The sequence below is a fragment of the Sorex fumeus genome, unplaced genomic scaffold (assembly GCF_029834395.1).
Source record: "Sorex fumeus unplaced genomic scaffold, SorFum_2.1 ptg000055l, whole genome shotgun sequence".
Classification (NCBI taxonomy): Eukaryota; Metazoa; Chordata; class Mammalia; order Eulipotyphla; family Soricidae; genus Sorex; species Sorex fumeus.
The window spans coordinates 16,495,117-16,636,566 of record NW_026606112.1 but is presented as its reverse complement, the minus strand read 5'-3'; the positions used below and the strand labels follow the sequence as shown (position 1 = coordinate 16,636,566).

The following is a 141,450-nucleotide window of genomic DNA, read 5'->3' as shown; positions in this document are numbered from 1 at the left end:
CCTGGACTATAACAGGTTGTGTACAATGCTTCCTCTCTGCGGTGATGTGAACACAGTAAGCATCCAGGAGGGACCATAACACATCACATTCCCCAGAGCCGGGGTGATGGCTACCAGCCCTACCTCATTTTCAACTTATGATCCCTTCAACTTAGAATTTGATGTAGTTTTTACTAGATGATCTACTAGAACTGTCATGTGTTGAAAAACATCTGGATTTGTTCAGATGGGATTAGATTAGTTAGATTTCTTGGTCTTTTCGCAACCATGGCTCCTACTGACCTTGTTTCTTTCCTGTGCACCCACCATCCTCTACTAGTTAAACCCTGGTCTCATACCATGCCCACGTGTCATGATGCTCAATCGTGAGTGACATCTGACCATACCTGGAAGCAGGTGGGGTCTTTGCAGTGGGACAGACGACTCTGGCATCTCCCCTGACTCCCCTGACTCACCAAAGAGTGATCAGTCCCAGAGGTCACTTGGGCCAAAGTAGATTGACCCTGATCTAGTACTTTGGAGTGACCCTTGACACAAGCAATTCCAGAAATACAGATTTGGAGCCTGGCTCCTCCCATTTCCAGCATCTGTCTTCTCATCTAGAAAACAAGGACAGTGACCCCTGGGTTGCTTATCCTTAAATAAATGTGACCTAGAACCATCTTTACTCTTTTACCTCCCATCTAGGACTACGTCCAGCCTCTCCTCTTCATCTTTAAGAACTAGAAAGTTCCTAAGTGGAAGGGTGCAGGGAGAAGACTTGGGTAGCATAGCTGGCAGGCTTGCTATTTGTTTCGACTCTGTTAGAGACACTAAGTAAGTGAGTGCTTGTAAATTATAAGGTGCCATTTATAAATCAGATATAAAAGTGGAAATGCAGATTAGCTTGGTTTGATTCCAAGATCTTCAGTGGTTAAAAAAAAACCTTAATAGACAATCAGAGAGACACAATCTGTTTCCAGGAAATAGCTTGAGTTTTTTGCAATGTAAAAATTCTCACTAAGATATACTCATTCGAGGACAGGAGCAGAGATTCTTGCAGAGATTCTTACAGAGGTTGGAAGGGAGCAAAGGGGCCTGTGTGGGTAGCTCAAAATATTTTTCATTTATTTCCCCTCATTCAACCACCAGCTCATCCAACCAAAATTGGTTGAAAACATACTAAGTAGTGGGTTTAAGTGTGAAATTTAAGAATATTCCCCAGATTTTAATGGTCTGGAGCAAAATAGTTGGGGAAAGATAGAGGTACCATTTCTTGAGGTAAGAAGTCCTTCAAGTAGAGAGGGCTTGAATGGAAAAGATGTGTCAAAGGTTTGATGTTGGAAATGCTGACTCTTAACCATCCATGAGGCATTCCATTATCTATGCCAGCAAGATGACCTGGAGAAGATAAAGAAGAAATGAGGGTGGCAAAGGGAAATCTTCATTTCCCAAATAAAACCTTACACACACACACACAGAGAGAGAGAGAGAGAGAGAGAGAGAGAGAGAGAGAGAGAGAGAGAACTCTAGATATTATGGTGACTGAGTGAATGAATGAATGACATTTGAAAACACAGATATTAAAGATAAATTATTTCAGGTGCAATCATTAACAAAAAGAGGGGACAGAGTCATGTTTCAGCCAGTAGGAAGGACATTTACTTTGCACTCAGCCAACCTGGGTTTGATCCCCAGCACCCCAGAAGTCACCTGAGTACAGCTTAGAGGTGATCCCTCAGCACAAAGCCAGACGTAAGCCCTGAATAGAGCTAGATGTGGCCCATAGACAACAAAAAGAAAAAAGTATAGAAAGAAACAAGAACACAAAGAAGTGTGTGGATCTAAAAGTAATGCAGTTTGGAGATCTGTTTCTAGATTTTAAAATACTGAGGTTAGGGGCAGTAGGCAAATCAAAATAACTTAGAGGGAGAGGAGCACCTGGCTGGCTTATCCTAGGTGGACACTGTAAAAAGATAAACCAGATCAATGGACAAAATAAGATAAAGTTAAGTCAGTAGACATTGAAAACTGATGTTACAAGTAAGGAAGTGAGGTAGGAGCAAGGGTGGGTAAGATCTAATGGATGGTGATGGGGTCATATTTTTTTTCAAAATATTTTTTAATGCTTGAGGGCCAGAGCAATAGTATAGCAGACAAAGTGGTTGCCTTGGACACAGCCAACCTGGGTTCAATTTCCAGCACCACATATGGCCCCCTGAGCACTGCCAGAATTAATCCTTGAGTGCAGAACCAGGAGGAAGCCCTGAGCACTGCCAGGCATGGCCCCCAAACAAACAATAACAACAACAACAACAACAAAACACGAAATAAATAAATAAATAAATAAAGACAAAAGTGCTTCAAATCTTAAACCAACTTCCTAAGAATCTCAACAGCCTCCTTAAGCTTCTACTCTTCCTCTCTGACATCCCTCCATTTTCCAAACAAACTCTACTCCACTCCCTCCCACCTCCCCACACCGAGTGATCTCTCCAAACCAGAAAACTTTGGAAAGCCTTCACTTACATTAAATACTTCTGGCTCTGCCACTGGCTTTAACAACCGAAGGGAAATAATTCTTCTGAACCTCAGAGGCATTTGGTTTGAGTGGCTGTAAATTGAACTCCCTGGGGCCAAAAAAAAAAGAAAAAGAAAAAGAAAGAAAGAAAACTATTCCTTCCCCCAACCCGCCCCTTTTTTCTATCAGAGTTTTCCAACCCCCTCACTGACCATGTCACCCCACCATGCCAAATTTGTGGTTGCTCCTAGTCCAACGTGAAGACCGAGTCTGGTTTCCTATTATTTCCCCTCTTCATAAACTCAGTGTGTGTCACGAGTCAGAAACTCCCTCTGAATCTGCTCCAGATTGGCCTCTTGAATTAGATAATGTTCTTGAAGGGCTGCCTGGGGATATATCATGCAGTTTTCTAAATGTGTTTTCGGGATCCTAACCATGGTTTCCAAAATGATCTTAGTCCTAATGACCTTGGTCCTACTGACCTTGGCTGCCTCCTCCTCAGCCCCAGTGAAGTGGACACCTGTAAGATATTTGTCACCCACCATCAGTTGTCTCTTCTCATGACAACAGGACATAACTTAACCTTGAAAGAAATGATTCCCCCTCAATGTTGAATTTATGTGGCTCACTTGATGATCTCACTTGGTGCGATGCCTAGCCCATTGCACAGGCCATCTAAACTAGAACATCCCAGAACATTCCGTTTTCTCAGTCACAGTTGATTGGTGTAATGATAAATGCATTGCCCAAGTGAAGCAATCAGAGCTAATAGATCCCCTTGACAGAACTCATTGTTAAAAAGATGGGATGTGGTCTCAAGTTTCTGCTGGCCATGGATAATGGGAGTCTGGTATCTGTACAGTCAGTCCTCCCTTGGACTAACTTCTCAGTAGGCTCTCTCGAACTAACTTTAAACAAAACAACAGATGATAAGAGCAATTTGATCCTAGACTAATGGATGTAATTAAGAGTTCCATTCCTTCTCATATTTCTGGTGACAAAAAAAGTTAACAAAATTCTAACAAAATGACTCAGAACATTTCAACTCTTAATCAACCACTTGTAATCATTTTCTAACTCCCCTATTCCCATTCAGGATCACAAGTGACTTGATTCCTATCCAGGTAGCTAAGGTCGAACAGAAGGCTGAACAAGGGGCCCTGCCATCATGAGGTGTATGACACCCACACCCATTAACAATAGCATTGATAATAACCTGATGGGAAATCTTTTTGCTTTATTTAGGCAAATAGATTTGGACAGAAATTCTACTTTAGGAAAGTGCAAAAGGAGAGCACGTTGGACTTAAATTTATAATCATATGTTTGTAAATATCCTTGAAGTTCTTCTGCTGTAAATGATGGTTCAGTACTTCTATGGATATAGGTCAGATTTCTGCTGTTGAATCAACCAGAAGGATCTCTGGTTTCAACTTAATTTTGAACAAAGCAGATGAACACTATTTGAGCCATGCAGATTCTCTATTTTACAGCCTCTGTGCTAATATATGATCTTCCAACAGCACTGGGACACACCAACCACCCTGAGGGTGCGTGTCTCTGTGGTGTGGGAAGAAACCAAAACATCTCCAAAATACCCACACAAACACGGGGAGAAGGTAAAAACTCCACAGACCAGCTGAGAAGCTGCTTTTCTGTCTCACCAGCATGACTATGAATGAGATGACAGTGAATGCAAAACCTATATTCTCAAAGCTGCTGGATATGCTGAGAAAGGTTCCCGCCTAGGAGCCACATCCTGAATGCATTGTTTGGGCCTCTAATCAAGCGATATTATTTACATCTGCAGTTATGTCCCATCCTGAATGAACTTTTAAAGTTAACAAGTCAAAGTATAGGTTTTGATCTGCTGAGCGAAGTGAATCCTAGTTAGTCCATGCAGACTAAAATGTTGGAGACGACAGGAAAAATCTCAGTGAGCTCCACCTTCGCTCTCCCTCCCCTTTCTCTAATCTTCTCATATATTTTCTTTCCAAAGTGTTAATTTTGAAATTGGGGGGTGGGGGGCGGGGAGTGTGATAGGGAGGCTGCCTTGCATCCACTCAACCCAGGTTGGATCTTTGGCACCCAAGACGGTCTCCCGAATGCCACTAGGGGTAATCCTTGAGTTCACAGCAAGGAGTAAGCCCTGAGTACTTCCGGGCATGGCCCCAATCACACTCCTCCCAAGGAAAACCCCAACTTTGAAATTCTATATATGGGAGGGAAGTTATTTTTCTTCTGATCAATATTGTGAGAATTTTACCTATTTTATCATTTTTTCTTAAAGAACCAATCTAAACCTTTGATAATTTTCCCCTATATTAGTTTTCAGATTTCTCTATTAGATTTTGGATTTTTATTTTACTACTCTGAGTGCTTTAGCATTGGTTCACTGCATCACTGTATCACTGTCATCCCATTGTTGATTGATTTCCTCGAGCAGGCACCAGTAACATCTCCATTCGTCCTACCCCTGAAATTTTAGCAAGTGCCACCTTGGAGGCTCCTTCAGGGTCAGGGGAATCAGACCCATCATTGTTACTGGGTTTTGGTGTATCAAATACGCCCCAGGGAGCTTGCAAGACTCTGCCACGCGGGCAGGATACACTCGTTAGCCTGTCAAGTTCTCCAAGAGTGAGAACTAGACAATAAGAGGCTGCATGGCCACAAATGTGGCCGAGAGCTTCCGGGAGCTGGGTTTTATAGTCCCTGGGCCTTGGCCGTTGATGGGATAACACAGGGCTGGGGGTAGTTGGTGGGTGTAACGCCTAGCTACTGGAAGATGGGGGATCTGGATGGAGGAGGCCCAGTCCTGATCCCAGCAGGCTTGGAGATATCAGCCCCGGGTCCCGCACACCTGGGTTTCTCTGCTGGTTCCTTCATGCATGAGGCTCGTCTGAATGTGTGGAGAGTGGTCTTAAGCATGGCTGTGGCTAGTTTCGGAGGTCTTCAGCTGCCGGGGCTCTGCTCGGGGCGGGGAGGGAAACTCAACCCGCCCTTCCAAGGGGCCTGTTGGGTAACATTGCTTTGTCCTTCAAGAAGTTTAGGTTTAATCTGGTTACACCCATCACGGTGCTCCTGAAGCACTTCCACTTCCATTGTGTTTATCTGTAAACAATCTTCCCTATGCTCTCCCACCCAGTTAATCAGCTTTCCCCTTAATCAGACTTTGTTAGTTTGTAAGATCAGTTTCCCAGAAATCTATGATTTTATATGTATGAGTGAAATATTGCCTTTCTCCTCTCCTTATGCCTTATGAACAGTTTACTTTAAAGTAATATCCTTTTTGTATAGATACAGGAAGACCGTTAACATTATGCTTTGTAATTTAGGATTTGATTGGCCTTGAATATTATTCACTCCCGGGCATCATCTTTCTCGACTTAAGCCTCAGTTGCCCATAGTTCCTAACACCCCAAAAGCAGGGTCCCGACGAGGGACTGAATGGACCCAGGGCAAGCAGTGAGCTACCCTGGCAGCGAAATGGGCCAGGCCAAAGTGCCACGATTCTTAACTATAAGTTAAGAGTTTGATCATAGACAAATGCTGTCATGATCCAAAGGTAACGACAAGACTAGGATCCTGCTAGGGGTGGGAAAGACTATCTGGCCTGAGCACCGTAGTCTGAGATCAAGATGGCCCTAGGAGAGCAATTCTATAAGTTTAAGATATTTCTTACTGTATCCATACAAAATGATTTATATTATATTCTTGTACGCTTGTCGGTCAAGGAGAGGAGAGGCACGCCCATGGAATTCTGCTCTAGGGTGGGTCCTCCTGCTAAGGAAGGATCTGTCCTAGGAGCGGTCTTCCCTGAGGCTAAGATTTCTACCCCTGTTCATCTCCACCCCTATTGATTGTGACCACACCTATGTGTAATTGTTCCCCCAATTCCTCAGGAGAGAGAATTTAACGATACTGTAGGAGCGGGCAGAGGGGAAGGAAGAAGAGAGTTCAGAGAGGCAGAAGGAAGAAGGGAGTTCAGAGAGGATCAGAAGGAAGAAGGAGGATGAAGGGGAATGGAGAAGGAGAATGAAGTAGCATGGGAGCAGAGACAGGAGAGACGAGGAGAAACAGAGAGAGATGGGAGCAGAGAGAGAGAAGGAGAGACAGAAGGAGAGATGAGGAGAGAATCAGAATAAACTACGACTAATACCTACCAGCCTGGCCCTCGTTCCTTCCTCCGCCTGACCATCGCCATCGACCTCTCCGGGGTGGTAGAAGGGTGAGACTACCGAACGCGGGTGGCGGGAGAGATAGAGCCGCCGCCGTGTGGGTGCCGCGCCCCCCAAGTTGTGTGAGTTTACACAGGGGCCCTAGTGAGGACAGTCAGGTGCAAGGGCAGGAGACTCTGCATTGGTTGTTTTCTAGTTATTCAGAAATTATACATTAAAAGTTTAATCAGTGTTATCTTCAAGCCACTTGATTTGACAAGAGTCCCCTAGGATGGTTAATTCCATGTGTTAACTGGAGCATGAAGTCCCAGAGAGCTACTCAAGCACTGTTGTGTATGTCTGTGAGGGTGTTGCAGGAAGAAATTAACATTTGAGTCAGGAAACTGGGTAAAGCAGATTTCCCCTATAAAATAAGGCATCAATGAACTCACTGATCATACTGATACCCTCTAGTTCCATTCAAGTTAGAGAAAACTGGAAGATTTTTCATCTTTTCTTATAGCTGCATAGTAGTATTCCATTCTGGATAAACTACAGCTTCCTCATCCATCCACCTGTCACTGGATATTTGGACTGTTTACTAATCCTGGCTATTGTATGAAGTACTAAAATAAACATAGGTATGCATATACTTTTTTCTGATTCATGGTTTTGTATTTCAGGGATAGATGTAAAGAAGTAGTCACTTTGTCATATGGGAGCTCTATGCTTAGTTTGGGGCTGGATTTTTTTTATTTGAGAGATCTCTATTGTAAGCACAATCCAAATGATAATATAAATACATACATACATAATGCTTAGCCTTAAAAGCTAATACTTGAAGAAATTTTGACAAATTTGACATATTCTATACAAAAACAACCCCTTAGGATCTGAATGGAAGGAAAGGTGGAAGGAAGGGCACATTTCTTCTTTCTGCTTAGCAGGAATATTCATTCTGCCCTGTCCTTGAAAATGGCGCTTCTGTTCCCCAGTCTCCTGAACTCAAACATGGAGTTTACATCATCACACATGTTCCTCAGCTTATATCCCCACCCTATTCTTGGACCTCTTGACTAAGCTGAAGTTCCATATTCATTTTTCTGGGTCTCTGGCTTGCAGACAGCAAATTCTGGGGCTTCATCTCTATGACTGTGCCTGCCAATTTCTATATTTTTATATTATTAGTTCTGTTTCTGTGAAGAACTCTGACTAATACACCACTCTATTTCTATTTCCTTTAACTATGTTCCTTATTCTAGAAGAACGTGCCCCATCTTCCAGGTCAGTTGAATTGATTGGAAATACATCTGTGAGTCATAGATAGTGGTTCCCTGAGAAAGGCCAATCTCCAAGACAAGGACCACTTGCTACATAACAAAACATGCCTAGATTCACATGTACACACCAATATAATAATTCAAGAGGCTGAGAGATAGTACAAAAAGTAAGGCATATTCCTTGCATTCGGTCAACCCTGTTCTATCCTGGCTAGTGCATATAATTACCCAAGTACTCCCAGCAGTCACTCCTCAACACAGAACCAGGAATATCCCTGAACACTGGCAGATGTGGCCCAAAACCCTAATCATGATAATAGCATTAATAATAACATGATGGAAAATCTTTTTGCTTTATTTAGGCAAATAGACTTGGACAGAAATTCTACTTTAGGAAAGTACAAAAGGAGGACATGTCTGACTTAAATTTATAATAGTAAGCTTGTAAATATCCTCGAAGTTCTTCTGCTGTAAATGATGGTTTGGTACTTGTATGGATATAGGTCAGATTTCTGCTGTTGAGTCAACCAGAAGGATCTCTGGTTTTAACTTAATTTTGCACAAGGCAGATGAGCACTATTTGAGCCATGCAGATTCTCTATTCTACAGCCTCTGTGCTATTGTATGATCTTATAGCCTTTTCTCAACCCACCCAGCCCACATCCAAATGTGTTCTGAAAGAAGTATCAGAAGAGCATCCATATTTAATATTAATGGCTGTTTGTTCATTTGTTCTGCCTCTCCCGGGGATGTTTGTGTTGGAAAAGAGCTCACAAGCTTCTATTAAAACAAAACATGGAAATTTCAGACAGAATCCCTGAAATCGGAAACTGGACTAAGGCTTCCTTTGCTTCATATAACCCTGGTTGTAAGTCTTTCCTCTTCACCCAAACCTATTAGATAGGAGGGAAAGTAACTAATCTTCAGATCCCACCCTGGTGCCTCACCATCCTGTGCTCTTCAGAACTCAGTGCTAAGGAGCACTGGTGTGAATGTGTGTGTGTGTGTGAGACAGAGAGAGAGAGAGGGAGAGAGAGAGAGAGAGAGAGAGAGAGAGAGAGAGAGAGAGAGAAAGAGAGAGAGACTATGGAGTTGTGACTAGAAAGCACATTTGAATCCCTTGTCACCAGTACGACATTGGCAAGATTTATCTTCTAAAGGTCTTGATTTCAACTTCTGAAAATGGGAGAGCTAAATCACATCTCCCTGGGATGCTGGAATGATGAAATCAGTTTTAAAATATGAAGATTTCCTGCAAAGATTGCATGTCTGTCATTTAAGAAGTTTTCAGGTTGGTCTCTTCTTGTTCATTACATGTTATATATCACTGCATATAGATATAGATGTAGATACAGTTACAGATAAAGACGTAGGCACAGATATAGACAAGACATATATATATGTATGTATATATAAACATAGACATAGATGTGGACTTGGTTGCAGCTTTGGGAGATAAATTATAATATAGGTATGAATTTAAATATAAATGATATAGATAGACAATAACACTTAGAAAATATTGACACATTTATAGAGATATAGATATAGACATAGATATGGATAAAGATACATATATAAACATAGGTGTGGATGCAGGTATGGGCAGATAGACTAGGTTACAGGAACAGATATGGATAGATACAGATGATTTAGAAATAGATATAAACATAAAAATATAGAGACAGATCTATAGAGACAAGGATAAGGCTAGAGATTTAGATAGAGATCTATATTTCTCCTTGTGAAGCTTAAAGTGCACCCAAAGAAAAAACATCTTTTTATATCAACCCCATTAGTAACATAAAAGTGCCTTATCTCTTCTGCAACCCTTTCTCCCAAACCCCAAGAGGCAGGATTTATGCATTTATTTGAAAGCTGGAGGATGGGTTTAATTATTCCTTAGTCTGTTCCGAGCAGCAACTCTGACCCAGGTGCTGTGCTGGGCTCTGGGAGTACAATAAGGGAGGATAAGACAGGTGTGTTCCAGCTGTGCATCTTGCTGAACCCGGCCTGCGAGGAATGCAGCAGGGTGGCCATCTTGCACATCTGGATGAGCAGCCTGCAGGCAGCCAGAGGGTAGGTCAACAGTGACTCCAGCCTGCCCTGGTCCCACATCTTCTACAGCAGGGCTGCCCGCACATTGAGGAAAAGCTTTCTGTAAGCAAACCTCAGGACTTCTTGTTCTCACGGATGGAACAATACTGGAGTTTAGGATTTATGGGATCCTGAAGACTGCTAATTCTACTGCAAGGCAGGTCATCCATCACTTAGGGAAAGGCAAGAAGAAGGTTTGTCCTCTGGTCCAAATGCTGACACACTGAAGCAGTCATTTCAGCAAGAGGACAGTTGTAAATCCTGAGTTTATCCTCAGTACCTTGTCTTAGCTCATGTCAAACAAAGGCTTGCCCGCTGTTTTTTGTTCTTTTTCTTTTTTTTAAAAAAAAGCTTGAGGTACAAAGCAATAGTACAGGAGGTAGGGCATTTGTCTTGCATGCATCTAAATGAGATTTGATCCCCAGTATCCCATATTATCCCTAGACTCCCACCATGAGTGATTCCTGAACGTAGACCCAGGAGTAATCCCTGATAACCATTAGGTGTACCCCCCCAATAAGAGAGTTCTGGGTGTAATACATGTACCCCTGTGTCCACCGCAGCACTGTTTAGAATAGTAAAAATAGGCAACAACTTATTGCCCAAAAATGGACAGCTACGTAAAGAAGATAGAGACAGATACAGTGGAGTACTACTCAGCTACCAAAACAGCCATGAATTCTTGCTTTCTGTGACAACTTAGGTGGAACTAGAAAGAATTTGGGGTTTTCCCTTTTTTAATTGAATTACTGTGAGACACAGTTACAAAGTTTTCATGACTGAGGCTCAGTTATACAATGATTGAACACCCATCCCTCCACCAGTACTCTTCTTCCGCCACCAATGTCCCCAGTATCCCTCCCGGCACCCAGAACTAAAAAGAATCTGTACTGATTGAAATAATTCAGGAGAAAGACATACAGGATAGTCCCATTCATATATGGGATATAGAAAAATAAAGCAAAGAAACAAGCAAAATCATCCCCAAACAAACCCTTGGATTCTGGCTGCAGAACTGTAGGGAGCAAAAGGTGGAGGGAACGGAATGAACAGTGATAGAGGGCAGGGAGTGCTTTAGTCTCACTGTGGTCAGTAATACCCATCTACAGAGATGTGAACCTGCACTCCTCAAACACAGAAATGTTGCCTCAATTAAAAGCTCACATTAAAAAATCATTCTGGGACTGGAGAGATAGTACAGGGATAAAGGCACTTACCTTTCATGTGGCCAACCAGGTTTCGATCTTCCGCACCACGCAAGGTGCCCCATGCACTGCCAAGAGTGATCTCTGAACACCGAGCCAGAAGTCTGTGGTTTTTCAATAGCAGTCTCCTAATTACCCTGATACAGAACATGTTTCCAGAGGAAGACAATGAAGAGCAGGAGGCAAAGTCACTCACCGAGATCAGGATGTCAGGGCCAAAGATGGCCATGGGCACAGTTGTCTTCCCTCAGGATGGGCATTGGAGGGAGGGTTAGGAATGAGCTGGGAGAGAGGCATTTAATACCTTCCACAGAGTCTAGAAAGCAGAAGGCCATCCATTCCTTCCCCCATCTAGTCCCAAGTTATTTGAAGGTATTTCTTAATTTTCTTGGTGGAAAATATAAAGGGTTGCAGTGATAACAGAACTCTGCATAGGATTCTTCAAGAAACTTGTTATCTTGTGTTCCAGCAGTCCCACTGATGGATATAGATCCAAAGGAAGCAGCATCCATACCTGGAAGAGAGACTGCTGCATTGCTCACAACAGCCAGATCTGTCCATTTCTGAAGGCTGAGTCTCACGCTGGGCCACTGTCCAGATGCATCACAAACCACAGGCTTTCTGCCAGCCTTCGGGGAGTGGGTCTTAGGGGCTCTGAGACATATGTGACTGGTAAGAGCAACCTCTCCAAATATCCAGGAGGCCCCAGCTGAGTGCCAAGGAGGTTTTCATTCCGAGAGACCTGAAATGAAAACTTCTACAAACTTCCTCTGGAAGCTGGCAAGGCCCGGCAAGAATCTGCCAAAGCCAAGAGAGAGTTGTTGGAAGCACACAAGGGCAGGAAGAGGAATGACCAAGTCACCCTTGGAGATCAGGGATCATTCTAGACTCCAGACCAGCTGGAAAAGCTGCCCCCAGCCCCTCTCCTCCTCCCTGTGCATTTCAGCCCACACTGTGGACATTCCTCAGGGACACTCCAGGACAGCACTATTTATTTTTATCTTTTATCCTCCAAGAGAAATAATATGATTCATCAATAATGTCTTGTTTGGAGACTCATTTGGGAAATCAGAAAATTTGCCATGAGAACAGCTTTCTCTCTGATTGATTTTACTATAATATTTTGGACAGTGTAATTACAGCTGGATTCCCCCACTCCATAAAAACCAAAGAACCTCATACAGGCAGGTCACGGGAGAAAGGTTTCCCATGCACCCAGGAGGGCAGACATTGATGCTGACAGATCAGTTCGATATTCTGCATTTCCTCCCCTGCCATACCTGGGACCAGCCCCAGGGAAATGAGGTCAGCCCTTCCTTCTGACTCTTTCTTGGGACACTGGCTTGCAATAGCATCTCTTTGGGAAACCGAGGTTGAGCTATAGATGACAGTCAGAAGAATCATGAGGAGTAATGGCCACAAAAGGAACAGGGGGAGAACCTGGAGAAATACTACAGGGGTTAAGGTGCTTACCTTGCACGCAGTCAAACCAGTGCAATTCTTGGTGCTACATGCAGTCCCCTGAGTACTGCCAGGAGTGATCACTGAGCACAGAGCCAAGAGTAAGCCCTCCACACTGCCAAGTGTATATTTTAAATAAAGAGAAGGAAGGATGATGGATGGATGGATAGATGGATGGATGGATGGATGGATGGATGGGAGGGAAGCAGAGAAAAAGGAAAAGCAGGAGTTTGTGGAAGGGGGCCTCTCGGACTAAGCTAATTTCACAAAGTTTAGCCAACACTGGGGAAAGGTATCCCAATATAGAGACAGTCTCTCTAAGGAACCTTAGCCTAGACAGAAATGGTTAATGCTAGCTCTGCTGCCATTTGCTGGGTTTTTCTGGGAAAAGGTCACCTCAGCTTAAAACCTGAGAAGCATCCAGAGGCGGCTCACAGCAGAGGCCATCGGCTGGAGACTGAGCTGAGACCCAGACATTGCTTCCTTGGATCTGCTCAGAAGAACCGCTGAGCTTTCTTGCTTGTTGTAAGCTGAGAGGAGAGAAGTAAAAGCAGTTACAGAAGAGAATATTCATAATGATCTCCTATAAACTCACTGTCCATGGGAGCTAATAACTGCTGCATATGGAATTCCATTCTTTCCTAATTCCATGGTTGATATGTTAAATACTTATCAAATATTCCCAATATTATAGAATAAGCTCCTTGCATAGGGCAAACTCCAGATGGAGTATTTAAGACTCCACTGACTTCTAAGTACCCCCCCCCCCGGCCTTAAAGAGCAACAGATAAATACCAAATGCTGTGCAAAAATGACTAAGGAAATGCAAATATTTCAGGCAAAGTTGTTTTAGAAAAGAAGCCATTTGCACCTGATCCATTCACAATAATTGAGAGGAACTTCATCATAATTGCTCTGGAACATCTGCAGCTGTCATTTCTTCTTATAAACTCACCACCTACCAGGGGGTGCCTACACCGAGGACCATCAAGGCACAGAAGTGTGAGTGATTTCTTCTTACTTGCAAGGCTTCCCAAGATCATTGTCACTGGAACTGGCCATGATGGTCAGGCAGGGTCTAAACAGACTGAGGAGACATAAGCAAAGCCACCCATTAAAAACAATGGCAAGAAGAATGGTAACATTTTCTGAATGCCTATCTGTGCCTGGCCCTTTTTATAAATTCATTTTGTTTAAGAATGGAAAATAACAGACCAGAGAGATAATACAAGAGCTGCTTGCTTTGCAGATTGTCGACCCTGGTTTAACCCCCAGCACCGTATTCTCCTGAGCAGTGTCAATAAGTGGTCCCTGAGCAGAGTCAGACATGAGTCCTGAGCACCTCTGTGTGTGCCCCCACCTCCCCAAAAGGACTGAAAATCTCTCTGTTCAGGAATATACAGGGGAAGAGTTCAGGGATAAGTAATTTGCCTATGGTTGTAGAAGAAATGGCCAATTCTGTCTCAGATTGGGTCACCTGACAAAAAAGTTCATTAGCAGCTATAAATTGTTTTCTCTTGAATCAAACAAAAACATCATCAGTGATTTTACACCAAAAATTGGATTTATTCAAGATTTGTTAAGTATGGTCTCTGTGAGACTTATATGCATGTTCCTTCGGTCAAAGTAAGTGTCTTGTTATACGTGATCTAGTGGGACTTCTGGGTGAATCAAGATGCCTCCATCCTCATTCTGGGGAGGGGAACAACCAGATTTCCCATGGGAGACTAAATGCATGTTGGGTCTTGTAGTTTTCTAATGACACATATGTAGGGACTCTCTCCTAGGCCCTGATCTCAGTTGAATAGTGTTGCAGTAGATTAATTTTTACTCTCATGACATGCGTAAACTCAAGCACAGTGGTGCTGTTTATCGGGGAAAGCATTGAGCAAAACAAAGACCCAGAGCAGGAGTTGTTGAGGTGAGAACTGGAGTTGACCTTCATCTGCGGACCAGCCAGAGGATATACCCTGGGCCACATTCACAGTTTGCCACTGAATCGCAGACCTGAGCCTGGGTTAGGAAGCGTCTGGGGAGAGGAGTGGGTGAGAGCACCCATGCGTTCAGAGAGAAACCTCTTCACTCACCAGGGAGAGCATCTGCTAAGAAAAAAAAAAAAGCATGAGCACACAATTCCATGAAGGAGAAGAGGCCATGTTATGTCTGTTTGGGGGGTGAGCTAGGGAAGCAGTGTGTAGATGGAAGAAAAGATGCAGACAGAGGAAAAAGCCCTTGGGAGCTCTCAGCCCTTCTCAGGACACCTCAGGCACTGGAAAAAACTACCCGAAGAGCACAAGATCAGGATGGAAGATTTTGGGGGTGGGGAAAGGTGAGGACAAAGTTAAAGCTGACAAAGAAGACTTTTCCCAACAGCCACACCTGCAGAGGAGAAAGAGATGATGAGCAAGGAGCAGGGACTCAGAACACAGGAAACCGAAGCATACATACAGGCCCTGAGTATTTGCAGAATCACGGCTGGGATCTGGCATTTCACTGATGGGAGATCCCAGACACACTGTCAAGTTCCGGGAGGGTTAGGGGGCTGCTGAGAAACATGGGCAAGGTCTGTCACTTTAGCTACTACTCAAGAAGTTTGCAGGAGATAACGTCCAGCAAAAGCAAAGGCACTTTGGAGACTGGGGCTCCACCAAGTATCTCGAAACCCTTTGAGTCTAGAGTTTTCAATGTGTGTTGCTGCAGCATTCGGAGGAGAATGGGCAGAAAGATCCATGCCCGGCATAAAAGAGGTGAGTTCTGGGAAAGAAAGATGGCAGCCACTTGGGAGCCTTGTGGAAAGCCAGGTATGAGCTGGTGGTGATGGGGCGACTAAAACCTCATGGGAAGGGGAACGTTCCGGGCTCATCCTTCACGCCCTACCAAGGTCACCAGTTGCCCCCCACAAGCGGCTTTCCCGCACGGCCATGGCTCCAGAGTACAGAAACCAATCTCTTAATTATCTGACTCTCAGTAGAAATACTTCCAGGGTTAATAAGTAAAATAGCAGAAATCCAAAACATCATTTAATTCTTGAACCCAGCTATAGAAAGCAAATCATTTCACAATGCTTTTTCAGCATGTCTGATTTTGGAGGGGTAAACTCTAAATAATAATGGTGCATCTTTTATCGAAACAATGAATCTAGTCAAAGTAGATAGAGTGTTAACTAGAATTTATCTGCCTCACAGGCATTGGGAGGGATGGGGGGGTGGGTGTTTATTGGGGTTCTTCGTGGTGAAAAATAAGTATTGGTAAAGGGAAATGTGTTTGATATTTGCATGACCGAGACCTAAACCTGAAAGCTTTGTAACTTTTCCCAAAGAGATTCAATAAATAAATAAATTATAAAAAAAAATAATAAAAGAGGTGAGTTCCAAGGAGGCAGCTTCCAGGACCTTGGGAACTGATAACAAGTCTTAGTGTTGTCTGGTGAGATTCGTGAGAGCCTTTGGGAGAAACTGTCCTTCTGCTAGGAGAGTGGATTTATGATTCCATTGCAGGGGTTGGTTTGGGTGAGCTTTGGCTTGGTTTGGGAACCATACCCCACAGTGTGCGGGTGTGGCTCCTAGCATCCTAACAGTCTCTCTCTTTTATTTTTTGGGGTCACACCCGACGACACACAGGAGTTGCTCTTGGCTTTGCACTCAGGAATTACTCCTGGCGGTGCTCAAAGGACCATATGGGATGCCAGGAATCGAACCCGGGTTGGCTGCATGCAAGGCAAATGCCCTACCCACTATGCTATTGCTCCAGCCCCCTCCTAGCAGTCTCTTAAGGACCATGCGGTGTCAGGGATCAGGCCTGGGCTCCAACATTCCCAGCATGCTCTTTGGCCCTCTGAGCCATCTCCCTAGTGCCCCAACTCCTTAAATTTGATCCAGGCCTGGGTGTGTTCTATTGGGAAAGTGCCTCTGTCCCCAAGCCCAGGAGCCAGCTCCATCATGCAGACTTGGCCAGCCTGCCCACTTGGCTGGGGCAGCACATTCTGTCCTGGCTGCTGACCCATTTCCCAAGGCCAGGTGACAGGAATCCCACTGCTCAAGCTCCTGGCTGCAGGGATAATTAGGTTCAGATCAAGCAGTTCTGGGAAATGACGCTCCCATCTCCTCCATGGGTGAAGAGCTCTCGGCAGGCGGGACAGATGCGATGTCACAGGGCAAGTCTCCTTCCTGTCCCCATCTGACTTTGGCAAGTCCAGGTGGCTCTCCACAGCCCACTGCCACTGCTCTCCTATAGTCAGAGCAACCTCTGATCCCAATTCCCGAGCTCAGGGGGACAGGGGCGCTGGAGAGATCCACTCCACATACTGCACTCAGACACCACAGAGTCTGAGGATGCTGGGGAACCTCCGCCATCATTTCTGCCTTTAGGAAAGAGAATACCGCAGTCTCCCTCAGCAGCAGGACACCTGAACTTCATTTCAATTATTTTTCACTTACCCCATCTTCTGTGAGACTTTCCCTGTCTACCCTGTCAGAAATGGATACTGATCCCCCATCCCCACCCCATCACCCTCTGATCATGCCTCCTCTCCTGGGGTGGCAGTTCCAGTCCCCACCCTTGGCATACTACATTTTTATCACGATAATATAGTACTTGTTGACTTCTTCCTCATTAGAACAGAAGTTCCCGCCCCCCCACAAAGACAGAGGACTTGCCTGTCCCGCTCACAACTGTCTTGTCTTCTGAAGATCAAGCGGACTCTCAACAAAGACTCACGAATGTGTGGGTCTGCTGGTGGCTTGAAGATTTGCATCCCTGGGGGAGTCCCAGGGCAGGTACCCTGAGTTTTTTTAAATTTTCATAAATTTATTCACAATAATGGATTACATTCAATATTTTGACATCAGTCCCACCACCATTACACCTTCCCACCACTATTATTTTGAATTTTCCCGCCACCACTCAAACCAAAAAGGCACATGTTAGATAATTTATTTTGTATTGCTTGTTAAGAATAGCATAAGATGTTGTGTGACCTGGAATTCTAAAATTTTAGATAATTAGGGTCAGGAGAAATCTCTGTTGCAAGCTGCTTGGTTCTGAGATTCTTTCGTGTGTCTCTGGATCATGGCCATTAAGGAGCTTAAATAGCAGGTGGAGACAGTTCGTGACCTCCAGGGTCCCATAGGGATGGGGAGATGACAAGGACTGGCCCATCCCCTATCCTTTAAGGCCTGTCACTGCTCCCATGGTACCCTGAGTTTTGATTAGCATCCTAGAGCCTAGTCCTGGACCTCTAAAATATGTCTTGCTTCACAATAACCAAGATCTGGAAACAACTTAAGTACCCAAGATGTATGACCAAGTAAAGAAAATGTGGCATTTTCACACAATGTAGCATGCTGAGTGAAGCCATTCAGAAGGAGAGGGACAGTTACAGAGTGATCTCTCATCAGTGGGATATAAAGAAGCATTGTATGGGAATAACAAACGGTCAGGCAACAGAACCTGAGAAGAGGTTTACAGCACTGAGGAGCAGGAAAATGGGATGGGGGTGGAGGTGGAGGTGGGGGTAGGGAGGGGGGTACCCGAGATAATGCTGGAGAGAAGCAAGAACTCTGGTGGAGGATGTGAGGTGGGAGACTTGTATACATGAAAACTTAGTATTAGTAGAATTGTAAATCATGGTATTTCAGATAATATCACTGTATCACTGTATCACTGTCATCCCATTGTTCGTCGATTTACTTGAGGGAATGCCAGTAATGTCTCTATTCCTCCCAGCCCTGAGATTTTAGCAGCCTCTCCTTACTCATTTTTAACAATGATTGGAGGCTCTTTAAGGGTCAGGGGAATGAGACCTGTTACAGTTACTGCTTTTGGCATATCAAATACGCCACAGGGAGCTTGCCAGGCTCTGCTTGTGTGGGCAGGATACTCTCGGTAGCTTGCCAGGCTCTCCTCTCTGAGAGGCAATATATATATATATATATATATATATATATATATACATATATACATATATATATATGATTTGTTGCCTACTGTCTGAACTCTATCAAACATGGTGTGGGAATTATGGAAAATGGGTATGAAGTGTCTTATGATGTGTCCAGAAAGAGGCCTGGAGCATGGCGGTGGTTGGGTAGTGGAAGTTGGCTGCTGGTGCTGGGTCCCTTGGGATGGGGAAGGCTCTCACCCGCCCCCCTCTGGGGTGCCCCGAGTGAAAAGAGCCTGGCGCAGAGTTCAGATAATATATGTAAATGAAAAAAATAAATTAAAATGATTAAGCAAAAAAAAAAGTAAGAAATGTGTATTGGATGAATCAGTGCAAGAAGGATGGACCAAAGCCCTTTCCCAGGACCTGAGTTCTAGGCTGGGATTTAGAGTGTGCCAGTGGAGCACTAAGTTTCTAGCGGGTGCTGATGAACAGGAAACTCAAACCAACAAAGACACGATGGAAGCCCAGAGGCCTTTGAATCTAGGCTCTTGGAAGCGAAGTTTCCTGTCAAATAGTGTGAAGGTTGTTCTGAAATTCTGCTTCATGGGTATAGAGTGACTTCTACCAAAGAGGGTAGGCTCGATCACTAGCTGGCTCTGGAACTTTAATTGCTTAACCTCTCTGGGCTCCTTATACAGTTATTTGAATGAATGAATCAATGAATCAATGAATCAATGAATCAATGAACAAAAAACATTATGCTGTAGGAACTTTCGATAGTTCTTTAGAAGACTTTCAAGAGTCTAGAGGTAGAGGACACCTGCATGGAAAATTTGATGACCATGGAGAGGCTCTAACTCTCCCCCCTGTACACTTCCCTTGGTCCAAATGTGGTGGAAGTTTCTTCACAAGTTAAGAAACCAGATCTGTGGCAGGTATCAGGGCTTAGCTTGGAAGCATGTGTGTGTGCGTGTGTGTGTGTGTGTCTATGTGTGTGTGCATGTGTGCACATGTGTGCATGTGTGTGTCTATAGCCCTCCCCCCTTCATTTCATTCCATAACTTCCTTGAGTGAAACTCTCAGCTCATTCATCTTCTCCAGCCCGAGTAATGGGGTCATGTCTGTGTTTGGAGGAAGGAGGGATTACATTTTGGGGCACAGAAATTAGAATTTGGGAAGACTTACTTGCAATTGACTAGCTGAAATCCTTGTGGAGCTGCTGGCATGGTTCTCAGCAAGAAGTCAATAGAACCTGATCCTGGTGCCTGACAGTGACCAGGACACCTGAAAGTATCCACTGGGCATGGAGTTCCCTGGAGCTGTTCCACTGGAGGAAAGGCCAGGGACTGTTCGGGTTACTTCAAATCATTACACCTGGTAGCAGGTTTATCTCTCCTCCCAAATGTGTTCAAATCGGATTGATTTATTGATGGGGGGATGGCCCCCAGTCCACTATTAGGATTTAGGAGACCCAGAGGCCTCTCCCTGCAATTCTCCACCAACTGGGCCAGTAGTCGAATGAAAGGGCCCAAGCCGTCGAATGTTTGACCTCAGCCCCTGCAGTGCTGGAAATAATCTGGGCCATTAGGGAAGTGCTCAGTGCATACACTTTACCCCATACATTTTCTCTAGGGTCCCCAAGTTATTTTTAAGTGCTAATTATTTGCTCTAAGCTGTGAACTATACACAACATTTCCATAAAAATTGGCTCTCTTTTGGGGCCAGAGCAATAGTACAGCAGATACAGTGCTTGCCTTGTATAAGGCTGATTGGAATTTGATCTTAGCACCCCATAGTACCCCAGGGTCCTGCCAGAATTGATCCCCTGAGCACAGAGACAGGAGTAAGCCCTGAGCGTCTCTGGGTGTTGATCCCAAAACAAAACAGACAAATGAAAATTTGACTCTTGTTTCTAATTTGCCCACTCCTGCCCATGGGTTTGTACTATAGCGCCCCTCAGCCGCTGGGGGTGGAACTGCAAGGAGTGATTCACCACATGCCTGAAGAAATATTTGCGTGTACTGGAAAAGGATCTTCTTGGTTCTGCTGTGGGTTCAGTTTAGTTCCGTTTTGATTTGATTTGGTTTGGTTTGGTCCGGCCTACCTACTTATACAAACTATTCACACTGCCTGGAGCGCTCTTCCTGTCCACATTCCACTCACCCGTTCCCTCACTTAATTAAGTCCTAATGACGCTCTAGAGCTCAGTCTAAATATCACTTCTTCAGGAAGCTTTTCCTGAACTCCCTAAGTAGGTCAAGACTCTCTGCCTACCATGCTTATTTACCTGTACTTTTCCCTAGAGCAAATCTGCCCGGTGCAAACATAACCGCAAGCTCTAAGGGTAACTTTTAAAATTTTCCAGTACCCACATATCGAAGAGGGGTAAAAAGTGAAATTAACAATAATTTCATTTAATCCAAGTGTATCTGTTTCTTAAGACATCCCAAAATCAAGGTCTCCAAACAGGATAATGAAACAGAAGAAATGGATTGTCTCGGGTCCTGGAGGCTAACAGAATGGGGTATGGTGAGACCTTGTGAGAGTTAAAAACAAAACCTGTTCCAAGTCTCACTCCTCTTCCCTGATGCTTTTCGGGAAGTCGTTGGCATTCCTTGAGCTCTAGATGGCATTCTCCTTCGGACTTTACCTTGTCTTCCCTCTATAAGGTCGCTCACTTCACGTGGCATCCTTTTCTTTTGTTTATTAAGGCACCGTGATTTACAAAGGTCTCATAATAGAGTTTCAGGTGTACAATGTTCCAACACTAATCTCACCACCAGTGTCAACTTCCTTCTCAGTTCTCCCAGGCACCCTCCCCCACCCTCTAACCTGCCTCCTTAACAGACACATTTTTAAGTTTGGTTATTGTAGTTTGGGTCTCATGTTTATCTTATTGTTAGCTCTGTGGATTAGATAGATACATATACCATACTTTACTCCACTGATACACCTGTGGCCCATGATCTCTTCCCCTGTTACCTCACCTCTGTCATTATCTCCTTCTCCTTCTTCATCTTCATTTTCTCCTGTTTCATCATCATCTTATTCTTCTGCCTCTTCTTTCTCTTCTTCTTCTTCATTTTCTTCTTCTTTCTCCTCTTCTTTTTCTTCTCCTTCTCTTCTTCCTTCTCCCCCTCCTTCTCCTTTTCCTTCTCCTCCTCCTCATCCTCCTTATTCTTCTACTTCTTCTTCTTCTTCTTCTTCTTCTTATTATTATTATTATTATTATTATTACTCTTATTACTCTCCATATCCTTTTTCTCCTCCTTCTTATTGGGGATTGTGATATAATGATATTAGTATTAGTTTCATGAATGCATCATTTTATTATCATACCCATCACCAGGGTACCCACTTCCCTCCACCAAGATCTTAAGTGCTCTTCCCATGACACATTGCCCTCACCACTACCCTCCCACCCCCAAGCTAAGTTCCATGGACCAACTCTCCAGTTATCTTGCCTTTGCTCATTTGTTTCTCATTTACTTGTATCTTTAAATCCAACATATGAGATTATTCTGTTTATCCCTTTCCTTCTTCACTCAATGTGATGTCCTCTATTCCATCTGTATCATGGAAAATTGCATGATTTGGTCCTTTCTTACAGCTGCATAGTGTTCAGTGCAGATATATACCACAACTACTTGATCCACTTATTCATAGTTGGTCATTTTGGTTGTTTTCACATATTGGCTATCCTACTAGGTGCTACAATAATCATCAATGTGCACATGTCCTTTCAAATAAATTTTTTATAGACTTGGGCCAAGAAGTACTATTGATGGGCCATATGGGAGTTCCATTATTACTTTTTTGAGGAATAGAATGTAGGAATTGCTTTGCATAGATGTTAAACTAGACAGCATTCCCACCAACAGTGAATAAAAGTTCCTTTCTCGCCACCAACTCTGCTATCACTGGTTGTTTTCAGACGTTTTGGTATATGCTATTCTCACTGGTGTGGGATGATATCTCATTATTGTTTTGATTTTCATTTCCCTAATCATAATAGAGCACTTTTCCATATGCCTATTGGCACCCATATATCTTCTTTGGAGAAGTATCTTGCTATTCACTTCTCCCTATTTGGGATGAAATTGTTGGTTTTTTTGTTATTGATCTTTGTCAGTACTTTATAGATCTTGGATATTAGCCTTTTGAGTGAGGTACTATGTACAAATATTTTCTCCCATTTCACAAAGAATCATTTTATATGTCTCAGCTTGAGTTTCTCTTGCCGTGCAGAACTTTTTAAACTTGATGTCATCCCATTTGTTTATTTGGGCTTTTGTTGTCTTTGCCTCTGTGGTCATCTCATTGAAGATAGTTCTGAGGTCCATTTCCTGGGGAGTTCAACCCATGTTTTCTTCCATGTACTTAATACATTCTGATTTAATCTAGAGGTATTTAATCCACTTTGAATTTAGTTCAGCCACCAGCCACCTGCTTCTGTACAACCTCATCTTCACTAATGAGATCTGCTCTCACTCTATTTCTAATAAGGTCATATGGTGAGTGACTGGGGGCTTAAAACTTCGAAACATGAATTTCAGCAAAAGTGGGGAAAGTCCACAGGGGTCACCAGGAGAGCTGAAAAGCTATCCCAGGATATCTGTGTTGTGGGGCCGGTGACATAAAGAGTCACCAAAATATTCCTTTTCATTGTTTTATCATGACACCTTGTTGGATAAATCTTTTTTTGTTTGTTGTTTGAGGGGGGAGGAAAGGCACATCAGCTGTGCTCAATTCTTACTCCTGGGTCTGCACTCAGGGGTCACTCCTGGAAGTGCTCAGGGGATCCTACGTGGTGCTGGGGATCAAACCTAGGTTGACTGCATACAAGGCAAAGGGCCTGCCCTTTGACCTATCTCTCTGAGTCTGTAGTTAGACTGATTTTAAATGCCTCCCAGTATAAAGAAGTAAGTCTGACAGACATTCAACATTCAATAATGACAGAAGGCACTGTTTGCAGAACAAAGGCACGTTAGAGCAAGTGTGATGGGAATTTGGACATGCCCTGAGCACTTTGTTAGGAGGGAGCTTGGGGACAAGTACTCAGTGCCATTTTAATGGAGCATCACTGACACTCCAGTGGGCATACATTAGGTGACATAACCCAGCAGCCAAGTGTGGCCCAGCAGGTAGAACACCCAGGATTTGAACAAGGTCTCTGTGATTATGAACTCTAGTCTCTCCAGTTGGCCAAATCCACTCTCCACAGAGCTACCTCCTACATTCCCTCGCAGGTTATGGCTGTGAACTTATGTGCTAGTCCCTGTGGGGCTGAGGTTTCAGTTCCACAGAGAGGTTAATAGGCATCCTGAAGGGAAGGAACTGACTCCTTTACCCATATGCATCTCTTCCTGGTCTGTGCCTTCCCCAGTTCAAGCTAAACCCTCAGAAATGTCTATGCATTCAAGGATGAACGAAGAAAGAAAGAGTGAATGCAAGTCATCTGCACACTCCAAAATCAGAAGAGATATTGCCTCTATGCAGTGCATAGTTCAAGCAAAAAATCAGCAGGTGACTAATGTCATTGCTGAATATCCAAGTTTCATTCACTCTTTCATTTGAGAGGGTGATAAATATTTCACAAATGACCTGCATGTGTTCATTATTGCTGAGTGAAGATGCCCGCCCCTTTGTAAATAGGCAGAAAAATAAAGTGGAAGGGGAAAAATGGAATAGAACACTAAAAATATTATATCATTCCAGTTCAGAATGATCATGTGAGCTGTGTGCGTGCGTGCGTGCGTGTGTGTGTGTGTGTGTGTGTGTGTGTGTGTGTGTGTTTGTATTGGCTGGTATTTTTGGTTTGGAGGCCACACATGGCCCGGTGCTCAAGACTGCTCCTGGTGGTGCTCGTGAGACCATGCTGTGCTGAGGCTTAAAGCTGGAGTTCCTGCATGCAAAGTATCGCCCCAGCCCTCTGAGTTCTTCCCTGGCCACAATCTGGATGACCTTGATCTACTATGTGTTGTTTCAGCTGTGTCGAGTGTAACTAATCACACTTTTATCACTGAGTAAGAACTCAATGAAAAGAACACGAAGAATTACATTATTATTGTGTTTGTTATTGTTATCAGTCTGTTGTTCCTCAGTTTGAGAAGAGTCTGGCTCTTTATTTCTTTCCTTTCTCTTTTACCTCCAACCCCTGCCTCAGAACGGAGCGAGAAGAAAGGAAGCTAATGTGTCAACATGAGAGGTCCTGCCATTAATTAGATTGTCAGAATCTTGCAAATCCATGAGCTATTATTTTAGAAAATATCCTTTCCCACCTAATTTATCTGAATCAAGCCTGCTTAATTTAATAAAGACACTCAAGTAATAGCACCAGACATTTTATAGCTTTAATAAATATCACCAAAGTAATGCTAACCAACCGCCAAAGTAGAGTGATTATGCTGAGGTGCTGAGAAAGGGCATTCATCAGTGTGATTACCTGTTCACTGGAGGTATTCGATTAAATACTGTCCTATCGACTTAAATCAACTCTTCCTCTATAACATCAAATGATAACATCATTTGCCTCAAAGAATGTGCTTTATAATCCTTCGGATGGCTTGAAATCACTACTATTATTTTCTTGCCCCTTTGACTCTCCCCTGAACTTTTATGGGATAGAAGTACATTAAGAAATGAGTCAAAAAGGAAAGTGAGTCAGTTTATACATTACATCAGAAGGAATGATTTTTTAAAAAAATATGTACTTTTTCATCTCAGTGTTTGAAGTTAGAAGTGGAACACTAAAATTGGCATCGCCTCTATAAGAAACCACTACCAACTTAGGGACTTATCTCACCACCTGAACATCAGGCGCCTAAAACAGACTCACTGGAAGGGGGCTCTGCTGTGCATATTCTAGAGAATTCTTTTCCCACCTCTAAAGACCATCTAAAACCCTTTTTTATGTTCGTAGCCCCTTCCCTCGTGGTCAAACATACTGCTCCAACCTCTGCTTCCATGATCACCTCTTTCAAATTCCCAATCCTCCTGCCTCTCTCTTAGAAAGCCCCTGTGATCTTATCCAACCCAGTTAGATATACCAGGATAGTCTGCGCATTACAAAAGCCTTATCTAAATCAATCGTGTCTACAAAGAACCTTTTTGTCAAATAAGGTAAGGCTCCAGAGATTAAGACTTGGACATCTTGGGTTATGGATAGATGGGAGATGTTAGGGGGCAGTGGGCAGACTGAGAGAGAGAGAGAGAGAGAGAGAGAGAGAGAGAGAGAGAGAGAGAGAGAATGCCAACTCTTCTAGGAAATAAGTAGATCCCATTTAACCCTCCAGAGATTTTTTTCCCCTAAAGTGGGTTATCATGTCAGGCTCCAGGTCCTGAACAGTTTTGCTGAAATCTATTCCTTGTTCTTCTTCTGCTCTTTCCCCATAGGAGCACTTTCTTAAACTCGTCTAGGAGGACACTGAGCTCAGAGCATGGGAAGGGATTAGAGGCCAGGAGAAGGGAGAAACTGGAGTGTTCCTTCCCTTCCTCTCCACCTCAAGCGCTAACCCACTACCTAAGCCTCCATAGTTGCAGCCTGTTGTAGGTAACTCTATGACCAACTTGGATAATTCTGATTGGTGGGGAGGGATATGAGCACTGGATGTTCTTTACGACAGGGCTTGTCACTGCACTGGTATAAGCTCTGGGAGTCAGGGACGGGAGGTTTTTCTTAGTTTTACCAATGGGGAATTTTGGTTTCCTGGTATGGAAAGTCATCTGAAAGTCAGTTTTTGACCTTTTGCACATCTTTTCACATTCTATTGAAACAACTTAATTCTGTATTAGAGTTAACTGAGGAAACACTAAGCGAACAGCAAGGCACTGTGACCTCGCTATATTTTATGTTCTCATTCCTTTAATTTCACCACCAATTTTGTTATTTTATAGTCCACCAGAGAGGTCACACATCCAACACACACATTTATCTCTCCACTTGAACAACTTCACCCCCACCCACAACTTAACTCTCAATGTATTTTTCTAACATTGAAGTCAACTTTTTAAAAAATGAGGAATATGTTCCACTTCATATCTTGGGAAACCTGATCATAGCAGCATGAATTTGAAAAAAAAAAAAGATTTGTTAATATCCACAAAAGTTGGTCAATGAAAAAGGCTTTGAACTTGCAACACAACCGACTCCCTCAATCAGCAGGAAAGGGATTTGGGTCTCTTTCCTTGAAAAGCATGCTTAGTCTAATTTATAGTCCTTCTCTGCCTTCACTCAGCACTTGCTTTCTCTGTTTTTAATCCAAATATATGTTTTCTCATTTATTCTTAGCATGCATGTGTCTGCCAAGTTAAATATGGAGCAGACAGCTATGGGCACTGTCATTATTTTTAAGAGTGAAAGGAAGGACTTCATAAAGGCATAATTGTTTCCAGCCTGATATGAAGGCTCAATTTATATCATTGCTTGTGTCCTGACTCAAGCTGATGAAAGATAAACAGTGACATAAATGAAGAAATAAAGACATGGGTGATTTTTACCAAGATCATACTCCTGTTACTCTCTCAGAGCAAAAATAAGAATCCTGAACAGAAATATAGCTGCACTGACTAACAATCACCAAGAATAAGCTGGAAAGATCACAGGATATAGAAATAGAACAAGTAATTACCCTGGGTTTTAAAAAAAGATGTGCTTCACAGATGAGTCCAATTCCATATCATTTATAATGGAAGGAAGAAACAAGAGCCTGGATAGAATATCTGTGGTCTTGATCGTGTGAAGTGGGAAGTACTGAGCTGCAGGAACTCACTACAGTGACATGTTAAGTCTCCCTTCTCTCACTGTGACCATCAGAGGCTGACCTCACAAAGCAGAACCACTAGAGAGAGGTTTTGTACCTCACAATTTAAAGTGGAAAGAAGAAAGACATCCCCACCCCACCCCCTACCACCAATCTTCTCTCTTGATTCCTTTTTTAAAATTGTGAATAGCCCAAAATGTGACTACCCATGCAAGGACTGTTCTAGCAAAACCCTAATCCAAGAGCTATTTTATGAAACTCATAATAGAATTTCTGTGGATGAATTAAAATGACCAGCAACTGTACTGTGGCTATTATATACATCTCCAGATATATATATATATATGCCATATATATATGGTACCCCTGCCTGTTTATAGATAAGGAGATTAACTCAGAAAAGCAAAGACTTTACCCAAGGCCACAAATGGAATTACCTCAATTCCAAAATGCCATTGACTATGGGACTCACCATTGATTTCATAACGGCTTTACAGGGACCAACAAAAAATACATTTCATTAAGTGTAGGGCTCTGTTGGAAGATCAATTTTGCTTTCCAAAACATTAAAATTTGAAGGGAAAAAGAACAGCTGAAATCCACAGAAATATGGCAACTCATCAGCCCTGAGGGTGAACTTATTATCAGGGTCTTTCTGGTGCAATGCCCAGGCTCTCTCCACACCCACCTGCCCACCTCTGTTTTCTATCTGTGCCAAGGATGACTGGCCTGATTACTGTAGCCAATAGCACAAAGAGCCAACAAAGCCAGGTTTTCAGTCCTGTCCATCTCTTGTCAGCTTGCTCAGCTTTTTTTTTTTATATATAATCGGCATCACTAAGCACTTTTTTTTTCAAACCTAATAATTAAGTATCTTGGATTAATCAACAATTTCTTATCCATTTCTTTTTTTTCTTTTTGGGTCACACCCGGCAATGCATAGGAGTTACTCCTGGCTCTGCACTCAGGAATTACCCCTGGTGGTGCTCAGGGGACCATATGGGATGCTGGGAATCGAACCTGAGTCAGCCGCATGCAAGGCAAACCCCCTACCTGCTGTGCTATCACTCCAGCCCCTTATCCATTTCTTTATTCTGCAAATTCTGTGAACCAGGCCTGGAAGGAATATAGAAAAATTGAACCCTTTCTTATGGAAATGTACCTGTGGGTTAAAGGAGGTGAGAGAGGAAAAGCAGGAACTCTGTCAAGGAATCCGCCAAATCAGCAAGAGAGTGAACTGGGACATACACTGTATAAGAGTTCTTCATGCCCCCAAAGCCTCTCTATGTGATTTGTTCTGCTAATGGATCTCATGGGTAACATCTCTGAGTCAAGAACCTGAAATTGAAAGGAGTATAAGCTCAGCAATGGAGAGAGCATGTGCAAAGATCCTGTGGTGAGTGAGAATGGATACAAAGAAGTGGAAGCAGCTAGTGTCACTGGAGTTTAGGGAGCAGGGCTCCTGACATGGTGACAAGGGACATAGAGGACCCCAAAAGTCACTTGACTGGGATTAGATAGTACAGTCACTGGGTAGAGCAAAGGCCTTGCACACAGCCAACCTGGACTCAATCCCTGGCATCCTGTCTAGTCCCCAGTATGGTATGGTGTGATGCCTACACGCAGAGCCAGGAGTGAACCCTGAGCAGTACTGGGTATAGGCCAAAACACAAAAGCGAGATAAAAAGTTTCCTTACCTAGAGGTATGGTGCCGCCAGCAGGTCAACCTGTACCTGTGAGGCGAGTGGATCAGCAGCCTGATGGCGCCTATAGACTTCCAGATACCCCAAAATTGCTGCTGTGCCTTTGGCCAGACCCCAAAAACTTGGGGCAAAGTTTACCAAGAAAGTAAACGGCCAAAAGTTAGGTATGTGGGAGACACACCCACAAACCACCTCTGGCTCAGCTATATAATTGGAGGCATGGCCTCTCTGGTTCCTGATCGAACTGCTTAACAGCCATGATCCCAGAGACTCAGAAACAAATCTCGAAACCCAACAACTTTTGGCAGAAATGCATCCGGTCCCTGCAGTAGGTTATCAGCGACGGGTTACCCCAAGTGGGAATAGGTTTCGTGCCTTGGCCTGTTCTCCCTGGCGGCCCAGTGACTGTCATTCTCCAGAGGCCACTGGACAGTCAGGTTTGGGCCTACAGTGACGAGACCTGTGGGGCCTCACGAGATTGGGGTGGAGCCAGCCTTTTCCTCCCGGTCCTAATGAGACCCCAAGTCATCACCCATGAACGGCCTCTCTGGCTCCTGATCAAGCTGCTTAACGGTCATGATCCCAGAGACTCAGAAACAAATCTTGAAACCCAACGGCTTTTGGCAGAAATGTGACCGGACCCCGCAGTAGGTTGCTGTTGCCAGGCTACCCCAGGGGGGAAAGGGTGCTGTCCCTCCACCTGCTACCCCTAGGCGGGTCGGTGGCTGCCATCTTCCAGAGGCCATTGTACAGTCAGGTTTGGGCCCTCAGTGACAAGATACGTGGGGCCTCATGGGATGGGGGTGGAGCTGTCCCTTTCCTCCCTGCCCCAATGAGACCCCGAGTCGCTGCCCATGAACGGCCTCTCTGGCTCCTGATCAAGCTGTTTTCCAGAGACTCAGAAACAAATCTCGAAATCCAGCGGCTTTTGGCAGAAATGCCTCCAGTCCCTGCAGTAGGTTACCAGCACTGGGCCACCCCAGGTGGGAATAGGTTTCGTGCCTTGGTCTGTTCCTCCTGGCGGCCTGGTGGCTGTCATTCTCCAGAGGCCACTGGACAGTCAGGTTTGGGCCCGCAGTGACAAGACACATGGGGCCTCACGGGATGGGGGTGGAGCTGGCCTTTTCCTCCCCATCCCAATGAGACCCCGAGTCGCTGCCCAAAAAAGGCCTTTCTGGCTCCTGATCAAACTGCTTAATGGCGATGATCCCAGAGATTCGGGAATGAATCTCATAACCCAGCAGGTCTTGGCAGAAATCCCTCCAGATTAAATTGTTAAAATTTCAGAATTTCAAAATCACATGTCCACTACTGCAGTCATGTGACATCATATGTTATTTATAACCAGCAATAATAGAACACAAATTGTCTACTGTTGCCTTTTCATCAGATCTGAGTGTTGGGGTAAAATCACAAATAATAATGGTGGGTCTGGTGTCAAAATATTGAAAGTAATCAAAGTTGAGAGAGAGTAATGTGGAAATCATCTGCCCCACAGGTAGGGGGAGCGTGTGGGAGGGGGGTATACTGGGGGTTTGGTGGTGGAGAATGGGCACTGTTGAAGGTACGGGTGTTTCATTGTATGGCCGAGACTTAAACCCAAAAGCTTTGTGACTGTTCTCAAGGTGATTCAATAAATAAAATTATTTAAAAAATGGGAAAAAAAAGTTCCCTTACTCCAGAACTCAAGGTAAGAGCATTTGTTCGTACCATCTTCTTGGGTTCAAGACCTCATTCTGCCATTTACTGTGTTTCTAAATCTCAGCTTGTGTGGGGAGATTAGTGGGAATATTCAATTAATTGTACTAGTCTTTGTGAAGCTTTTCAGAACCAGGTTTGGCTCACACTATATGCCGTGTATATATTTTGAAGTTTGTAGGCAAAATGATTACTTAAGTATCTATGTAGAAAAGAATTGTCTGCGACAAGAAACTGAGTTGGCCAATTAGAGTGGTCCAGGCAGGACCTGACCACAATAGTGAAGTGAAGGAAGAAAGAAATGGGCAAAATGAAGAAATGGGTAGGAAACAAAAATAGCTTGGCCTTTGAAAGGATGCCCATTCTTACTCTGTATCCACCAATGAAATGATGAAATAAAGATTCAGGGGCAAAAGCAAGGAGTCTCTTTGCAAAAAAATTGCAAAGAATACAGAAAAAGATTTTTCTAAGCAATACCCAGTTAGGGTGTTAAAAGGTTGTGGGATAGGGAAACCACCAAGGTGACCAGCTTTTCATTTGTCAGTGCCTGATGGAATCACAAAAGTTTTCAGGTTCTCATCTGGTTTTGTCTCCACATCTGCAGAAATCAGTATTATGCAAAGCACAGGAAGAAGTATTTTGCTAGGAGTTTCATCAACTGTCAGGAAATACTCACGGATTCATTTATTTTAGGTTCTTAAACTAGACAGGAAGATCCTGTTCTGTTATTCGTTGTTGTTGTTGTTGTTGTTTTATCTCAGAATGCAAAGTGTCTTCTTTCTTTCTTCGCTGGGCAAGATATGGAAACATTTACTTATAGGTGTTCAACATGTCAGATTTCCTCCTATATACCTTCTCCCTGTTGCCTCTGCCCCTCTCCGGTGCTGAAGGCCCTTTGTTCTGCATATCCTTCTCCATCCTGTTTGGGTGGGTTTTTTTTAATTTCAGGGATATTCCATGAAGTTCCCTGTGCTAGGTTTCTTATTTACAAGGCACTTGAAGCAGCAGAAATTTGGGACCACAGGGAGAAAATGGTTGGAAACACTTTGGTTCATGAGTCAGACTCCTAGGAGGAAATGTAATGTATGGCATGGTGGCTCCAAAATTCCTGCCCCTGGACTCCCAGAATGTTATTCATTTGGCTGTAGCATTAATGGAGATGTGATCATCTTGAGGAGACATTAGCCTGGACTTAAAATGGTCCTTCTTTAAGGTGGCGCACTTATAAGAAGAGGAGATGACACAGAGACAGAGAAGAGGAGGATGTGAGAACAGAGGCAGAAATTGGAGGGTCACTCTCTAAGCCAGGATAGGACAGAATCTAAGCTAGGAACTAGAGAGGACAAGAAGTTTTCTTCCCTCAAACTGAAGGGTGTGTGGTCCTGATGGTATTACGGAGTTCGTGGCTTCCAGATCTATGAGAGAATGCATTTCTGTTGTATAAGCCCCCAGATTTGTAGCAAGTTGCTATGGGAAGCGTAGTAAATGAACATAAGTGGAGAGTTGTGCAGAGGTGGCTCATTGAATTGCAGAAGATGGGAAAGGCTCTTACAAGTGGGGGGTGTCAAAGAGAGCACAAAAAACGTTTGACAGGCAAAGTACCTTGCGCCTGCCATCCAACAGTCTGACTTTCATGATCAACCATCCTATCCCAGAGTGGAAGTTAAGAACCATGGGCAAGGTGTTGAACAATTAAGTACAATGTAGACCACGTTGGGAGTGGAGGGGAATGCTATCTACCATTATATTCTCTCCCCTTCTTCCCCACCTCTCCCAATGTCAGTGGGACAGATGGCCATCCAGTAAAAGACTACATTTCCCACTCTCCTTTGCAGCTGGTAGCCTCCATAGTACCAAATTCTTGTCAGTATTAAGTCAAGGAAAGTGATGGGTGTGACTTGAAGTCTTGTCCCTAAAACCATGGGGCTTGTTCTCTACTTTCTCTCTCTTCCCATGAACCCAAATGCTAAAGGGATGCCGATGAGACAGCTTTAACAGCAGACAAAAGGAATCCTATGGAACTACACTAACTCCCTAGCCACTGGCCACGTGGCGAGCAAATCCTGAAATGTGGCTCACCTGAGCTAAGATACCTCTCAGTGTGTAAAACATGCTGGACTTTAAATACCCAATACCAAAGAGGAACATAAAATGTCTGATTCATATTGGCCTATACTGATTGCATGTTGAGGCCACATTTTCAGTAGGATTTAATAAGATGTAACATTAAAATTCTTTTCACCACTTTAAACATTTTAGCATGAAATTTAAACACATAGAGGATTAAATTTCAGGTAGGAGCTCACATTATATTTCCACGGGACAGCACTGCTCTAAGTCAGGCATAAGAAAGACACCATTCATCAGCCACTCCAACCTGCCACCTTTTTGTGTGTAAATAAAGTCTTATTGGAACACAGCTGTGTCACTTTGTTTATGCATAGTTTCTGGCTGCTGCAGTGCTACAGTGGCAGCTGACTACAGTGATGGGTGACTTCAGGAGTGAAATATTTTGGGTTCCGAGGACCAGGTCCCAACAGCCCCCAAGGTGCCCACCAAGCTTATACCATCTTCCTACAACTAAATGTTAGAGTGAATTAACTTGTTGTAAGCCCTATACGTGGGAGGGAAGTGTATATCATTGCAATAACTTAGCATATGCCTTTGCATATTAGGGATAGCCAGCAAAATGACACTGCAGAGAGAGAGAGAGAGAGAGAGAGAGAGATCCACTAAGATGTTGTTTAGGATGGAAGGGTGGAGCTCACACTAGGGAGACAGACATTTCTCAAGCTTGGTCACTCTACACTTTGGAGCTCATCTTCCCTGTATATCTTTTTATTTGAATAAAATATTTAGTAAGTTCCTCTTAGACCTCCAATCTAATGAAGTACTTCTAGTCAGGAAGTACTTAATGATACCCTTTACTGCACTTATTACTTTAATACCCTTCATTACTCACTTAATAATAGCCTTGATTGCAGTTCTCTGTGCAGAATACCTAAGTTCTTTGTTCTCTTGTCTATTTATGCCACCAGACAATCCATTCCTTGAGGGCAGGCAGTGCTTAATGCGGAGAGAAATTGGTACAGAAGATGGTTTGAAAGAGGTGAGAAGCCAACCAGGTATTATGAGTTAATCCTGAGGTTGGATAAATAAAGGGAAAGAGATAGTATAACTAAAGACTAGAGCCAGGATCCACCTGTGGGATCAGGCTAGACTCTTGGAGGTTGATGTCTTAAAGGGAATGCAGCCACTATGGAGAGTGTTGGAGGCATAACTGATTAAAGAAATTGAATTACTGCCTTCTTTTCTACCCTCCTTGACTGAAGTGACAGTACAGAGGGTAGGACACTAGCCTTGCACATGACTGACCAGAGCTGGATCTCCAGTGCCTTCTATGGTGCCCTAAGCAGTGCCAAAAGTGATTCCTGAATACACACCTAGAAGTAAGCCCTGAGCACCACCAGGTATGGAAGAAAATAGATTCTACTCACCTACTCTACCCATTGCCCTCCACAGTCACAGACACTAAGATCAACTACATTGAAATCTATAGGGTCAGCTCTTTCTGATACAAAACAGAGCAAGAGATGAATAAATTCAAGAGTAATTGGATCAATTATTTGTCCTCATCTTACTTTACACATTATTTCCAAATGGAGCAACTAGAGAAATGAGTTAAGGAAAGCCAAAGGAGTGAAGCCCGCCCACAACAGAAGGCAAATGGACAGATGGCATTGACTCCTCCCAATGGGCTCTTACATGTTTAGGAGATAGCTAAGGGCTTGGGGGGTGAAAAGCAGAGGCTTCACAAGTCAAGCTTCACCGAACGCCTGGGGGATAATACTGATGTTCAACTTGAGTTTTCTCAAAAGTTTAAAAAGTGGAGAGTGTGGAGACATAACTGATTTTAAAAATCCAGTTTCTGGATTTGTCCAATTTGATGCAGTGTGAGGACACAAAGGATGATCTGGAGCCCTGGGCTGTAAATGGGTAAAAAAAGAAATCCAAGAACCCAAGCTACAGGTTCCCAGAGGGGGTCATATCCTCTCGCTTAAGAGAAAACAGCAAATGTATAGAAAGATAACTATAGAATGCTGAATTCTTGGCATAGACACTTCCATTTGATTCAGAGGAAGTACATGAGCATTAAAGACTTTGGGGTATTAGAAAACCCAGGCTAAATTTAATACTCGGTTCTTTTCATTTTCATTGTGATTTGGATGTCGTGGTTATATTAATGTTAACTCTCACAGTTTTTTCATTTTATTGGATTTTTATAAAGTTCACGGTCATGGTCCTCCCGTTGTTCATCGATTTGCTCGAGGGGGCCCAGTAACGTCTCCATCATGAGACTTCTTGTTACTGTGTTTGGCATATCAAATACGTCACGGGTAGCTTGCCAGGCTCTGCCATGCTGGCGAGATACTCTCGGTAGCTTGCCAGGCTCTCCGAGAGGGGCGGAGGAATCGAACTCAGGTCGGCCATGTTGGCTGCTTGTAAGGCAAATGCCCTACCACTGTGCTAAAGTTGTTCACAAAAATTTATTACATTCAATATTCCAACATTCATCTCACCACCATTACAAACCTTTCCACCACCATTATTTCAAGTTTTCCCAACACACCAAAGCAACTTTCACAGTTTTGATGAACAAAATTACTGTGCTTTCACCATCATCAGTGCACACAAGCTCTTCCACTCTCCATGTGTCATCCTTAGTCTGATACGTCCTTCTCAGTAATGCTTTACAATCAAAAGGCAAAAGTTTGTCCTTTTCAACATTATCCATTCACTAATTTTGTTTCTTTATATACCATAGATGATGCTCATCCGATATTTATTCTTCTCCTCTGACTTATTTCACTTAACGTGATGCCCTCCAGTTCCATGCAAGTTGCAGCTAACTGCAAGGTTTCATCTTTTCTCACGGCTGTGTTGTATTCTGTTGTGAATATATATCACAACTTCTTTATCCGTTCATTTGCCATTGGTCCTTGGGTTGTTTCAGTATCCTATCTGTTGTACTCAGGACTGCAATGAGCATAGGAGTGTATGTATCTTTATAAGTTGTTATTTTTGCCCACTTGGGATAGACACCCCAAAGTGAGATTATGGGATCATAGGATCATAAGGAAACTTTATTCTTCATTTTTTAAAGAAATCACCGTACTGTTTTCCACAAGAGAATAAACCAGAAAACATTTTCATCAACAATGGAAAAGTATTTTCTTTTTGTACCACATTCCCACTAACTGTGGCGGTTTCCAGTCTTTCTTATAGAGAAGGGAACACCAAATAAAGGGTGTTGGGAGGTTCCTCCCAGGATGGGAGATGCGCGATGAGAGTAGACTATAGACCAAACATGATTGACACTCAATGTCTCTTTTGCAAACCACAGCACTCAAAAGGAGAGAGATAACAAAAGGGAATACCCTGCCACAGAGGTAGGGTGGGATTGGGGATATGGGGGGTGGGAGGGATACTGAGATCAGTGGTGGTAGAGAATGGGCACTGGTGGAGGGATGGGTACTCGATCATTGTATAACTGAAACCCAAGCACAAAAATTTGTAAGTCTACAACTTTACCTCATGGTGTTTCACTAATAAAAAATTTTTTAAAAATTAGAATTCTAAAATTCTAAAAGAATTCTATAAGGAACTTCTTTGGGAAAAAAATGATTTTCAAGAAAGTTCCTTATAAAGCTTATGTATATATGTGTGTGTGTGTGTGTGTGTGTGTGTGTGTACAAAATTTTGTTTGTTTAAGGAGGAAATGGTCCATTTTACTCTTTGACAATGCTAAAGATAAGATTCAAATAAATTTTATATATATACTGAAAAAAAATAAAGGCCATTCTCTGGGTGTGAGATGATATCTCATTGTCATTTTGATTTGAATTTCCTTAATAAGTGGCAATGAATACTTTTTATAAGTCTTATGGCTGACTATATGTCCTATTTTAGGGGAGTATCTTTTCATCTTCTCTTCCCTTTTCTGATGGCATTATTGATGTTCTTAAGCTCAGTTGTAAGCACGGATGCTAAGTGCCTGTGTAAATTTGGTGAAATTACCCAATCTCCCCATACATCATTTCCTCATTTGGATAATGAGAATATTAACCCTAATACTTACCTTCAAGAACTAGCACGATGATTCAATGAGATAGTACACGTAAAGTTCTTTATCTTACCATGACGATTCAGAAATTGTTGGCTGCTACCATCTGAGGTGCTGTTTTATTATGATGGGGTGGATCTGATGGAACTGATGCATGCCTTGTAGGTGCTGTGTTTTCTTCCTGAAATTCCTTTCTCCTTTGTCTCTTCCCCTCATATACCTGAGTCCAATGTGTTCCACACTCCCTCGTTGCCTGGGTTCTCCTGCTTTTACATTCACTGAGGACTCGCCCAATAGACTATCTGTATTTAATACCTTGTTTAAGAAATACTATGCAACTGCATAACAAGAATTGGACACTCTTTATCTACTTCTCCAATCTCTAGTGAGAAACCAGATTATAACAGACATCACCCCCACCCCACCCTGCCCAATGCCTGTTGAGTAAGAGAATTAGAGAATGTCATTCCGAAAGTTATGGGGAAACTCCTGCTTCTAGAAGTGCCTCTCCCGGTTCCTAAAACTTTGCTATCAGAACTTTCCCTTATGGTATAAAGGATCTGATCACTACCTCCACTAGATATTTTCATTATTTTTTTTTGCATGGGTCACATCCAGGGGTGCTTATCTGATCCCATTTAAAGCTCATATACTACTCCCTAGCTACCCTCTACCCAATGGATGTAGTGAGTGCTCAATACATATTTGAAGAATCGAACTGATGTAGAGGCTGGGTCTTCTAGGAGGAACAAAGTTCAGAGCTTAACTAAGAAGAGAGGAGCAGATGACAGAGAGAGAAAGTAGAAAGTGTGTGCTTAGTGGTAACTCCTCAGTCCCAAGAAACCCAACTCTTTACACACCCAGTTATGTTTAAGGAAAGGTTATGTTTCCTGTGGAGCCCCTACTTGTCCCCAAGGTGTGTTTTCTCTTGTGACTCCTCCAGGCTGCTACTTGGACTCCAGGCATGATGGTAGCTTATACTTCAAGGACAGACTTTGCCAAGGGAGCTTAACTCAAAGGAACAGTGATTTGTATGAGGAAAGAGCAACTGCCATATGCCAGGCACTTTCCATGCTAGGCACTAATGCTTCCAATAATCCCTACTGATAAATGTTATTAGCTTTAATGGAGGAGAAGAGTGAGGCTCAGAGAGAGCTGAACATTTGGCCCCTCCTTGGAGACACTGATAGCTGTGCATGGTCCATGACTGGCTCATGGTGAGACATTTTCACCATGATCAAGTCGTGGGCCATGCACAGCTATCGGTGTCTCTAAGGAGGACATACTGTATTGCTAGATCAACCTCCTGCCTGCCATGTCAGAGCTTGGGGGAAAAAAAGAAAGGACTACCTTTCTATCCTGTTAATTTCATAATGTGATGAGTTTTCTGGCATTTTTGTTCAGAGTACGGCTGTGGCTTTATAGCCAACTTCGCTCGTCTGTGTTTAAGTTCCCAGATGAATGTATTCTCTCCGGGCCATTTTTCTGCTCTTTCCCCTGAGAAACTTTAAAAGGATTGTCAAGCACTGCACTGGGCTGACTGTCTGCGTGCTGACACATGCTGTGTTGATAGAGAACAGAGAAAAACTGTCCGTGGAAATATTCTTTTTTAGTGCATGCAACTCAATAGAGAGTAGTACAAGGTGATATGCTAGAACGAAGTGACATAATGTTTAGTCCAAGGACTGAGAACTACAGCCGGCCATGGTGCGTGACAGGCAGCTGGAACAGCCCCACCTAATGGATAGTAGAAGCATTGTTTGGGGACACTTCCAACACCATCTGATGGGGTGAAAGGGATCAAAAGTGAGCAAAATGTCATTTCTCATAGAAACATGGGCAGTGATAGAAATAAAGTGCTGGAGAAGCATCCCTTAAAGAAGAATAGCTTTAACCATCTGTCTCCCTGAGTACCGAAGACTGCTGGGATTTTGTTCAGCTGGAGGAAAGAAACTGAGTAGAAGAAAATTTCTTTTTCTTTTTTTCTTCTCAGGAAATTGTGAATGTGGTGTGGGAAGGACAAGGCTGATCTGAAGAGGTGTGAAAACCCTTAGCTCATTTTACAGAAGAAAACATTGTCTTTCTCTTTCCTTCCGCCTCAACTACAAAGTTTGGGAGCAAAGTCTAGGGCAATGTGATAATAGTAGAGGTTAATGCTGCCATCCATCGTTTGTTATCAGAAACAGTGAAGGCTAAATCCTGATCATCACTATGTCTTCTTGGTGAGCTAGAAGACGTAACCTACCTTAGTCGGGATCAGGCAGGCTCTGCTCCCACAACAAACATGCCCAACAGCTCAGTTGGATTTCTTATTCAAGTGCCAGTTTCATATAGGTTGGGTCCCAATTCTCAGTGTCTCTGATCCAAGCAGGGACTCGAGAAACCAGGTCCATCCCATCTTTTGACACTGTCACCTTGAAAGTATGGTTCTAAGGTTACTGTGGAGGGCCAAGAGTTGACGGAGAGTATAGTCAAAGGTGGGCTTGAGATGTGACCTGATTCTGTTCACTTTTCATTGGCCAGGTTCAGCAGAATGTTCCTCCTCCATGCCACAGAGGCAAGAAATGGTGGTTGCCATTATGAGAGCATGGATCTCTCTCACCCTCTGAGCATGTGCACAGGGCCGGGTGGCAGAGGGGTGACATGGAATCTATGGGCATGGCTGCTGTATAACCAAGTGCCTGTGCAAAGCAAGTGACTCTTCTTGTCATTAAAGTTAATACAAGTATAATTCACCTTCATGAATTAATTCAGGCGGTGGAGAGGTAGGGCAACATTTAGGGTGCTTGCTTTGTACACGGTCAACCTGGATTCGATCCCTGGCACTCCATATGGTCCCCTGAGTCCTGCCAGGAGCGATCCCAAGTACAGAGTCAGGGTAAGTCCTCAGCATCACTGTATGTGGTCCAAAATTCATAGGTAAAGTCAACTGGTGGCTTCTAAGGGTGGGAAAAGGGATGGGGAGAGAGTTCTTAGATGGGCGGGGGGGGGGGGGGTAGAATTCAGGTTTTGCAAAAGGAAAATAGCTCAGCAGAGAGACAGTAGTGCAGGTTGAACTGCTGTGTGAACAAACTTCCTGCCAGGAACCCAGGGACTGGAAAATCAGTGACATGGTCAATTTTGCTATCACTTTGACCATAGTTTTAAAAATATATTTCTTAGGAGGCCTGGTTAACTCTAAAGTCTGTATTAGTCTGACTGTAGGACAGAACGACATCTGTTACTGGGGCTGGGTCCCGTCAGTGGCTCATTCTGGGCCTCAAGGACCACGGAAATGAAGGAAGTTCCAGATGATTCACTCCTGACATGGCATCCAGGGACCTGTGATGCTGAGAGGTCTTCCAATCGATCTGGGATGCAGGATGACTTATCGCTCAAATAAAAAGAAGACAGAACAAAGCCAGAATAAGCCAGAACTGCTTACAGCTAGCTTCACTCTGTCTGCGTCTGGCCTCCGTCTCGGTCACCTCAGGACTGAATTCCAGCTCCAGACCATCCAGTCAGAGTTTCCAGCCTGACTGCACACATCAGGGCCACCTGGGGAGCTTTAAAACACCCCATGGCCAGGCAGCAGCTCAATTCAATCAAGGCAGCCTCTCCAGGCTGGGCCCTTGGTCCCAGAGCTGTTTGCAAAGCTCCCAAGCTAACTTGCTTGTGCAGCCAGCCTGAGAACCGCTGACTACACATCATTCTGGTTCCCCCCTCCACCCCACTATCTTTCTCCTGTGCTCCCAGAAGCAGGGTCATTCCCAGAAAGGCAAAAAAGTACAGTCGAAATGACACCTGCACTTCTATGTTCATTGCTGCACTAATCACAATAGCCAAAATCTGGAAAAAACCCGAGTGCCCGAGAACAGATGACTGGTTAAAGAAACTTTGGTACATCTACACAAATGGAGTACTATGCAACTGTTATAAAAGATGAAGTCATGAAATTTACATACAAATGGTACTACATGGAAAGTATCATGCTAAGCGAGATGAGTCAGAAAGAGAGGGACAGACATAGAAAGATTGCATTCATCTTCATTGTATAATTGAAACCCAAGCACGAAAATGTCTAAGTCTGCAACTGTACCTCATGATGTCTCACTATTAAAAAATTTTAAAAAGAATTATATAAATATGAATAAACTTATCATGTCCATGAGATAGAAAAACACAAAATTGATTTGTTGGATTTTAGGAATAAAAATAATATTCCTTTATAAAAAAAAAAGATTGCATTCATCTGGGGAACATAAAGTAACAAAATAAAAGACTAACACTCAAGAATAGCCAAGATAAGTACCAGGAGGTTCACTCCATGGCTTGGAGGCCAGCTGCACTTGCTGGGGGAGAAGGCAGCTCAGATAGAGAGGGGAGCACCAAGTAAAGGGTGTTGGGACGATCCTCCCAGGATGAGAGATGCATGCTGAAAGTAGACTATAGACCGAACATGGTTGCCACTCAGTGCCTCTTTTGCAAACCACAGCACCCAAGAGGAGAGAGAGAACAAAAGGGAATGCCCTGCCACAGGGGTGGGGTGAGATCGGGGAGTGTGGGGGGAGGAATGCTGGGAGCATTGGAGGTGGAGAATGGGCACTAGTGGAGGGATGGGTACTCAATCATTGTATAACTGAAACCCAAGCACAAAAATTTTTAAGTCTACAACTGTTCCTCATGGTGTTTCACTAATAAACATTTTTAAAAAATAAATAAAAGCAGGGTCATTTCACACAGACAGGGCCTCCTGGCTCCACCTTGGCCTGCTGTGGGGTCTCAGGTGCAAGCTCTCTGGTCCTCAGGATTCTCATCCAGACCCCGGGGACAGGGAAAGTGGCCTCTCCAACATACTGATTCTCTCAGGGGCAAGGAAGGGGCAGTCTCTTATTTGTCCTTTCTTGTCCCATCCCCTACTGACTGGAGCCATCACCTGCTACTCCATAAAGTACCCCAATACGATTAAGTGAAACCAAACATGACTGCCAATACTCAGATGCACATCCCTTCCTAGTATGCCCCTGCCCAAAGTGTGACAGGATTGTTGGGTTTTTCCTTGTTTGGGGGAAATACCTCTCACCACAGCATACAGAAATTGGTTCCGGCTGCTTTGAAGCTTAGGAGTTTGGCAATTTCCAGTGGGTGACCAGGTTGGTACAGGTTTGAGTGAAGCCAGGTTGAGAATTTTGTCTCTCCAAACAGACCCAAGTCAGACAGGCTGAGCAAGAAGCATGCTGGGACCAAGTCACTGTTTTGGTGAGGGCTGTCCCTGGTTCCCACAATGAAGACTGAGGGAGTGGGGTTAGGATCAAGCTCCTGTAGTCTGTGTCAGCCCCTGACTCACCGCAGGGCATAGCTCTGAACTTCGATGAGGCAGGAGAGACTCACGACATCACTGACAGCTGTTTGTGCCCCCTCTGCATCCAGACATCGCAGTGCTTGAGCATGTCCCTCTTGCTTGATTTATTATGTTATTGTTATTATTATTGTTCAGTTTTTAGTGCTCGCTCCTGCCTCTGTGCTCAGGGATCTTTTGGCAGGGCTTGTGGGACCATATGGGATTGAACCTCAGTTGGCCACATTCAAGGAAAGCACCCTATTATTATTATTATCACTTATTATTGCTCTGGCCCTAACTTCTTATGTTTTGATGAAAAAAGGAATACAAGTCAGGTCCCCTACAGGGTTCTTGTATGGGTGGAGGGAGGATGTGACCCAGCACTGGGATCCTGTGCTCGTGAGCAGAGCTGACAGCCCTCTGTCTGGGACTCCTGGCAGGGAACCAGGGATGCTCCTGGTGCAGCCTCCTGGAGGACCTGATCTGGGGTGTCATCATCAAGGTCCTCCCCATACCAAAGCCTCCAAGTTGCTCACCCCACCACCTGGGCCCACCCTCCCAGGCCTAAGGAGCCTCTTCCCACCCTGCTATTCAAGGTCATCCTCCTAAGCCCTCAGTGCCTCAGATTTCTCATGGATAAAAAGACAATCATGCGCATTGTACCTTCCTGGGTTGGGTCACAGTGAACAATAAAGGAGTGGTCAAGGTCCCTGGCTCCAGCACTGCGCCTAACAAGAGAGAGTGAATGTAGCTTAGCACTGCTGACCCTCAGAGCAGCCTCCTCAGCCCCAGATCCTAATCCCAGCTTCCCAAACAGGAGCTGCTTCCTGAAGTACCAGGGTAGCAAAAGACTGTTTCAAAAGTACAAGTTCCCAGGCTCTGCTTCCCCCTTCAAGTAAGAAAAGCACTGCTCACCCTGCAGGAAAAACTTTTTAAATAAAAATACTGCACTGTAGCACTGTGCTGTCCTCCCGTTGTTCATCGATTTTCTCGAGCAGGCCCAGTAACGCCTCCATTGTGAGACTTGTTGCTACTGTCTTTGGCATATCGAATACATCACGGGTAGCTTGCCAGGCTTTGCCATGCGGGCGAGATACTCTCGGTAGCTTGCCAGGCTCTCCAAGAGGGATGGAGGAATCGAACCCAACTTGGCCGCGCCGGCTACCTGCAAGGCAAACGCCCTACCCACTGGGCTATAGCTCCAGCCCAAATAAAAATAAAGAAATGATTTTTTTTTCTCTGTGTGTCACACCCAGCGATGCACAGGGGTTTCTCCTGCATCTGCACTCAGGAATTACTCCTGGCGGGGCTCAGGGGACCATATGGGAATGCCATATCGAAGCCGGGTCAGCCGCATCAAGGCAAACGCACTACCAGCTGTGCTATCACTCCAGCCACCGAAATTAAATTTTTAAAAACCTCAATTGCAATTGCGAGGACCACCCAGAACGAGGACTTGCATATGAGCTGCCCTCAGACAAGGCAAGCTCACTTGGGATTAAGCCCTTGCTGTGCACCATAGAACAGTGCCCAGAGGGTCACGTGCCAGGCCTTGGCTGCCCTCTAGGTTCAGTCAGGGAGTTTCAAAGCGCCTGTGCACAAGCCCATCCACTCAGACTCTGGAGTCGAACCCAGCAGCAACAGCAGCAGCAGCATTGAAAGCTCCCCTGAGCGGACCCGAGCCAGGTTCAATCCCCTGCATCCCATATGGTCCCCTTATTACCACCAGGTGTGACCCAAAGACCAAAAAATAAATGAATAAGTAAACAAAGCTCCCCAGAGGAGTGTGAACAGGGAAGGGCCAAGGATCTAGCGACTCATAGATAGACCATCGCTCCGATCCAGAATCACCAAAGCAGCAATGGCATAGAGTAGATGAATCAGAACTCCACGAAGTCATTAATACAAGCCAAGAGGCCAGACTGGGAGCTACCAAGTCCGGGGGTGGGGGGGCACTCTGCTTTTGCCAGGGGCTGGGTAGGACTCAGGGAGGAGAGGGTTTCTCTGCGGGGCTGTCAGCAGCAGCCAGACACGCTGAGACAACGCCAGAGAAATGTGTGCCGAGTTCTCATCTCTGCGGCAACAGCCCCCTATGTTATTGGCAGTATAGGACACACTGCATAATTAAGTCTGTTAATGAGTATTAATAAAATTGGCACTTTTTTCATTTAGATTAACACGTCTCGAGCCTCAGGAATCATTCTTTGGTGGTTCAGTTGGAGTCTTTCGGAAGCTCCAGGAGAAGTCGTAGGAGTGCTGTAGGAGCAAAGAGAGCCAGTTCCGAACCAGGAGATCTCAACAGCAGCTTTGACATATTCCTGAGTCTCAGCAGTGCCCAGGACTGTGAGGTTTCAGGGACATGGAGTCCCCAGATATAGGCCCCTATGATCCCCCTCTCCTTCCCACATGCTTGCCAAGTGCACTTCGGCTAGCAAGGAATTGTGTGTGTTGGGGCGCGGGGGGGGGGGGGTGGGGGGGGAGGGGGGAAGAGGGTGAGAGGATCTATTTCCCTCCCTGGCAACTGGACTTACCTGAGACTTGATTTCACCAATAGAAGATGGTGCCTGTGGCTCTCTGAACTTTCAGGCTCGGGTCTGAAGAGGGATGACAGGCAAGAGCCCCCCGCCATGTTGTAAGGAAGCCAAACTCATGGGGAAGCTCAAGTACTCCATGTCCCTGGTTTTGGACATAGGTCCTTTATGGCAGTGAAATTTATTTTATTTTCAAAAACTAAACAAATGAGAACCCCCAGCACCCTCCTTCAAATGCCCCTCATCTTTTGCCCACACCAACTCCTCCCTCTCTCCCTCCATAGCTTCAGTTTGTTGTCAGTGTCCACTGGTTTATTGGTTTTTTTTTTGTCTATCAAATATTTTTTGTTTCATCTCTTCATCTCTCTTATTTAATTGTATTGCACACCACAAAGAGTTGTTTTGGGTTTTTTTTCCCCATTTTCCTTAAGACTTATTTCACTCCACATAATTCTTTTGGGTTCCTTCCATTGTGCTGCAAGTGGCAATTTTTCACCTTTTTTGTAAAGTATAAGGTAGTGTTCTGTTGTGTATCTATGCTCCATCTCCTTTATCCAGTCTTTGATCAATGCACATTTCATTTCTTTCCATTGTCTTAGCCACTGTAGATGTTATATTGGGACGGAAATAACTTTTTGGTTGTTTTTTGAAATGCATACCCGGAAGTGGGTTACTGGACTATATGGGTATATTTCAGTTTTTTTTTAATTTTTATTCGTGTGAAGTATTGAAAGTAGAAGTAAGCATTCGTTTTTGTTGCTGTTTTGTGGGGGGGGGGCGGGGAGGAACTATAACCAATTGTGCTCAGGGCTTAGTCTCAGCTCTGCATTGAAAAATCTTGGGGAACCCTGGGCAATCTTTGTGGTGCTGAGGTCAAACTCAGGTCATCGTCATGCAAGGCAGGTTTCTTCTCACCATACTATCTCTCCAGCCTCAGAGTCGGTGTCCTTCTAAGATGAACAACTTTGTAACTGTGTATCTCACAGCAAATCAATAATAAATAAATAAATAAATAAATAAATAAATAAAGGGGGGAAAACGAGAAAGACCAGAGTTCTCTACATACAAACACAGCAAGGAAAGGTCAAGTCAGCACAGACCAAAGAGGGAGCTGCCTACAAATCAGAGAGAGGGACCTCACAAGAAGCAAAATGCTAGACTTCTCAATCACCAGAACTTAGAGGAAATAAATGTTTATGGCTTAGGTCACTCAGTCTATGGTATCTTGTTACAGTATACTCAATCGACGAATATATAGGGTAAGAGGTCAACCTGAGAGTCTAAGTTTTCCCTGTTACATGAAAGTAGCCAAGCTTCCAAGGGAATAGAGATACCAGAGAAATCCTAATTCGGACCAGCAGATAATACTTCAACTTCAGTTTAAATGAAGTCATGAGAGTCGAGTTCCAATCTGATAAGGTGAGTGATCCTTTTTGTTGTTGCTTTGTTTGGGGGACTACTGCCAACTCTGCTGTAGTCCAGATACTTAATCTACAGAATAATGAAGAAGTGAACAAATCATTGTTATGAGCCTCTAAATTTTGTATTCTCTTGTTATTAGCAATTGTGCCTTTTAAGAAGATGTTCTGGTGATACCTTTTATTCCCTTTCAACAGCACTGAAGTCTGCCCAAGCAAAGCCCATTTGGTTATGCCCAATTATTCGTCAGGCAGCTATTATTAGTATTCTCTGAATCAGAGATTTAACCTGCAATTGCTGGGATTGAAGGTTTACGGCTGTGAATAGGGGGGCAGGGAATTTCATCTTTACTTTCATTAACCTTTATCTGAATTTTATCTTTATCTTTAATTATGAATGAGACAATAAAACACAGTAGTACCAAAGCACCTGTGACTTTGTCACTAATAGAAAACATATATTTTGTCACATCACATTACAACTGTTATCAGGTACTCTAAAATACTTTTGTTTTAGTTTTTAATTTAAATTTTTAACTGGATGGTGACTTTGTGGTCTGGAGGCATCTCTGTGGTATATCATTCTGTTTTGCTCTCTTCCCAGAGACTTAGTTGTAAGTCTCTGGATCATGGCCATTAATGGGTATGACTGCCAGGCTACAGGCAGCACAGGGACATGGGCCTAAAATATTTTGTGTGTTTATCACTACCCATGGCTAGACCTTGCTTCAGCATTTTTAATAAAGACATGCACACAGTGTGATGAAATACATTTCTTTCTTAGTATTCCAACAACTGCATTTCAATGTCATGTTTTTCTTTTGTATGTATTTTATTTTTATTCATTTATATCTGTTACCCTGCATAGACTTCTCGTGAAAGGGTTCATGAGCCTCAAAAGGAATGAGAGGTGGGAGAGAGTACAACAGTTGGGCACATGCCTGGCCAGGGTTCAATTACTGATACCATTTGGTACCCCAAGCACTGCTATGTGCTATTCTTGGACCCCCAGCACTGCTCACAGGGCCCAGGTCTCCCCAGGAAACTACTGAGTGCAGAACCAGGAGTAACCTGAGAATTGCCCAGTGTACCCTCTCCAGAAAAAAATAATTGTTAAAATAGGAGGTGGTCCACCCCAAAAGCTACACCTCTGATTTGAAGTCTGGACCAAGCCACCAAGCCCAAGGACTCTGATTAGAGTGTATGAAATGTGAACTATCTCTAAAATACAGGCTTAAAGAAATTCTCCTATACTTATATTTACCATTTCTGTTCAAATATTTTCAGTAAGACTGTAAACACTCACAGTCTCACTTCCTTATTTTGTAGAAAAGAAATGGACTATTCTCCCCTTCTCTGCTTGAGTCATCACATAAATATCCTAGGTTAACAGTTAGAGTTAACAGCTCTTTTTGTGGCCTAATATTTTAGACCAGATGGTATTTCCCACCCTCCAGGCCAAAATCAGATCACCTCAAGTCACCCTGTCTCCCTAACACTTCATAAGCAGCACCATCTACCAAGGTAAACTTTCCTTGTAAGCTAATAAGCTAGCCCATCAGTTTCGTGGTTGCTGGCCGAAGACAGGAAACTCCTAATCCAGGGACAAAAATATTCATGACTCACAGCTTAGCAAGTCACAGACCATGCTGTTGGTGTCCATAATTTCATATCCCAACTGGAGGTGCCTCAGTGCATGCTACACATACAACGGTTTGGCCACACAAACAAAGCACTGTCGGGGGGATCTATCGCTTTCAGAGTGAGCAGAAAGCAAACCCATTCCTTCTCCCATGGTAGACAAAGTTGCTGTCTGCAGGCTCAACTCTATCAACGGCCCAGACCAATCCGATCTTGCAATCTCCGCGTGCCCAGCACTGGAGGACACCCAGCACCCAGAGTGGATAGCCCCAGCCAACACCTGTTGCTGTGTTTTATTTTCATCTCGGCACCAACTTGCTACTCTTCCTTCCCTTCGTGGATCCTTGCCCGCCTCTCCCAGAGCAGTGGCAGCTGCAGGAGGGCAGACCCCACCATCTGTCCTTTCATTGCTCATTCCCCAGTACCAAGGACAGCACCTGTCCGCCCTGCCTGGATGCTCAGTAAATGTTTGCTGAATGAATGAGTGGGACACCCTCCAATGGCGATCTGAGCCACAGACTCGCCACTCCCATGGGACATAATACACCCAAACATTTCTGACCTTGTGGCCTCTGCTGAAATAGGGCTTCTCCCAGTGGGCTCCCCTCCATAACCCCTGTGGAGTCTCCCCCACCCCAAGTCCAGTTTTCCCCTCCCATTCTTCCACCCACTTCTTCCTCCCCACCCCCACCAATCTCCCACCACTGGGCTCATAACTTGTTGGTACTGTTATCAAGATCTCTTTCTTATCACTGTAATTTAGTTGCTAAGACTTGAATTTTCTTAAAATACAATTCCCAGGGCCAGCTGATAGTACAGTGAGGAGGGTTTTTGCCTTGCACATGGTAGACCCAGGTTTGATCCTCAGGATCCCAAATGGTCTCCTGAGCACCACCAGGAGTGATTCCTGAATGCAGAGTCAGGAGGAACCCCTGAGTATTTCTGCGTGAGGCCCTCACCCAAACAAAAAAAGAAACAAGAAAAGAAAAAAGAAATAAAATAATCCCTGAGTGGAGAAGGGAGAAAAGAGAGGCAGGAAAGTATAGTAATGGGCTCTGAACATCGGTGCTTTTACTCACAATGATCTTATGCAAGCAGTTCAACCTCTCTGTGACTTAGTATTACCATCTACAAAATGGGAGTAAATACTGTCCCCAGCACCTAGAATTACTCTGGGGTTCAGTGAGCTATGCTATGGAAGCACCTAGAAGACTCTCTGGGTATTCGTAGCACATGAGCCTGATGGGGAGTTGAGAAGAAACACATGCTTTGACCCGTGGCCCCAATAGCTTATCCTCCTGGAACAGCACCATCTCTCGCCACCCTCCTTCAGAGAGGCAGAAAGAGGGGAGATCCTGCAGAAGTGCCCAGGCATTTCTCAAGGCCACGAGGCTATCCCCAGCCACAGCCGAGCTGCTGGAGTATATCTGTCAGCTGATGGGTCTTCCAACAAGGAATGGCGAGACTCTATGTGAATGTATCAGCAGCTGAGCCCGGCCAACAGCAGCTGTTCCCTGTGCCTTGGGTTAGCGACTGTCCAGCTGTGCCTGGGACTGAGGGTTTCCTGTGACAGTGGCAGCCTTAGCACAGACTTGGAGGAAGATCTCAGCAGACATCTACAGGGCTTTTCCCCTTCCCTCACTGAAGCCCCCTCAGTAAGCGAACACAACACACACACACACACACACACACACACACACACACACACACACACACCAATCACATACATTTCAAGCCCTGAAACAGAGACTGGAGGTGTTTCAAAGTACGGGGCCCCACATAGAGAACCAAGGACTGGGCTCCTATTAGGGTCCAGCCTCTCTGAGGTGCTACATCTCAGTCCCACACCTACTCTTCTTCTGGAAAATGACCACTTCTCAATTGGAGGGGGCACTCTGACCTTTCCCCAGGATGTCTGAGTTTCCCAATATTTCCCAAGACTTTTCAGCCCTAGGGGGAACCAGTTGTTCCCTTTCCCACCCCTCTGTCTCCACAGCTGCCCCTATTCATAGTTTCTTAGATTGGGGTCCTGGGTTAGATAGAGGCATTTACTGCATCAGAAAGGAGCCCGGGACCCCCTACCCCGACCTTAGGAGGGTTCTCAGCGGTGGGGACAGGGGGCAGACCCCTCCATCAGCTGTGCCTCCAAGGCAAGAGGGGGCATTTTCAGAGGCAGCAACCTTGAGCTTGCCACAGCTGCTCCTGGCGCGTATCACGACAGACACGCGCGGTGGGTCCCAGGCATTAACTGGCTGTCAGGTTGTCGGGCTGATGGAGCTAAAAATAGCGCGCTATAGATAGAACTTCTGGCAGGCAGGCAGCAGACCGCATGGCAAGCGGGGAGCAGGGGCGGGCGGCGCGGCTCGGTCCCGCTGGAGGGGGGCTCGTGCGCACCTCCAGCCCTCCCCAGCGCCCCAGTCTCCCGCGGCAGTGCCCCCCTTCCATGGGCAGCAGCCCTGACCCGCAGAGCCACCCACGACACGTCCCACACCCGCACTGCGGGGGCGCAGGGCACGGAAGCCCCCTGGATAAAGGCGATAGAGAAGCCCCCCCACCTCCTGAAAAACCCTCCCAGGAGTGCGCACAGCTGAAACCCCGCGCTGCTAGCTCAGGGAGGAGAGCTATTTATAGAACCCAAATATCAGCATTTTCCACCCATTTACACAAAGCAATTTCAGCCTTTTCAGATGAGACTGGAGGAGCCCGCGCCAAGCTCATTCCCACGCCAGCGTCTCGGCTGCGGCCACCAAACCCTGACTTTATAGGAAACCTCAGGGCTGGCTCGGATTAAAGACCAGCAGCGGCATAAAATGCTCCTATCTTCGCGGTGGACATGTCCTGCTCATTTAAAAATGCTGGTTTTGTAAATAGACTCGGGGAGATGGACGGTCCCTGTGTGGAGCCCCCCACCCTCACAGAGCAAAGGGCCCAAGCTGCAGACCTTGGGCTGGGAAGACCCCCCTGCTCCTTCCCCCTCTCCGGTGGCCCTGAGCCTCTGATACACACCCAGGATGGACTCCCCCCTTCTGGGTTGAGCCCACCAAGTGCTGGGCATCCTGCGCAGATGATCACTTTGTTGCTGCTTTGCAGCAAGATAAGCAAACTGTTTTTCCTAATCATGATGAGGCTGCCTGGCTCTCAGTGTAGACCCTGAGGATCAGCAAGACTCAGAATCAATTTGGGCAGTTACAAGGTGTGTTTGCCAGAGTGCCCTAGTGCTGGTCAAGCTCAAGTTTTCTCATATTTTCAAAGGGTTTATGCTTCTCTCTCATACTTGCACACACACTCTCTCTCTCTCTCTCACAGAGAGAGAGAGAGAGAGAGAGACCAAAGATCCTTATGTATCCAGCTCCGTCCCCTCCCAACATGGATCCTTTGACCAAGCCATTAGCTTCTCTTCTTTCCATCTTCTCATTCCTTCTTCCACCTCTCCTCCCTCACCCTCAACCAATTCACCTTTCTTCTCCCCTGTCCCCTAGTTCTCAAACTTCACTGTGTCCTCAAAATCACCCTCTCCTTCATTCCTGAAATGCCAGGTCCCCAACCCCAAAGTTTCTCATTAAGTAGCCATGAAGGGAGCCTGAGAATGGGCTTCCACTTCCTGTCAGTGTCTTGATCCTATTCACACTCCGAGAGCTAGTGGGCTATGGGAAGGGATATGAAGGGCAGGAAGGGATGAGGGAGCTCTGATACTCCCCTATCACATTGTAAGGAATCGCACAGTATAAGCTCTGTAGATTTTGCTGGACGTGGCCCTTTGAAAGCAGAAGCAAATCTGAAATTGTGCATTGAGTTGAGTGCTCTACAGTAAATAGAGGCACATCGTGAGAGATGCAGAAGGAGGGCAACCTGGTTTGGGGTCAAAAGGACCCCTGGAGGGAGGAGCCAAGGAGCACATTGCAGGAAGGTAGCCCTGCAGCTCCATTTCCCAGGACAGAGTGAGAGCTAAGAAGAGAATGTGATGAGTTTGAGCTTCCTACCCAAAAAAAAACAGCTACTGACTGGAGTCTCCTCCCTCCCCCTTATTTTTTCTTTTTTGTTTTTGGACCATGCCCAGCTGTTCTCAGGGATCACTCCTAGTGCTGCACTCCCAGAGGTTCAGGGGACCATCTGGGGTGCCAGGGATCAAACCTCAGTAGGTGGCCTGCAAAGCAAATGCCCTGTCTGCTGTACTGCCACTCCAGCCCTTCTTTCTTGCCATCCATCCATGCCCCTCGCCCTCCCTTAGGTGCCCCTGCATCTCCCTAGTACCGTTAAGTCTGAGGCAGAGTGCTCCAGCTCCATGGGCAGTTCCTGCATTGTCGATTGATGGCATCTGACATTGTTGCCCAATAGATCCCAACACCCACAATTGTGACGGTATGGGTACTGGTGTCACCTGTGTTGCTCATGTCAGACACTGCTGTGGCTGCGGGTCCGTGTGGACTGGGCTTGGGTCCTGTGATCTCTTGTCTCAGCTTCTTTGCACCAAGGTGGTCTCAAGGCAACATTCCAAAGGTTTTCCCTTTCCTATTTTCCTCATGTTCCTATCTACTCAGCCTCAGCAACAGCCTTCCGCTTGTCGGCAGCCATGGGCTCCTGTTAGTTCTGTCAGTCCTATCCTCATAGCTAGTTCTGCAGGGTTCCCCATCACGCCTCTAAGTTTCAGCACCACTGACCTGACTGAGCTGACAACTCAGCCTTCCTTCGGTGACTCTCCACAGACCTGTAATCCCCCTTCTCGCCTCTACAGCACTCTGTTCAGCCCATTTCTCCCTGCTACCAAACTCTGTGAAAATCATTGATGTTGTTTCTTTCTTTCTTTTTTTTTTTACTGAGCCTTGAGTAATCCTTATCGTATTTGCTAAACTGGACTCTGCAATCATATCCCACACTAAGGACTTAGAGAGCTTTGATCAGCTTAGAGAGCTGGAGGGTCCCAAGTGATAGTACAGCAGGTACACGGCTGATGTGGGTTCAATCCCTGCCCTCCATATGATGGTTCCCTGAGCCTGCAGAAGTGATTCCTGAGTGCAGAGCCCCTGAGCATCATCAGATGTGGCAAAGAAAGAAAGAAAGAAGGAAGGAAGGAAGGAAGGAAGGAAGGAAGGAAGGAAGGAAAAGGTATCGAGATGGATACTTTAAAGTTTGGCTTCACAATGTGACAAACAATCCAGGTTGTATATTATTATTTGGCGTATATGGGAGTTGTCATTTCATCCTTGTGCCTGTGACTCATGATAGCAAGAGAGCTGCTCCTGCTCCAGATATCAGAGCTACATTCACAGACAAAAATAAGAAAAAGCCAGCATACTAGAAAAACTCTTTTCCTTGACTCTCTGAATGTGTGCATATTATCTCTCTCAAAATACCTTTCCCAGACTCCTCCCTGCATTTCACAGACATGTCACTGTCACTGTCCTCCCGTTATTCATCGATTTTCTCAAGCGGGCCCAGTAATGTCTCCATTGTGAGACTTGTTGTTACTGTGTTTGGCATATTGAATATGTCACGGGTAGCTTGCCAGGCTTTGCCGTGCAGGCGAGATACTCTCGGTAGCTTGCCGGGCTCTCCGAAAGGGGCGGAGGAATCGAACTCATGTCGGCCACGTTGGCTGCGTGCAAGGCAAACACACTACCCTCTGTGCTATCGCTCCAGCCCTTCACAGACATGAACTGGAACAACGGTCCACCCAGACCTGCAAGGGAAGCTGGACAAGACAGAAGCTGGGATGACCACAGCATCCTGATCCAATCATCACTCTCCCCCACCTGCAGATGCACCCTGCTCTGAACTTCTCCCACTGCCTTGGCTTCCACACTCGGGGCCCTGGGACCTCCTCTGGCCAGCTCGGGTGCCACAGCCCTCACTCCAAATTCAGAGGCTCTGCATGGTCCCTCGGTTGCCGAGAAAAGAAGCTGCCTCTGAGCAGGACCCTGGCTGCCCTTCTTCCCATGATGCCCAATTCACAGACTTACGTTCAAGGGGGACTAGAGCAATTCTGAGAAGCCGTGTCCCTCCAGAGAGTGCAGGGCTGCTCATCCAAGAGGAGGTGAGGAGGGCCCAGCCCAGGTAGGACTTGTATGCCTGCACCCTCCCTCTCCATCCAACTCTACCACTGGCTCAGGTGCAGATCCCCACTCATCTACCACCCGGAGCAAAAGGCTCTCTTCTGGTGTGTGCTCTCTTCTGGTGCCTCTCTTGGTCTTCCTAAAGCTGGTCATTAGGAACCCCAGGTAGTCGATGTCAGCACCCACACAACACCAGCACCCACACTTGGTCAACACCAACACCCACACCTTCCACAGCAGCACCCACACTTAGGCAGCACCAGCACCCACAATTGGTCAACATTAGCACCCACACATTCAACATCAGCACCCACATTCAGTCAACACCAGCACCCACACTTAACAGCAGCACCCACACTAACCAGCATCAGTGCTAACGCTTAGTCAACATCCTCACTCATGCAGTAGGAATGAAAACAGCAGAGACCCAGGGTGTGGTTTTCTCTGTCTCCCTCTGCAACAGGCTCCTACACAGCCTCTGGATGGCGGGAAAGGAGGGGAAAGGGTTTGCCTGCATGTCTGTTATCCACGGCAGCCACTGCTCTGTTCCCAAGGCCCATGTGGTACCTCCTCACAGGACAAAGATCTGCTCCCTCTGCCCTCTGGCAAGCCCATCTGTGAGCCCCACCTCCACCATTAACTCCAGAAAGTTCTTGCTGGGGGAGCAGGAGTGTGAGAAGAGGAAAAATACTCTCACATCTTCCTGAAAACCCTTCTCTCCAGGCTGCAAAATGCACAGGATGTGTACACTGGGCTAGTGGGGGCAGGGAAGGTCCTCCTCTCTGCTCCACCCACTCTGCTCACCCAGGATTTTGCTCTCCTTGAAGGGACAGACACTCACACGTGAATTCTGCTCCTGCTCCAGGTGTCCCTTACATAACGGGAGTGGGAGGCACTTAATTTAGTTTTGCATTTAGCCCCCTACTTCCCACCCCATCTTCAGAGCCAGGACCGTAACTGGTAGAGAGGAGGCGTAATGATGTTTGTGGAACTAATCAAATGATGATGGTTATTATATTGTATACATGCAAGCATTCAGCATGTCACATGTTAAATATATACATATCCTCTTCCATATCTATGACCTATACAATGTATGCACACAACATATACAGTACTATGCAAATGCATGTGATATTTGGCCCATAAGATATGGTTATTATGAGCCCATGTAACAGATGTACGATACAGTTTACATGCTCTCTGCATTACCTCTCCTTCTGTTCTAGATCCAGCTCTATATTCTTTGCACATTTATTCCTTCCAGCAGCTCCGAAACCTGCCCCAGGCAATATTCGCAAGTTATTGCTAGAAAGCTAGCACTGCTGGCTGTCTGGTGGGGAAATGTATTCTGTGGGAAGGCATTGACTGTGGATCAGAAAATCCAGGAAGACTTCTTGAAGGTGGAGGAGGTCAATTTCATAGTTCCTTAATATCATGTTTATCAAGCTTTCCCACTGTAGTCCCCTTCCACCCATATTTCCTTTCTGTGGTCCTCTGATTCTACCAGTTACCTCCTTGTCTCCTGCTGGAGGGCACCCCATTTATCCAAGTTTCTGTGGCCACCTTGAAATATCCTGGAGGCCCACAGGGCTCCATTTGCTTCCTGGTTAAGAAATGCTGATTTAAAGGAGAGCAAGAATGTTTTCTAGGTGATGAGCAAGGAGTAGGAGGCCGGTGAGCCAACCCTTCTTCTGCTCATGTGGCCTTCAATCAACCAATTTGAAAGAGCAGATGCTTGGGTTGGAGGGATTATCCAGGAGGTGGGGGGGGGGGCGGGGGGGGGGCGCTTGCCTTGCACAAAGCCGACTCCGGTTTGATCCGCGGCACCATGGACAGTTCCCCAAACTCTGCCAGGAGTGAGCCCTGAGCTCAGAGCCCAGAGTAAGCTCTGGGCAGCCTGGTGAGGAAGCGAGACAGGAGAAAGGGAGGGAGGGAAGAGCACCAACTTTATTTGGCTCCCTGGAGAAAGAAAGCAGAAAGCTGCAGAGCCGGTGGCGCTCCGCCAGGACAGTTTGTTGCCCATCACCAAGGTGTCAGCTTTCCCTTGCAGGTGCCTCAGGGCCACAGGAATGCCTGGCCAAGACCACCGTCCCCACTGCCCCTGGGCAAGTGACAAGTGAGCAAGGTCTCCTGTCGCATCCAGAGGGGCTCTGCAGCCCCAGCTTCCCCAGCCCAGCCTCCTCTGGGAGTGAGGTCCAGAGCCAAGACCCGGGGCAAAGCCCTGAGGGTTCGGGACTGAGGGAAGTCCCAAAAGGACTGTCGCTCCCTGACAGCTTCAGCTCTGCCTGCTGCTCCCCTGCATTGTGGAGAGCTCCAGGAGCAGCCGCTGCAGGCAGGCCTGTTTGGAAGTTTCCTTCCTCAGTCCGACAGGCAGCTCTGGGGAAATCTCCAGCAGCCACTGCACCGCACACAGCCCATGCCCACCTTGCCCCAGCCAAGTCCCCTGGGGGGGAAGGTCCCACCCAGGGAGGGGGCCCAGCCCAGGGGACAGACTGGGAGGTAGGAAGAGGACTTCTCTGTGGGTGTAGTACAGAGACAGGCCCTGTGCTTGGGAACTGGACAAATTCCCAGTTCTGTTGACCTCTGACTAAGCAGAGGTTACCCCAGGGTGCCATGGTGGGCTGACTGTGGGACAGACCTATCAGCACCCACCCACACTTGCCACTCCCATTTATTCAACATGAGCACCCACATCCACTCAACATCAGCACCCACGCTGACCCAGCACTAGCGCCCACAATGACTCAGCATCAACACCCACATCAACCCAACATCAGCACCCACATCAGCACCTCCACAGTCAGCATTAGTCTGCCAAACACAGTGGAACAGAACACCAAGCATCTATGAAACATGTTGGTGCACAGCCACGGGCTCTCAGTGACATTGTTGAGTGGGAAAAAATGCAAATTGGGAAACAGAAAATGTCTATTTATGTCGAGTGACACACAAATGTCGACATGAGTCTATACACAGAGAAAGGTGTCAGAAGCGTCACTGTCAAGTGTCAGCATGTTCAAGGGATTCGTTTCTGGTTGATGGAGAGTTTTGCCTTCCTTCTTCCTTGCTGTGTGTCAATTTCCCTTAAGAGCCCCGTACTTGGAATGCAAATATTCTCCTAGTAAACTAGAGGGATCAGTGAACAAAGGCACAAGGAGAGGGAGCCACGGCAATAGTACAGCAGGGAGGCAGCTGCCTTGCAGCCATTGACCCGGGCTCAATCCCTGGCATTCCCGCAGGATCCCCTGAGTATTTGCGAGAGTGATCCCTGAGTACAGAGCCAGGAGTATGCCCTGAATATAACTGAATATAGTTTCATTTTTTTGCCAAAAAATGAAACAAATAAATAAATAAATAAAAAGTACAGGGAGGAAATAAGACAGCATCAAGCTGTGCCCAGGAAGAATGACTTGTGACAAAAGTTCTGCCTTGCGAACCTAAGCTTGCAGATGGGCCCCTGGTACTGCTTACATGTGCTCTTCATGGCCCCTGCACCTCTACCATCTGAGACCCCCCAGCCCTGCCAACAGAACTTGCCTTCTCTCAGCCATGGTGCGTTTGAGCTGGGCAAATGGACCCTTCGTGAACCCCACCACTGAAGACAAGCACTGTAGTTGGGGGGGGGGGGGAGGTGCATATGTCTGAGCATTCCCATGAGCACTGTCATGTGAGCAGCAAGACCAAAGGAGGACAGCCCTGGGCACTCCAAGCAAACAGGTGTGTAACCCCGGCCATCACCCCCACAGCAAAGGGACAGAATGGAATGGCATTGGATCTCAGCCAAGAACTCCCCATCTGGAGAGACAAACAGTCTCACAGATGGCCTGTTCCCCCCCCCCATCCTGCCTTGTGTGGGTTTGAGCCCCTGAAGGAAAGAAACTGAGGTAGAAAGATGTCCAGTTATTGTTTGTACACCCTGTGGCTCTTGCCTTCCTGCTGGGCCTGTGGCAATGACACACCCTGAAGCCCAGAAGGGGTCTCCTCTAACCTGAAGACTTTTAGGTTCCATGACCCTCCCAGGCCTCTTCCAATTGGAGGCTGGAGGAGAAGGGGGTGGGGGTGCTGCTTCAGACCAGGTAGAGCCACCCAGGATACAGGGTGTGGGCTGGGCTCTGACTCTGGTTTCTTATCTCCTGAGACCCCCAGGGCCTGGCTGGCTCGCCACACATAGCCAAGGCATTTCCAGCAATGCTTGTGTTTTCAGGGGTCCTCAAGGCACCTGAGGGTAGGGGGACCAGCCCAAGACATCTATTCCCCAAAGATCTTCTCCCAAGCCCTACTCACAGCTAACCAGCCCCTGCCCAAAATGGTCTTATGGCTGTGCTTGAAATGCCACATCCCAACTTTCTATGAACAATTAACTATGAGAAAGTTAACTATGAGAAAGGTGGTTTTCAGGGGCAGGGGAGGCAGGAACCTCCTGTTTACTCTGGCTTCTGTTGAGGAAGCCAGAGAGACAGCACAGTAATAAGACACTTGCCTTGCATGCAGCAAAACTGGGTTTGATCCTCAGCATCTCATCTGGTCCCCTGAGCCTCACCTTTAGCACAGAACCAGGAGTAAGGCCTGAGCACCAAATGTGACCCGAAAGAAAGAGGTCAGGCTTCTTTCTAGGGAACTCCTCCCTCTCTAATCTTCAGCCCATCGTCCATGCCACGTATCCCACAAGGGTGCCCACTAGGACCTATAATGCCCTTTGAGCTGGACTTTCACTTGTTTGCTCTCAGCAGACATTTCAGAGTGGCTGGGGGTAATGTCACATTCCACATAGGATTCTAAGACAGAAGCCCCAGAATTATTGGGCAGGGCAGAGATGAGAGGAAAGAAGGTCCTGGTACCTGCAAACATGTCCCATAGATGGTGGAGGAGGCCTCTGGGAGACAGAATTCACTGCAAGTCCACGTGCATCTGTGGGATTGAAGCCCTGCTTGTAGATATAAGAGCAGCCATGAACCCAGAGCAAGCAGTATGTGTGCTATTTCCAGGAGTCCTCTCATCCCTGAAAGCTAGCTACTAGTCTCCTCTCCTCCCATTTTCTAGACAAAAAATACCCCTGGCAAGGGGCTCAGGCTGTGGCTTAGTGGGCAGAACAGTTGCCTTATATGTGTAAGGTACTGGGTTCAGTCCTCAGCTCTGAAAAAACAACAAGAGCTCCAATGAGCTCATGAAACATGCTTAAAGATCCTTTGCAAAAGGCAATAGCGAAATCAGGTGTGGTTCACCCCAGCACTGTGCCTCAGTGGTTCAGAAAGATCTGGGAAGTTTTGGAGAAATTCTAGAAATCCAGGCTAAGCTCAGTGACTGGGGTCATTTGGGGTCATTTGGGGGTACAGTGTCATTATTTTCTCCAAGCTCCCATAAGACTCCTCATGGGCAACCAGTTTTAGAGAATATGAGGTCTCAAGGGATGAGTTCCCAATTTCTGTCGTTTCAGCCACTTGCACTAAACCATGTGACCTCAACCTCCCAAAGACCCAGAAGCTCAGGGCAACCCTAGGTGTGACTCAGCTCAGCCACTTGGACTGCCTACAAGAGTCTACCAGCTCCTGAAGCCAACAGTCAACTGGTCTCAAGGGAGCAAGTGACCTGCTCTGCAGGACAAGGCAAGGAAAGAAGAGGAATACACTTCTCTGTTTTACTTGGACAGTCATGTTGGCCGAAGCGTTAGAGTACAATGAACTAACATAAAGCAGCTGCCAGGGTAAGCTCTGGGGCCAGCAGCTCCCGGCCTGTCACGGCTGTGATCTGTGTTTGGTTCCACTCCACTTACAAGCACACATTTTCTTGCGCTGCACTGGACAAAGCACATATAGCTACCCCCCACACACACACACACACATTCACACACACAGATGCACATGCGCACATACACTTCCATACACATGCACACACATGCATGATTGTATGTACACACACAGAGAGAGAGAGAGAGAGAGAGAGAGAGGACTGGCTGAGACTTGAATCTGGGCAGAAGCTTATGGCCAAGAGTCTGGGGCTGCTTGGATTTTAGCTGTTGGTGCAATGCAGGAGGAAGGAAAGGAAGGTTGCTCATGTGTTTTTCCCAAGCTAGCCAAATACAATCATTCCGGAGTTCCTTTCTGTACATTCTTCTTATTTGGAAAAAAAAATGCCTGGATTGCAATTTTGCTTTATGGCCTGCCCCATGAGATCAGCTTTCATTTCAAAAGTCAAACCCCAGCACAAAGGGGAAGGCAGCCTGCAAGTCTCTGAAGGAAGGCCCAGCAGTCCTGGCTTTCAGGAAAACCCCCCTGCAACAACAGAAGCCTGCCTCTGGCCCTTGTGCACGAAGCTCCCAAGTCCCTGATTTTATAATCCTGGCATCCTCTCTTGTTTAGCACAGGGCCTGCACACAGATTTAGTCCTAAGCAAAAGCAAGACAAAACAAAACAGAAAAGAAAAGAAAGTCACTGGCCAAGGAGCTTCCTTCTCCATCAGCAAGGCACTGTCATGGCCCCAAACTGGAATGCTGATGATGATGAAGCATTTCACCACGGGGAGAAAATTTTAGAAAGCAAAATACGGGCTGGGAGGTAGCTCAGTGGCCTAAACTCTGCATGCACAGGACCCACTTTGAACACTGTCACTGCAGCCCCCCTCAGTTCCCCTGGGTACAGCCCTGGAGGCTACCCACACCTAAGGGTGAGCTGGCAACCCCCAGCACCTAGGGCTTGAGCGGCACTGACCCTTGGGCCTCACATTGAATCACAGCCCCAGTTTGCCCAGTGTCACCAGGATTGACCCCCAGAGCAACCCCCACGAAAGACAAAAAACAAAACACAAACTGAAAACTACTCCTGCGTTTGTTAGTACTATAATGTGTTTCTACAAACCAAACAACCAGAACAAAATTTTAAAACTACATTGGTCGGGGTGGGGAGTGAATATAGGAACACTGGTGGAGGGAAGTTGACACCAGAGGTGGGATCGGTGTTGAAGTATTATCTGCCTAAAACTCAACTACGAATAACTGTGAATCACGGTTCTTTAATTCAATAAAAAATTCTTTTTCAAAAAGAATTTTTAAAAGCTCCACTGGAGGAGGACAGGAGAAGCAAACAGCAGGCCCAGCTGGGGAGAGTGGGGTCTGTTTCCAGAGGCAGCAGAAAGACCTTTGGACAGAGAACTCGGCTCTGAACTCCTTCCTCTGCAATTAGTGATATGCCAGTCTTTTCAATCCTATCAGAGTCAAGCAAACACACACATACATGCTTGAGTACAAATGAGCACACATGTATGTACATGCCTATGTATGTAGGCACACATATGTAAACATACATATACTATGTACACACTTGCATACATATGAGCAGACAGAGACACATGCATACACATATACACGCAAATGCATGGGTGTACATATAAACATGTAGGCAAGCATACATACACTTATGCACATATGCACATATGTAGGCATGCACACACATACATGCACTCACACATTTATGTATATTTATGTATATATGCACATGTAGGCACGCAAGTAGACATGCACAGTCTCATACATGCACTTACGTACTTACGCACACACTTATAAGCATACATACATGCAGGCATACACTTACGTACATATGCACACACGTAGGCATGTATACAGACACACGTAGGCATGCACACACATACATGTATACAGACTCCTGTACACAAGCACACATGCACATAGACATGCACACACATATGTGCATGCATGCAGTCACCATCTTGGTTTTATAACACCAGCACATTTCTGATATTTTAGTTTCTGGATTTGATACTCAATTATAGAAGCCCTCACAATGAACAAACTAGCTGTCAAATGATAGAAGAAAAGGGAAATCCAGTGCATGAAATGCACCAACTACCCACTTAGCTGCTGCTCTTTCAGGAGCTCTTCCTCGGCCCCTGACAAGGGTCTGCAGACCCCAGAGCTGAAGTAGCTCACCAGGGTAGGAACTAAAGGCTCCCCCTTGGGTTCCATTCTGCCCCCAACCTGCAGTCCAAGTAAGATTCCCCCTTCTCTGTTTCATCACAGAGCCAGGTGATGGTTCCCTGCTGGACTTAACTCTTAGGACCAGCCCATTGGGCCCCCATGGCACCTGCATGGCCAACCATGAGCCTGGTCAAAGATACTAGATGGCTAAGTAGCTAGAAGCACATGCGCATAAGAGGAACAGAAGCAGCCAAGAAGGGAAAGCACAAAAGAAAAAAGAGGAAAGACGATTTTTAAAACAAGACTTATAAAGAGGGGGGAGGATTGGGGGGAGCCAAGTGAGAGAAGAAAGGGGAGCAGGATCTCGCTGACTGAGTCCTCGACCTAAGAGTGAATGTTCCTACTGACTCAGAGCCACTGAAGAGATGGGTCTGTGGCAATATGATGATCCCAAACCCTTGTCAAGCACAAGTTCCTATTCCCGAAGCAGGTGAAGGTCAGGATCAGGCGGGGGAAGAAGGAGAAGCTGTAAAGCCACGCAGATCTGCCTGGCAGCCTTGTCCTGGCCCCTGACTTGGTGGTCTCAGGCACATGATTTGCATTGTCCTGAATCCCAGCTCCCCACCCCCACCCCACTGCAGGAGGAGAATGAACGATGCGCTCAGAGGCTTGTGAAAATATAGTAGAAGACTAATATCTGTGGCCAAGGAGAAAACAAGGGCTAGGAGGACTGGTCAATGATTGGAATTTACCACAAGTCTGTGTGGGATGGAGGGTAGGTAAGACAAAGAAGGGACCAGTATGACAGAAATAGTTGGAAATGATCACATTGCACAAGAACTGAGTGTTAAAAAATAGGTAAAGGACAACTTTTCAGTATCTGTATTGCAAACCACAATGCCCAAAAAAGAGGAGAGAGAGAGAGAGAGAGAGAGAGAAGAGAGGAGAGGAGAAGTGCCTGCCATAGAGACAGGCTGGGGGAGATGGGAGGGAACCTTGGGATACTGGTGTTGGGAAATGTACACTGGTGGAGGGATGGGTATCCAGACCTTCACTGTATGACTGAAACCTAATCATGAACAGCTTTGTAAGGGTCTATCACAGTGATTAAATTTAAAAATGTTGGAGGAATAAAACAGATGGCATAGGATAATAGAGGAAAGCTCTAGGTCCTGGATAAATAATAACTACCTCTGCTGACTGTTGCATGAGCCAAGGCTGACACTTCTGCAGGTCAGTGACTTACTGCTTTCTAGGTGACACGGTAGGCAAGGGTGATGAGATAGAGAACTTGGGAGAAAGACCCCAAACTTCTCCCACACTGGTCCTACTTCCCAATCCTCAGGTGATCCCATATCTTTGAGGGGCATCTGTAGGAGTTCTCACAGAATGTTGTCCTGGTTGGGGATTGGTTCCTCTAAAGGGAGACTGATGCCCACACTGCTGGACCAAGATGCCAACACCTGAAAGAATCCATACTAGCACACCTGTGAGTGGTCTTCTCTACCGGGGGCCTGAGAACTCCAGGACTAGCCTTGCCCCGGCACATATCCCCACCTCATCCCCAAGCCTGAGAATACGGCACAGGGCAAACCCATCAGCTCTTCTCACTTCAGCTGTGCAATAACTAGTCACTCTCAGAATCCTCAGGAGCAGAAGTGGAAGGCAACCAATCTTTCCCACTATTACTAATGCCCCGGTTAGCAGAAAGACCTTCTCAGCTTCTCAAACCCCAGACTCACCCATGACAGGTCAGGTTTGACTAGGAATTGACTACACAATTGCCAGAGATTCCTAATGTCTGTGTTGTGCTCTTGGCTTTGTATTTCTTTGTGGAGTCTTTATGGCTCAAAGTGGTTGCATGACTTCCAGTCATCACATCTGTATCCCATTTGCTTCTCAGGGACATCCTCAACCTAAGTGACCAAGACCAAGCACATGTCTTACTGGATTTGGAGGTTTAAATACATCCATAAATTCTTTAACACTCCTAGTGAAAGGTGGAAGGTCAGTACCTTCTTCCCTAGGATCTAGGCAAGCACTACTAACTTACAGTAACCACTAAAATGCACTTTAGATTTTAGCCGAAGAGAAGGACAACATGGAGGGCGGGATCCACAGATCCCGAAGGAAAAAAAAAAAAAAACAGGTTCCAAAAAGAGCCGAGATCATCGGGAAGTCCCAGATGGGGTAGGTACCGCATCCCGCCTCCCCCAGATGGAACCCCGGTGACCAGAAACCTCTACAAGCACAGCTCGAGTATGCGGGAACTAGGACTTTTCCTCAAAACCGCGCGGCCGCGCGACATCTCTCTATATACAAAGTGATCCATGGGAAGTAAACCACCTAACGTTTCTCTCTGAAAATCATAGTTAAGCTTTGAGCACGGCCACAGCCCCAGAAACACAAGTACTTAATGCATAACCCAGCAGCTTGGAGCAGAAAAGTGAACGGGTTATGTGTTAACCCAGGCCATCAAGTCTGCCAGAGGGGAAAGGGTGTTGGTCCCTTCCGCCCTCCCCCCTCTGGAAAGAAAGGTGGCGGCCACATTGGAGCCTTGTGGACAGCAGGTATGAGCCGGGGGTGTGGGGGCGACTAAAACCTCATGGGAAGGGGGGCGCTCCGGTCCGTCCTTCACGCCCTACCGAGGCCACCAGTTGCCTCCCACGAGCGGCTCTCCAGCACGGCCACAGCCCCAGAAGCACAAGGACTTAATGCAGAACCCAACAGCTTGGAGCAGAAAAGTGAAAGGACTATGCGTTAATCCAGGCCATCATGTCTGCTGGAGGGGAAAGGGTGTTGCCCCATTCGCCCTCTCCTCTCTGGAAAGAAAGATGGCGGCCACATGGGAGCCTTGTGGACAGCAGGCATGAGCCGGGGGTGTGGGGGCGACTAAAACCTCATGGGAAGGGGGGCGTTCCGGTCCGTCCTTTACGCCCTACCGAGGCCACCAGTTGCCCCCCACGAGCGGCTCTCCAGCACGGCCACAGCCCCAGAAGCACAAGGACTTAATGCAGAACCCAGCAGCTTGGAGCAGAAAAGTGAAAGGACTATGCGTTAATCCAGGCCATCAAATCTGCTGGAGGGGAAAGGGTGTTGCCCCATTCGCCCTCTCCTCTCTGGAAAGAAAGATGGCGGCCACATGGGAGCCTTGTGGACAGCAGGCATGAGCCGGGGGAGTGGGGGCGACTAAAACCTTATGGGAAAGGGGGCGTTCCGGTCCGTCCTTCACGCCCTACCGAGGCCACCAGTTGCCCCCCACGAGCGGCTCTCCAGCACGGCCACAGCCCCAGAAGCACAAGGACTTAATGCAGAACCCAGCAGCTTAGAGCAGAAAAGTGAACGGACTATGCGTTAATCCAGGCCATCAAGTCTGCCAGAGGGGAAAGGGTGTTGCCCCATTCGCCCTCTCTTCTCTGGAAAGAAGGATGGCGGCCGCATGGGAGCCTTGTGGACAGCAGGTATGAGCCGGGGGTGTGGGGGCGACTAAAACCTCATGGGAAGGGGGGCGTTCCGGTCCGTCCTTCACGCCCTACCGAGGTCACCGGTTGCCCCCCATGAACGGCTCTCCAGCACGGCCACAGCCCCAGAAGCACAAGGACTTAATGCAGAACCCAGCAGCTTGGAGCAGAAAAGTGAAAGGACTATGCGTTAATCCAGGCCATCATGTCTGCCCGGAGGGGAAAGGGTGTTGGTCCCTTCCGCCCTCCTCCCTCTGGAAAGAAAGGTGGCGGCCACATGGGAGCCTTGTGGACAGCAGGTATGAGCCAGGGGTGTGGGGGCGACTAAAACCTCATGGGAAGGGGGGCGTTCCGGTCCGTCCTTCACACCCTACCGAGGCCACCAGTTGCCCCCCACGAGCGGCTCTCCAGCACGGCCACAGCCCCAGAAGCACAAGGACTTAATGCATTACCCAGCAGCTTGGAGCAGAAAAGTGAACGGACTATGCGTTAATCCAGGCCATCAAGTCTGCCAGAGGGGAAAGGGTGTTGCCCCATTCACCCTCTCTTCTCTGGAAAGAAGGATGGCAGCCGCATGGGAGCCTTGTGGACAGCAGGTATGAGCCGGGGGTGTGGGGGCGACTAAAACCTCATGGGAAGGGGGGCGTTCCGGTCAGTCCTTCACGCCCTACCGAGGTCACCAGTTGCCCCCCGCGAGCGGCTCTCCAGCACGGCCACAGCCCCAGAAGCACAGGGACTTAATGCAGAACCCGGCAGCTTGGAGCAGAAAAGTGAAAGGACTATGCGTTAATCCAGGCCATCATGTCTGCCCGGAGGGGAAAGGGTGTTGGTCCCTTCCGCCCTCCTCCCTCTGGAAAGAAAGGTGGCGGCCACATGGGAGCCTTGTGGACAGCAGGTATGAGCCAGGGGTGTGGGGGCGACTAAAACCTCATGGGAAGGGGGGCGTTCCGGTCCGTCCTTTACGCCCTACCGAGGCCACCAGTTGCCCCCCACGAGCGGCTCTCCAGCACGGCCACAGCCCCAGAAGCACAAGGACTTAATGCAGAACCCAGCAGCTTGGAGCAGAAAAGTGAAAGGACTATGCGTTAATCCAGGCCATCAAATCTGCTGGAGGGGAAAGGGTGTTGCCCCATTCGCCCTCTCCTCTCTGGAAAGAAAGATGGCGGCCACATGGGAGCCTTGTGGACAGCAGGCATGAGCTGGGGGAGCGGGGGCGACTAAAACCTTATGGGAAAGGGGGCGTTCCGGTCCGTCCTTCACGCCCTACCGAGGCCACCAGTTGCCCCCCACGAGCGGCTCTCCAGCACGGCCACAGCCCCAGAAGCACAAGGACTTAATGCAGAACCCAGCAGCTTGGAGCAGAAAAGTGAACGGACTATGCGTTAATCCAGGCCATCAAGTCTGCCAGAGGGGAAAGGGTGTTGCCCCATTCGCCCTCTCTTCTCTGGAAAGAAGGATGGCGGCCGCATGGGAGCCTTGTGGACAGCAGGTATGAGCCGGGGGTGTGGGGGCGACTAAAACCTCATGGGAAGGGGGGCGTTCCGGTCCGTCCTTCACGCCCTACCGAGGTCACCGGTTGCCCCCCATGAACGGCTCTCCAGCACGGCCACAGCCCCAGAAGCACAAGGACTTAATGCAGAACCCAGCAGCTTAGAGCAGAAAAGTGAACGGACTATGCGTTAATCCAGGCCATCAAGTCTGCCAGAGGGGAAAGGGTGTTGCCCCATTCGCCCTCTCTTCTCTGGAAAGAAGGATGGCGGCCGCATGGGAGCCTTGTGGACAGCAGGTATGAGCCGGGGGTGTGGGGGCGACTAAAACCTCATGGGAAGGGGGGCGTTCCGGTCCGTCCTTCACGCCCTACCGAGGTCACCGGTTGCCCCCCATGAACGGCTCTCCAGCACGGCCACAGCCCCAGAAGCACAAGGACTTAATGCAGAACCCGGCAGCTTGGAGCAGAAAAGTGAAAGGACTATGCGTTAATCCAGGCCATCATGTCTGCCCGGAGGGGAAAGGGTGTTGGTCCCTTCCGCCCTCCTCCCTCTGGAAAGAAAGGTGGCGGCCACATGGGAGCCTTGTGGACAGCAGGTATGAGCCAGGGGTGTGGGGGCGACTAAAACCTCATGGGAAGGGGGGCGTTCCGGTCCGTCCTTCACGCCCTACCGAGGCCACCAGTTGCCCCCCACGAGTGGCTCTCCAGCACGGCCACAGCCCCAGAAACACAAGGATTTAATGCAGAACCCAACAGCTTGGAGCAGAAAAGTGAACAGACTATGCGTTAATCCAGGCCATCAAATCTGCTGGAGGGGAAAGGGTGTTGCCCCATTCGCCCTCTCCTCTCTGGAAAGAAAGATGGCGGCCACATGGGAGCCTTGTGGACAGCAGGCATGAGCCGGGGGAGCGGGGGCGACTAAAACCTCATGGGAAGGGGGGCGTTCCGGTCCGTCCTTCACACCCTACCGAGGCCACCAGTTGCCCCCCACGAGCGGCTCTCCAGCACAGCCACAGCCCCAGAAGCACAAGGACTTAATGCATTACCCAGCAGCTTGGAGCAGAAAAGTGAACGGACTATGCGTTAATCCAGGCCATCAAGTCTGCCAGAGGGGAAAGGGTGTTGCCCCATTCGCCCTCTCTTCTCTGGAAAGAAGGATGGCGGCCGCATGGGAGCCTTGTGGACAGCAGGTATGAGCCGGGGGTGTGGGGGCGACTAAAACCTCATGGGAAGGGGGGCGTTCCGGTCCGTCCTTCACGCCCTACCGAGGTCACCAGTTGCCCCCCGCGAGCGGCTCTCCAGCACGGCCACAGCCCCAGAAGCACAGGGACTTAATGCAGAACCCGGCAGCTTGGAGCAGAAAAGTGAAAGGATTATGCGTTAATCCAGGCCATCATGTCTGTCCGGAGGGGAAAGGGTGTTGCCCCAGTCGCCTTCTCCTCTCTGGAAAGAAAGATGGCGGCCGCATGGGAGCCTTGTGGACAGCAGGTATGAGCCGGGGGAGTGGGGGGGCGACTAAAACCTCATGGGAAGGGGGCGTTTCGGTCCGCCCTTCACGCCCTACCGAGGCCACCAGTTGCCCCCCACTAGCGGCTCTCCAGCATGGCCACAACTCCAGAGCACAGAAACCAATTTCTTAACTATCTGACTTTCAGTATAAATACTTCCAGGGTCAATAAGTAAAATAGCAGAAATCCAAAACCAACATTTAATTCTTGAACCCAGCTGTAGAAAGCAAATCACGTCACAATGCTTTTTCAGCATGTCTGATTTGGGGGGGGGGGGGTAAACTCTAAATTATAGTGGTGAATCTTTTATTGAAACAATGAGTCTAATCAAAGCAGATAGAGTGTTAACTAGAATTCATCTGCCCCACAGGGACTGGGAGGGGTGGGGGGTGGGGTTTTATTGGGGTTCTTCATGGTAAAAAAAAAAGTATTGGTAAAGGGAAATGTGTTTGATATTTGCATGACTGAGACCTAAACCTGAAAGCTTTGTAACCTTTCCCAAGGTGATTCAATAAATTAAAAAAAATTTAAAAAAAAAAATGAAAAAAAAAATAAAAAAATAAAATGAAAAAAAATAAATAAATAAAAAAAAAATAAAATGCACTTTACCATTCAGTGGCTGTATGTCTTTATGCAGCTGACTCCCTTTTGTGCCTCCATTTTCCCTATGGGAAAATAATAGTAAAATGGGGACAATAGTAGAAACTATCTCAATGATTGGCATAAGAGTTATATTGCTTAATTCATAGCTCTGCACTGTAGCACTGTCCTCCCGTTGTTCATCAATTTGCTCGAGTGGGCACCAGTAACATCTCCATTGTGAGAGACTTGTTGTTACTGTTTTTTGGCATATCGAATATGCCAAGGGGAGCTTGCCAGCCTCTGCTGGGTTAATTTATGTGGCATTATATTGGTTAATGCAAACTTAGAATCAGGTCACACTCAAAATTACCCTGTTTCCTTTCCTTCAAGATACTTACTATTTTTCTGAAATGATCATTCATTCCAGAAGATATTTTTTATTAGATGGGGGGAGCCACACCCAGAAGTACTCAGATTTTACTCCTGGTTCTTTGCTTGGGGGAACACAAACACACACATACACACACATATACACAGATATTAGTCTTCTACTATATAAATATATATGTACAAAATTTAAATAGCACTGTAGGACTGTCCTCCCGTTGTTCATCGATTTGTTCGAGCAGGCACCAGTAATGTCTCACAACAAATTGTGAGACTTGTGTTACTGTTTTTGGCATATTGAATACGTCACAGGTAGCTTGCCAGGCTTTGCCATGCGGGTGGGACACTCTCAGTAGCTTACCAGGTTCTCCGAGAGGGGCGGAAGAATCAAACCTGGGTCAACCGCATGCAAGGCAAATGCCCTACCTGCTGTGCTATCACTCAACCCAAAATTTAAATATATATATACATATATTAAAAACTTTATACATATATTTAAAATTAATATGTATATGTACATACATATATATGTATAAAATTTTGTATATTTGTATGCATATGTATGCATATATGTATACTTACGTATGTACATACATGTATATGTATGAAATTTTTATATATGTATATTCAGATATACATATATACAAAAATTGTATACTATATAAAAATTAAAATTCAATATTCATATATATAGTAGAATACTAATATCCGTGTGTGTGTGTGTGTGTGTGTGTGTGTGTGTGTGAACTGAAATTACCTGTGTGGTGGCCAAGAGCCTTAACCCCTGTCCTACCTCTCCAGCCCTCAAATGTCCTTCTTGCTCCCCTAGAATATGAGCGTTCCAAGCAGGCATCATGAGTACCAGTCTCTGGGTAGCCAAGAGATTCAGGCACATAGTAGGAAACATATTTATTCCTATCAGGGATGGTTGTATGTAATAAACAGACTCAGACAATAGTGTTTTAAAGTGCAGCATACATTTCCTCATTTTTTCAAACATTCCTGGAGGCAAGTTTCAGAGCACCCTCTGCTAGGGCACGACTCTGGATTTCCGACCCTAAGCAAGGACCACGCAGGAATGCAATCAGCAAGTAGGTAGTTTATTGAGCTGGCTAGCCACGGTCAAGCCGTCAGGAAAGACCCCGAGCTTCTTCAAAGGAGATCTTATATAGGCCTTCACTGGCCCTTACAGCAGAGCCCATGCATTTCATGGCCAATAGATTCGTAACAACGTATACTTTCGTAACCAATCCAATTAAAAGTACATCACCCCTTAGTTTATAGATTCAAAGATCAGCATTTATGCACATGGGCATTGTGGCTAGCGGGTATCTCATAACTCAAACATTTGGTTATCTTCTATGTCATTTGGTTATCTTCTATGTCTACCTGGCTCCCCATGATTTACAGCTCAGGACACCTGTATTCTGGTGGAGGGGATGAGGGAAGAGTTACTAGCAGAGGGCAGATAAGGAAGAGTCAACAGTGGAGGCAGGATTTACATCTCAATTAAGAAGAGTCAACCGTGAAGGCAGGATTTACAGCTCAGGGCTTTACTAGGAAGGGGGCAGGATTTACATCTCAAGGCTTTACTAGGGAGGGGCAGGTAAGGAAGAGTTACTAATTAGCAGAGCTTAGCTCTGGAATTTCCCTCTGGGTTCCAGGCTCAGGGGACCTTACACCTCCTCCCTCGACAGCGACCGGATTCCTTCTACCTATCTGTCCTTACCAAACTCACTGCACTTTGGGTCTAAGATGCTTGCTCAAGCTGCAGCCACCACTCTGCATCCTATATTAGAAACAAGGAAGCATGAAAATACCTATTGCTAGAAAAGAAACTTCCTTTCAGTCCTGCACAGCAATTTAGCTGACATCCCAGAGACCTGCTGAGTGGCCACAACCAATTCTAAGGAAGTTTAATCCTTTGTAAGAGCACCCTCACTCCCAGAGACAGATGGGCATCTAAGGGGGGGGGAGGGGAGATCCTTGCCACCTCTAGCCTGTGTGCACTCAATCTTGCCCCCCTCAACCCTTCCCAAGCCCACCCTTAGCTGTTCTTCTGAACTAAAGGCAGGTGCCCTGTAGCATGTATGGGCTGACGACTACCTGATCAAGTGACATGAGAAGCAGAGGGACAGGAGCGGCAGAAGCAGCCACTTGGCTGGGCCTGGCACAGTCCCTCCTTCATGCAAGTGACAAGGAGGGCCTGGAGGATCAGAGCCCCACCATCTATCTGATGGAGGGACTGGCCAAGGCAGGGCTGGGCCTCTTTTTCTGCAGATCATCTCAGAGCATCACCATCCCTGCCCTGTCCTGCCCTCCGCAGGACACAGAGGCCGCTTGGCCCTCGTCAGCAGAGAGTCAGCAATCATCCGGCAGGTGCAGGTAGCAGCTGATGAGCCAGGACTGCAGGCTGTCAGAGGGCAGGCACCCCCACACACTCCTTGACTCCTAAGAACCCCACTCTCACCTCGGGGCCGGCCTGCTCCCCAACTCAAAGGTGCAGAATCATCTCAGGAGGCTGGTCTCTAGAGGATTCTAGAAACAGGTGCCGAGTCAGAAGCAGAGTCAGAAGCATCTGCTTGTGAAAGGGAAGGGCAGGGAGCAGGATTGGGAAGTTTCTAGGCCAGGCTCTGCTGAGCAGACAGACTGAGTTTTCCCTGCATTCAGCTCTTAGCAGATCTGGGGACCTCACAGGCATCTTTCCTATGCACCCCTCTCGGCTTCTCTTCTGGTGCCAGGGCATCACAGCCATGGCCCAGGGTGAACCCTCTGGGTAGAGAAGGTGGATTTTTCTCTTAGTCCTAGGAGGAAAATCTGCAGAGTGATTAGGAATTGTCTAATTCCTCATCCACCAGCCCACAGGAAATTCAACACCCCTACCATAACAAATACCAATAACCACCATCATAAACCCTCGCTCCAATGTCGTCATCACCAAGTACCGACACCTGGACTACCAATACCACCATCCAAACACCACCAGCAACATGGCCACCACCGACACCAACCTTGGCCGCTTCAAAAACTGAATCCAGAGGCGGGCATCAAGGAAATGCAAGACAGACAGTCCTTCCTCTGCTCAGGAAGAGGGCTGAGCACCCTCCATGCCAAGCACCATGCTCATCAAAGGCACCGCTTTGATTTCACCACCTCAACCCTGTGAAGCAGAAGCACTTGTTATGGTACCATTTGACAGACATGAACATGAGGCCAGAGAACAGAGCTCCTCTCCCTGACTTCATGCCAGACAGTTCCAATGAGTATCCTGCTTGCATTGCAACCTCTGAGAAGTTATGATTTTTTTTTTAAGGTTTACTTTTAGGAGCTAGAGAGATCATGCAGCCAGTAAGGAATTTGCCTTGCATACAGTCAACCTAGGTTTGACCCCGCCCTCGCAGACGGTCCTCCAAACCCCCCTAGGAGTAATTCCTGAGCTGAGTAATGACTAAGTCCTGAATAATGCCAAGTGTGGACCCCCTTCCAGAAAATAACGAGTTGGGGCTGAGCAATAGTACAGCAGGGAGGGCGTTTGCCTTGCACATGGTCTACCCAAGTCCGATTCCCAGCATCCTATATGATCCCCCAGCACTGCCAGGAGTAATTCCTGAGTGCAGAGCCAGGAGTAACCCCTGAGCATAGCTGGGTGTGACCCAAAAAGCAAACAAAAAAAAATAATAAATAACAAGAATTTCAGTCTTTTAGTCATTTCTAGATTGCCCTTCCACAGTTTTATATTAGGGCAAGGTGTGGGGAAAAAAAAGCGCGATAGTCCCTTTGGGTATATGCGAGGACAGACTAACCAGGCACTGTGAACCCTAGAATTATGGTCCCCAGCATCTGCAGAGGGTTACCTAGGGAACAAAGGTTATGGTAAACACTTTCTAGTCATTCCATTGCCCCAAGATAGAAATCCTCATCCTTTCTTCCATTTTGTCCTTGAGGATTCTGCTGCTTATCTTGGGCTTCTTCCCTCAAATTATGTACTTCATACATGGTAAAAGCAGCACCAAAGTTTCTGCAGATCATCGCACCTCAGCAAAATCCAAGCACCCACTCAACTACTGTGTGGCCCACAAGCTAAGAATAGTTTTCACACTTTTCAGTGATTTTCTTTTAACTCCAAAAAGATGAATATATCATCGCTCATGAAAATTATATAAAACTCCAACTTTAGTGTCCATAAATAAAGTGTGGTGGGAGCACAGCTCTTCCCATTCATTTACATATGATCTGGGGCTGTTGTGGAATATTTGCTCAGAGAGCATATGGCTTCAAAGCTTGAGATCTTCACTCTGGACCTTGGCTGAAAAGACGCATCTGTCCTCCCTGCAAAAGACACAGCTCTCAACCTTGCCTCCGAGCACCATAGAGAGCTCTCAGGTCACCCTTCATCTTGAGCACAAAGGGTTCCAGCTCTCCCCATCGGAACGAGGCCAGGCAAGCTTCTGAAGAAAGTCAACCTCTCTGGGGCTTAACTTTGAGAGAAGGATCACTGTCACACCCAGGCTGACTCCGAAACCTGTCAGAACATGCAAACAAGATCATGTGTGCGAAAGCAGTTTGCAATCGGTAAAGCACTCCATCGTGGTGAGATCATATGATTCAGAGAATTGGCTGAACCAAAAGAAGCCAGTTTGCGGGAACAAAAGGATATCTGTGTTGCTTTTGCATCATTTTGAATAAAGCAGTCCTGATCTCTAGAAATGATCTTTATCAACAAGTCCATTTGGCGCCCATGTAGCAGGACAGAATCATTCCTTAAGTGTAAAAAATCTTTAAGGGGTGGCCAAGGGGCCCCCTACAACTCTGACCCTAGCCGCCCGCGTTCGGGGCGGACCCCAGGCCGCTCCTGCAGCCAGAGTGGCCCAGGTCATGAGGCGGACGGCAGACGAAGCTAGGGCCATGCTGGTTGATTGATCAGTTGCCACTTATTCCATTCTCCCCACACGCCTGCCCCAGTCTCTGAGCCTCCTATTCTGGTCTCACACTGCTCCTCATTCCCGTCTCCTTTTATCTCTCCTGCTCAATCACTTGGCGCTCCATCTCGCAGCCTGGGCTCTCTCTCTCCACATGCCTGCTCTTGTATTCTTCTACATCCTTTTCTCTCTGTCCCCCTTGCTAGCCTCTCTGCGGTCCATCTTGCTGCCTTCTCTCTTCTCTCCAGCTCTCTTGCCTCCCCAACTCCTGCACTCTGGGCTGACACTGCACCCAGTCAGGCAGGTAGCAAAATCAACATAAGAAAGCCCTTCCCAGGGCCTACCTAAAAGGTATTCTGAAGCCCTTGCTGACTGCCCATGGGCAAAATACCTCCTAAGGTGTTTTTCTCTTTTCCTCAGTCCAATAACTATCAACATATCAATACTAGCTATTTAGTATGGACAAAGTAAGAGATAACATTGAGACTTGTAGGGCAGCTCTCCTGGGAACATCTTGCCACAGACTCAGACTACAGCACTCAGGCCAGATTAATCATTCCTAACCCTAGCAGGGTACAAATCTAGTTATTACTTTTGGATCATGACCGCCTTTGTCCATGACCAAGTTCTTAACTTATAGTTAAGCATTATGGCGCTTTGGCCAGGCCCATCTCGATGCCAGGGTAGCACATAGCTTACGGCTTGCCCTGGTTCCATCCAGTCCTTCATTGGGACCCTGCTTTGGGGGGCACTCTGAAGTAAAGGCAGCTGAGGCTTAGGTGAGAGAACAGATGTCCAGGAGGAAAATATCACTGAGAGTCATATTACAAAAGCATAGCATATACTGTCTTCTTGTGTCCATACAAAAAGGACATTGCTCTGAATAGACTATGCAAAGGACTTCTGGAGAAGAGAAAAACAATAGTTACAAGTCAACAGAGCACAAAGAAAGAAGTTACAAATAAACACAGAGGAATGGGAGTACTGTGATGGGAGCAACCCAATATATCTAAACTACTTGACTATGCAGGAAGGACAAAACAGTGTTATCCTACACTTAAGCATTTAAATTTGGGGCCAGGGCCTTCCCATATTTGATGATCTTCCCAATGGGTGGGTTTCCTCCGAGGCACAGACTACAAAGACTTCCCTAACCCCCATGATGCTGTTTTCTTTGGCTCCCTGGATTGCAACATCACTGTATTTCACCACATCAGCAGCAGCACCGCATAATAATATTTCTGGAATAGACTGTTAACCCACATTGGTCATTTCAAGAGAGTGAATATGTTGGTCAAGTCATTGATGCCACAAGTATTCACTAAGGTCCTCCAATGTGCCAGAAAAGGATCAGAGTGGAATGGTCCTGGACAGGGGCCCATACTGCATTCGAAGCTGTCCCCATTGTCACCCTATTTCAAGAAAGTGGAGAGGAGGCACCGCATGGATTCCAGGAGGCATGGGGAGATTTGCAATTCTTTCCACAAGAGAGATGAAGGGCAGGGAAAGGGGCACGCTGGGTGTGAAGAGATTCCTTGGAGCTGGGCTGGGGTCCTCTGCAGCCAGGGTCCCCTCCCACTTAGCAGAAACGTGCTTTTTTAGGACCTCTCCAGTCCACGGGAGGCCACTCTGGAACACGAGGAGGAGTTCTGGACTCCTAAGCCTCATCCGTGATCCCTGGCTGGCACGAAGGCAGCCTGACACTCAGCCCACCTTTGGAAAGTGAGAGACAAACAAAACTGGGCGGGATCTGGGTGTTTATTCGCACCTTCTGCGTGACACTAGAAATTCTAGTGGGAACGGCTTCATTCTTCATCAGTACTGGAGAAACGTTTAAACACCTACAGCCATTTACTGATTATAAACACACACTGGAAAGGGAAAAAAAGGGAGTGGGTGGTGGGAAAGTCTATGAGGCACTGCAGCTGCTTTGGACTGCATCAATGCCTCGCTTAGGAGACTCTGGGGTCCAGGGCTAGGGCTACAGCAACAGCTGAGTTCATGGTGGGTTTTTCTTCTATTCTCCCCACCACACACACAAAAGAACAGCGTGGAAATCAAATTGCCCCTAACCGTGCTGATTGCAAAAGTACGGGAATGGAAGGAAAATGGACACGGTTCACAAAGGTCAAGAACAAGGAGTTTCCGGAGTCTGAAAGTTCCATGTATCATTAGGAGGTGACAACTGAAGAGGCTCTCCCTGGACTTTAAGGAAAAACAGCAAGATTCTCAGGTTCCCACCCTGAAGATCAGCGCTGGGAAATGGGAAACAGAGCCCCAGGATACGGGAATTCATTTTGCAGGGGCAAGAAAATGCACGACCCAAAGCAGTCTGGAAACATTTGTTGCATCAACTTCTTGTCTGCAGAGATTTTCCTCCACCGTGAGCCATTTGTGCCTTGGGGGCTGCAGCCTCTGCTTCCTGCCCCAGATCTGCCCCCCATGAGCTGTGCTACTTGCCTTGGTGATTCTCGGAACCGGTTTTCTCACGCGGGAAAGCTGAAAGGCGAGTTTGGATTTATGTGTTCTCAGGGTTTCTCATAGTGAAATTAACTTCTCCCCAAAAAGGTAGAGTTTGGGCTGGGCTTTGTTTGGGTTTTGTTTGTTTGGGGGCCATTCTGGGCAATGCTCAGGGGCCTACTCCGTGTGTGCCCCCCCGCACTCAGTAATTACTCAGGGAAGTGCTTTGTGGACTGTATGGATCCCCGGGGTGGGCCGTGTATAAGGGTCCAACCCTCTGTACCCAGCTCCAGCTTCTGGGCTCAGCTTTGTTTTGTTTTGTTTTGTGACAACTTTCTAGCCAAAGTAACTCTCCTGAATGGAGCAGAGATCCATTTATTGTCAGAGAATGACCCAAATGCAGGCTCTCCTTTGTCTCCCCAATTTTTGTCTCCCTAATGTGAGCAGTGAAACAAATCAACACCCCACCCCACTCCCATTCCCCAGGAACCATTCTCAGCTCTGTGGGTCCTGTTTGTGGGGCAAAGGGACCCTCCTATCCTTGGTTCTCTGAAAACTTCTCTTTGAAGCCTGCCTGGAAGCCTCCCCCAAACTGAGTTTAGAATGAGAGTTACTTAGCCCTGTTCTGCTAGAACCCTGTTCCGCCTGCTTTCTGGGCCTAATCCAATTTGAAGATTTAACTCAAAGCCTTTTATGTTAAGAAAGTTGGACTTGAAATTGAGTTAGTAGGGACTCAAGTTCATTGTTGAGACTAACGACTGAAATTTGGTACAGGTCTTACCATCACTTACCCAGATCCCAGATCTTCAGAAGCCCCCTGCCCAGGAATCCCGGAGTATTAACCCACAGACTTACTGTTACCAAATCAGTCTCTGGAGTACTTTGAAACTCCTCTCCCACACAAATTCACTGATTTCTGTTTTTATCTTTTCCTTTCCACTAAAATCTACCTCTTGGGCTTCTAATTGGATCCTGATTCAAAGGTAAAAGGAAAAAATGATGAGAGAAAAAAACACAGGTTGAGATTCGTATATTATTAACATTGCTCTGCAAGTTTTCAGACTTTTTTTCTCTGTATTGTGGGAGGGGGTGTGTGAAGCTGTGTCTTCCCCCAATCAAAAGAATGGCTATTGTTTTTAAAGACGTTTTAACTATTAGGGAAACAATTGCTTAGTTCATCCAAACGAAGAGGCCCCTGAGTGATCAGAATAGACAGCGGCTCTCTGTTTCATGATGGATCTGGATTTTAAGAGGAGAAAATGTCGGGAGAAATAAATTGGCTGTAGTAAGTCAGGCAGGGGCAGTTGCTATGAAAAGACTATGATATTTAAGTCTGTTTCCTGGACCCATTTCATTTCTTCATCTGACCTGGCAGGATTCTTTTATTTATTTGGCATTTGGGCCACACCCAGCAGTCCTCAAGACTTACCCCTGGCTCTGTGCTCAGGGATCACTTCCTAGTGGAGCTCAGGGGACCATATGTGATGATGGGAATAGAACCCTGGTTTCCACATGCAAGTCAAGTGTTTTACCTGTTGTACTATAGCTCTGACCTCTGACCTGGAAGGGTTCAGTAGAAGATCAGGCTAATAATCACAGCTGCCTTTGTGAAGATGCTATGTGCTTCGTGCTGCTATATTGGAAATTGTTCCCATGTCTTTTACATTTATTAATCTCATCAGAGCATTTTGTGATTATATATATGTACATATATATATACATATATGTACATATATATATATATGCCAACCCCGGCAGCCGACCTCCACTACCCAACTGCCGCCATGCTCCAGGCCGCTTTTCAAACCTCACGACACATAAGACATCATAAGATAGTTCCTACCAATTTTCCATAATTACCACAACATATTTGATAGGGTTCAGACATTAGGCAATAAATCATAGAGAGAAATATATATATATATATATATATATATATATATATATATATATCAGAGAACCCGGCAAGCTACCGAGAGTATCCCACCTGCACGGGCAGAGCCTGGCAAGCTCCCCATGGCATATTCGATATACCAAAAACAGTAACGATAACAGATCTCATTCCCCTGACCCTGAAAGAGCCTTCAATCATTGAGAAAGCCGAGTAAGGAGAGGCTGCTAAAATCTCAGGGCTGGGAGGAAAAGAGATGTTACTGGTGCCCACTCGAGTAAATCAATGAACAATGGGATGACAGTGATACAGTGATAAGCATATATATATTTATGTTCATGTATACACACACATATATATATACATATGTGTATATATGTGTGTGTGTGTGTGTGTGTGTGTGTGTGTGTGTGTATCAAAACCCCTGCCAGGTGTTTTCTGCACGTAATTTCATTTGACATCATTTTTCCTCTTTTGATATGATTGCCCCCATTTGACAGAAGATCCAAGAGCCCAGGTGGAAATCTGGCCTCTTCATGACTTCATGTGACTCAATGAAGCAAGCCTCTTCTGCAGGCTGATCATTGGACTATTTTTCTCACAGTCTAAGAAACACTTATCCCAAGTGTGCCTAATCATTAACGTAGCAGAGCAGCTCCCTCGCTGCGATCTATTGAAAGTCTTGCCCCATGCTTATAAAAAGAGGGATGCCTCTTTTAAATGATGATTATAAAATGATGCCAAACCAAAACCACCTGATAACTTGTGACAGCCAGAAAGTGCAAGATTTCCTAGGCTACCACTCTACTATGGAGAGGTGCTACAGAGATTGTAGAAGACAGCTGTTCTCTGGGGAGCTTGTAGCTCAAGGGAGGAGAAAGGCGGAAGGTAGAAATGGCTAGAAAGGACAACAGGGAGTGATGTCCACCATGAAGGCTCCAAGCCTCAGAGGCTGAGACAAGGGGAATGGGGCACCATGAAAGAAAAGGAGGGGAGCCCAAGAGATAGTGTAATGGGAGGGAGGGTGCTTGCCTGGCACGTGGCCAATCTGGATTCAATCCCCAGCATCTGATCTGATCTGATCTGGAGGCCACCAGGAGTAATTTCTGATTGCAAAGCCAGGAATAACTTGCCCTGAGTATCACCAGGTGTGACCCAAAGGAGGAGGTGGAAGAAGAGAAAGAGAAGGAGAAGGAGGGGGGGGAGAGAAAGAGGGAGGAAGAAGGAAGGAAGGAAGGAAGGAAGGAAGGAAGGAAGGAAGGAAGGAAGGAAGGAAGTCACTCTTCCCATGACTGTACCAGGAGCTTTTATTAGGTCACACAACTGATATGGATGTCACAGAGACAGAGCTTTTTCCAGACATTTCTCCTGAATTGTGATTTTATTTTTCTGAATTTTTAAAAAAATAGTTAAGGCATTTCAAATTTCAATTCTCAAATGTCAATGTAAGACTAAAGGAAACATAGAGTAGCCAAAAATATTAAAACTTTGATAATATAAAAGGGTGATGCTGAGGTGTTAAAGAACACGGCATGGGGTTGGAGCAACAATACAGCAGGCAGGGCATTTGTCTTGCACGTGGCCGACTCGGGTTCAATTCCCAGCATCCCATATGGTTTCCTGAGCACCGCCAGGAGTAATTCTTGAGTGCAGAGCCAGGAGTAGCCCCTGTGCATCAGCAGGTGTGACCCAAAAAGGAAAAAAAAAAACCCCAGGGGCCAGAGCGATAGCACAGCAGGTAGAGCGTTTGCCTTGCACACGGCCGACCGGGGCTTGATCCCTGGCATCCCATATGGTCCCCCAAGCACCGCCAGGAGTAATTCCTGAGTACAAAGCCAGGAGGAACCCCTGAGCATTGCTGGGCGTGACCCCCCAAAAAAGAAAAAAAACAACCCCCCAAAACAACAGGTCTACGGTAGAATTATGTGCTGCTACAAGATATTAGAAAGCATATTAGAGATTATCATGTTTATTAAGTGCCTATTGGTTGAACAGAATGGCATTGAATGGCTCATAGTCCACAACTTCATTCAACAAATACCCAAAAATGACATTAGCAAGATTTGTAGTGGAGGCTGGTTTCCCAAGGCTGGTACATAGATCATTTCCTGATGGGGACATTCATCAGCACAGATCTTCAGAGTGAAATTCTCCACTCTGCATATAAGGAACACATTGCAGAGTGATACAAAAAAATATTTTGTATTTCTCAATTTTCTTTCCTGGGCAGAAACCCGCAGTCCAAAGGCTTTCAAAAACTCCAGGGATCAGAGTGATAGTACAGCAGGTAGGGCATTTGCCTTGCACATGGCTGACCCGGGTTCAATTCCTGGCATCCTACATGGTCCTCCGAGAACCATCAGGAGTAATTCCCAAGTGCAGAGCCATGAAGAACCCCTGAGCGTCATTGGGTGTGACCCAAAAAGAAAAAAAAACTCCAAAATTGAAGCTGATTTAGCGTAAAGAGAGGCAGTTGGATCACAAAGTAAGGTCACATTTAGCCCCTTGAACACAACTCAAGATCAAAAAGGCCAATTCTGAGGCTTCCCATTCACCACTAGCAATTTAAAATAGAGATTCACAGGTACTCCTCTTAATATATATGTGGACATGGGGATGAAGAAGCAAAAATGAAGACTGGAGGGTGGACAAAAGAAATCATGAATGTATGTTACCTTTTATATCCCTCTAGAAGCTCTTGTGAATTCGATGACCTCAAGTTAAGTTAAAACCAGCAGCACGAATAGAGCAAGAATCCCCACCCCTCCAAGAGGAAATGGGGGAGGTGGGCTAATAATAAACATCACAGCTGACTTTAATATACCCGGAATTGAGACAGTGTCACAAAGCTCTCACAGCTTCACGTCGTTTATCTTCAATTAGAATTATTAGCTATTCAGCAACTGAAGCCAAAGAACTGCTGATATGCTGCAGAAGAGAAAACATTTGCTCATATCCCAGCTCTTGCTTTTCTTAAGCTGAACGGTGGTCACACAAGAGAGAGATCACTGGCTCCAGAAACCCGCTCGGGCTTATGTGCATAGAACAGGCGGCACTGCCAGCATATGTATCATGTACATCTGCAGCATTCCTCCATTCCTCCAGGGGCTCCGCTGCAAGTCTTCCGTTTTACTGGCTCTAACATTCAGGCCCGAAAATCACACGAAAATAAGTGAAAATTCAAATTCTGTGTGTTTGTGTAGTGTGCGCACTGCCTCACTGTGTGTGATGCCAGAAATTAAACCCAGGTCTCATATATGGGAGGGGTGTGCCTACCACTCCAAAATTGAAATATATGCCTGGTTACACAGTTTAGTGGGGGTTTTGGGGAGGGGGGCGTGATTTTTTTTTTTGCTTTTTGGGTCACACCTAGCAATGTTCAGGGGTTACTCCTGGCTCTGCACTCAGGAGTTACTCCTGGCAGTGCTTGGGGGACCATATGGGATGCTGGGATTGAACCCAGGTTGCCCATGTGCAAGGCAAAAACCCTCCTGCTGTACTATCTTTCCAGCCCTCGGTCACTCAACTTGTAAACAAAGATTGTGTTATTCATTGTGAGAGAGATGCTTACAAAGATGTTCATTAGGTTTCAGTTCATACAGTGTTCCAACACCAATTGCTCCTCCAGTGTACATTTCCAAGCACCATTGTCCCCAATTTCCCTCCCATCACCCACCTCCCCACAGCCTGTGTCTATGGTAGACCTCTTCTCTTCTCTTCTCTTCTCTTCTCTTCTCTTCTCTTCTCTTCTCTTCTCTTTTCTCTTCTCTTTTCTCTCTTCCTCTCTCTCCTTCTCATGCTTTGCAACAGAGATACTGAAAGGTTATCCAGTATATCCCTTTACCAACTTTTAACACTTAGTTCCAGTGTGATCATTCTCAGCTATTACTGTCATACTGGTTCCTTCTCTTACCTAACCTCTACTCCACACATATTTGGGGTTGATTCCAACCATTGACGGTCCTTCCTCCTAGTCCCTGTTTTTGTTTTCCCTGGCTGTGGGCTGTGGATATGTCTTCTAATATATGTATGTATGTATGTATATATATATATATATATATATATTCTAATATAGATTATATACCACAAATGAATGCAGTCATTCTGTATCTGTCCCTTTCTAGCTTATTTCACTTAGCATGACAGCAAGTCCATCCATTTATAGGCAAGTTTCGTGGCTTCATTTTTCCTAACAGCTGTGTAGTATTCCATTGTGTAGATGTGTCATAGTTTCTTTATCCATTTGTCTGCTCTTAGGCACTCGGGTTATTTCCAGATTCTGTCTATGGTGAGTAATGTGGCAATGAACATAGGAGTGCAGAAGGTGTTTCTGCCATGTTTTTGGACCTCCAGGGTATATTCCCAAAAGTGGTATTGCTAGGTCAAATGGGAGCTCAATATCTAGGTTTTTGAGAAATGTCCATATTGGTTACACAACTTTTAAACCCAGGATTTACTCTTAGAAAATAAATGTTAGCTATTTTTTTTAAAAATCAGATTTCAAAGAGCTGAATATTGAAAATGTAATTTTATATCCTTTAGATGAAGTATTTCATCTCAAAAACATCTCACCTTCCAAGATGGTCAAATTAGTGTAACAGGATTATTCTGACACACCTGGAAGAATATGGAAGTGGTACCTGGTATCTGCCTGGGCTCTCAATTTACAGTTTATACTGCCACAACTGGAGATAAATACAACCCAGAAATCCATGCAGCCTTCTGTATTGTGTTTTTAAAGCATACCCAAAGGCGGCCAACGAGTATTTAATTTTGAAAACAGGTCTCACCTTTGAAAAGGCTTCATTCAATCTCATTCCAAAGGAACTCTTAGAATCTCTAATACACCAATAGGCAGGTTTGCAAAGTCCCCAAAGTATCTACCTACAAATGTTTTATTTTGATTTGGGGGGCCACACCCAGCAGTGCTCAGGGCTTACCCCTGCCTCTGCATGGAGGAATCATACCTAAGGGGCTTGGTGGCCATAAGAAGTGCCAGGGATCACAACCGGGGTGGTCATGTGCAAGGCAAACACCCTACCCACTGTACTATGGCCCTGGCCCATCCACAAAACCTGTTATCCCCCTGAGCATCTCTTAGGAATGACATTCCACCCAAGGAGGCCTGAACATGGCTTTGATATCTGGGTGTGTTTAACAGCTTCACTCATCCCTCAGGCTGTAAGACATCAGTCTAAGTCTTTAAAATAACAACAGAAACCACTGTTGTAGCAAATGAGTCTAAAAATTCAGACTCAGAAAGGAACAGGTGAGCAGTGAGGGCAAAATGCACCTGTTTCTCAGACTCCGTAGTTCTAGCCTTCTGAGCAGAAGTAGGTTCAAAATCCCCATGTCCCTCACCTTGGGTGATGGCCGTACACACCTGGACCAACCACCCAACACATAAAGGTTGCCAAAAGTGGAAACGGTTACATCAAGTCTTCATTTGTTCAAATGGAAAACTGCTTCAGTGCCACGTGACTTTCTATTTACAAGTGCAGAAACAGCAGCCTTGGTTATTTATCACAGGAGGCTCTCTTACCTACACATTTTACATGTGGAGCTAGATTTTTGTAAGTATTACTGGCTAATTAGAGTTGCTATGGAAACTTCTCTTGATTTAAGGGGCTCATTCACTTTAGAGCTTTCCTCAGAGTAGCCTCAGCATGGCTGAAGTCCTGGACCAGAGAACTCTTCACTTCACAAAGCTGCCTTGTCCACTATAAGACACTGAGTGGCACCACCTCATAGATGTCAACAGCACTCCACCAGCTGTGACCAACAAAAATGGAGCCAGAGTACTTGCTTGAGACCCAAAAATAAATCTCAAAAGAGATCCAAAGCCGCACTTAAACTTAGACCCTCACAAGGCTGAAAAGAATGGGGGGATTCAAGGGAGGAAGTGCGGGTTGGCCTGGTGCCCACCCAAGCAGAGTCCCTGGCAACCACTTGCTTCTACAATCCAAAATCTCTGCCATGCCCCCTGGTCTGACTCCACCGTCTCGGGATAGACCTCCGACACATAATCTGCTACAAGTTCAGGTATGCAGGTTTTGTTACTGAAATCTCCAGGCCTTCCAAGAGTGGGGATGGGCTACCTCGCCCCACCTCCCTGTACCTCCAGAAGCCTCGACAGGCACCTCCACACCCCAAAGCTGCCACCCAATTGAAAAGCTACTCCAGCCTTACCACCCTGATAAAAACACTGAACACCCTGAACAAACATGTTGACCTCTTAGTACCCGAATTGCAAAGCACAATGCACAAAAGGAAAAGGAGACAGAGAAAGAAGAAAAGTGCCTGCCATACAGGCAGGCAGGGGTTGGAGGCTGGGGTCTTGGGGGATGGTGGGAGGGAAACTGGGGGCATTGGTGGTGGGAAATGAACACTGGCGGAGAGATGCATGTAGGATCATTATATGACTGAAACTCGATCATAAACAGTTTTGTAATGGTCTATCTCAAAGATACCCAACTTAAAAAAGAAAGTAACGTAGAGTTCATGGCTCCTTCAGTCTTAATCAGTGGCTGAATAAACAGCAGCACTCCTACATTTAAAAAAAGATGGAGCCAAAAGTTGCTTAGATACAAGTAAATTAATGTGTTCAAGAACTACTGCTGCTGAATAAAAATTAAAATTTATACCTGGATTCCACTGCATCGCCAGCCCCCTCACCCACCCACTCCAGGAATGTCCATTTTACAGGCATACGTTGACTTACATACATCAACAAACATCTAGCATTTAGTCAGATTAGAGCTTTTTTAAACTCTTATCAGAAACATAAGAAATTTATGAATGGGAGAGAAATGGTTAGGAGAAAGCAGGCTACATATTTGAAAGATGTATTTTATTGTCAGATTAGCAAGAATGATCTGGATCGTATCTCAGCTGACAATGACTCTAACAGAAAAAGTCTTAGTGTATATTATAATCTATTAAGCAGCATAAAGATTCAGGCAGTCTCATAATAAAAGGTGTTAACAATTATAAAAGAGGTTAGCTCAGACTGTATTCTATTCCTTGGTCAAATATTTTCAACAGCTGAAACTCTCGAGCCAGAAAATCTCAAGTCTTGTCTTTAACTTGCTTGCTTGCCCTGCAGAGTAACCGCTTCCCTCCAAGTACCAAAGAAACTCTTGCGTATCATGAAGAAGAATCCTGGTATGTGTAGAGCCGGAGATTATCTAGTTTCAAAGCCATTTCTTTTAGACCTACATCTTTGGTTTCACCGTGATTGTCGACTTGGCATACATCAATCTCTTTACTCTGTTCTTTCCTTACTGTCTTTAGACACTTGTCTAATTTCTTTATGAACAAGTCCACATCCTGTTTCGTCATGCCAATGGCTGCTGCAGCATTGAGGTAAGTGCACGGGTAATTATTTGCATGGGACATAAAGCCTTTGAAAGTGTAGCCATTCACGGTTTGCACAGACCCAAGAGGCACCACCCTGCAAGGGAAAAGATTTATTAATGTAATATGTCTGGCAAGGTTAAGAGAATGTCACCTATAAACAAGATATCTGTGTTACTAAGTCACAGCTATTTATTAAAAAGTTAAAACACACCCATAAATCATGGTCTATGCAAATAGAGTGTGCCCACACAGCTAGGCCAAATACAAAAGACTAACTCCAAGCCCCTGAGCAATGATGAGAAAGTTACCCCAGCAAAACCCCAAGTTATATGGGGCCAAGGATGTAGTTACTGAACCACACAGGCGTTGCATGTGTGAGGCACCGAGTTCAAAATCCCCAATGCGAAGGGGGGCGTAATGGGCCGTCCTTCACGCCCGACCGAGGTCGCCAGCTGCCCCCCACGAGCGGCTCTCCTGCACGGCCACGACTCCAGAGCACAGAAACCAATCTCTTAACTATCTAACTTTTAATAGAAATTCTTCCAGGGTTAATAAGTAAAATAGCAGAAATCCAAAACATTTTATTCTTAAACCAAGTTGTAGAAAGCAAATAATTTCACAACGCTTTTTCAGCATGTCTGATTGCGGGGGGGAGGAGGGGGAGAGTCGTAAACTCTAAACAATAATTGTGCATCTTCTATCAAAACAATGTATCTAGTCAAAGTAGATAGAGTATTAACTAGAACTCATCTGCCTCACAGGAATTGGGAGGGGCAGGAGGTGGGGTCCTATTGGGGTTTGCGGTTAAAAATAAGTATTAGTAAAGGGAAATGTGTTTGATATTTACATGACTGAGACCTAAACCCGAAGCTCTGTAACTTTTCCCACAGTGATTCAATAAAGAAATAAATTTAAAAAAAAAATCCCCAATGCCACAAAGTGAAAAAACTAAAATGAAGATTATATAACATATTGTTCTTGTAGACAGAAAAATATGCCCCAGTGATGATCATGTTCTTATTTTAACTGTTTATTGAGACAAGACTAATATATAGCATATTTGTTTTTGGGTATACAATAAATTGATTGAAGTATTTATGTACACTGACAAATTATCACAGTGTGTGTTTATCACCCTACAAACTTTTAGGACACTGCTCTATTGGCAACTCTCATGAATGTCTGCAATCTTATTGGCAGTGGCTACCATACTGTACACAATTCCTGGAAATTTTTTTAATTGGGATTTTAACAGTTCACAATGCTATTAATAACGGTTCTGGGCCCAAGCAACAGTACAATGAATAGGGCACATGTTTCACATATGGGTGACCTGGTTTCAACCCTGGTGTCCCATTTGGTTTCCCGAGCCCACCAGGAGTAAACCCTGAGCACCACTGGGTGTGGCCCCCAAACAAAAAAACAGTTTCTCAAGCACAGAATTCCAACACTACACCAGTGACTCCCTCCTTCTCCAACACTACACACACCCCAGTGACCCTCTCTCTCCAACACTACCCACATCTCAGTGACCCCTCTCTCTCCAACACTACACATTTCAGTGGCCCCTCCCTCTCCATCACTACACACATCCGAGTGACCCACCCTCTCCACCACTACTCACATTCCAGTGACCCTCCCTTTTCCAAGGACACTAAGCCCTCTCCCTATCAAGAGCGCCCCTACCCCACAGCTCGATTTTGGGTCAGTTTTCCCATTGTGTTGCCTTTGTATGGTTGTTGCTCCCTGGGTGTGTAACTTTAGGCCCCACATGAGAGAGATCTGTATCTGTCCCTTTTCTTCTAACTGACTTCACTCAGCATGAGAACCTCTAGTTCTGTCCATGTTGCTGCAAATTGCATGATTTTGATCTTCCTTAGAGCTGCATAGTATTCCACTGTGTCTATACACCACAACTACTTGATCCACTCGTCAGTTGGAATTGTGTACCTCCTGAACCCCCACCCCCTCCTGCTCTGTTGATTCTTCTGTTAAAAAACTATAAGCTCTGGGAATCACAAACACCTTTACATTTTATTCAGAGAGAGGTAAAGAAAAATTTATTTAGCACCAAATATTGTCTGTCTTCCCATATACCCACTTTAATGGAATACTAAAATTTATATGTAAAGTCACTTTGATCAATGGCCTTCAGTAACTTCAAATAACCCACAAACTATCTCAAAAAAGCCACAAACTACCTTGTGTCACCTCTACTAAGCCACAAACCCAGCTCTCTGAGCAGTGCCATGCAATGGAAGGTTTGGAAGGAAGGATCCAGAAGAAACTGTGACTGCTTACATAAATTTTTTGTACTCGATCTCATTACGAGACCTGGTATAAATAAATTTCAAATAGTTTTTGATTTTCTTTCTTTCTTTTTTTTAAGGCCAAGAAGCACAATCTAGAAAACGTGTCCATCCATACTCCTAAATATACCATAGGGGTGGGGCACGTGGCTCAAGTGGCAGAGCCCAGGCTTCACACATGTACCTGAAGCCCCAGACTTGGCCCCTGACACTTCCTGGTCACAGAGCACAGGGGCAGACATGGGGCTGGTGGCCCCTGAGCAGCCCCTGGTGTGGTTGATAGTACATAGTAACACACAAACACTCCACTGAGACACAGTTACACACTGAATTAATCAAAGACTGTTTCTTTTAAACACTTGTACTTTGAGCTGGGGGGTTAAGCACAGGAGTCAGGCTCACAACACTGGTTGGATCCTTGGCACCACAAGGGCCCCCAAACACCTACAGGAGGAGCCCAGAGAAGACAGCAGTGCTTGGGCCTAGCACTGACGCTGGGAGTGGTCTGCAAACGCTCTGAACACCACTTGGGAAGTAAAAAAAAAGTGAAAAAAATAAAAGTAGTCTCTTAGATGTGAAGTCTCTAATCCCTGGGAGCTAGAGAGAAATTCTTTAATAGAAGACTGTAAAGAGGAGTGCACAGAACAAGACATTCCAGGTTATCTTCCCCACCCCCAAGCCCCAACTTCAACAAATGGAAAGTGAAATCCTGTCTCGGACAACATACCTCTAAGAACAAAGAGGACGTTGATTAAGGGCCTGGAATGCAGCCCAGGGATTGGGCACACGCCTCACAAATATTAGGCAATGGGTTCAATCCTGGACACCTCAAAATGAAAGTGCATTTTCCAAAGGCAAGATTTAGAGAACTGCCTGTCCTTTCTGTTTAGAAAATCAACTTTTCTTTAACCCCTCTCATCCAGATTTAGTAATAAAGCTGACTTTATTTCCCACTCACCAGGGTGACAACCATGGAAGATCACCAATCAAAGAAAAAGAAGATAAACCTGTGCAGAGAGGTAATAACTTCATCTCCATGTGTCTAAGGACACAAACCAGACTCCATCTCCCTCCGCGGCCATTCAAGTATGGCCAGTCGACGGGTGGGCAGTGAAGTGCCTGGCCAGAAGTGCCTGGCGAACTTTCTCCCATGGCTCCCTCCACAGGGACAGGTCAGTGCCCGTTGGGAAAGGCACCTGATCAGAGCTGCATCAGGGAAAGCCAAGAAATCAAGGGCGCCCGTGCCTTACCTGGCCCCAGAAACCTGCCGGGTGAAAAGCATGGAGCCAAGTTGAGTGACAGCTTTGTCACGGGGTTCATCCAGTGTCTGAAGTGTCACAGCTAAAAGAGAGAGAGAGAGAGAGAGAGAGAGAGAGAGAGAGAGAGAGAGAGAGAGAGAAAGAGAGAGAGAGAGAAGGAACTTCATGAGTTTTGGATTACCAGCACGACCAGCTTCAGTGCTGAAACCTCACATTTTTTATTATCGTGTTAAATGACATTGAACACAATCACCACCTTGACTGTTTTCAAATATCGAGCAATCATCTCCTGTCAACTAACCATCACACCTGCTGTCTCTTCAATTCCGACTACTTAGGAACTTCCTGTAAGTGGGATCGTCCAGAATTTGTCTCTTTGCGACTGGCTTATTCAGAAGGTAATGGAGACATTCATCATCAAGTAGCACTGTTTCACGATAATGCACTTAGCGGTAGTAAAGCTCTGTTTTGCATATCAGACAAAAATATGCCATATAATTAGCATATTCAGAACTGGAGCAAAATTTAAATATTACCCTTCCAAAGGGTGCAATTTCCAATTAAAAAAGATAGAAGAATGACTTGATCAACCTGGCAATTTATTCAAATTGAACCAAATTGTAAGAACTTGAAAAATGAGAATGTGAACATATTCAGCCCGTACATATGACTAAGACCAACCTCAGCATGTGGTGGTGGAAGTGATCTTCCTAAGGTTGGTAAAGGTAAAGGCCCTCCCGTTGATCGTCGATTTGCTCGAGCGGGCCCAGTAACATCTCCATTGGAGACTTTGTTGTTACTGTGTCTGGCATATCGAATACTCTCGGTAGCTTGCCGGGCTCTCCGAGAGGGGCGGAGGAATCGAACTCGGGTCGGCCATGTTGGCCGCTTGTAAGGCGAACGCCCTACCGCGGTGCTATCGCTCCAGCCCTTTAATACGTCATGGGGAGCTTGCCAGGCTCTGCCGTGCGGGCGAGATACTCTCGGAAGCCTGCCAGGCTCTCCGAGAGGGGCGGAGGAATCGAACTCGGGCCGGCCACGTTGGCTGCGTGCAAGGCAAATGCCCTACCGCTGTGCTATCACTCCAGCCCTTATGGTGGGTAAAGTGGATTCTTCTTCAGACACTACTAGCAGCCACTTACTTAGGGCTTAGCAAAAATGGCAGAGGTTAGAGCAAGGCAGCAGCAGGGTTCAATCTCGACTCTATCAACCTACACCATGCACCTAGGTTATAAACCAACAAGACGGGGAGGCTTCTCAAAAAAGAGACTGGGTGACCTCCCGGAAATGGTGGTCAAATGGTTTCCCACGGAAACTCACTCCTGAAAAAGATCTGAACTACAAAGAATTGCTTTCTTACCTTTCTCGGACATACAGAAAATTTAAATTATATCACACTACATAGATTCACAAGTTTGAACAGGCAATTATGGAACACAAGAAGGAACTGAATGCATAAATGTCAACATTCGTATCATCCTGTGTAACATTCCATGTATACATGCCCAAAACATAAAGTCCTTATACAAACAGATAAAATGATCATAAACAAATAAAAACATCAAGTTATCTATAACAGTCTAATACATAAACACAGCATTAAAAACAATCAAAAATAGCTTAAATTTCTTATATTATGGTCTTTATCACACCTGGTGATGCTCAGGGGTTACTCCTGGCTCTGCACTCAGAAATCACCCCTGGTGGTGCTTGAGGGACCATATGGAATGCTGGGAATCGAACCTGGGTCAGCCGCATGCAAGGTAAACACCCTACCTGCTTTGCTATAGCTCCAGCCCCCAACTGTAGATATTTTTTTTTAAATATTTTTATAATGCTGTCCTCCCGTTGTTCATTGATTTGCTCGAGCGGGCCCAGTAACGTCTCCATTGTGAGACTTCTTGTTACTGTGTTTGTCATATTGAATACTCTTGGTAGCTTGCCAGGCTCTCTGAGAGGGGCGGAGGAATCGAACCTGGCTCGGCCAGGCTGGCTGTGCGCAAGGCAAACGTCCTACCACTGTGCTATTAGCAACAAATAATTTTGGCTAAGAGCAAAAGTTATTTTCCGTATATTCATTATAACACAATATTGGTAAGAATTCTTTTGGCAACTGTTTTACCTTTCAAATGCATAAAAAGCATTTCTAAAAACTAAACTTTTTTTTAGCTGTGTAGCTCACAGTCTTTTCAATTCTTAAAAATTATTTTACAAATAAAATGAAAACATTTAAAAAAATTCTGTTATACATTAGAAGTATACTAACCAAACCTCTGACAGCAAAATAGAGGTAAGGGGTGCTTTCAGTTCTCATTATAAATCTATATTTCAATGTAAGAAAAATATCTAACACTGAAAAGAAAAAACTAAACTTTTTTTTAATTTACAAAAGAACACTTTACTGTGTTAAGAGCTATCACTGGAACTAGAAAGAATTCACATTCTTTTAAACTTCCTCCCAGGGACAATTCAGAAGTAAAGTCCCCCCCCAACCCCCAAAGAAAAATAATTACCTAAAGATATGGGGTTGTGAGGTGTCTGCAAGAGCCTTTCTCCATAGGCTTCTGACAGTGTCTTCAGTTGGCTTGACAAATAAGAAAACATTTCCTGTGGAAACAAAGCGTAAGACTGAAAGAAAATCAAATACCTACTGCAAGCTGCTAGATTAGCAGGACAAAATCTGACTGGTGGGACGTGTGTGCTGGAACTCGGCTCACCGGGGCACGGCAGGTGTGACGTTTGTCTTTTCCCCATAGAGTGACAGTGAAGTTGCCACCCCGGTGATCGGAAACCACAGGATGAAGGTAAAGAAGGGCCAGAACCTGCCCATCCCCTCTGAGAGTCAGTGTTTGATAACTGTGCTCTCTTCTCAGAACCTCCTGGGCCACTGCTCAAGTCCCACCTACCTCTCCTGTGGACCGCTGCGATGGGCTCCTGGTCTGTCCACCCTCCCCCCGCTCCTGAGACCTGCTCCCACACAGAGACCAGAGTGGGCCTCCAAAGGGGGCATCCGCTATAAAATGGATGGCCTTGGAGAGCACCATGCGGAGTGAAGTGAGTCCGGCATAGAATGACTGCACTCATTTGTGGTAAATAGAAAAATATATAGCAGAAGACTAATATCCAAGGCCAGGGAAAACAGGGGCTAGGGAGAGTAGGTAAGAAAGAGAAGGGACCAGTATGACAGTAGTAGCTGGAAATGATCACGCTGGACAAGAACTGAGTGTTAAGAGTAGGGAAAGGGATATACATAACCTTTCAGCATCTGTATCGAAAACCAATATACCCAAAAGAAAGGGGAGGGGAAGGGGGGGAGGAGAGAGAGAGAGAGAGAGAGAGAGAGAGAGAGAGAGAGAGAGAGGAGAGAGAGAGAGAGAGAGAGAGAGAGAGAGAAACTGTCATAAAGGCAGGCTAGGAGGAGGGTGGCAGGAGGCAACCTGGGGACACTGGTGCTGGGAAATTGCACTGGTAGAGGGATGCTGTTGGAACACTGTAGAACTGAAATCTAATCACAAACAGCTTTATCAGGTTCTATCTCACAGTGATTCAATAAAAGAAAATCTTAAAAAAAAAAAAAAAGGAAGGCATCAGATCAGGCTCCTGCCCTCCAGGAAGAAGGAAAACCCAATACCTGATGGAGAATTGTCCCAGCCAACCTGGCCTATCAAACGGGGGAGCCCTTTGATAGGCCTCCCACCCCTAGCTCACAAGACACGTAGTCAGTCATACCCGCTTTTCCACCTGCCCCTGATGCGAGACCCTGGGCTCCTGGCTGCCCCCCGCCTCCCAAACTTCTTCCTGACGCCTCCCAAACTTCTCTAACGCCGCCCACCTCCTACTCCTTCCCACGCTGGAGTCTGAAACGACCTCCCCAATCGGGATGGAGAATACAGCTCCACCAGGCCCTAGGGCTCGGATTCCTGACACTGCTTTCCTCACCTCCGCATCCCCGCATCAAGAAAAAAATGGGCCACATTTTCATACAGAATTGAAGAAAAGGCACTTTTTTAAAAAAAGTGTTCTGGGGGTGAGAGGTGTTTGCGGCCACATTCAGCAATGCTCAGGGTAACTCCTGGCTCTGCCTTCAAGAATCTCTCCTGGCAGTGCTCAGGGCATCATATGGGATGCCGGAGATCAAACACTTGGCTGGTTTGATGGTGTGAGGCAAGGCAAGTGCCCTACTCACCGTACTATTATCTCTCCAACTCGAGAAAAGGTAGTTTAAAGATGCATTTCCCTTAAACCACTTTAGCAGTGTAGCACTGTCCTCCCGTTGTTCATGGATTTGCTCGAGTGGGCCCAGTAAAGTCTCCATTGTGAGACTTTTTACTGTGTTTGGCAGATCGAATACATCACGGGTAGCTTGTCAGGTTTTGCTGTGCGGGCGAGATACTCTCGGTAGCTTGCCGGGCTCTCCGAGAGGGGCAGAGGAATCAGACTGGCGTCGGCCAGGTTGGCCACACGCAAGGCAAATGCCCTACTGCTATGCTATTGCTCCAGCGCCCCCCCCCCAACTGAAAATTAACAATGAAAGGAATAAGTCCTGAGCATCACCAGGTGTGGCAACAAAAGCAAAAGAAAGAAAAATTGAAATAAAAAATCATTCCAAGTAAGTCTATAGATAAAACCCACTTGGACAGCCACAGTTAAAACATTTACATGCAAGTGATACACCAAAAGACAGGGTAAGCCGTCTACCCAAGTGAACCGGCAGAAAATGACACCTCCCCTTGGGAGGCACGGAAGCTGCTCCCTCCTCTTCAAGGTGGGGGCAGAACGTCTGCACTGGACAGGTCCCAAGAAGCTTTTTCAAGTCTGTTACCCAGACATAACTAGTTCGATTTTTTTGGTTTGATAAGGAGAAGGGGGAGGTTTCTAACAACTTCATACATGTTCAAGGAGTCTATTTAAGCCAAAACACAAAAAAACAAAAACAACAACATCCCTACTATCTATGTTTACCCTAAAAATATTCTGACCGGAAAAAAAAATTTGGTTATTCTTAAATGTTCAACATGTTTTCTAAGATTGATTCTTAATATCAGAATTATCAAATCTTAGCTAACAAAAATACGACCATCTTATACGTCCACATTTGTCAAATTTAATGAAGTCATGAGTAAATGCCACCGTTAAATGAGATAAAGTGCAGAGAAATACTTCAGAAGAGAATCAAACTCCAGCTTTAGAAGTGGGTTTGGGGGGTGGGAGGAGCAGAGGGAGGCATCTCTCCTTGCACGTAAACATTCCCAGACCTCCTACTTAAACCAATATTCTGATATGCACTTCAGAAGGTGAAACAATCTGATGCTTAAAGAAATGAAAGGCTTTTGCCATAACTGGAACAACTCAAGCACCAGTGAAGAGTAGAATTCCTGGATTTCGTTTGCATATCTCCATCCACCATGAAGTTAACTAGGTCATGGATTTGAAAGACTCAGAATTATTTATTAAAAGAAAAAGTATGTGTTTAAATCACATTCTGATTCAGATGTAATTGCTAATTTCTTTTTTTTAATTTTTATTAGTGAAACACCATGAGGTACAGTTGCAGACTTACAAATTTTTGTGTTTGGGTTTCGATTATACAATGATCAAATACCCATCCCTCCACCAGTGCCCATTTCCCACCACCAGGGGTCCCAGTATCCCTCCCACCCCACCATCCCCCCCATCCCACCCTACCTCTGTGGCAGGGCATTCCCTTTTGTTCTCTCTCTCCTTTTGGGTGTTGTGGTCTGCTGTCCACAAGGTTCCCATGCGGCCGCCATCTTTCTTTCCAGAGAGGAGAGGGCGAATGGGGCAACACCCTTTCCCCTCTGGGCAGACATGATGGCCTGGATTAACGCATAGTCCGTTCACTGTTCTGCTCCAAGCTGCTGGCTTCTGCATTAAGTTCCTTGTGCTTCTGGGGCCGTGGCCGTGCAGGAGAGCCTCGTGGGGGGCGACTGGTGACCTCGGTAGAGCGTGAAGGACGGGCCGGAACACCCCCCGTCCCATGAGGTTTCAGTCGCGCCCCCACCCCCGGCTCATACCTGCTGACCACAGTAATTGCTAATTTTTTACTCAGCTATCTTAGATACACTAAAGGTTTAACACACACGCCCGTCTAATTCCCCCAGTCTCAATTCCTCAACCTGGCATATGCAAAATCGAATCTGATCACCAGGAAATGCCTCTTACAGGCCTTTCTAACAGTTTTCTTCCTAACAGGAATAACAGCCAATCTGTTTCAGTAATGAGGACTAAATTAAGGTATTGTTGGAGCTGATACAGTCCTCAGGACCATCACAAGTGTGGTGGTACTTGCAGAGGAAGAGGTGCTTAAGAGTAGTTAATTTGTACTTAATTGACTTGGCAATTTCTAAAAAACAAAAGAGTAATGCTTCCTTAGTGACACCCCTAGAGGGTGCTTCTAAACTTGCTCAAGCGTACATAACTATTAAAACACCGAGTTTCCCTATGTTCCATCTCTAACCGTATAACAAATGGCTTTTAAACAATTCTGTCAATCGCCCCCTAATGCCATCAGAATCCAGTTTTAACAGTCGCTCACATTAGGATAAAACATCTTCAGACTATCAACATAACACTAAGGTAACTAAAACTCACCTATCACTAGTTTGGGAGTAATGAGACCAAAAAGGAAATATTTGTAAGTGAAGTTTACATTCATCTGCAAATATTTATAGTACAGCGATATGCTAGGTAATCCAACAGACAAAGTTAAAAATATCTTCAAGTGAAATATACTGAATCCTAACAATTTCCCACAAATCCAGGCCCTGCATCCTCCCCCATTAATATCACTACATTTTAAATATGTTGTTTAGGATACCGCATCACCATTTCTTACACTAAAACTTAGCTAAGCAGTTTTTTAACCTAATATATTAATGGTAGTACAGAACCTGCACTATTTTTTGCTACGGTTAAATCTATAACTGACATTTATTATAAAATACTTCTGCAAAAGCAAAAATTTATAAGCACCCCGAGCAAATATATATAGAAAGATCTTACTTAAAAGAAATGAAATATTATCGATTTTCTATGTCTTTTGTGCTGTATTTAACTTAATTTTAAAAGACTTTCCACTAGAGATAAACTGAACTGTACACCTGAATGCTAATGTCAGCTGTATTTCTAGGACGAAAACACGAGACTTTACACAGCCTCTGGAGATGTGAGTGGAAGTGGAATTAGATAGTGAGCACTGTCTTTCATATGCTTTTCGCAAACTGATTTGCAGCTCTGGCACCGATTATTCCACGTAACCCCAAAGATATGCCTAATTCTCTCCTTTTTTAAAAAAAAAGTCATATGTAATCTTGTATGTTTCATAAACATGCGGTTTTGTGCAGAGAGATTAAGATTAAAAGAAAGGAGGGATACTAGGACCTGTGGTGGTGGGAAATGGGCGCTGGCGGAGGGATGGGTATTTAATCAGTGTATAATTGAAACCCAAGCACAAAAATTTGTACGTCTACAACTGTACCTCATGGTGTTTCACTAATAAAAATTAAAAAAAAAAGAAAAAGATTAAAAGAGAGGCTGGCCTGCCCAGGTCAAATCCCTAGCACCACAGTCACGTAAGCACCAGCAGGTGTGGCCCCCAAACCAAACAACAAAACAAGCACGCTGCCCCGATTTCGGGGCCTGCCTCCTGGGGGAGGGGGGCTGCTACACAATGGCCCTACCTGCAGAAGGATAACGCAACGCTGCGCAGCTCATCTGTGAAGCTTCCCACAACAGGGGGCTGACATGGCCGCTTGCGTTGAGGTCCAGTCATCCTTCCTCCAGGGGACTGGGGGTGCAGAAACCTCCAAGCGGAGCTTTGCCGGGGAAGGCCAGCAGCCCGTGTCCTTTCAGACTTCCATCTGTCCTGCAAGTCTCAGCTCACCAACCACGCCCCACAACAGCCCTCCCCCTCATTCTTCTTCCCTGGCTGCTCAATTCACAAGGAATGACACCCACCCCCACCCTACCCCACCCCAGGGATCTGCCCCAGATGCAATACAGCATGCAGACAAACTTCTAAGATCTGATCTTTTATTTATTTCTTTATTTTGCACAGAGAAACACAAAGATATGTTCTCTTACAAAATGTCACCCCCTACCCCACTACGTTTAAGAGGGAGGTCAAATTCATGCTCACTGTCCACTTCAGTGAAGCAAAGGTGCTGACCGGGAAGTGGCTGAGGGCAAGGAGGTTCAATTCATACAGAGCGACATTCTCTCTCATCCTTTCACCCTTCAAATAAGGCAGCTTGATGAGGTTTCTGACTAACTGTGAAAAGGATCAAGCTTCTTCTGAAGAGAGAGAAAAGACTAGATAAAATAACCTCTAAAAATACCATTGTGGCAAAAAAGTGCACAGAATTTAAAAAAAAAACCCAAGTTTACTTTTAATGCTCCTTTTTGAGTACGCAATAATATAAAAAGAAACTCTCAGTGACGGTATATAAATAGCTCTAGCTGGAGCAAAATAGATCTGCCTCAGCTTCTCCAGAGCTGAACCAATAAACTATCATGATTAAAATTTCACAGTTCTAAAGCAAGTCCAGTTAAACAAAAGAAGCCCTTACTTCTGCAACAAATCCAATAAAAATAAAAATAAATAAATAAAACACCACTATGCTACATAGATGCAATTATGGTTTATGGAGAACATCTACATTTTTCAACCAAAGGACTCGTCTATTGAATAAAGTTGTTAAAGAGCCAACTTTTACTCATTTGCATTGACAGTTTTCAAATGAGCATTTTAATACTCGGAAGATTACAACTAAACTATAGATATTGCCTGCTCTAGGTAAATTCTCTAGAAATAATTTTAATAATGCCAATGCCTATATCCACACCCCTAGAGCTGCCCATGCCACTGCCAGGTGAGAGCCGGGTCGACCTCGGCTCAAATGCCACCCCTGCGGCTGAGAGCGTGAGTTGGTCTGGGCAGAGAAAGCTTAGAAAAGGCAGGAAACTGGGTGTTTGGGCACTTAAATGGGTCCATGAGAATGTACTTAAATTCCTCAAGCCTCAACTTGATCATCTATGAAACAGGAATAGCACCTAACTGGCTCAGAATAGTAGATAAAATAAAGAATATAATGAACTGAGCAGCTTTCCTGACATTCATCAAATGTGAGTTCTCTGCCCACCCACCGGCTTTTCACTTGCGTTTCACTAAAGAGTTTCCAAGTTAGAAATCATGTACATTAGCTGGCAAGACTCCCACGGGTTCTGACTGATACCCTGTGGCTCTAATCCTATTCTAGCTAAAGTGAAAGAACACAGTTCTGGGTGTTACAGAGAGGTTTCCTCTTGACATCCTGTGATGGAACTCTTTTAATTCATAATTTCCACTCAAACATAAAACCCCTCCCAAAGATGAATAAAGATCAAAGTCTCAGTGCCTGCAAGACCCACTCTCCAGCCGAGCTACACGGGCCTGCGGGTCTCTCTCAAAGTGGGCAGACTCTCATTCATGCTAACAAACAGACACGTGCACGGTCTTTGGAATTGCCTCCAAATCGCTGACAATTTAAAGTTGGACCGTGAATGGTGAAGTCAGAAGAAGGGCTGAGGGTGCAGCTCAAGCAGTAGCACTCTTGCCCTCCAGGTCCAAGGCACCACCCTGAGCCCACGCATGCCACCAGTAGAGCCTGGGCAGCCTCCGGACAACCAGAGGAAGCATGATAGAGTCTCAGATTCCAGAAAGAGAGACCCCAAAACTAACAATGCCACAATCAAAGGAAAGGTAGAGCACTGGAATAAGACAATTTACTAGGGAGAAAGTCCTACTTCCAGAAGTACAAACCTTGCTAGACAGAGCAGGATGTCGCTGTTTCTTCATTTTATCATATCCTTATCATTATTTTAGTTTTGGGGATCACACCCAGGGGTGCCAGCAGGGAAGCACAGTCGGCTTCGTGGCGAGCGTCCCACCTCCCTTACCAGCTCTCTGAACGTCTTAACCCATCCCTTCCAAACATACTTTCAAGTATATTCTTAAGACAAAGCTCCTGGAAGAAATCAAATTCATCAGGTGAAGTCAGTATCATGCTCCCTGCTTTCCGAGTTCCCAGGAAGATACTTATTAAGTCTTTGGGAAGCCACCTGGAACCAGTGTTCCCAAGAGCCCTGCATTCGTTCACTCACAAAGCACACACCAGAGCAGCGTCTCCAGGTCAGAAGGGCCACAAGAACAGAGCACAGCCCAGGCTTCGAGACAGCATGGAAGTCAACAGGCGGGCTTCATTCCAGAGGGGTGACAGCCTTGCTGCTGTTAACATGACAGGGTCACACACACTCGGATCCTGTACATGGGTGCAGTCTGGGGGTCACACAGCGCAGCCGGGGATCACTCTCAGCAAGGTGGCCTGGGGAACCAGACACACAGAAACCCACAAGTGAGGCAGGACTCCACCATCGGGGCACACTGCAGGGCCCCCCAAGGCCTTCAGTTTTAAGGGCTGTGCCCTCAAGTAAGTGGTTTACTTTGCTCCTAACTTTACCAGCAAGTCCACTCAAAAGTTCTATTCATTTATTATAGAATATATTCAATATTATTGACTACTGCTGCTTATACTTTCGAGTTAAGAACAAAAGCAGGGAATACCAAACAGTATTTGGCATTTAATTTAGTGTGTTGTAACAAATAGCTTATATGGTTTTGTAATAACCAACTGCAAAAAGCTTCAGAGTATATATGTAAAAAGTTTACTTTAAAATATCCAAATTAGGGCCCAACGTGATAGTACAGCAGGCAGGGTGCTTGCCTGGTACATGGCTGACCCAGGTCCGATCCCAAGCACCCCAAGTGGTCCCCAGAGCGAACACGAGTGGTTTCTGAGCAGAGTCAGCAATAAGCCCTGAGCACTGCCATGTGTGAACCAAAAGCAAAAGAACGAAAGTGTAAGTTTCGGAATGGGGGCAGCAGATTTTCTCCCTTGCAGAAGCCCAGCAGCTGCTACACCTGACCTCCTCTGACATGTAAATATCTCAGCTCCATAACTTGGCATCTCAAAAAAGAAGCCAAGTCACACATGTGACTGTGTGACACCTCCTTCATATTTCACTTATTAACAGCCCAACAGGAGCACAGCAAATCTGGTGGGAAAGTTGCACAGAAGCCCACAAAATTCCATGAGCAAAAAACAGCAACAACAACAAAAGGCTTGACCAGCACCAACCAGCTCAGTAACCCCACAGTTAATGACCTCAGTGACATCACTGTGAGATACAATGATCATAAACCGACTTTTATTGATCTATTTTCTGAACACTCTATTTGCCATTTTGTCTGTGACAAGCAATATGAAGGGTTGGGTGGGAAACTGGGAGCACTGGTGGAAGGAAGGTGGATTTGGTATGAGAACACTGAATGCCCAAAATACCTGTATTATGAACAACTTGGCAAGTCACAGTGCTCCAATTTTTAAAATAATAGTAATAAACATCTAAATTAAACATCGTATGATAGTTTTCAGAGGTACTGTGCAAAATTATGGGTTCACAAAGAACTGTCATCAAATCTGCAGTGATTAATATAAAAAACAATACATATTATTTAAAAAAAAAAAAAGATTGCAGGCCTGTGACAGCTAGAAAAATCAACCATAAATGCAAAACTCTGGTGTTTGGAATGTTTATGGAGTCCACCTCAAGCGCCACTGAGAATTGTCCACAAAGAGAAGTATCCAAACACTGGCCACCTCTCCAGGTTTCTGGTCCAGACGAATGGCACCCCTGCTGCTCCTGACCGTGGGCTCAGAGCCAGGAATGCAGCAGACGTGGTAGGGACATTTGGTAAACAGACGACTCTCAGGGGGCAGGAGGTAGTCAGAGGTCAGAGCATAGGCTCTGCATGCTCAGGGCCCCAGTTCAACCCCACAGTCCTAAGCCCCATCCCAGGCATCAGCACACGTGGCCCCGTTGGCCCCCAAAGCAGTGCTGGGCCCAAGAACCAAACCATCAGGGAGACTGCACTGGCGAGCAAAGCCAGGAGGGGCTCAGAGTACTGGGGGGAGTCCACTGCCTCCCCACCGTCCACCACCAAAGAAAGCTGACACCCTAATTGCCTGAATCCCACCCCACTGTCGGCCTCCAGGCTCATGCTAACAGAAAACTAACCTTTCTGAAGTGATCGAACACATAACTTGGTGATAACCACTGGGCTGTCTGGACTGGATCAAAAGTGTCCTTTGAAGCATTCAACAGAGAAGCTGGCAGAGGAGTCTAGTTTACAGGTGACACGAGGGGTCAGCTCACAAAGGAGCAAAGCGCTAGATGAGATACCCTTCCGGGGGAGGCTTCCCTGCCCCTCCCACAGAGGGTGCCGCACCGGGCCGGGGGACACAGGGGACACGCACTCCCACACACATCAGATCTGTACCATTCTCATCAGGCCGACGTTTGCCCTCAATGAGAGCTCCCACGAGGGCAAGTGCGGTAGTGAGTCTCTGAGGGATACGCAAGGCTCAGCTGAACTCGAGGACCACCCTGGCGCTAAGGGATCTCAGCCTCTACCGTGTGAAGGGGCAGACCCCAAAGAGGAGCTTTTGAGGAGTGACACTGCTCGGCAGCAGGCGTCGGGGCAGACCCAGACTGTGAGGAGCCGAGCCGAGCCGAGGGGGGCAGAGGAAATGGAAAAGCAGCAATCAGTGACGGGCGCATCTAAGGGACCGGAACGAGGAATCAGAACATCAGCGTCAGAAATCTAGCTGAAGGCAGAGAAGGGACGTGCAGCAGTTCAGCCCACGGTCACATCTACAGGCAGGCAGGGCTGGACGAGGAAACGCCAAGGGCTGCCATCTTCCCTCTACCGCTCTAGTCTCTGCACGGCAGCGGGAGTGAGCAGGTGAGCAGGTGAGCATTTATCAGTTTCCCTCACCAGAGGGTGGCTAGAATCTGCTGGGAGGACTCTACCCCACGCCCAGCCAGGCCAGTGGTTACCCCACAGAACAGGAGAAGGGGACTCCAGCATGGGGGACTTTCGGGAGGGTCTGCCAGCACAGGGGAGGGTACTTAGCAACAAGCATACCCTCATGACCCTTCCCACAGCACAACTGAGGCACTGGTGAGGGTGCTGCAGGCCTGGCACGGTTCTTCCCCCCCACCACGTGGGCAGCCTCGGGCACGGTCCCGGAGGCCCTCCTGCACACGGTCTGGATGGCCAGGGACCCCCTGCACTGCAACGCCCAAGGACCAGCACTTCCTCGGAACTTCATGTTTCCCTGACAGTGTGGTTGGCCAAAGGCTGCCCCGAAGGGCCCCAGGGTCTCCTGAGCAGCACTTGGGGCACCCAAAAATAAATAAATAAAACAGGGCTTAGTGTGCGGGGCAAGCTGGCTGTATTGACACAATGCCTCCTTAAGGCATCAGAAGACTTTATTGTTCAGAATTATAGCTATGTTGGGGCCAGAGAGATAGTACAGTAGGTTCAATCCCCCGCACCACATAAAGCCTCCTGAGCCTCACCAGGAGTGATCACTGAGCACAGAGCTAGGAATAAACCCTGAGTACCACCAGGTGTGCTCCCCAAAACAAAGGATTATAGGTAGAGCGTACAGTTACATTGCTACCTGGATGAATTATTTATCTATACAAGAAGAAAGCAATGGAGTGCAGAAGCTGAGGCAGAGGGCCAGACACCCAACTGCCCAGAGTAAACCCACGTCCCACAGGTGACCTCATCGGGTTACCTCTGTGTCCTTCCATTTCCAGTGAAAATGAGGAAACAGTAACATCACCTCACAGGAATGCTGTGAGGATTCAATGAGTGCATAAAGACGGACTCACAGAGGGCCTGTCACACAGGAATGGCTAAGGATTAAGTGTCACCAGGTCAAACATACATAAACGTGCATATACGCACACGCGTGGTATTGAGGGAGGCAGCAGAACCTGGCACTGGAAAACTATGCTGGAAGTGATCTGCTATAAAACTGAGCACTGTTTTTTTTTTCTGAGCAGTGCTCAGGTACTACTCTCAGCTCTGTGCTCAGGGATCACTCCCAGAGGTGCCACGTGGTGCCAGGGAAGGGACCTGGGCCTCCGGCATGCCACGCTCACACCTGCCCCCTGGAGTGCTCTCGCCAGCCTCCTCCCAGAACTCAGCATTGACTCTTCCACTCTGGCCATTCCTGCCACTGGCAGCTCACACCGAGACCAGATCTCTGGGCTTCCAACAGTGAAGAGCAAAAGCCCGTGCAAAAAGCCCGTGCATCCGTTATCTGCAAGAGCCTCTATCTTTTAGGGAGCCTCTGTCTTTAAATCACCTTAGAATTCCATTTGGGGGCTGGAGCGATAGCACAGCCGATAGGGTGTTTGCCTTGCACACGGCCCACCCGGGTTCGATTCCCAGCATCCCATATGGTCCCCTGAGCACCGCCAGGAGTAATTTCTGAGTGCAGAGCCAGGAGTAACCCCTGTGCATTGCCAGGTTTGACCCAAAGAGAAAAAAAAAAAGAATTTCATCTTAATGAAATGGTGTTTTTCTTAAAAACCCTTCAAGCAGGAATTCCACAGAGATACGAAACAACAAAATCGTCTGTCTAGACAGGCAAGAAGGCGATGACTGATCTAAAACCACAGAGAAGGGTCCGATGAAAGCAGAGCCCGGGGGACCATACCGCTTTACCTGCAAGACCTGCTTTCCCGGGGATAATCTGAAGGAGTATTATTCTAATCAAAAGTCCACTTCGAGAGAGTGCAGGGGCCAAGGCTTTCTCCCTTGCGTGCTGCTGACCCAGCCGCTGTCCCCAGAGCAATGCCAGGAGTGGCCCCTGGGCTCAACCCTGCGCCCAGGAGGGCACGGCCCCCAAACACACACAAAGTGTATTTTCCACCTGACAGGAGGAAACTTACCTTTCTTTCTTTTAACAACCTTTTGTAGCCGTTCGATCCAAGTGACAGTAAAGTGATAAGGACGTCCAGAGAAGGGGAAGCAGACGCTCTCCCTGAAACGGCAAAGAACCAGTCTCTTTCGGGAGGAAAAAAGCGTTGGAAACAAAGAGTTAAGACTTACTGGTGCCGCCCACGCACAAATGGATTCTTTCGGTTAGAATTTGTTTGTTTTTTCAGAACGACAACTGAATTATTATTTACCTGGATACATCTTGCTGATTTCCTGAATGAAGGCCTCGTTGAATCCAGCAATTATAGCGCCACCTACTGGAACCATAAAATTTTTGTCCAAGCTCTGGACGAAAGCATCAATTCTCCCAACCCGAGCCCCCTAGAAGGAAATGATACATTACCTGTTAAGTCTCTAGAATAGACAAAAACTACTCGCAAATAAGTACCATTAAAATTATTCACAGACTCAAAAATGGACTGAAGATTTTTATTTTCCTGTAACAGCTCTCGTAAAATATTTTCAAGGATTTTTTTTTTATATATATATTGTTTTGAGGAGGCCACACCGGGTGGGGCTCAGGGCTTACTCCTGGCTAGTTCTGTGCTCGGGGATCACTGCTGGCGGGTTTGGGGCACATCACGGGGTGCCAGGCACTGAACGTGGGCTGGCCATGAGCAAGGCTAGTGCAATGCTGTACTACTGCTCCCGCCCTGAAACACTTTGATTCTCTAAAGAGAGTTTTTAACTGCGGTTCCTTAGTATACTACTTTATACCTTAGGCTCTCCCTCCACACAGAACTCCTTCAGTGAAGACAGTACAGGGCCAGCTCCGTGGGGTGGGAGCTAGCAGAAAGGGAGTTTTCCACCTTAAACCCATTGCGCAGGTGCGTGGGCCGGGATCGCCTCCCCGTAGGGCCTGCAATGACCGTTCACTTCATGCTCCCTGTGTGAGCGGGGTTGTCCACCGCTGGCTCCTTGGGGGCCAGGGCCTCCCCCTGCTGCCGAGCTCTGTCCACGTACCCTGAGTCTCCCGGCCTCACTGGGGAAGTGGCGACCTGCACGACTAGAGTCAGCAACAAGTGCTGTTGTACCCCAACTCAACCCACCACAGAGCAAAGAACATTTTCTGTGTTTCGTATCCACTAATGGATACTTCTTGTTTTATGCACTCTTGGCAGTGTCTCTACATAACTCATTATTTCCTAATGTTGTAAGCTTAGATGATCTCATGCTACCGCAAATGAACTTCAAGTGAAAATCTAATATTCTGTGAAAAATTGCATACTTACTAGAAACGTTAAAAAAAAAAAGAGTTCTAGTCCCCATCCAACACTGTCTGTGACCTTCTGTCTAATGTGCTTCAATTTTCTCCTCTTAAACAAAGAGATACTATCTCAATTTCAATGAAGATAGTTTTTTTTCTTCCTCTTTTATCTATAGGCACAGATTTTTCAATCTGCACTTACAATCTACATTCCTATTAATACTGGGGCTGCCTCTGACCTTCATCCCCACACACTCTCTCCCTCGACATCCCTATCTCGGGGAGAGCAGGAGGCTGCAGAGCTGGGCCTAATCTCGGGGACCAGATCCGGACCACAGGTGGGGGCGGCAGGAGCCTGGGGAGGAAGTGGCTGCTGCCAAGGTCCCCGTAGGCCTCACCACCCCTGCTCTCCTCCTCCTCACCTGCTCACAAACTCTGGTCTGAGGCAATCTCCCTACATCTTGGGACAGGGGAGTGCGGCCCGGAAGGCCCAGGGAGTAAGTGACCTGAAGACACGCCGAGGAATGACAAGTCACACCCACAAGGAGCAGCTGCAGTTGCCTGTGACGGGTGTGCCAGTATGCGGTCCCTGGGCTACTGGAGGGATGGTCACGGTTCTCCCGTTGTTCATCGATTTGCTCGAGCGGACCCAGTAATGTCTCCATCGTGAGACTTGCTGTTACTGTGTTTGGCATATTGAACACGTCACAGGTAGTTTGCCACGCTTTGCCGTGCGGGCGAGATATTCTCGGTAGCTTGCCAGGCTCTCCAAGAGGGACAGAGGAATCAAACCCGGCTCGGCCGGGCCGGCTGCGCGCAAGGCAAACACCCTACCACTGTGCTATCGCTCCAGCCCGCTGGAGGGACACGGGACCCTAAACTGGGACAAGGGGTAAGGAACAGCCAGCACCAGCCTCGGTCAGAATCCTGCCTCGCCAGAACACAGGACGCCCTCAGGAGCGGCAACATGGTCAGGCCTAAGGACACAAAGGAGCATGGGGTCGGCCTCCAGGGCTGAGTGGCCCACAGAGGCCACTGGGCGAGAAGGGTGGTCAGGCACATACCCAGCGGAAATTAACCGTGCGCTCTAGAAAGGGCAGGGCAGGGCTGTGCAGTGAGCTCACCCCCTCTCCTCGAGGAACACACAGCCGGCACTGACCACCCACCCCTCCCGAGAACAAAACAGGCCAATGACTGCCAGAACGCACCCAGAGCTCACTATGGATAGTGGCGACATCAGGTTCTTAACTCCCTGCACCGTCACACCTCTAGGACGGCCACCACAGAGAGGAACAAGGGAAGGGACAATGCAAATCAAGTGGCCTGTCTGAGGTCCAGAATGTAGCGAGGGGCCGGAGCGATAGTACAGCGGGGAGGGCGCTTTTCTTGTAAGTGGAGGCCCCGGGTTTGACCCCACCTCGACAGTCTGTGGGGCGCCAGGAGTAACTGAGCCTCGCTGGATGTGACTAAGAGGGAAGGGGAGAGAGCAATTAAGGAACAGCACACACAGCTGGGATTAGAGTCCAGCAGCCCCGGGCTGAAGGTGACCAGACAATACTGCCAAAGCACGGGGCTCAGAAGCCAAGCCACCTGGACGAGAACACATGACCTGGGCAGCTTTCCCGTACCTCCAGCGAACCCACGCGGGACACCCTGGGGACCCCGAATCCTCACTGCCCCCGACTCCACACGCTGCCCCCGTGCATCCTGCCTCTCCCAACTTCTAGTAACTCGGCCCAAGCACCCCCCTTCTACACATGCATGTACACACACGCAGGCAGGGGGCCGGGGACTGCGTCATACCTCCCAGCCCAGCCTGTCTGCGGCATGGGCACCTGCTGGCCGACGCTGTGCCCCACATCACTCTGCTGCGCAGAGCCTCCCTGGCCGACAGCCACACACCTGGAAGGCAGCCCTCAATCTCGTCACTACCCTGGAGCCTTCACCTGGGCTGGCTGCCTGGCTGCTCCTGAGCACTGCAAACACCAGGCCGCCGGGGGTCCTGATCCCGTGCTATGCTGTGGAGTCTGAGGCCGGCTGCTGAGGCTCCTGGGACACTAGACAGCTCATCCCCCCTCTCCCCCCTGCTCCCAGGTCCCTCCGTGTACACGGACACCCTCAAGCCAGTGTTTCTCAGGATGGGTCTCATTTCCTGTTTGCTGTCTGCTTCTGCTCCATCAGGGGACGGAATTTCTTGTATTCGTTACTGCATCCCCAGGGCCAGTCCCCCCCCACCAACCCCAGTGCCTGGGACCACACTGGGAACCTCACCAGTACTTGCACGGATGGACAACTGAGTCTGTGACTAGTACTAACACTCACTTTCTCTAATTCATAATAAGCAAAGTTCCTACTTCCAATAAGGTATGTGAGTTCACAAAGCAAAATGCTTTGTGTGTGTGGGGGGGGAGGGAGGGTCTGCGACGCATGTGTGTTCGGTGGCTCTGTTCAGTGGCCCAGAGCCACCTCCCCAAGCCTCCCCAACAGAGAGGGGATGGGGGTGGGACAGGACACCACAGCCTGATGGTGAAAATGGCCCGCTTAATGCAGAGCTGCTAGCATAGTTACAGAACATCTGAGGGGGCCTGAGGTAAGGACAGAGGAGATTGATCATTTATAGAGATAAACATTTGGCAGAGGAAATTCTCTTGGGGAGATTAACTCAAGGAGACACTCTGTCTCCCAGGGACATCTACATTGCTTTTATCTTTCCCTCTTGTTCTATATGTTATCAATACTTGCAGTTGTCTGGATAAATACAGTAAGAGACAAAGATCCCAACACTTAGTTCTCGGGGCTCTGAGAGCAAGCAAGGCTTTTACCGTAAATCCCAGACAAAGTCCTCAGGCCAGTTCAGCTTGCCCTTCCTCATGGGGGTTCCTGTCTCTTAAACTGCAACAGCTTGCATCAAGATCATGCATTTATGCTTTCTAGAAAGTCCTATTTCAATGCCGGGGTAGCTTTGCCACTCGCCCTGAGTCCATCCCAGTCTCATGGTGGGACCTCCCTTTTGGGGTATTAGAAACTACAGCAACTGAAGCCTGAGTCAACTTATTATGACCAAGTAATTTTGCCCAGGAGTAGATATATTTTAGACACATCAACTCCCAAATATTTGGAGCATAGCATTAATGGCCTTTCTGTGTTTAACCAAAGAACATTGCCCTATAGTAAAATATGAAAAGGGGAAATAGAAAAGCAGGTACCAATGCTCAGCACTTCAAAGACAAAGCAGTACAAATACAAAGTTCAGAATCACCAGAAATTTTTGGCTTATAAGTAATCAAGACTGACTCAGGGAACTGCTACAATGACAGGTAAAGTACAAAGGAATGGTCAAAGACAAACTTTTAACTAAATCAGGGATGCTAGCAAGAGCATGAAGCTTCTCTGGGAGGAGGAAGGGACAACTCACTGATGAAGCCTAAAACACTTAGGGTTGATATCCAACAAGCTGCGCATTATTCTTCCATGTTTCTTGACTACTGTACTCCTCACCATCAATCCCTCTTAATATACACACTCCAAGAGCTCAGTCCATTTTACTCATACACAAAAGTGCCAACCTCCACTACCCAACCACTGCCATGCTCCAAGCCACTTTCCACACACTCAGACTGAGCCTCACATATGAGTGAACATATTCCTAGACACATCATAAGACACTCCCTACCCATTTTCCATAATTACCACACCATATTTGATGGGGTTCAGACAGTAGGCAACATAATGACTAATGATCAATGTCCTGGGCTGGGGTGGAGCGTGGGAGGTGGAAGGGATGCTGGGACCATTGGTGGTGGAGAATGGGCACTGGTAGAGAGATAGGTACTCAATCATTGTATGACTGAAACGCAAGCACGAAAATTTGTAAGTCTGTAACTGTACCCCACAGTGATTCACTAATAAAAAATTTTTTAAAAATTAAACAAATTGTTACTAGCATAACAAAATACATTTATATCAGAAATAATACACTTAAACGCATACTGATCAAAGGGGGTGAAGAGATAATACAGTGGGTAGGGCACTAGCCCTGCACATGGCCAACCCAAGTTCAATCCCTGGCACTCCATATGGTCCCTCAAGCCCCACCAGGAGTGATGCCTGAGCACAGAGCCCTGAGCACTGCCAGGTGTGATCCCAAATCAATAAATACCACTACTTGTTAAATAAAAGCCCAGTTCAATGATTTCATGTACAAAATGTGCATTTTTAATATCAATGAACATGGTTTAAGAAGGGAGGGGGGAATGAAGAGGAAGAAGTCGGGGGAGTGTTATTTTACATACCGTTATGTCCTATAGGGTGGCTCTAGGAAGGTGAGGGGACAAGCAGCTCCCCAGGAGTGCAATCAGGAGAGTGAGCAGAGTGGAAGCCTGACGGTCTGTGCAGGGGGAGCAAGGGGGGAGCAGACCCAGGGCGAGCGTGGCCCAGACAGCAGGGCGGAAGGAGAGGAGCAGAGAGTGCGCGCAGAGGAGCTGCCCGGGCCTGAACACACAGGCCGGGCCTCTAGACTCACATTCCGAACAGTACGGGAACACCTACTTCCAAATTGGGACCCAGAGCGGATTACTCGGATACAGCTGATGCTCTTAAAAATACAATTTTAGAAAGGCTGCAAGACTCCACCATCACACCGCACAAGGTTTATATAAATGAAGTCCTTTCCAGTCAAGGACACTAAGGTAAAGTCACTCCTTAAATATTAAATACGTGAATTATCAATAGCTTGAAAAGCATCCGCCTCAAATAATGCTATTTAAAATGTGATGCGGGGACCTAATAATGGTTGCACTGAACGTCTTTTTGTTTAAATGCTGCAGCTTCCAAGAACCTCCTGTGAGGACTTACTGCGGTGTTTAAAATACTATCTTAGGGCTGGAGCGACAGTACAGCAGGAAGGGTGTTTGCCTTGCACGCGGCTGACCTGGCTTCAATTTCCAGCATCCCATATGGTCCCCTGAGTACAGCTAGGAGTAACTCCTGAGAACAGAGCCAGGAGTAATACTTGTGCATCCCCAGGTGTGACCCAAATAGCAAAAAAATAATAATAATAATAATAATTAAAAAAAACAAATTAAAATACTATCTTCCAGTATAAAACCCATCTTATTATTTCATGCTTACTTTGGACAACCTGGCAGGCTACCGAACGTAACCTGCCCTCACGGCAGAGTCTGGCAAACTCCCCGTGGCATACCCAATATGCCAAATACCAGTAACAATGATGGGTCTCGTTCTCCTAACCCTGAAAGGGCCTTGAATCTCAGGGCTAGGATGAAGAAGATGTTACTGGGGCCTCCTCGAGGCAATCGACGAACAACAGGATGGTTGTGATCGTGATCCAGTATGTAGGAAAACAAGAATCTTGACAAGAAAACATTCTCAGACAGTTTAAAATATACACTATGTTTGGGGGTGGGGTGGGGATGTGGCTAGCCAGTTTGCCAGTTTGCCAGCACCAGGCCACTGGCCGATGGTAACAGACCGTGAGTGTGCCCAGGAAGTGTGGGGGGAGGCTGGAGGACAACCCCAGGTGGAGAGATGCTGACAGTCCCACGGAGGCGATGGCGCTGGCCAGCGCTGGCCACCAGGGAGCAAAGTCAGTGCAGGAGGGGCAGGGCCAGAGAGCTGGCTCAGAGGGCCGAGTGCATTCTTTGCCATCCCGGCCACCACCCCGTCCCCCAGCACCGCCAGGAGTGACAGCCACGCACCATGCCCTGGGGAGCACCCGAGCACGGCCGGTGTGGCCCAAGCAGAAGCTGGAGGTAATAAGCCACGGAAGTCATTCTGTGTTGATTCTGGCCACAGCACCAGTCACATTCTCAAAGTAACTTAAACAGTAACTTTAAGAAAAGTCTGGATGTTGGGGCTAGAGCAATGTGATACCACAGAGGGTAGGGCGTTTGCCTTGCACGCGGCCAACCCGGGTTCGATTTCCAGCATCCCAGATGGTCGCCCGAGCACTGCCAGGAGTAATTCCTGAGTGCATGAGCCAGGATTAAACCCTGTGCATCGCCGGGTGTGAGGAAGGAAGGAAGGAAGGAAGGAAGGAAGGAAGGAAGGAAGGAAGGAAGGAAGGAAGGAAGGAAGGAAGGAAATTCTGGATGCAAATGTTCCATGGTCTATGAGGCTAAGGGTACAGGATGGCTAAGGGTACAGGATATGCGTTTTTACTATGTTTAATTGTAAGGAGAACAAAGTCACAATCCTCTGCTATGCTGAAATCGATTTTTCTCTTCTGGCCCTATCTCTTTAAAGTCTCCTACCTGCTGAATGAGATGCATACACTTGGAAGACTGCACTCCGTAAGCATTGTTGACGATGTGCGGAATTCCATACTTAGCACAAATCACAGACAGCTCTTCTAACCTGCAAATACATTCAAGAGAAAGACATGGTCACACTGTGTTTGATAAATGACAACGGATTAATTTTAATTTAGTAGCTACCCTTGGCATACACCAGGCAGAAAGAAAAGTGATAAAACCGAGAACATTCACTACAATATAACCTGGATGCTTGGAAATACATATCAAGAACCAAAGACCCCGAAAAGAGTTTAATCTAACACTATCAATAAGTGAGAAAATGTGTGTTTATAAAAATGAATACAAATGGTAGCTTTAAAATTTCCTATATAAAAAGCAAGAAGCAAATTATTTATAATGATTCCTTCTAAGGTGGTGTTCAAATGCTTTGGCTACTTATCATACTAACAGCAATATCTGGAAAATAATCAGCATATCTTGAAATATTAAAAAATCTCACACTAAACATCTCATAGAGAGAAAAATACATTTTCAAAGTGATTTGATTTTTTGGCTTTGGGGTCACACTAGCTGTGCTCAGAGCTTATACCCTTGGCTCTGTGCTCAGGGACCACCAATTGTGTGGCTTGGGGAACCTTATGGGGTGCCAGGATCAAACCCAAGTCAGTCATATGAGGCAAAAGCCTTAGATGCTATATTATCTTTCCAACCCTCAAAACAACTTTAATGCATTAAAAAATACAGACCATTAAAGTATTTTCATACCAAAATAACATTTCCAGCAACTCAGATATGAAAGAATTCTTCAAACTGCTGCTGATTTTAAATTCACTTTTTTTCATTTGACACTTATATTTAGGCAATTTCAGATTCTAACTTTATGCAAAGTAAGATAATAAATTCCAATTAGCACATAATAAATAGATAATTTTTCACAAAACTAAATATTCCTTGCAACTGAGGTCATTGCTAATAGAAATGTCATCACAGTATGAGGCCAAAACTAAATCCTATGGTTGAATAAATTTGTTCTCATTCTCTTTCTACAACTGTGTTAAGAATTTAGAAGGGAAATAATCTTTACCATAATATATAAAGTTATTTTCTAAGGCTGGGGAAAATGCTTAGAGGGCTAGAACACATGTTTCTGCATGTAGGAGCCCAGGTCTGACCCCCTGACAACACACTATCCCCTGAGCACCCCCCCAAGGGATCCTGAACAACAGCCAGCCAGGTCCCCCCAAAAAAAGCACAGAGCCAGGACTAACCCCAGAGCATCGCCGGATGTGGCCCCCACAGAATATTCATTCTTTTTTAATAAGACATTACATAATGTTGCTATCTATTTTCACATAATGGGTCTTTTTCAGTACATGTGCAAAGTCGTTAAACACCAATAGCACTGACATTAATCTATTTGTCAATTTTCCATTAATTTCCATGAAGTTTTTCACAAACTGACACAGAAAACCTTTCTTTTAAACTACTCACATCTTTATCAGATACTGATAATTCTTCATAAAATGAAAGGTACTTTCACATGTGTTTGTGTTCTAATGAAAGTATCTTTGATGACAAGTTTCCTCCTTTTTGTCTTTTAATTTTTTTATTGAATCACAGCGAATTACAGAGTTACAAAGTTATTCACAATTGAATTTCTGGTGTACATTATTCCAACACCAATCCCATCACCAGCTGACAAACTCCCTTGAGAAAAAGACACCATAAACTATTTAAACAAGAAAAAAAAAGCACTTAAGCAAGTTTTAACTGTTCTGAATAAATCTGTTTGCGCATAGCAAAAAGCAGAAAGTTAGTAAAGTTTATTCTGTGTAAACTGAATCCAAACTTAACTGAATCCAAGCTAATTTAAGGTATTTGTTAGAAGAAATAATACCCATCCCTTTCTTTAGCATTTCCTTTGGCTTTGAGCCATGATACTCTGTCCAATTTATTAATTAAAACAGTGAAAATATATCTACCCATTAAAATTAATAAGGAATTAGGGCTAATGTGGAGACATTAAAATGCATTTTGAAGTTTCATAAAATCAAAAATCCAACTTAGGAAATGCATACCATTTTCCTCATGCTCACAATTATCAGAAATGTAAGTTATAAAGCACTGCTAAAAAGTGGGAAAATGAGAATTTTGCTATGTAATAAAATCTTAATTTTTCTAAAGGATATAATATCTATTGGATCTCTAATGCTATACCAAGCATACTGTAAATATTAGCAAGTAAGTTGGTGAAAATGAAACAAAAACAAAAAACTACCCTCAAGGACAAATAATGAAACTATAACAAATATTCGTATGCTATTTTAGACATGTAATTTACTTCAATCGCATTAAAATTTTTTCTATATTAAACTACTAAAAAAGAAAAAGATGTCTAATATTCAATAAAAATTTATAATCTACTTGAGCACTGTAGCACTATCGCACTGTTCTCTCGTTGTTCATAGTTTTGCTCAAGTGGGCACCAGTAACATCTCCATTGTGAGACTTGGGCTGTTCAATACAGTATTCAAAAATGAATCCAACTTTCGGGCAAAATGATTTTAACGCAACAAAAATATTCCTGCCAAAACTAGATATCTTTATTAGTAGAACCAAGTTTATTACAGTACTTGAACTAAATTTTGTGAGCATCCTTTCTTTTTGCTTTTTAAAAAACAAAACAAAACAAAAAAACACTTGCATGTTTCTCAAAATGCAAAGACAACCAATCTGTACACCTATGTGGGAGAGGAAAACATCATTTATCCTTATAAAATCACACTGTTAAATAACGAGGGAAGATACTGAGCAATAAGAAACAGAAAAAGACCCGGAGAATAGGCTTCCCAGCCCCTCTCAGTGATAACGGGGTCTCCACTCAGCTGTCAAGGCTCTTATTCCAGTCAAAGCACTGTAGGCCACACAGTGAGAAAGCAGTATGTTTCTGCACATGGGCAATCTACTTCCTTAAACACATGACCGACTCACCTATCTGCTGGCAAATGAGTATATGTGAGAATTAGTGTTACCTGCATTTTACCTAAAGACGAATGAACCCCACAGGGATGAGATTCACAAATCATTTACCGATCAGGCACCCGTGGAGCAAAACAGGACGTGGTCGAATGAACACACAGAATGTAATCAGGCCCAAGTTCCTGAACTTTAGCCTCCACCGCGGTCAGGTCTGTGCGCAGCTCATCACCTTCTAGAATGTTCTCTATCACCACGGGCTCAAAACCTAATCAAGCCAAGCAGAAATGAACATGTCAATGTACACTGAAATCAGGGAAGAACCTGGAGCTCCAGGAAGCCGTGCAATTTCTCTACACAAGTGAACTCTGCATAGTGATTTTGGTCAATAAGCCCTCCCTCTGGTAATAAAGACCCAACTCAATACTGATTGGAGTCAAAGGCAGGTCAAAAGAACTAGACCTCACGGAGAATCACAAATCCATTTAAACACTTTGCTCTGAGAAAGATTAATTCTGTAAGGGAAAACAAAGCTTTAAAAGAAAAGAAGGAACAGTCATTGATGACAAAATAAATCAAACTCAATTTCAGTCCAGAGAACAATCTATTTTAGTCAATGGCAATAAACTTCACTTTCTTGAAGATGAACAAAAAAATAATAATTCAATTATTAAAACAAATCAAAAACATCAACTCCATTAACAGTCAAAAATAAATGTGGTGCACATCAACAGCTTAAAGGTAGTAATTGATCTTTTCATAACCTCCTAAATTTTAAATATAAAAATTACTTTTAAATTTTTATTTGAATTAGCCAACTAACACATGGTAAAAGTTCTACCCACACAACAAAGGTCCAAAGGAAACATAATGGTAAAACTGACCCACATAACATAGTTTGGGGGAGAAGGGGAGAGAGGGGTGTTGGGTTCCTTACAGGAGGAAGATAGGGACACTGGTGATAGGTCTGGTGTTGAAATTATATGCATGAGAAACCATTATTGATAGTACTGCAAACCACAGAATCTCAAATTAATAATATATTTTAAAAAATAAAATAAAGAGAACTGTCAGGAAAAAAGTTCCACCCATGTAATTATGGAAGCCTGTATGTTAATATTTAGATATCCATAAACTTAAAAAGTTGTTATCTGGAGCCAGAGAGGGTAGGGCACTTCCCTTGCATGCAGTCAACCTGGTTCAATCCCTGGAAACACATATGGTCCCCCGAACTAGCCAGGAGCGATCCGTGAGCACAGAACCAAGAGCAAGCTCTGAGCATCATCAGAAGTGTCCCCCCCTCCACCATAAAGAAAAAGGTTGTTATCCGATATATATACAGAAATTATACAAAGTATTAAGCACTTGTGATACTAGGCAATAATTAGACATGGAAGTACAACATAACTAAGACTTAGAACTTGTTTTAGGGGAGACCAGGGCAAGTGGAGTTTTGGGGTCTTACCCAGCTATGTTCAGGCTCACTCTGCTGGTGCCAGGGGCCACATGTGGTATCAGGGATCAAACCTCATCAAATCTCAGAAGCCCACATGCAGGGCATACGCCCTGCACACTGTGCTATCTCCCCATCCCTAAGTCTTAGAATTTGGATAGAAAATAAACAGGAAATTCTGCAGATAACGTTATTTGAACATCTATTTCCCTAAATACCAAATGTAGTGGCAGGCTAGATTCATGGATTTAAGAGTTATAAGGGATTTAGAAACTATTAGCTCAACTCCCTCATTTTGAAGATAAGGGAGCCAGAGTTCAGGAAGATTAAGAGGCTTCCCAAGGTCACACGATCAGTTAAAACAAAGTTAAGAGCAAGTAATTTCGAGTTTTACCTTCTGCACCAATTGTTCACCCCAAAGAAAGTGAAGTTTATTGCGATTGACTAAATAGATTTTTTTCTCTGGGTTGAAATCGAGTTAGATGTCTGCATTCTAGCTGCAGAATATAAAATCTCAAGCCCTCTAAAAGTCATCAATCCAAATATATTTGTTCAGAGATGTCCCAAGTTTGTTATCTCTACCTAAACAAACAAACATTTACCAAAGTCCAAGGGAGAGCAAATTTTTCTCATTATTTCTAAAATTTTGGGGGGAAAAAATTCTGTAGACCAGCTTTTTAAACTGGGGACTGCAGCCCTAGGTGCAAGCACACACCTGAAGATGTTTCCAAATAAATTATGGGGTTTTTTCAATCAGTAAATGTTTGATTTGGAATACCTATTTCTCAGCACTGGGATTGTATAAAAATTTCTCAAGAAAATGGATAACAAGAGGAAAAAAAGTCTAAGACGTCCTGAACTAGACCCAATCCTATTTTTGCTTTCAAACAATTAAAACACATGTTTTTTAAAGACTAACTCTGAGGCTGGAGCAATAGCACAGCGGGTAGGGCGTTTTGCCTTGCACACGGCCAACCCAGGTTCGATTCCTAGCATCCCACATGGTCCCCGGAGCACCGCCAGGAGTAATTTCTGAGTGCAGAGCCAGGAGTAATTCCTGAGTGCAGAGCCAGGAGTAATCCCTGTGCATCTCCGGGTGTGACCCAAAAAGCAACAACAACCAACAAAAAATTTTAAAAACAATCTCTACCTTGCTTCCTTAGATACCATCCTAAAAGTAATAACTATCATAATAATAGTTCTAAATTATGGTAATAAGGCATAATATGATTTTGAAAAAGTTTTCAGTTTTTCAAATATGGCGATGTTTTTCAAAAGTTTGACATACCGTGATTTGATTTGGATAAGAGACTTGACAACTTATATGCTACTTCAAATAATTAATATGTTTTTTAAAAGTCATGAAGTTTCTGCTACATGACCTTATTATAAGCCCCTTTACATCAGCTTTTCAGGACTATTTAAGCAATGTAAATGAAGTCCAACAGTTTCATTCAGACTAACGCTACTCAAAAATATCTTAAATTAAGCAGGTCAATACAATATGCCAATTTGAGACTTTGGTCTCACCCATACTGTGTGATGCCTGTATCCTTGCATTCTGATTCATGGTAATAACATGGTTAGTATACATTCATCGAACATTCCAGATGCACCACTTTTTGCTCTGGGGACAGCTACTGAGCATTTTCATGTGTCATCCCATTTACTCCTCACAATAGACCAGTAATCATATTCCCACTTAAGAAACAGGAACCTATAATTCAGCTTTGATTCCCTTTCTGAATACACACCCAAACAGATTCACAGCAGGGATGAGACAGGTAGTTGTACACTTCTGTTCTCTACAGCATGACTGCCAAGCACCAAAAGGTAGAAACAACCCAAGTGACCAACAATGAATGAATGAATGAATGAACAACATGTGAGTTACAGGCAAAGAGGTACCATTCCATTTTTAAAAAGGAAATTCTCATCCATGCTCTATTATAGATAAACCTGCAGATACGTGCACGCTGAATGAAGTAAGTTAGTCATGGAAGAATAAACACCGAATCATTCCGCTTCTACAAAGGATCTGGAGTAGAAACTCATAGACAGAAAGGAGGATGCTAGTTCTGAGGACCCGGGAGGACGGAGGAGGAGTAACTGAGGGTAGAGTATCAGTTTCGGAGAATGAAGAAGTTCTGAAGACGGGCAGTTGTGGCAACTGTACACAGCAACACATACACACTTTAAGCCACAGAATTGCAGACTTAAAAATGGTTAGAACAGCAGATTTTCTATTTGTGTATTTTACCACAATTAAAAAGGTAGGACCGGACACAATTTCCTTTCATCTCTGAATAAACGTTTGAACTAATGAAGAGATTCTAGAGAACACTTCTCTTACCCGCAGTAACCATAGATTTAAAGCAGGATTTCTGATCTATCCGTGGCCATATAATATACTTCGCCTTTGGTCTTTTGTGTCGCAATGTTAAAAAACACAAGGTTAGACTCATACCAGTTGCCATAGGAACTACAAAGCAGTTGGCCACCGTCTGGACACCTGTGAAAGAGAAATAAAACAGAAAACAGTCATTCCACAGTTAGAACCAGCTTCCTTTTTAAGAAATTACAGACTTCTCTCCAATACTAAGTTATCAGTCACCCTAGCATGGCTTCTACACTCGCTCTAGAAAGCTCACTGCCAAATTCACGCTCCAGGCCTATGGCTCTATTAAGAATTAATGGCTATTATCTCATTCAAAAGGTCTTCACGTGTGTGTCTATATTACTTTTTTTTTCTTACAAGTCATTCATCATTTTTTGGAAAGAGGCATTGTAATAAATATTAGAAAAAGGTGAGTGCAGCTGGTCAGAGAGAAGTATTATGATTAACACAGTACATACCAGCCAATTTTATGATGTCCAGAACCAAAGAATTGGTAATTTTGTTCAATAGACTAGAACCTGCAGCTTTGGGTTGCACGGCAGAAATATCACCCGATCGTCCAATTCCATGAATGAACCTGAGCAAAAAATGGGCCAACAACTGGACAAAAATATTCAGTGTTCTAAGTAATCTACCATACATTATACAAATATAACTGACCAAAAAGTACCAGAAGCAATTTTTGACTATTATAGATGTATCTGATAAAATCCTAATAATGTGCAAATAACCTGGAAATTGAAACAAATTCATCAATTACTCCGTGGCGGGCAGTCTTCCACAGAGGTGACTGTCAATTTCCTTTCTTCCCATGCCCATATGCCACACCAGGAGATGGAGTCTAATGCCTCTCCGCTTGAAATCTCGGCCTCACGAGACCAAGAAGAATCTAGCACAGATATTGGTCCGTAACATATGAGCTAGGTCTTAAGAAGCCTCCAAGTTTCCTCCTAGCATTTGGGAAGGGCTAGTCAGCCTTTTACCGTCCAGCTCCCTGCTGGGAAAGCCTCAAGACACATGGAAAAAATTGAGTCATCCTGAATAAAGAAACTAGTTGGACCATCAGATGACTCAACTCTCAGCAAACATCTGATGACAAAGGCAGGAGAGACCCAAACAATAATCTGAGTCAGGCCCATGGAACAACGATAGACAGTAATCGGTTGTTTTAAGCACTTAAGTTTCAGAGTGGTTTTGTTAGCAAAAACTGAAACCAGAACATGTACATTAACTTCTTTCTTTTTTGCACACTGGGATTATCACAGAACACTAGTCACATTTGACTAGTACTGATAAGCAAAATATTTTTCAGCATATATTACCAAGCTTGCTACCAGCCCAGGGTAAGCAGGCATTTATCATACAACTATCAATGGTTTTGACTGCAATTGTTTGTATTGAAATAAGTTTCTACCATTCCTATGAAAACTTCATCACAGTTTATTATCATAGGAGACAAGATTCGGAGTTTATCTATATTTCAAAGAAACACTGAAGAACAGAGGGATAGAGAGGGATGGTCATAAACAGAACCAGAGTCAAATGATTATCAAAACTGACAAAAAGCTTCCCGGAATAATAATGGGGGGGGGGGGAATTACTAAACTTAAGATTGTTCATCGATTTGCTCGAGCGGGCCCAGTAACGTCTCCATTGGAGATTTTGTGGTTACTGTGTTTGGCATATCGAATACATCACGGGTAGCTTGCCAGGCTCTGCCATGCGGGCGAGATACTCTCGGTAGCTTGCCGGGATCTCCGAGAGGGGCGGAGGAATCGAACTCGGGTTGGCCATGTTGGCCGTGTGCAAGGCAAATGCCCTACCGCTGTGCTATCACTCTTTAATATACCTTTTTTAAATCTATCCCAACAAACCAAGTTACCTAGAATGCACACTTAGTTCAGAACAGATTTAAAATAGTTTAAAAGTGCTACCTTTACATTATTCTTTCAAAAATTCAACATTAAAAAATAAACATGGAAAACTATAAACTATACCTTAAGCTCTTATGATCAGATTAGGCTAAACGAAACAGATCATTTAGCCAACACTGTTAACCAGACAGAGCCTGACAGGGTAACACCATGTACTGGAATTTTTATCCTTTCTTCCCTCCCTTCCCCAGTGTTTGAGATCAATACCATAGACTGTACCACTGAACTCCGCTGTCCTAAATAACACCTGCTCAGACCATTATTCCCATCTTCCTGTTGCATCAAATGGTCCATTTGAACAGAGAAGCTGCTTACAAAGGGACACTTGATAATTCCCTATGATGCCTTTAGCTTTGTTATAAATGAGGAAAATGTTTTCACAAGCTACAAAAACAAACGTACCTGTAATGCCGCCGGGCGACTAAAGCCGAAGCCACTCTCCCTTCCCTTTCTCCCACACCACAATTGCCCAGGAAATTGTTGCTATCCATGATTGCCAATTCATGTAGGAAGAGTTCAAGTGTACTTTCATCCCAGCCGTCCTCTGGACACTTGCCCTTAAAAGAGACAAATAAAAAGCGGACACCCATTATATTAAAGAAAACTAAAGGGGGCCACAGACATGGCTCAGTGGTCTGGAAGCACATGTTTGGCATGCAGGAGGTCGGGGTTTGGGGCTTGATCACCGGGGACCTCCATCCCAAAAGCACCCCACAGGAGCGACCCAACCACCCTCAAAGAGCATCCCTGAAATGTACACTGGTGGAGGGACAGGTGTTGGATCACTGTATGACTGGAACCCAATTCTGAACAGCTTTGCAATTGTCTAGCAGTGATCCAATTTGAAAAATATTTTTAAATAATAATGTTAAAAAAATAATAAGCTCGTGGTCTATGTGGGTTTTGTATATTAAATATTTAAGATAGGAAAAAAATCTCTGAGGATTACTCCATAGCTTAGAGGCCAGCCGGGAATCCTAGGGGAAAGGGTAGCTCAGATAGAGAAGGGAGCACCAAATAAAGGGTGTTTGGAGGATCCTCCCAGGAGGGGAGATGCATGTTGAAAGTAGACTATGGACTGAACATGTTTGCCACTCAATGCCTCTTTTGCAGACCACAACACCCAAAAGGAGAGAGAGAACAAAAGGAAATGCCCTGCCACAGAGGCAGGGTGAGGGGTGGGGGTGGGGGGGTGAATATTATCCATGGTGGTGGAAAATGGGCATTGGTGGAGGGATGGGTATTTGATCATTGTATAATCGAAACCCAAGCACAAAAATTTGTAAATCTACAACTGTACCTCATGGTGTTTCACTAATAATAATAAAAAAAAAATCTCTGAGCATTGGGGGGTGTGGCCTAAAACCAAAAGAAAAAACAAAAAAGAAACTGATTGTTCCCTAGACTCTTACTTCAGTGATTCTAAAGACTTCTTAACGTGTATTCTACCATGTTCCTGTCTTTAAAACATGAAGCTAAAAATCACCGTTGTGAAGAGGAAGAGATGGGAGGTAAGCCAAATTGGCAAAACGTTCGGGCCATGCATGTTACAAGTCTTTGATTGCGAGAAGTGAAGCGACGGTCAAGGCTGGCTGGGCTGTGTAAACTGCAGTACAGAAAAGTAACCGAACACCAGCAAGTACCCCCCATCTGCAACGGAGGCCGCAGCCACAATCAGGGTGGTACAACTAAAAGGCTGCGACTGTAGCAACCAGAAAGCTCAGGAGGGGGGGGTCGGGGGGAGGGGTCAGGGAGGCGCTAAGCCGGGCAGGTGCGCTGCCTGGAGGGCCCAGCCAGGTCGAGGGTTCCAAAGGAAAGCAAGCTCCCGGGTGCTTCTGCGTGCGGAGAAAGTGGAGGTGCGAACTTTGTCCTTTGCACACATACACACCCCCAAAAGAAGGGGGCTGGGGGGAGGGGGTGGAACGGAGCGAGCCGGGATTTCCCTTCACTCCGGCTCTACATCCCGACGCCCCACCTACAACCCCCACCCGGGTGACATCTCTGGGGGCTGCAGGTGGGAGAAGGCAACGGAGTGCAAGCCGGGCGGCGGGCGGGGGGTCTCGGCTGCGGCCGGGGTGGGGGGCCCGACGGCTCGCTACCTTCTCCAGAAGCAGCCGGATGAGGTGCTCGTGCGAGCGGCGGGCCTCACAGCCCTGCCGCACGTAGGCGGCGGACACGAGCCGCTCGCCCGCCGCGAAGCTCTCGCGGTTCATGCCGGCGGGGGGCGACGGTGCGGGGACCACGACACACACACACACACGACGGGGCCCCGGCGGCAGCTGACTTCCTGGACGGTACGGGCAGGGCCGAGGGACAAAAACCCTCTTGGCCTCGCTTCGCCCCTGCGCGGGCCCACGCCTGGCGCATGCGCAGCCGCCTTACGCCGAGCCCGAGCCCCGCCCGGTGCGTCCGATTGGAGCCTCGGGAACCGACCCGGGAGGAGCGGCGCCGCGCTGGGTCTGAGCCTAAGGGCGCTCAGCCGTGGGGACCTCCCTGGGCTCCCAAGGGAGATTTGCCGAGCCCCTGCTTCAGTCGTGCACATCTTGCACACGCAGGCCGTGTTTCCCAGTGTCCACCCTCATCGTCCTAGTTACAGCATTTCATGCTTTCACACTCAGCCTTTTTTGTTTTTCAGTCACCGTGACATACACTTGCAAAACTGTCTGTTCATGGTTGGGTTTTCAGTCATCCAACACCCATCCTCCACCAGTGTCCATCTCCCACCACCAATGACCCCCCTTTATCCTCCTGACACCCCCCACCCCTATAGCGGACTCTCTCTGTCTCTCTGTCTCTCTGTCTCTCTCTGTCTCTCTTTGTCTCTCTCTGTCTCTCTCTCTCTCTCTCTCTCTCTCCCCTCTCACCCCCCTCCCACCGTGGGCGTTATGCTTTGTAGTACTAGGAGTTACCATGTTTGTTCCCTTACCTGTTTTCAGCTTGCAGTTCTTGTGGAGGTGATCATTTCCAACTCTCATTACCAAAATGGAGCTGCCTCCCCTACCAGGCGCCGCCCCGGAAAACCATGAGTCCAATATCTTCAACTCAGGTGTGTGACCCCAGATGGGATCTGCACCCTCCCCAGCCTGAAGTCCTGGTACCCTCGCTCTCATCCTTGACTTCATGCTTTGCAAAGCTTACTGCTGCTGGTTACTCTCTCCACTTGAAATAGCACTCCTGCTCCTTTTTCCCTTTCCATGTGTAACACACACACACACACACACACACACACACACACACACACACACACACACTTCCAGAACAAAGGGTTTTGCTCTATTCCCCCAAACACCTTGAGTTCTAGCAAATTACAAATGAGACTAAAAAAAAACTTTTTAATGCTGATTTAATGAAATCAATAGGTCATTGAACACCCTTGTGTGCACTATCAAAGATATAAGAATTAAAAGGCAAGATCCCTGCCTTCTGCTTTTTTGCATTTCAAACAGTAATTCCTGGTTTGCCCTTATCTGTCGTGATCTAGAGCCCACTTGGCATTGATTCAGACCTTTGGCAAGTGCCAGTTGTTAAATGTTGGATCATATGGGCTGCTTTTCAAATATAGCACATGCTCTTTAAAAATGAATTACAAAAATATAAAAATAATGAAATAATAAATTACGGGGCCAGAAAGATAGTTCAGCTGGTAAGGTGCTTGTCTTGCACACAGCCAATGCAGGTTCAATCCTGGGTATCTCATACAGTCCCCTGAGCGCTTTCAGGAGTGATTCCTGAGTGCAGAGGAGGAGTAAACCCCAGAAATGAGGGTGTAATCCCAAAACCAAAATAAATAAGTAAGTAAATTATTTGCCAGAAGCATTTGTTCAGCGAAATGAGGCCTTGCTTTACCTGCAGGAGGTTTTGCTTTGGTCGCTGCATGATGTGGCCTCAAAACCAAAAGTAAGCTAACTATCTAAAGTTTACAATCATGCCAAGTCTTTTTAAAATTTATTTTTAATTTTTTCAATTTTATTTTTATAGTTGTTCACGATGATTTATTACATTCAATATTCCAACACCAATTCCACCACCATTATACCTTCCCACCACCATTATTTCCAATTTTCTGGCCACCACCCAAACCTGCCCTGATAGAAGGTTCTAAATCATTTATTTTATATTGCTTCTTCAGAATAATTTGCTTAAAATGATCAAAAAAGATTTCCTTAGAAGAAAGTATGTTAAGATAGTTGTATCTCACCCTGGAGCCATAAAATCCTTGCATAAGAGATTACTAACATGTTGTTACAGGTTAAGCTTTATGTGCTAATATTTTTTAATTGAAATCGGTTGCCCGCCCTCTCTTCTCTGGAAAGAAAGATGGCGGCCACATGGGAGCCTTGTGGAAAGCAGGTATGAGCCGGGAGTGTGGGGGCGACTAAAACCTCATGGGAAGGGGGGCGTTCCGGTCCGTCCTTCACGCCCTACCGAGGTCACCAGTTGCCCCCCACGAGCAGCTCTCCAGCACGGCCACAGCCCCAGAAGCACAAGGGCTTAATGCAGAACCCAGCAGCTTGGAGCAGAAAAGTGAAAGGACTATGCGTTAATCCAGGCAATCATTTCTGCCCAGAGGGGAAAGGGTGTTGCTCCCTTCCGCCCTCCTCCCTCTGGAAAGAAAGATGGCGGCCACATGGGAGCCTTGTGGACAGCAGGTATGAGCCGGGGGTGTGGGGGCGACTAAAACCTCATGGGAAGGGGGGCGTTCCGGTCCGTCCTTCACGCCCTACCGAGGTCACCAGTTGCCCCCCACGAGCGGCTCTCCAGCACAGCCACGGCCCCAGAAGCACAAGGACTTAATGCAGAACCCAGCAGCTTGGAGCAGAAAAGTGAACGGACTATGCATTGATCCAGGCCATCAAGTCTGCCGGAGGGGAAAGGGTGTTGCCCCATTCGCCTTCTCCTCTCTGGAAAGAAAGATGGCGGCCACATGGGAGCCTTGTGGACAGCAGGTATGAGCCAGGAGTGTGGGGGCGACTAAAACCTCATGGGAAGGGGGGCGTTCTGGTCCGTCCTTCATGCCCTACCAAGGCCACCAGTTGCCCCCACGAGCGGCTCTCCAGCACGGCCACAGCCCCAGAAGCACAATGACCTAATGCAGAACCCAGCAGCTTGGAGCAGAAAAGTGAAAGGACTATGTGTTAATCCAGGCAATCATTTCTGCCCAGAGGGGAAAGGGTGTTGCTCCCTTCCGCCCTCCTCCCTCTGGAAAGAAAGATGGCGGCCACATGGGAGCCTTGTGGACAGCAGGTATGAGCCGGGGGAGTGGGGGCGACTAAAACCTCATGGGTCGGGGGGCGTTCCGGTCCGTCCTTCACGGCCTACCGAGATCACCAGTCGCCCCCCGCAAGCGGCTCTCCAGCACGGCCATGGCCCCAGAAGCACAAGGACTTAATGCAGAACCCAGCAGCTTGGAGCAGAAAAGTGAACGGACTATGCGTTGATCCAGCCCATCAAGTCTGCCGGAGGGGAAAGGGTGTTGCTCCATTCGCCCTCTCCTCTCTGGAAAGAAAGATGGCGGCCACATGGGAGCCTTGTGGACAGCAGGTATGAGCCGGGAGTGTGGGGGCGACTAAAACCTCATGGGAAGGGGGGCGTTTCGCTCCGCCCTTCACGCCCTACCGAGGCCACCGGTTGCCCCCCGCGAGCGGCTCTCCAGCACGGCCACGACTCCAGAACACAGAAACCAATTTCTTAACTATCTGACTTTCAGTAGAAATACTTCCAGGGTCAATAGGTAAAATAGCAGAAATCCAAAACCAACATTTAATTCTTGAACCCAGCTGTAGAAAGAAAATCACTTCACAATGCTTTTTCAGCATGTCTGATTTGGGGGGGGGGGGTAAACTCTAAATAATAGTGGTGAATCTTTTATTGGAACAATGAGTCTAATCAAAGCAGATAGAGTGTTAACTAGAATTCATCTGCCTCACAGGGACGGGGAGGGGTGGGGGGTGGGGTTTTATTGGGGTTCTTCATGGTAAAAAATAAGTATTGGTAAAGGGAAATGTGTTTGATATTTGCATGACTGAGACATAAACCTGAAAGCTTTGTAACCTTTCCCACAGTGATTCAATAAATAAATAAAATAAAATTAAAAAAAAGAAATCGGTTGCCTTCTACCTTACATCCTATCCAATGTGTGCTATTTGTCGCATATCAGTGGTATAGAGTATGAGATGTTGCACAGCAGCAAATGTGGCCACACAGTCCAGAAATTCTAAAATTTTAAATACGGTGATGCAGTTGAAGGTAAATTTTTAACTGGATGGGGTCTGAGACATCGCTGCAACTTGTTGATATCTTCTGAGATTTATTTGTGAGTCTCTGGATTATGGCTGGTTACTGAACTTACATGGTGCCAGAGGCAGTTTGTGGGCATGACTGCCAAGCTTCTGGAAGAACAGGGGAATGGGGGGGAGGTTCTCCATCCCCGACTTCAAGAGAGTCTGGAGATTTTGGTCATAAAGCCCACATACCTGATTTTTCCAAAAGATTCATTCATAGATGAGGTTCATCCAAGCCTGTGGAGATCGGCCATGAACGTGGTAGCAATTGGGTTCTGGAGGTTTTCAACTGCTGGGAATTTGTTTGGGCAGGTGGAAGGGATTCAACTGCCCCCCTCCAGGGTGCCCTGGATACGAGGTTTAGCCTGGTGTGGGGTCTGAAGGCATCTCTGCAGAATTTGGCTTATTTTTTAAAATAAGTACTGCTTTCAGATTTTGGGAAAGTAGAATTCATATTCACAAGAGCAACTATTGTTTTCAGATTCATATTTGAAGAGTCTTCAAAACAACTTGATGTGCTGGGATTGAACCCGGACTGGCCATGAACAAGGCAAGAGCCTTACCCACTGTACTGTTGCTCTGACCTAGGACCTAATCATTTTTAACAGATAAGACCTCAGAATAATTTTGTGTCTACATAGACTTATAAAGATCATGGTTTAAAAAGTTTCACAACCTGGGGCTGGAGCAATAGCACAGTGGGTAGGGCATTTGCCTTGCACGGGGCCAACTTGGGTTCGATTTCCAGGATCCCATATGGTCCCCTGAGCACCGCCAGGGGTAATTCCTGAGTGCAGAGCCAGGAGTAACCCCTGTGCATCGCCAGATGTGACCCAAAAAGAAAAAAAAGTTTCACAACCTAGGTATGACTCTTGCTTCTGTAACTAGTTCTATAACCTTGGGTATATCTCTATAACCTTGATCATGTTTAGAAAATTATTCCTAACAGGCAGTACAAAATAAGTACAAAATGAGATTTCTCTGTGTCTTTCTTCTACAAAACGGGGGGCATGAAAATAGTGTTAGTATTTAAATGAGATTTAATTGCTTAGGGGCTGGAGCAATAGCACAGCGGGTAGGGCGTCTGCCTTGCACGCAGCCAACATGGCCGACCCGAGTTCGATTCCTCCGCCCCTCTCGGAGAGCCCGGCAAGCTACCGAGAGTATTCGATATGCCAGACACAGTAACAACAAAGTCTCCAATGGAGACGTTACTGGGCCCGCTCGAGCAAATCGATGATCAACGGGAGGGCCTCTACTTTAATTGCTTAGTGACATTTTCCCTGGATTTCTTATTATACAAATGGTAATGGCCAAATCATGGGTGGTCATAGAACTCTGATCCATGCTCACCACCTCTGTAACAAGCCCAACCCCCTGCAGCAACTGGCCTAGGACAATCAGCTTTCCAGCTGTGATTTCAGGTTCCTAACTTATTTCTCCAGCTTCCAATTCAAAACCAATCCAAGTCAAATATGTTCCCCAAACCAGTAGACGTGGGTATCCCATTTCTGGCTAAATAATTTCCAGCTTTCCTTTGTACACAACCTCCAATAGGTGCACAGCTTGGCTTTTTCACTGGTAGGCTTCTCCCACTACCCCTGCCTACTTCTGAGTATCACTGTATCACAATCATCCCGTTGTTCATCGATTTCCTTGAGCAGGCACCAGTAACGTCTCCATTCATCCTAGCCCTGAGATTTTAGCAAGTGCCACATTTGGAGGCTTTTTCAGGATCAGGGGAATGAGGCCCATCATTGTTACTGGTTTTGGCATATCGTATACGCCACGGGAAGCTTGTCAGACTCTGCTTCCTGTGGACAGGATACTCTCGGTAGCCTGCCAGGTTCTCCAAGAGTGAGAACTAGACAATAAGAGGTCTCAAGACCTCGCGCTTCTGGAAGTTTCGTTTTATAGTCTCTGGATCTTGGCCATTGATGGTATTACACGGTGATGGGGCAGTTGGTGGGTGTGACTGTCTAGCTATTGGAAGATGGAGGAGCTGGGTGAAGGAGTCCTGATCCTAGCAGTCCCAAAACTCAACCCGCCCCCGCTCCAAGGGGCCCATGCTTCTGAGTAGGTCACATAAGTGGTAGAAAGGTAAGTCAACTCCCTGGTTCTGGGATGCTATAGATCAATAGTCCCTGTTTGTTATTTACACTGGCCATCACTGTGGACCACAGCCTGGGACCAGAGGCATTCCCACAGAAGCCCATAGTGCTGTGCTACAAATGGCTTCTCAGTCTTTGGCAACAAGGTTAAGTCAGCACCCACTCTGGATCGTGCTGTCTTTCCACTGAGTTCCTCAGCTGTGTATTTTAAGTTTGGCTTTCCCATGGCTTCCCATTTAATTGGCATCTGGGTAGGTTCAGACTATCCTGTTTCATGGATCTGGGCTCTCTTTGTACTCCTATTTTGGTGTTTTTGTTGTTCATTTTTGCAGTGCCAGGATCAGTCTCAGGCTCTTATATGCACAAGCAAGTCTTGCTCCCTACCGCAGAGCTGCATTCCCAGTTGAGTACTTCAGTTTTGTACCGTGTTGTGTACAGGTGTTGTTTGTCGTGCAAAGGAAACCCCAAATGCAGAACACAAGCTTAGAGCCTGTAAATCATCACACTGGCCACTGACTTCACAGTTCTTACCAGGTCAGCTTCCAATCAGAGAAACTTTGGTGTAGATTAATAACCGAACTAAAGAAGGATCTATTTATCTTGACTTTTTGTTGTGTTCTGAGAGTTTGCCTGCGATTTAGAAGGTATTTGCTCTAATTTTCTGTCTGCCAAGAGCCACAGATTGTCAGGTCTGCATTCAGAGAAGAAAAACAAAGATCATAAGCATCCCTTTTAATCAGTCTGCTCTCATGGAATCATTTAAGCCTAAATCCTCTCCTTCTCCAGGAAAAATGGCTACTTCGTATACGGGTTCTTATTACAATCTTAATTCTGCCGCCTACCTCTCTAAATAACTTGCCTTCAGCAATGAGGATTTATGCTTTCAATTGGTCACTCTGGGGTAACTTGAACTTGAATGCCTCTTTTTATTTGACAGGAAGCTTGGAAGAAACAGGAAATTAAGATTTCTCAGGTCAGTGACCACCAATTTTTTATTATTGCACAGAAACTACCAGAAGAAATTCTGGATTCGTAAAGTTTCCCTAACAGATTCATCAGAGAAATCAGTTGAATAATTTGACCAACAAAAAGGCAGCAACAACTAATATTTCTGTCTTAGTAAATCCTCCTCCAGTTGATTCCCTCTATCCAGATGTCCTCTTCTTTCTTATTCTTCAGATCACTTTCTCTCATCATCTCCCTTCGCTTCTTGATAATACATCAAATGACTCAGTGAAGACTCTTAATAGATGCTTCTAAATATTCACCCTCCTGTGAGTCAAATGTGCAAATAACAGTAGATTTTAAACCTTGCACCCAAGACTAATTAAGTGCTAAAATGAGCAATTTCCCAGTTCTGAAACAAGACCAGACACTATTCGTACAAGAATTTAGAATTCTCATGAGTGTATGATGCAAGAGTACATGTTAATTAGAACTTCAGATGCTAAATCTTGGATGGCATGATTGTACGGACCCAGAAAAGGATGTATAGGATATCTTTCCCAAAAATAAATTGAGGATCAAAAAAAATAATCCTGAAAACTAGGACTAAGCCTCCTAAAAATAATGTCTCCCAAACATTTCCAATAAAAAATGATTTGATCACAATATGATCATGCAATTGTAAAATATATATAATATTTTCATGATAGTGTACAACATCTGACAACTTTCAAGATATAAAAGTCATTCCTACATCTCATTTTGTCAAGAAGTTAAGCCTGAAGTTGATAGCTTAATTCAAAGGTAGAAATTATAATGGGAAATAGTTCGTTTGCCTAAACTAAAAAGAAAAAAATCCATCACAGCATTTTGAAAGGGCTTTAAAATCAAAGTGAGACAGAACCCAAAATAAACTCTAATCTGTGGGATCAAACAACTAGGTTACTTCCCAAGCAACCATTCTTGACAAGAGCTCTCTAGATACTGTAAATAAAAGGAACTCCCCCAAATAATGTCCCATCTTACAAAAGAAGCCAAGACAAAGAAAATTCCTCAGTTCTGATCAATAAGGATACTCTAAAGAGAGACAAAGCTTCCCATATCCTAACACGCTTAAAAATTCAAGATGAGACGCTAGAGAAATAGTTCAAAGGGTTGACAGCTTGCTTTCCACGCTGGAGGCCTGAGTTCAATTCCCTGCGCTGCTGGGAGCAACACACAAGTGTAGAGCTGAGGGCAGCCCTGAGCAATGCTTGGTGTGGTCCCAAAACTAAACAAATTCAGGCTGAATTAAAAAAATACCCACAAATATAGTTCAATTTTATCAATTCCTGATAGACATTGGCACTACTCTTGCTTGACTAAACCCCTTTGCTCAACTCTTCCTCCCTTAGGTAAGCTACATACACAGGATAGTTCTTTCAAATGACCCACAGACTTTTTCCTCTATCTCCCAGCTCTTCGCTATGAAGCCCTGAAATGAAAAACCTTCCATTCTGCTCTGTGAAAACCCTTCCACAGCTTAATAGGGAGAGACCTGCTTTTAAAATGGATTGATAATACTACATAAGGGATTATTTCTTAAAGTTCCAGAGATATCCTCTATTCAGAATCAAATTATGTCTACTACTGATATATCCTTGCCTAGTCCCTGACATTTGATGTGTCCCCCAAGTCAAGATCTTGACCTCATATATTCTGTGAGTTAAAATCCAGTGGCATGAAAAAGCTTAATGGAGAAGAATTTAGAGGTAGACATATCCTAATAAACTGCCCCGAATATCTCCAACATCAATATAAAAGGAGGGATGAGAGCTCTATTTAAAGGCCTTATGGCAAAGATCTTCTCACACCCTGGGCTAACACTTACAAAATCCAGTCTTGTCAGTAACCAAATGGATATTAATGCTTTCGCGAACTCAGGACAATCAACCAAATATTTTTCTTTTTCTTTCTGCAGTACCTCATCCAAATACCATATTGGTATCACTTCAGTTGAAGTGTATCTTCTGTTTGCAGTTTCAGTTTCTTTCTTTCTTTCTTTCTTTCTTTCTTTCTTTCTTTCTTTCTTTTCTTTTGTTTTCTTTTCTTTTCTTTTTTATTGAATCGCCATGAGATACAGTTTCAAGCTTTCATGTTTGAGTTACAATCATACAATGTTCAAACACCCATCCCTCCACCAGTGCACATTTCCCACCACCAATCTCCCCAGTATACCCCCCTTTCCCACCCTCCCCCTGCCTCCATGACAAACAAGTTCTCCCATATTCTCTTTCTACTTTTGGACATTGGTTTTGCAATACAGATACTGAGAGGCCATCATGTTTGGTCCTTTATGTACTTTCGGCACACATCTCCCTTCCTGACCGATCCCTCCAGCCATCATTTTCTTAGTGATCCCTTCTCTATTCCAGCTGCCTTCTCCCCCCACACATGAGGCAGGCTTCCAATTATGGAGCAATCTTCCTCGTCCGTGTGTCTACTGTCCTTTGGTGTCAGTCCCACATTATATTATTTTATACTGCACAAATGAGTGCAGTCCTCTATGTCTGTCCCTCTCTTTCTGACTCATTTCACTTAGCATGATACTCTCCATGTCTATCCACTTATAAGCAAATTTCATGACTTCATCTCTCCTAACAGCTGCATAATATTCCATTGTGTAGACGTACCAAAGTTTCTTTAACTAGTCGTCTGTTCTTAGGCACTCAAGTTGTTTCCAGATTCTGGCTATTGTGAATAGTGCTGCAATGAACATAAAGGTACAAATGTCATTTCTACTGTGCTTTTTGCATCCTCAGGATATATTCCCAGAAGTGGTATTGTAGGGTCATATAGAAGCTCAATTTCTAGTTTTTGAAGGAATGCCCATATTGTTTTCCAGAAACTCTGGACTATTTGGCATTCCCACCAACAGTGAAAGAGTGTCCCTTTTCCCCCACATTGTAACCAGCCAGAACAGGTTACTTTTGTTCTTTTTAATGTGTGCCAGTCTCTGTGGTGTGAGGTGATGTCTCATTGTTGTTTTGATCTGCATCTCCTTGATGATTAGCGATGTGGAGCAATTTTTTCATGTGCCTTTTGGCCATTTGTATTTCCTTTTTGTGGAAGTTTCTGCTCATTTTTTCTCCCCATTTTTTTATGGGTTGAAGGTTTTTTCTTGTACAATTCTACCAGTGTCTTGTATATTCAGGATGTTTCTTAACCACAACTAGGATGTCAATGCCTTTTCTCCTGCCCCTGGAGAGGATGACAATATAGCTAGCAGTCATGCCACATGAGTTCATTGAAGTCTCTTCCTATTTTTCTCGGTTCTTCAACAAGTCTTAAAAGATCTAAATTTCCCCTTTTATTCAATTCTGGTACAATATAGATAATCTTCTTTATTTGGAGAACAAGGAGGCTTGTTAAATGGATTTCATTTACTACCTCTCAGTCTTAGAAGAATGGGGACATAAAGCAGTAGGGCGTTCGCCTTACAAGCGGCCAACATGGCCGACCCGAGTTCGATTCCTCCGCCCCTCTCAGAGAGCCCGGCAAGCTACCGAGAGTATTCGATACGCCAAACACAGTAACAACAAAGTCTCCAATGGAGACATTACTGGGCCCGCTCGAGCAAATCGACAATCAACGGGAGGGCCTTTCAATAGGTAAAATACAGTTTTTCCAAAATACAATCCATTATTTAGGTATGGCATAGCTCAGGGGAGAAAGAATCACTCTCCTGTTAGACTAAAAATAATCAAATTTTCCCCTCTTCCAAAATCACAATAGGATAGAATCTCTAGGTTTAACTGAACATTGCAGACACATTTTTCTAAGGTTTAAGCAGCCTTTTATTTCTGGACTAGAGGGATAGTACAGAGGTTAAATCATTTGCCTTGCAAATGGCCTACCCCAGCATCACCCCTGGTTCCCAAGCCAGAAGTAAGCCCTGAGCACCACTGGAGGTGGCCCCAAACCCAAAACAAAAAAGGAAATAAACTTCTTTTTATTATTTGACTTAGATCTCAATAATAAACTCTTTTCTGGAAACCTGAACATGACACAGGCCTTCAGTAACTTGAAGAAAACTCCAAGTGTTAATCACTGGTTCAAATTTCACAAGTAAGGAAGCAGTTTAGAACTTCCACAATCAAAAATTAACCCCGGTAAGGGTCTTCACACTGAAGATTTTAGAGATTTTCCAGAAAATGTCGAACTTCGAAAGTTGACATATCCCATGCTATTTATAACAGATAATTGTTCTCAAATAGTGGACAGTTTCCTCTCAAAACTTTGAACCAAAATTTATGTATTACTTCTGGTTTTTTAACCTTCTTTCTTATTTTATAAAAGTCTCTGGCATTTGTCTACCCACAATGGCCCCTTTTCTTTTTTTTTTTAAATATTTATAAGGTCATAACGTACTGATTCTAATATCACTCTTAGGTCACCTCAAACAGTTATGACTTCCCTCATTCTTCCTGACTATTGTATATGCCATTTATCACCAAACCCTTGTAATAAAAAATATGAGTAATTCCAATATTATTAAACAAAACTATGGCTAATTGTGACCAATGGTGGATTTTTTTTGCAATCACATAAATTAATTGTTCTAAACAATCAACCTGTTGCTCTGATAGTGTCCCTCCTTCCCTGAAAAAAAGAAATTATTACTATTATATTCTGCTTATCAGAATTTGAGTGTCAGAACAAACTTAGTAGAGCAATGGGAAAGATACTAGAAAAGACTTTCTAAAATCCAAATATCTATCCCAACTAGGAGAGTTCTTCCAAACTTGCATCACGAATAACATCTTTTTTTCTCTTTATCTTCGTATGCTCCTTCCATATCTTGCTTTATTTTACTGGAAGGACACATTATCCTATTTGCCTATGATAATGCCTCATACATTTTACAAATATTATCTTGTGTATTTTTTCAACACAATCAAGTAATTCTGTATTCCATACAACAGTTTTATTCCATGAATATTTTAATTGTATAAAGCACCAAGTATGGTTTTATGCCACCAGGATTCATATATAAGTTTTCCCCAAAAAGGACCATTCTTGATTATACATGCATTATGCCTGAGGGAATTTCTGGTTCATTATTCAAATAGTGTTCCCAATGGTAAGAATCATCTAAACAAAAAAGAATGTAAGAGATTTACTATTTACTCAAGCAAGAATTATTAATGATAACATCTCTGTTCCAGATTAATATAAGTCAGTTTCAATCATAAACAATTTCTCTTCTCTTGATTTCTTGTTAACAGCTCACATAGAAGTAACAATATTATTACAACACGTTCTTATTGTACGTGGGACAATAAAAACAATCCAAGGTAGAAAAGACCATATATTGCTTTAAGTAAATACCCTATTATAGGGGAAAAGCTATTTAGCTATCTTAAGTTGATCCTCATGATCTGTGGGATTTTCTCCCTTTTCCTGGGTTATTATGTTACAAATTTTGAAGCATTTTGAGAAACTGTTACCCCACATTCCACCACCATCACCATGTAAATTCATCTACTGGCCCTGTTCCAGAGACTCATGATTAAATGTCAAAAGAGATCAACTAGCTGCAAAAAATTTCTTTTATGTCCTGTCCTGGCTGAGACCTCCAGGGAGGGGATTGGGAGGGCCAAGTTCTCACCCTACAAAAGCTTTGGCAGTCACACTCACACCCCAACAGCCACCACCATGCCTCCAGCTGGACTCCACTGCCTCACCAATAAGCTCTACAGAGATGCTAACCTGCCAGAAATTTCTGGTACATCACACCCAGGTCCCATTGCTGCCACCAGGTAAACTCATCTACCGGCCCTGTTCCAGAGACTCATAATTAAGTCTCAAAAGAGATTAAGTAGCCATAAAAGTTGAATACCCTGTCATGACTGAAACCTCAGGGACAACTTCAAGAGGGCGGATGGGCCAAGTTTCTGTCCTTCCCAAGTCCCAACTCTTGCACTCCCAAACCAGCAGCTGCCAACATGCTTTTGATGGAACTGTCCAGAGTTGTTCATTAGAGATTGAAAAGCAACACATCCAAGGAAGAAATAACATGACTTAAATTGTAAATCAGGGATAAAAATATATTTCACAAGCATATGAGTCTATCTGATCTGAGTAGCAGGAAATAAGTTACAGTTAAGCTAGAACTTTGTTGAAAAAGCTTTCATTGCCAGACTAGAGAATCTAGACATGTTCTTGAATAAATTGAATTTTCAGTAGATATTTCTCTCAGATTAATACTATTAAGAACTAAAAAGAGCCTTGCTCAGGCACTTCTCTAAAGACCCCCTTCAGAGAATGCAATCCTCCAAATACTCAATGAAGTGGGTACTATTATACGCACCCCATTTTACAAGGGATTAAATTATGCCTGAGAGAAGTCAGAGGGTTTCAACATGAGTTGAGGACAGTAGCCCCAGGACTCTGATCAGGCTATCTATTCTGGGAGACTGTTCTTACCTACTCCCCCAACACTGTCAGAGACAGGAGGCATTAGATGGTCTAGGTATTAGACAAGTAAACATGCATCCCTGGGATGTGAATGGATTAACAAGAACAGACCCAGAAGGAAAGAGAAGAAAGAAGCATTCATAGAATTCATAGATGTTATTAAACCCCCTTGGGCAGAAGAGCACCAGCTCTATTGGTAACAAGCTTCCTTGGTGCTCAAATCCAAGCTCCTTTGATTCACCACCATTCATGTTTCATCAATCTGCAACTTTTTTTTTTGCTTTTGGGGTCACACCCAGCAATGTACATGGGGTTACCTCTGGCTCTGCACTCAGAAGTTATTCCTGGCAGTGCTCATGGGATGCTGGGAATTGAACCTAGGTCGGCCGTGTGCAAGGCAAGCACCCTACCCACTGTATTATCACTCCAGCCCCAATCTGCAACCTTTTAATGCTTTACTGCCCCTTTCTTTCCATGATTCCAACTATTACCTGATCCAGGCATTTGCCATCTACCTTCTGATAACTGTGAATATATAATGACACTTCTGCATCCCAGGGAGGGGATTGGGAGGGCCAAGTTCTCACCCTACGAAAGCTTTGGCGTCACACTCACACCACAACAGCCGCCACCATGCCTCCAGCTGGACTACACTGCCTCACCAATAAGCTCTGCAGAGATGCTAACCTGCCGGAAATTTCTGGTACATCACACCCAGGTCCCATTGCTGCCACCACGTTTGCTTCTGACACCTAACCCAAACCTCACCTAGCATTGAGAATTATCTTCTAAGTATACATCAAATTTTATCTTCTCTTGCTTGGAATCCTTCAATGGCTTCTCATTGTACTGAACCTATAATTCACCCTCCTTGCCTTGTCTAAAAGTCCCTACAAAAGATAGTTCCCTCTAAGTGGGTTTCCACCCTATGGACCTCCTCGCAGACCCTCAACCACTCAAGGTTTTTTTTTCTCACCTTTATTCCTACAGCCTTACCACCACCACCCCTTTCTTCCTTTTTGAATGACTAATGGCAGCGTTGGGAAAGACGAGTAAGGAGAGGCTGCTAAAATCTCAGGACTGAGATGAATGGAGACGTTACTGGTGTCCGCTTGAGTAAATCGATGAACAACGGACAACAGTGATACAGTAAGTAATACAGTGACTTCTATTCATACTTCAGTGAAAATATCACCTCCTCTGAGAAGCCTTCCTTTACCACCTTATCTAACTAAGAACCTATTTGAAGTACAAGTCATAGATATTCATTTTTGAGTCTTTTATAAGAGACTTGAAGGATTGAACCCAGGTCGACGGTGTGCAAGGCAAACGTCCTATCCAAGTGAATCTGAGCTGAAATTTTCTGGAAAGCAGGAGCCCTTAGTAGTCACCTACTCTTCCTAGCATTTATTGGTGCCAGCATGCGCAAAATAATTTCAATGAGTAATAAAAAAAAATGGGTCCCAGAGACTGATTGTTATTGAATAGATTCTGAACAAACCCACATGTGGAGGGAGAGGAAGTACAAGAGGTGCATAGGGAGCCCCTCCTGGAGGAGGGGTCCCTGAACTGGGGAGCTATCTTCCAATGGCAGGGGCAAACAGATAGATGAGGACTATGGCATTCTGCTACTCAATTCACATGTGTTCTAAGGAGTTTGGGGTGGGGGAAATGACAGTTTCATAAGAGACTTGGCAGGATCTGGCTGTCCTCAACCTCATTAATGAGGCCTCTTAAGCAATTTGAAGCAAAATAACTTCCACACCACCAGCAGACTTCAAAGAGCCATTGAAAAGAGGAGGAACAGAATCAGTAACTAGGTTATTCAGTGAAGTCTCCTGTGATTAGGAAAAGCAAAGAAGGCAGTAATTACATTTTGCTGAGGCCCTGCATGCAGAAAGCATGGTTTTGCCTCCACCTGGCCTATTTCAGAAGAAGAGAAGGGAAATAAAAAGTAGAGGTAGCAAAAGGCAGTTGATGACCAGCCCTGGAATGAGTAGAGCTTTCTCTCCGCAGAGGGAGGAGTGGCAGGAAGAGAAAACTTCCTCTAAGTCTGAAAACGGGAGCGAAAGTGACAATTCCCAACAAAAGCAGGAGCAAGAGAGAAGCGGCAGGAGACTTGTCAGGAGTAAGGTTGTGAATAGGCCGGGAGCCAGGGGCTTGCAAACATTTGAAAAAGACGAAGTTGTGCAGGTTTCTGACTTCCAGGAATGCAGGCTGCAGGCGGTGGAGCTCTGGGTAAGGAATGTGGTCAAGGAGTGGGGGTGTGTGATTTCTGGACTCAGGCAGATGGAGTTTGAAGTCCGCCTCCTCTTCTTCTGCCAACATGGGTGCGTGCAAAATTGTGCAAGGGGCCAAATAATGGCAGGAGAGGAACAGTGAAAGGTTGCAGAGGTCTCAGCCAGAACATGGCACGGAGCAAGCACTTTGCCAAAGTGAAACCATGAGCACTGCTGTTCCGGCTGTTCTTGGCCATGGTAATGGGAAAGCCACTTGACCGCGGGCCTGGGGAATATGGATAAGCTCACTCAGCCTCTTCCTCATAGGCTTTCCCAGAGTTTGAACAACTACAAGTGACATGCTCCAGACTCCCAACAAGCATTCTAGAAACCAATTAAGTTTGGCCAGTAAAATGGCCGAGCATGAGTCTTGGATGCAGTTGGGCATTTCCTGCTGCTTTCAGCTGCGAGTTGTCTTTGTTGCCTTTGACAAGCCAGGCAGGAGGGACAAGCAGGATCTTGGTCTCTCGGTCTGTTCTCTAATGTCCTAGGTGACTAAAGGTAACTGACTTTCTGATAGGAATATAGTCTCAACACCAGATTATGAGTATCAGTAGTCCCAGTGGAGACTTGGAAGGTGATGGCTATGTGGTAGGTTAGTTCTGTGGTATTCTGTGGGTCATCTCTAGAACCCTGTCTGGGGCCCACACCCCTAAAAGTCCCGATGAGTATGCAAGTCTCTACTTGTCTCTTCGACAGTCACTCTGCTTCCTAGATGTCATCTGATTGCTCTGCTGAGTGCTTCTGTTCTTCCCCTTCTCAATGTGCACCTCTCTTTTGACAAACGTAAGAACATTCACTTTTCCTGGGAATACTGTTTTCCCTGAACTGGTCACTCCTATTCACTGATTTACCCAAACCTTACAGAACGTAGTTAAGGCATTATCACCCCCTGGTGACAGCTGCCCAAACTACAGTTGTCACACTGGGAAAGGAACACATTAAATAAAGCAGTTGTCATCATCACAAACCAAGCAAGGGCAGCCCACTCAATAGTGATGTTCTTATGCTTGAAAATGGAGATGTAGAGAGAAAAGAATCTGGGGAAAGATGGGGGCCAAGGTGATAGTACTGTCAGTAAGGCACTTGCCTTGCATGCAGCCAACCCAGGTTCAATCACCGGCATCCCATATGGTCTCCCAAGTCCTGCCAGGAATGATCCCTGAGCTCAAACCAGGAGTAAGCTCTGAATACCACTTGTGTGGCATGAAACAAAAAAAAAATAAGCAATAATTTCTACAATGCTTCTCAGAGAGATGGAGCATCAATGACTCCACATTTGATCATCCTGACATTTTGGAGGATGTCCTCTGTTCATCAAGAATGACTCACCCTGGCCTCTCTGGTGGGTGCTGTGACCTGAGAAAAGTGACTCTCTTGCAGGGTACCCAAATCCTCTTCAGAAGGAGGCAGGAAATTAACACACTCTGCAACTGTCTCCTCTTTCTTTTTCTCCTTAACAAAGATTGCACTGACCATCTGGCTCCTATGCTGGTAAGGGTGTCCCTCTGCATCTCCCTGGATGCGAATCACCTAACATTCTAAGCTTTTTTTTCAGTCTTTTGTGAGTTTGAAATCGCTTTAACAGTGCTTCTATTCTGTGCAGTGAGAACAAGTAGTGAGCCAAAAGAGATAAAGGGGGGGGGGGGGGAAACACCCAGAGCCCAACTCCAATGGAAGTCACTCACCCTAGGACCTCCTTCTGCTCCCTGAAAACCTGTGTGGTATCCCCAAGGAAGTGAAGAGAGACTCCTGGTCCAGTGCTTTATGGCCTACCTATGGCTGGTACAAAACCACTGATTTGTATTCAATCAGAAGACTAAGTTTTCTTACTTACCAAAGAAATCTCCATTTTGGAGAAATTAGAAACAAGATTTCCTTTCCTCTCGACAACTTTACTTTGCTGCTGTTCATTAGGCGTGACCATGTGACTGAGCTTTAATCAGAGGAACATAAGTAAAAGTGACTTGTACCATTTCCTAATCAAGACTGAAGGAAACAGCTGAGCTCCTTCTGTGCTCTCTGTGCCCTCTCATAAAGAGACACAACTCCAGCTGTGATCTAAGATGGTGACTTTATATGTGTATGGGGAAATATATGTGTATCTGTGTATGTGTGTGTTTGTGTACGGATTTACTCTAAGAGATTGAATGGAAGCACATGATCACGAAGCCTAAAAAGGCCAAGACCTGCAGTTGGCAAGCTACCGCCCCCGGAGAGCCAATGTATAGTTCTGCTGTGAATGATGCCGAAGGCCCGAGAAACAGGAGCGCCAGTGGTATAACACATCCAAACCCAAAGAAAGGAGAAGGGCTGGGGAGGTCCCACAGAGCTTGCCATCAAAGTGGCAGAAGCACAAGATGAGTTGAGCCCAGGCGAAGGACAAATGCTTTCCAAACAGAATGTCTTCCTGTACTCTTCTTGGCATGAAAAATAAATTACTATTATGCCTGAGTCATTATACTGATATTTTTGCTGTAACATGGAATTTTACAATTCACAAGTGAACGTCTGAGCTCCCAAAGTAGTGCAGAGAAGCAATCAAGGAAGACCTCAAAGAGAGAAGAGCAGCAGTGCTGGCAGATGTGGCAGAAGCAGGGAAAAGCATTTGCAATATCCGCCTGTCCTTCACCAACTACAAGACCAAGATGACTGCCTTCCGATGTCCTGATGGATCTATCACATCTCCCAGAAGGGCTATGGAGAAGATTATCCATGACTTCTACTTGGATCTCTTCGATAGCTATGTCTATCTGCTCACATACCAAATTCTGCAGGATGGATATGTCGTTCCCAGTGTTCTCCCTTTCGAAATCTGACACACCATTTTG

The 141,450-nt window shown here is 45.5% G+C and overlaps 1 protein-coding gene across 1 annotated transcript; it reads right to left on the bottom strand.

The window, feature by feature from the left end:
- Window positions 1-85,295: 85,295 nt before the first annotated feature.
- On the bottom strand, window positions 85,296-122,790 carry SEPSECS (Sep (O-phosphoserine) tRNA:Sec (selenocysteine) tRNA synthase). The gene is made up of 11 exons (XM_056125585.1): window positions 122,644-122,790; window positions 120,947-121,101; window positions 119,069-119,187; window positions 118,566-118,724; window positions 114,874-115,027; window positions 111,781-111,883; window positions 104,493-104,622; window positions 104,253-104,344; window positions 91,895-91,988; window positions 89,373-89,463; window positions 85,296-85,907 (listed from the first exon to the last, which is right to left on the bottom strand). Exons 1-11 carry the CDS (start codon window positions 122,755-122,757, stop codon window positions 85,601-85,603), a joined length of 1,518 nt encoding a protein of 505 aa, XP_055981560.1. The 5' UTR covers window positions 122,758-122,790; the 3' UTR covers window positions 85,296-85,600.
- Window positions 122,791-141,450: the final 18,660 nt, after the last annotated feature.

Coding starts and splice junctions, on each gene's coding strand:
- SEPSECS (XM_056125585.1), bottom strand. CDS start 122,757: ATGAACCGCGAGAGCTTCGCGGCGGGCGAGCGGCTCGTGTCCGCCGCC. Junction 119,188..120,946: donor GTCGCCCGGCGGCATTACAG/GTACGTTTGTTT, acceptor TTTTTTGCTCAG/GTTCATTCATGGAATTGGAC. Junction 104,623..111,780: donor GTATGCATCTCATTCAGCAG/GTAGGAGACTTT, acceptor ATTTCCTTCTAG/GGGGCTCGGGTTGGGAGAAT.